Source organism: Macaca nemestrina, chromosome 7 (assembly GCF_043159975.1).
Source record: "Macaca nemestrina isolate mMacNem1 chromosome 7, mMacNem.hap1, whole genome shotgun sequence".
Lineage (NCBI taxonomy): Eukaryota > Metazoa > Chordata > Mammalia > Primates > Cercopithecidae > Macaca > Macaca nemestrina.
Window position 1 is genome coordinate 150,855,350 of NC_092131.1, and position 144,179 is coordinate 150,999,528.

Here is a 144,179-nt window from a genome sequence, read left to right on the forward strand (position 1 = left end):
GCTCCAGGTCATCTCAGCATGGACCAAGGGCTGTTATGGCCAAGAGCCTGGCATCCCAGAGTCAGTGATGAGAAGAGAGGAGGCAGGCCGGGGCAAGAACATGGCTCAGACTCGTGTGGGAGTGTGTTAGTCAGGGTTTTTCAGAGAAACAGAACCAATAGGGTGTATACAGAAAGAGATTTATTATAAGGAATTGGCTTATGCAAGTATGTAGGCTGACAAATCCCAAGATCTGTAGGGTAAGTTGGCAAGCAGGAGACCTACGAGAGTGTAGGCCCGGTCTGAGGATCAGCAGGCTCAAAGCCCAGGAAGAGCCAATGTTTCAGTTTGTATCTGAAGGCAGGAAGAAGCCAACGTCCTAGCTTGAAGCCAGTCAGGCAGCAGCAATTCTCTTACTCGGGGGATGGTAACTTTTTGTCTATTCCGGCCTTCAACTGATTTTTTGAGGCCCACTTGCACTGGGGAGGGCAATCTGCTTTACTGCAACTCATTCCGTTTAAATGTGAATCACATCCAGAAACACCCTCCCCAACACACCCAGAAAAATATTTGACCAAATATCTGGGCATCCTATGACCCAGTCAAGTTGACACATAAAATTAACCATCAAAGGGAGCAATAGGGTGATCAGGTAACTCTCAGCTCCAGCTGTTGGAAGGCACATTTAACCTACACACACATGTGTGCGTACACACACACACACACACCCCTGCCCTGTAACTCAGGATTCCCAGTGAGGGTGGTTCCACCCGTTAAGAGGTGTCTTTGGAAATTTACGGAGGCATTTGTTACTATCACAGTTTGTTATGATGACGAATGTGGGATGCCATTAATATTTATTGTCCAATAAATGTCGATGGGGGACGGGTGGGGGGGATGTCAGATGCTCTGTAGTGGTCAGGACCATCCACATCACAAGTGACTGTCCCTCATGACTTTCAAATGTCCCACTTGATGTTTATGTCCATGAAAACCTGTGTATACTTAGGTGGATCTAGCATCCAACCCCATTTTATATATAAACACACAGGATTTTTTTTTTTTTTTTGCAGTTTTAACATACACTGAATTTTTCAGGAATGCAGCATAGAGTGAAGATGGTACATGTTTGTTCAGGACTTTATGAAGATTGTTCACCATTTTGGAAAATCATGTTATGTATGGCAATGGTGATCACAGTGTTTGAGCCATCCTAAAAACACATGTGAATCTATGTGCATTTATATCTATTGCATTCATGGCGACTCTACACATAGGTGCAGACACCTAACTACACACTAGGTTTTCCAGTGTAGTCATGTACAAGTTTTTTCAGATACTGAAATGCTTATTTTTCTATAAAATTGCTTTTCTTTCTTTCTTGATTATAACCCAGTGAGTGCATTATATATTTTTTTGATATTATGAATTTTGGGAGAAAATGTTGTGTGTAGGTAGATATATTATCTATGGGTTTCAACTGAGCATAACAAAAGGAGAGTTACAAGTTATGTGGTGTTGGTTTGTTTGTTTTCATTGGTTTGATTTTTCTGAGACGGAGTCTTATGTTATAAGAAGGGACACTGATGTGGCAGAGAGCCACTATTTCAACTGAACTAGTGCCTGTGAAGAACACACATCTGTCTGTTGGGCTGAGCCTGGCCCCAAGGGGCCTGTGGACACTGGATCCCGAAGGCACTGGATCCTTGATTACCTTATTTTCCACTTTGAGGACACTTCAGAGATTAAGTCCCCAAGCAACTGACTGATAAGTCCTACTCCTCAGTGTCACTGGAATATTTCTGTGTTCTACCAAGGAATGGAAGAATCAAGAGGCTTCACACCTAGCTCCTCCCAGAAGCTTGCAGGCCCTGCCTCCTCCATGAAGGCCTCCCTGATCAGCTCCACATCGAGGAGCCTCTTTCTCCACTTCTCTGTTCTGCCCACTTGCTGCACCTTAACTTTTTTTTCATAAGTTCACTTCTTATGTTCTCAAAATGACTGTAAACTCCTTGAGGGAGGAAATGGATGTGTTCTGTGTCCTAAGGCATTCATTAAGAATGTCAAATGGGCCAGGCATGGCAGCTCACATCTGTAATCCGAGCACTTTGGGAGGCCAAGGTGGGTGGATCACTTGAGGCAAGGAGTTTGAGACTAGCCTGGCCAACATGGTGAAACACCATCTCTACTAAAAATACAAAAATTAGCTGGGTGTGGTGTGTGCCTCAGGAGGCTGAGGCAGAAGAATCACTTGAACCCCAGAGGCAGAGGTTGCAGTGAGCTGAGATCATGCCACTGCATGACAGAGCAAGATTCTGTCTCAAAGGGAAAAAAAAAGAAAAAAGAAAAAGAAAAAAAAAAAGAATGTCAAATGAATTAGTGAATGGATGGATGAGTGAATGCATGCATGCGTGATTTGGGGGATGAGAACATTAGATGGCTCTACTAATTTAATCCCAGTGTCTGTGGAAATCAAACACAGGAAACTGCTTTGTGCTTTCTACCAGCCAGCTCACCAACTGAGCCCCTAATGGTGCCTTAGGCTTTACTCAGGAGTTTAATTAAGCCCTGGCACTTGATTCTGAAAGAAATAGAGAACAGTGATGAACACAGACAGGAGAGATCTGGGCAGTAACCAGCCTGGCATATGGCGCCGTGGATCACCCACTGGCCTTAGGGCTGGACTAAGTCCTAGGTAACTTTACTTCTAAATGTTACTCGTGTTTATTCTTTCAAGATGCTAGACGATTAAGACCTTTTCTTGACTACCCAAAACCAAAAAATACGGGCTGCATTTGGATCATTACTGGTGTATGCAGAGTCATTGGAGATGTAGTGGGAGTAGGGAAAACAGTTCTGGGTTTGGATGCAAAAGACTGAGCTTGACCCCAGACTTTCCCCACAACTAGATGTATGGCCATGGGCAAGCTAGTTCATATTTCCAGGTTTAAACCTACGGTTCAATGAAATGCAGTAAACAACGATTCAGAGGAATTACACAGCGATGTGTTTATAGTAGATACAACATGAAGTTAAAAATACTTGTACTTTCAGGCCTCTCATTGCCCTGGCCCCTTCCAAAGCCCTGTGTCGCATTTTGTTAGACGGTATCACTATCCTAAACCTGGGTCTCATATTAATTTCTTCCAGGTTCAAAATTCTATGTTTCTGGCCAATGAATTTGAAAAAGAACATTTTCTGTTATACAACTGCATTCTATTCCATAACTTGTCATTTTTTATTTTCAAGGACACCACTGCATCATATATACATTGTTCCTTTCTTTAGGTACTTAGTATGATTTTGGACAAATCTGATACAGAAAATTGAAAGTCTAGATCCCTGGGATTTACTAGTATAATGCTTAAAGTTGAGCCACATTCTCAACTTTATCGTAGTTGAAAATTCTACAGCAAGAATTCTTTAACTGTAAGGTCTATGTTGGGTTACTATGAGTTTTGTTCTAGTCTCATTTTCATTGTTCAGGAGTTCTGGACATCTGATGCTGCCCATGCAATTCTCTTCCTTTGTTTTTCTAGAAGAGCTTCGCGTCTGGCCACTTGGAAGCTGGGCCGTGGGAGGTCCAGGGGTAAACTATGCATTGAGCTGACAGTGCTCAGTAAGACAAATCTTTACTCTGTGACAATCTGGTTTGGATACCTACCCTAATCAAACTGGGAACATCTGGGGAAGACTCAGGAGTTATCTTAATTATAGACACCTCTGACTTATAGTGATTCAACTTGTGATTTTTCAATTTTATAATGGTGTGACGTTCACTTTTAGTAGAAACTGTACTTCGAGTACCCATACAACCATTCTGTTTCTCACTTTCAGTACAATATTCAATAAATTACATGAGCTATTCAACACTTTATTATAAAATGGGCTTTGTGTTAAATGATTTTGCCTAATTGTGCACTAATGTAAGTGTTCTGAGCACATTTAAGGTAGGCTGGGCTAAGCTATGATGTTTGGTAGGTTAGGTGGACTCAATGCAACCCCCCCCTTTTTTTGAGAGGGAGTCTGGCTCTGTCACCAGGCTGGAGTACAGTGGCGCCGTCTCGGTTCACTGCAACCTCTGACTCCTGGGTTCAAGCTATTCTCCTGCTTCAGGCTCCCAAGTAGCTGGGATTACAGGCATGCGCCACCACGCCTGGCTAATTTTTGTATTTTTAGTAAAGATGGGGTTTCACCATGTTGGCCAGGATGGTCTTGATCTCCTGACCTCGTGATCCGCCTGCCTCAGCCTCCCAAAGTGCTGAGATTACAGGCGTGAGCCATGGCGCCCAGCCTGCACTTTCAATTTACAATATTTCCAACGTACAAAGGACATATAGGGATGAGCACAGTGGTAAGTTGAGGAGCACCTGTACTTGTTGGATAACTATGAGGCTCAATCCCCATGGTTAGTGTTGTACTCTGCTAGCCCAACAGGCTAGAACAGAGAAAGTGGATGGCAGGGGAGGCGAATATCTATGGACTGCACGTCCTTACAATGGGCTCTTTCTTCCCAGACTTCTCAGTCCTCACCACCCCTACACCCTGCCAGCAAAGAACACCCACAGGACATCTGTCTTCAGCTTGCTGTTCAGATCCACTATAAGGGCTTCACCCTGTAGCAACTTGGCTTGGACACTAACCCTAGGCAAACAGGCAATGTTTTTTGAGATAGGGTCTCTTGCTTGTTGTCCAAGCTGGCCTCAGCCTCCAGGGCTCAAGTAATCCTCTGGCCTCCCAAGCAGCTGGGACTGCAGGCACATAACTGTGTGCCCTAAACTTGTAAATTTTGTCTGGTTCAGGAATTCTCTTAATTATTTTGTTTTTCTTGTAACTGGTATTTTGTTCCCTTTGTGAGGAGGGGAAAGGAAGTGTTTTCTTTATTTATCCTGTTTTGTCATTTTCACCAAAAATGAGGTTACAAATCTACTTCTGACTTTAATTTGTAACAAACCCCAGAATGTTGTTATTGTTTTGCCTCTGACTTTTGTTTTTCCAACGACTTTTGTTTTCCCAACATAAAATCACTTCCACCTCAGATTTACAACCCCTAGGGTCCCTAGAACTCTAAAAATTCCAGATCAGTGGACAGCTTAAAGGGTTTCCTGTTAACATTTACTCTACCTGTCTGAAATTTGCATCTTCCGTTGCTCTTTCTCACTTAATTTTAATTTGTATGTGTTTGTTTGTTAGTTGGACTTAAATAGACATTTCATTTTTAACCAGTTTTAAAGTTGCCTTTTATTTTTGGCTCATAATTATGTTTTAGTTTATATTATTTTATTGCCATTTCATTCTCAACCAGCCAGGAGCTGGCCTGGATTAGAAGAACTGGGTTCTAACCTACCCCTCATTGGCCTGTTACATTGTCACACAGGGTGCATTACTTAATTCATCAGACTGGGGCTCAGTCAATGTGATGGCCCCTCTCTTTACGATGTTCTAGTAGCCTATAAATTGGCTTTGTTTTATTCACTCTGATTTCTATGTTAGCATCTTTGGAAAAATTCCTAAACTTATTTGGGAACAAATTGTTATTATATGAGGCTAATGGTAACTAGAAATAACTATAATAATTCCCAAGAAGTTATGACTTTATAAAATATTCATCTTTGGCAATGACAGAAATGACCAGGTATGTCTACCTTTACATAAATAAGTGTGTCCACTCTTTTTGGGGCTGGCGGGGAGTCTTCTGACTGGCCTTCATGTGTGGGAATAGCCCCATTCCAAGTGCTGCTTGATTGTAAAATTGGACCAAGCCTGTCGTCACACTGCCCAGTCTTTGGGTAGGGGGAGCTGAGAGATTCTGTGAATAGTGTCAGAAGGGACACGTTTTTGGATAGGGGAAAAAAAAAGAAGCAAGATCCCCAGGTCCCCTGATTTTAGCCGTGACGTAGAAAAGCTCCACACAGACCCTCCTCCCTTCCGCCCTGGCACAGAGTCCCGTTGTCCTTTCATAGGCGGTGTCAGAAACCCTGTGGTGAAATTCAGCTTGTGGATTCCAGAAATTTGGAGTGTTCTTGGGGGGAAAAATCCACACACACAAAGCAACATTTGGAAATCCCTGTGGTGAGTTGGGAGGTGGGGACGGGATGCAGTGTGGGAAGGTTGGAAGGGAAAGCGCCGGTGTACATCCCTCCCTCTTCTCTCCAGGGCTCTGAGTGTCAGGGCTGAGATGAAGATGACACCCTGGCAGAGGAGGAGGCAGGGTACTGGGGGCGGGGCATGGACATTGAGGTCTGTGCTGAGCTTTACAGTTTGCAAGCACTTTCACGTTATCTTGTGGGGGTAGATCAGTGGCTCCATAGCCATTTTATAGGCATAGACATAGAATTTTACGGTGGTTAAATAAATTTCCTAAGACCACATGGTTGAAAAAAAAAAAAGTAGAGACACACCCAAATCCAAAAATTTTGTGCTGGAAGGTTTTCATGCCATAAAACATTTCCATCTCCGTTTATCATTGATCCCACAAGTTCTACTACTTAACTTTAATTTCTTTGGAAGCTTAACTGACTTTTTCCTTCTATAGGACATCTGCACTTAAATTCTTCAGGAAGTATTATGCCTGAGTGAGGCTACTCCCTACCTGAGAGCAGCTTCCTATAAGGAGGAGCTTCTCAGCAGGCAAGGAGAGAGACAGCTGGAGAAAGGCCAGGCATGGCGAGCAATTGTGGGCCACCCAAGGGCCTGGACTCTCAGGGTGTGATAACATGGTGGTAGAGGTTTGGGAAGAGGCCCAGAGACAGCGGCCCTGGAGGCCACTGCAAGGGAAAACAGGAAGGTCAAGTTCCTTCTTCAAACCAAACCAACTAAGCCCTGTCCAGGGCCCTTCCTCTGGCTCCAGCATTCATTTGGTGCAGAAGAAAACACTGAATTCCTTGGAGCCATTATTGAGGCTTGAAAGTTTGGAAACTCTATGTTAAGCAGCATTTTAGGGACAGTTCAGCCAGAAGTGGATGTATTCCCTACAGACATAAAATTCTAGAAACTGCATTGTTTCCTAATGGGATCACTGGTTATGGACTCATGGAGCTGAAAAAGTCTCCACAGTGGGAGAGAAACTGAGAGGTGCTGAATCCAGCTGGTGAGACCCAGCACAGTAGGGGCTGGCTCAACGCCACCAGTGAGTTAGTGTCCCCTAAGGTTGTTACAGTCAAATGCACTTGCAAAGTCATAGTGGGAAAGCGGGGAGTGGGGGTGATGCAAGGATAGAGAGCATTTTGTCAAGCATCAGATTATGACAAGGCCTCTTCCTAAAAATTAAGAATGTGATGACTGAAAGGGGCCTAGGATATATTTGGAGGTGGTACTGGCATTTGAGTATTTCTAGTTTGCTTTTATTATCTGGATGATGAACAGTAACAGCAGCATCAGCAACAAACTCTTACATAAAATGTATCTCTAAATGCCAAAGCAGTTTGTTTCTCTAAATATAGCATACAAAAAGAGAGAGGCATTTACATAAAGTGACTCACTATTAATTGTCACTTGCGCTTCCCAATCAGGTAAGGGTTGCACGGTTCAAGCGAAAGCCTCCACTGGCTGCTTGTTCTCTGCTCAGCTCTTGGGCACAGACACCTGCCCTGCCTTGTGATGAGGACGCCTTCCTCTGACAAAGGCAGAAATCTCCATACGAACTGAAAGCTCCTTTCCATGTACAGGGAGGCAGGCAGGGGCGCGCAGGTTTCCACTCAGCCTATTTCAAGCCCAGCCTAAGCAGCCCCTTTGCCTGTGGAACCAGGTCCGACCCCTGGCCCGTGGCGGGAAGGCCACACCAGATGCAGATGTGGGACGGGAGCTGTAGCTCCATCTTTTCATTCTCTTGCAGAAGGGGATGAGTGTGGTGCTCCCTGGCTTAGCAGCTGCTCTCAGGAATTTTATTTATCATGTTTTTTTTTCCTAAACAGCATTTCTTTCCATTTAGTTCACAGGATGTTGATGGGTTTCTCTTCCTTTTGGGGCCCCTCCCTGTCGATGAGAGTCCAGGCCTCCCCCTTCCCAGCGTAGTCCAGCCTGCCTGGATATTCTTTCATGGGCCTCTGGGGCCAGAGGATGAGTCCCTAGTGCTGTCCATCTGCTCTGTGAATGTCTGTTCAGTTCAGTACACGTTCACTGAAGAGCCGCCCTGGGAGGATCCAGATTAGGCCTGGAGAATATAGCAATGGAAATGTTTGATACCTGACTTCATGGAGCCTGTAGACCAATGAGGGACACAAGTGGGACCTTAAAAATCACCTACAAGACAGAGAGAGATATGATCAAGTTAGAAGGTCTTTTCTTAAAGAACTCAGAGATAATCTACCCCTAGATATGCAGACGAAATTAGAGCCAAAGGGGGTGGATGAACTGGTTTGAGGACTCTAAGGATGGCACAAGTGATTTCAAATCGAAAGATGGGGAAGGAGCTCCTGGAGAAGGTGGCAACTGGGCAGGGCATCATGAGGGAAATTGGATTGTGGCAGAGGGAGAAGAGTGAGCAGAGGCTGGGAAGGAAAGTGTGGTGGGCTCCCTCCGCCAAGAGTAGGCAGTCATGGGGGGTCTAGGGGCATGGTGGGTGGATGGGGAAAGGTGCTCACAGGGTCCATCAGTGATGATTGTGAAGAGCCTGAATTCCATGTGCAATGGAGAGGCACTGGTGGGTCACAGATGACTTCTATGGGGGGCTTGGCCAGCAGTGTGCAGGGTGGTTGGGAAGAACAGGTCTAGTTCAAAGGCTATAGCTTGGATGTGGGCAAGAGACAGCAAGGTCCTGGAGTAAGCTGGCTGGAGTAGGGAGACAGGAATGGGTTGAAAGCACAGGGAAGAGAGAACCCACCCATTGGGTTCCAGCTGCACTGTACAGGCCACGAGCCGCAGGTGGCTCTCGAGCACTGGAGTGTGGCTGGTCTGAATTGAGATGTGCTCTAAGGATAAGACACACACTAGGTTTTGAAGTCTTGATGTGAAGAATGTACAATTCTCAATCATTTTAAAAATATTGATTACATGATGAAATAATTTCATTAGAATATACTGGGTTGAATTAAATATATTAAGATTAATTTCACCTGTTTCTCTTTTTAATCTGTGTGTTACACAATTTAAGATTACTTACATGGCTCACATTCTATCTCCATGGACAGCACTGGGTTAGAGGGGAAGATAATAAGGCAAAGTTTTGGGGACAGGAGGAACAGGGCTGAGAGGAAAACCTGAGAAGTGGGGTTAAGGAAAGAGGAGAGATGATGCAGATTTGGTATCTTCCCAGATTGAGGCAGCTTTTGGGCCTCTTGGGGCCACAAGGAGCTTCAGAAGTTGCCGGTGTCTTTACCTGGAGCACCTGGAATGTCCCTCTGGCCTCCCCAGTCACCTGGCACCTAACCATGTGCTGTTTTTGTTTTTGTTTTTTTTTTTGAGACAGAGTCTCACTCTGTCGCCCAGGCTGGAGTGCAGTGGCGCGATCTTGGCTCACTGCAATCTCTGCCTCCCAGGTTCATGCCATTCTACTGCCTCAGTCTCTCAAGCAGCTGGGACTATGGGCACCCGCCACCATGCCTGGCTAATTTTTTGTATTTTTAGTAGAGACGGGGTTTCACCGTGTTAGCCAGGATGGTCTCGATCTCTTGACCTCGGGATTCACCCGCCTCAGCCTCCCAAAGTGCTGGGATTACAGGTGTGAGCCACCGCGCCCAGCCCCATGTGCTGTTTTGTGCTTGACTGTTGCTTACCTGTGTCTCTGAGTCCTTGCCTCAGCCAGATGGAAAGCCTTCTCAGGGCAATGCCATTGTATCCTGTCTGTTCTATCCAGTGCTTACTTCACCCAGGCCTGGGGGTAGCAGGAGCTCCCTGGAACTTGGCAAACATCCTTATATTGGGAGGAGCTTGGCTGGTTTTCCTTGATCTCCCTCTTCCCAGTGTGTGGCTCTTGACAACTGATTTGACCCCAGATTTAAGGTAAGACTGTATGATGTGATGCTCACAGTATGCACATGATGCAGCTGTGAGCAGGGATGGGAGCCGAGGATGGTGCCTGGGCACAGAGGGGAAGAGCATTGGATGGGGAGATCTGAGTTGGAAGGTCAGCTCCTCAAGGGTCTACTCATTGGAGTCTCCACATCTGTGAAAGGAGGGGATGATATCTACCTCCTAGTATTGTAGGAACTAAGAGTTAATATACGTTAACAAAGGATGGCTGGCATTCAAGTGTTGCTCTGTAACCCACAAAAGGTGTTCACATCCATGAGCTCATCTGAACTTCACAGTAGGGCAGGCATTATTATAATTTCCATTGACAGACAAGAAACCTGAGGTTCAGAGAATACAAATGACCTGATAGAGATCACCTGACTATTAAGGTAGAGCTGGGTCTGGAGCCCAGCCTGACTTCTGCCACTGTCTTTTGTTGTCCACTTAAAAGAGCAGCTTGCACACATGCAGGGTTACATAGGCTTCAAAGGCCTGTCATGCCCATTAACTGCTTATTCTTCCTAGAAGGATGCATAAGCCCAAAGTTTTGCTATATATGAAGACATGATTTTCATGAGATTCCTGCAGCCAATGAAGAAGCAAGCCTTTAGTAATCATGTGGATCCAATGGTTTAACTGTCACCTGTGGGTGACGGGTGATGGATTATGAGGATTAGATAAGAGCTATTTGTAAGAATGTCTACAAGGTACAGTGACAGGCTCTGGTCAGATATTTTCATCATGCTACAGTGCATGAAAGTGTAAGAATTTCATCATGCTACAGTGCATCTGTATCTAACAGGATCTGCTTATATCTTCAGAAAACTTTGTCATAAATTTAAATTACTTAAAGTGTCTGATCTTCAGATACTTTAGTGCATTTGAGAATTGGAATGTTGATTACAGTATGTATAGGGAAATAGATGAATATTCCATTAATAACTATTAAAATCTGCTAAAGCTTAGGTCAAGCTGAATATATTTAGTTATAATAAAATTGGGTGAACACATTCCAACTTCAGCCTGATTAAGGGAAAGGGTGTAGGGGTGAGACACTTAGGCGGAGCCTGAAAAGGAATGGTGAGAGTTTGGCCAATGGGAAGGGAGGCTGTGCCAGACAGGAATCATGTGGGCTGATGACAACTGAGGGCAAACTGCTTGTCCCCTCATAGTTGCGCAATGAATGCAGAGGGGCTGAGGTTCATCTGTCGCCTTCAGCTCTGCAGGCTACATCTCAGGGTGTTTCCTGTGAAAGTTCCAGAAGAAAGCTGTATGGTCAGCTTGGGGAAATATGTGGTTCATGCTGGAACGCTGGACATACCACATTATTGGAAAGATGCACATTGAATGACTGACAAAATGAAACTCAACTTTCCAAATGCTGGTAATGAGAGAAGATTCTGTTCTAACGACCAGTTGTTTCCTGAAAGAATGTCAGCTCGATTCATAATTAATGCATTCTAACCATGACAGCCACAGTCAGGACACACAAAACAAAGTGTCCTTGATCCCAGGAAACAGCCCTCTGGAATCTGTGAACTCTAGAAACTAGATTGGGAAAACTCTGACACCCCTGCCCCATGACCAACCAAGACTAAGAGTCCCAGGAAGATTGAGGTCACAGAAGGCGGGGGCCTGCCCCCTGTCCAGGAGATCCCTGACCCATGTGGGGTCATGGGCAGGGCATGAGTGATGTGCTTGCTGGAGGGGAAACTGGCTCCTGGCTCCAGGTAGAACGTGACCAGCTGGAACCTGACAGGAGGTCCCTGGCACTGGTCAGCCCATCAAATCAGGTAAGTTCTTGGAGTCTGAGTAGGGACAGGAGACTGTTCTATGCTTTGGCAGGGATCAGGAAGATGTTAGAATGTGGTTGATGGAACTTGTCTTTGGAGTTGAACAAACATGGCTTTGCATCTCCACTTTGCTATCAACTGAGTGGCTTTGAGTAGGTGGCTTCATTTCTTAGATACTCAGTTTCTGCATCTTCACCTATAAAATAAATATATTTTTAATTTTTTTAGACTGCTGAGGGCAGTAAATTAGACTATGTACATAAAGCACCCAGCACTGTGCTAGACACATTGATACTTATTCCATAGTGGGATAGCGCCACAGCTGTGATAGCCTTGTGAGGGGAGCTACACAGGAGGCCCATGGAGTGGGCTCTGAGTTAAGGATAGGTCCAGATCCTAGACTTGTAGCAACCCCCAAAACCCCCTCTTGAACCTGTTGGGGTGTGATGGGGGTGGGGAGATATAGTCCTGTTCTCTGGCTGTGTCTGCCCCAGATTCTCTCAAAGAGCACAAAATTGAAAGATAGCACTGGACCAAGGGTCAGGAGAATTGAGATGGGCTCTGCCACTCCCTGGCTGGGTGACCTTGGACAAGTCCTTCAACCTATTGAGGTCTGGGCTTCTTCATTTGTACATTGGAACAAGATTATCTGCTCTGTCACAGGATGAACTCCAGCCTCATTAGCCTGGCATTCAAGAGCCTTCCATCATACTCCCTCACCACATCTCTTCATGCCCACATTGTTCTGTCATATCAAACTCTTCTGGGCACTTCTTTCACCCCTAGACAGAATGTTCTTGCATTCTGTGTAGGGGTGAATGCTCTTGCCCAAGTCTCTGTGTATCTAAAGCCCATATACATTTGCATCCCCTGCAGCATCTAGCACAGGGGCTTGCATAAAGCAGATCATTGTTTTCTCAGTTAGGATTAGGTTTGGGACAGGAAAACAAACACAATAGTTATTTAGCAAGTTAGAAGTGATTTTTCTCTTGCCAGGTGCGGTGGCTTATGCCTGTAATCCCAGCACTTTGGGAGGCTGAGGCGGGTGGATCACGTGGTCAGGAGATCGAGACCATCCTGGCTAACATGGTGAAGCCCCGTCTCTACTAAAAATACAAAAAAAAAAATTAGCCGGGCGTGGTGGCAGGCACCTGTAGTCCCAGCTACTCGGGAGGCTGAGGCAGGAGAATGTCATGAACCCAGGAGGCAGAGCTTGCAGCGAGCTGAGATCATGCCACTGCACTCCAGCCTGGGTGACAGAGCGAGACTCTGTCTCAAAAAAAAAAAAAAAAAAAAAAGAAAAGAAAAGAAAAGAAAAAGTGATTATGCCAAAGGATCCTAAAAGGAGGATAGCCCAGGACTGGGAAGGTAGCTCCTTTTGTTGGGGACCCATGCTCCCTCTGTCTTGCCACACCAGCACTCTTGGCACCTTACCCCATAGTCCCATATGGCTGCCTGGGTTTCAGACATCTTATTCTCATTCAGCCAGCAGAAGATGAAGAGGGCAAAGCATGTATTCTCTTCCTTGAGGGAGGCTTCCTAAATGCTGCACATGACACTTCTGCTTATAACTTTTTGGCTACAATTTAGTCACATGGTCATATCTAGCTGCAAGAGAGGCTGGGGAATATAGTTTTTAACTGCACATATTGCCCTTCCTTCCTTCTTTCTTTCTTTTTCTTTTTTTTGAGACAGGGGTCTCCCTATGTTGCCCAGGCTGCTCTCCAACTCCTGGGCTCAGGCAATGTACCCACTTTGGCCTTCCAAAGAGTTGGGATTACAGGGGTGAGCCACCATGCCTGGCCATATTGCCATTTCTAATAAAATTGATAGGGGTGGCTGGGAGAACAGATATTGGCAACCCATACAGTTGCCTCTGCCGCAGTTACTGAAAGCATAAAAAATATAAAAATTTACTAAGAAGTTTAAAGTCTTATCTAATACATGAGATTATTATTACAAAACACTTCACTCATTTTAGGTAAGTTAATTGTCCTGACTTTTAGGTTGAAAACAGCCCAATTTTTCTTCACCTCTAGTGGAAATATGGTGACATATTTTTTCTTTTTTCTTTTTTCTTTTTTGTAGAGGCAGAGTCTCGCTATGTTGCCCAGGCTGGTCTTAAACGCCTGGCTCAAGCAATTCTCCTTAGACTCCCAAAGTGCTGGGATTACAGACATGAGCCACCGTGCTCAGCCAACATACTTTTTTCATAGAATAATAACTCAGAGTTGTAAGTGAAGATAAATTATTGGTTCTTCCCCTTGCCTTACCACATTTTGCTACTGAGGAAACTGAACTCCAGTGAGGCTAAGTGATGTGCCTATCATGGCACAGCTGAATGGCGAAGGAACCAGAACTGGAACTTGAGTTCCTGGACTCCATCAGGGCTGTTTCCTTGATGAGCAGCCCATTCGGGTTCTGCTAACTGTCACTCGGAGGCCTTGAATTCCATGCATCTCCTAACCCTGCATGAGGGCCCTGCTCTGCCAGCACCCCTGGAGGCAGATCCAGGTCACCGTGTTGTCAGCCACATTCCTGCCAGTATGTAGTTCAAAAACTTTCCATCTGAAGAGAGGGAAACATGAAGAAATAGAGGAGCATGCTATTAAAATAACAAGGCTTTTTCGCTAAGAGCAAACAATCACTTCCTTTCCTTGGCAGCCAGAATCTGCAGGGCCCTGAATTAGTCCCTGAAGGGAGATCCAGGGAAGCAAGAGGAATGGTCACTGCCCTTGAGGGCCTGGATGTATAGGTTCATTCTACTTTTCATCCATTTATTCAAGAATTATTTCTTGAGCCTCTACTAGCAGCAGACACTGAGCCTGGCACTGGGTTTAGAGCAAGAACCATGTAACTGGGTATACAACAGTAAACTGTGCAGATATGGTTCTTGCTCTAAAATTGCTTGTAGTCTAGTGAGGGACAGAGGCAAGTAAACAGGCAACTACAAAATGGAATGAAGATTGCTGTGATGGGAAGATTGCAGTGATGGAATGAAGATTGCAGTGATGCAATTACAAAATGGAATGAAGATTGCAGTGATTACTTTGGGTGTAAACTGGGATGGCGTGGCAAGTCCGAGTGGGTGAGATATCATTACAGTGGAGACCTGAAGACTGAGTATGTGTAAGCTAAGCATGCACCGAGAGGGGTGTGGCAAGTGGGAAGGAAGTGTATTCCCCGTGGAGAGAATGTGCAGGAGCACGCATAACCTTCTGACCAGACTGCGGCAGGCCTGGGTGATGGTGTTGGTAAAGGTGGGGAATGTTGAGAAACACCAGAAAGGTAGGCAGGGGCCCATAAGTGAAGGACTTTGAAAGCCTGTTGGAGAGTTTCTGTGTTATCTCAAGGCCAGTGAGATAAAGGACTTGAAGCAGCAGATTTGTATGTTAGAGTCCTCTGGCCTCAGGATATAGAGTAGATGAAAGCAAGCAGGACTGGATTCAGAGAGGTCAATTAGGAGCTGTTGCTGGGATGGTGGCTTGAACCAGGAAACAGCCCAGAGAGGTGCAGAGAGGTTGAGGAATTTGAGACTACTTTAAGAGCTACAACCAACAGGTTTGGTGACTGGGTTGGAAGTAGGAAATGAGGAAAATGGAGGAAACCAACATTTATGAAGAAACAAAGACAGAGGGTAACAAAAACAATAGCCTTACTCCAGGAAGAAAATGGCGGCATGACCATGTATTTTGAGCAAGGAAAAATCGCTGTAGGCTACAGAGGTTTTGAAGGACTTTCTAGAAGAGTTAGAATTGGAGCTGGTCTCAGATATGGGTAGGATTTTGGTGGGTAGAGAGGACATTCCAGGCTAAACAATGATGCAAGTTAGAGTTCTAAGGCAGAACAGTGTGTGATTTGTTTAGCATGATTTGGTCATGGTTTTCTTGGGAGACTCCCAAAGAGCTGATTCTCCAGGGGGTGCTAACTAAAACTCTTATTGAAAGGAGGGATTACAGAGACGAATTTCATCACTCTCCCAGAATGGCACAGAGCTCTTCATGGACCCCTGGGCCACCTGTGTAGGAACCTTAAGGGGTCAGTGGATCACTAAACAGCCCAGCCTGCCTGAGACCCTCATAGACAGTGGCTTCCACCACGACAAAGACAAAAAGTCCCTCTTTCTCAAAATCAATACTTTCATTCTCATAGGCCTCCTGCTGTGGTCCAGTCCCCATATTGAGAGCTGCCATCCCAGGGTGTTGCTTCACTACTTCTAGGCTCCAGCAGAGTCCTGCCTCACAGGCTGCACTGGTGAGTGAGGCCTGCAAACCCATCAGGGAGACTACGTGAATCCAAGGCCATGGAATACTTAGGTTTGGTACTCCCGCTGCTCCTTCCTGGCTGTGTAACCCTAGAATAATTATTCAACCTCTCAAAACCGAGACTCAGAGAAGTTGGGTATTCTAGGGTCACACAGCCAGGAAGCAGCAGAGGGAGTACCCAAACTTGTCTGTCTGACAGCAAAGCCTGTTCTCTCCATCTGTCCAGGTTCCTAAGCCAGGTGAGGGCTGAACCTCCTTTCTTGAATCAAGATTCCAATTCCTAGGTAGGAAAGCACAGTGAGTCAGGGAAATATTTATACTGAGACCATACACCCCAAGCCCTTTCCCAACCTGCTCTTGTGTGATCCTTTTGAGCTTTTTCGTTTGTTTGTTTTGAGATAGAGTCTCACTCTGTCGCCCAGGCTGGAGTGCAGTGGTATGATCTCGGCTCACTGCAACCTCTGCCTCCTGGGTTCAAGTGATTCTCCTGCCTCAGTCTCCTGAGTAACTGGGATTATAGGTACCCGCCACCATGCCTAGCTAATTTTTGTATTTTTAGTAGAGACAGGATTTCACCATGTTGGCCAGGCTGGTCTTGAACTCCTGACCTCAAGTGATCACCCCGCCTCAGCCTCCCAAAGTGCTGGGATTACAGGCGTGAGCCACTGTGCCTGGCCTTGAGTTTTTTATAGACGGGAAAACTGAGGTCCAAACATGAGCAAGGGCTCCACATGCTACCTCTCTATTTTCTCAGCCCCTTCTGCAGGCTCCATGCCATAAGAACATGGCTCCTAAGGTTCAGGCCTATGGCCCCAGTTTAGGTGGTGCCTCCACTCTGCTCCCCCCAACCCCAGCCTCCTATTTGAAGGCCAAGACTACTCAGCTTTGATTCAGGTTAAATGAGTCATCAAGGGTAAAACAAAGAAGAAAATAAAACAAAGAAGAGAAGGCCTATTCCCTTGCAGATGAAATGAACCCACCCACCTTTTGACATCTTTTTGTTCTGGAATGATGACAGCATGCAATGACTCAGAATCATCACACTCACAGAGACTACTTTGTATTTTTTCTTGAAAACGAAGAGACAATATGCCAAAAAATGAGCTGAAAATGGCTCATGAAGGGAGGGGAGAATGACCTCGAGCACACCAGGGCAGAGTGGGGGCCACATGAAGGTGCAAGAGTGGGAGGGAATCGCAACGCCTTGGCAGAGAGGAGAGCAAGTGGGGGCCAAGCCGCAAAGCTCTTCAAGGCCAATCAATGGTGAAACCTGAAGGAGTCCCATCCATCCCCAAGTCTGCTTGAGTTAAAGCCCTGCACCCTCACAAGCAGCTGGAAGGAGGGGAGGAAAGATATTTTCAAAAGAGCCATCGTATGTGGGGTGTGGGAATGAAAAACTTGCTGTGTCTAACACCAGAGAGCCTCTCCAAGCCAAGCCATCTGCCTCAGGGCAAAGGAGGGAATGGAAGCGGGACAGACGAGTCTTGGAGCCAGCTCTCAGCACTGTACTTCTGTCTGGAGAAATGAGCTGAGAAGATCTGAATCTTCTCCAGCCTGTTCTGCAAATGTGAGACAATCGGCCCCTGGCCCAATGACTGGTGCTCACAGCGTGGCTCGGGCATTACCCAGGACTCTGGTTCTTTGTGATAGGAAAGAGGACAAATTTGGAAGCCAGACAAGCTAGGGCTGGATGGTCTGGAGGAAAACGTCCACTTCTCTCAAACTGTTTCTTCTGAGGAAACAGATGATTGCAACCTCAGAGGCTGGGAGGATGAAATGATGTAATGCATGGGAGCTGCTCTGTAAACTGTAAAATGCTATGCAAACGGTGCTTGTTAACGTGTTTACACATGTGGGTGAGTTAACACAGTCTGACAGACTGGATGCCAAACTCAGAGTCCAAGGCAGTAGGGGCATTATATTCTGTGCCTTAGCATCTGGAAAACATGATGAAATTGGAAATGCATTTATTGAAAATGAAAAGTTTTCTACAGAGCTTCCTGTCCTTTCCAATGCATTCCAGGCTTCCCATGGTGCTTGCAGGGCTCCGCCGGAAGCTGCTGGGAAAGCTGACTTCCATTCCGGTTGCTATGAAACTCCATTTTTGGTTCTGTTTTGTAACCATCTTCATTTCAGTCACTTGCACCATTATAAGGATTGAAAGACTCTTGGAAGAAAAGTAGTTTTTTGTTTCATAGCATTAGGGTTTGATACATAATATCATTTTTGAACAGAAAAAGTTCACATAGGAGTTGATAAAGGGTTGGTATTTTAGAGCTGAAGGGACTTAGAAGACTGTCTAGTTCAACCCTGAGATTTTTTTCAGGTGAGGAACTGAGGCCCAGGCAGAAGGACTGGTTTTCTCCAGCTCTCACACATGTCAGTGAGCCAGGGTTAAAATCACCAGAGGTCTGACTCCTATTCATGTGCCCCTTCCCTTACCTCAGGGTCAAAAGCTCAGACGCTTTCAGAGTCCAGATAAGTGAGGAGGAGGGCATTGGCAAGTAGGAAGGTAAGGAGTTGTGAGATGTTCAGTTCTGTTTATGTTGATCCTGTTAAAGGTTTAAGGAGCTGCTTGAATCTTAAATTTATGTCAGTTGTCAAATCTGGGAAGTTTTCAGCCATTGTTTTTTCAAACTTTTTTTCTGTAACAATCTCTTTCTCCTTGCCTTTAAGGATTCCAATGACATGAACATTAGACCATCTAGTATTGTCCCACAGATCCCTGAAGCTTTATTCATTATTTTCCAAACACTTTTCTATCTTTCAGATTGGATCATTTCTGTTGATCTACCTTCTAGTCTACTGACACTACCTCTGTCATTTGCATTCTGCTATTGGGCTCATCTCATCCAGTGAATTTCAGATATTGTGATTCTCAGTTCTAATATTGCCATTTGGTTCTTCTTTTATATAGTTTCTATTGCTTGACTGAGAATTTCTATGTTTCCATTCATTGTAAGAGCATTCACCTTTATGTCACATAGGATGATTATAATAGATGCTTTGGAGTTTTTTTTTTTTTTTTTTTCTGTAATTCCAATATTGTCTTATCTTTTCCCTTGAGAACTGGTCATGTTTTCCTGGTCCTTATCACATTGGGTAGTTTTAAATTGTATCCTGGACATTTCATGTAGTACATTATGAGACTCTGGGTCCTGTTAAAAATCATAAAGCATGTTGAGTTTTGTTTTGTTTTAGCAGGCAATCAACCCCGTTAAGTTCAACAGCAAGTTCTGTCTCATTACTCCTGTAGGCAGTGGTCTCAATGTCAGCTCACTTTTCAAAGCCTTTGTTAAGCTGTTTGTGTTCCACACGTGCACGTCTTGGGGGTGAGCTCAGGACTTGTGTTGGCTCCTACATGAAGTCTCTTTCTCCCGCTCTTTCCTCTGAAAGATTTCTCTCTTGCAGGAAAAGGACCAGTTCCTTTTCCTGGTCCTCTAGCTAGAAGGATAGATTTCTCTCAGAGCTGGAGCCGCTGATGATACCACAAACTTTCATTCAACTTGGCCAGACCTTAGAGCAAAGTGCAAGAGGAAAAAAGTGAGGACTCTCCCGACACTCTTGACATTAACGGGGACCCCTTTTCTGAATTTCTCTACCCAGAGGGACAGGTTTTCTCTCGAGATTTTAGTGCTCAAGCTGCTGCCAAGGTGGTGGCGGTGCAGTTTGGGGGCTGCATCTGACTGTGGGGCTGAGCTGAGAGAAAAAAAGACAAAGATTTTCCCCACGTTTTCTGTCTGGCAGGGGCCCCTTTTCTAGATTATCTATCCAGAAAGATGGGCCATTTCTTGGCATTGTTGCTGTCCATGACTGCTGGGAGGTCTCATGATTCAGCTCACCCTTGGGTCAAAGCCAGGAGAAAACAAATTCCAGGAAATTCACCATATTGGTCATTCAGCAAATTTTGACTTCTTTTTGCAATCTAGCTGCTTTTAGAGGACTTTTCAGAGACCTTGGTTCATTTTTTTTTTTTTTTTTTTTTTTTTTGTATTTTGTTAAGAGTGTTTGGTTGTAATCATGAGGGAGATAGTGTGCAATGCATGCCTTCCATTTGGTTGGAACTAGAAGTTGAGCAACACACTTGGAATTCATCTTTTTTGGTTAGTGTATCCCCAGGACTTTCACAGACAGAATCCAAAAATAGAACCTGTATTTGGGAATCCTATATTCCCTGGCCTGGTGGTGGCAGGTCCCAGGAGTCTATGGCTCCAAGTTTTCTACCTGATTTGGGTAGACACGTGAAACAATGCTCATTCAACAAAGAGGTAGTGGGTGCCCACCATATGCTATATCCTGGAGACACAAAAATCACGAAGACATAGTGCCCACCCTCAAGGAGCTCATAGGCCAGTGGAATAAAGGGATTTGCAGTAAAAATTTAGGATCCAAGCTTGAAAGCTTCTTTCCCAAGACATCTTGTGGGTCCCAGAACCACAACATATTGTCAGAGAGCAATTTCTAGCCTGATTCTGGAGCTTTGCCTTTCTAGAAACTTCTATCATTGCTTCTCTCCTCTGAGGGGAACCAATAGCAAAGCACTGTATATTAAAAAAACAGTATATAAAATGCTCCTTTTGTTTTGTGAACTCTACAAATGCCTAGATTACCTGTTTGTAACAGTCTTCTTGCCTACTAAACATAGACTTAGAGAACACAGTCTGGTTTAGGGCTCCAGAACTCAAAAGGGAAGTGAAGACAATGGAGAGTGTTCAGTTAGCACCTTTAGTAGATCGAATCTGATATTTAAAAATAAAGAGTGGGGGAGATGGGGGCCATCTGCCAAGGAGATAATCCTTCATAAAGCAGATTAACCATATCTTTGTCTTAGTTCAAATCACTATAACAAATTACCATAGACTGGGTAGCTTAACCAACAAACATTTATTTCTTATAGTTCTGGAGGCTAGAAATCTGAGATCAGGGTGCTAGCAGAGACAGGTTCTGGGGAGGGTCTCTGCCAACTTTTGCTGTATTCTCATATAGTGGAAAGAGAGCTAAAAAGTCGTCTGGTACCTCTTCTTATAGAGGCACCAATCCAATTCATGTGGGCTCCACCCTCATGACCTAATCACTTCAAAAGGCCCCACCACCTAATACCATCACACTGGGGATTTGATTTCAATATGTGAATTGTGGGGGAACACACTCAGTCCATAACATTCCCCCAGCCCACCTCTGCTGCCTTTTCTCTTTGAAAGCACTTACCTTCTCTTTCTGCATTGATGTAATGCCAGAGCATTGGATCTGGGAAAGGAGGTAAAGGTGGGAGGGAAGCATCGGGGTTCAGCCATTTAGGTAGCACAAGTAGATGCCATGCACCAACAAGGGTACCCTGTGCATGAGTTATCTTACCACCCTTACAGCAATCCAGCAGGTCTGTGTGATAAGTGTTGTGTTTCCTGTGTGGTATACGAGGAGACCGAGACTCTGAAGTGTTGTGATTTTTCTCAAGCTATTAGCTGGCAAACTGTAGACTAGAATCCAGGTCTCCTGAGTGTGGGTTCTGTTTATCTAGTTTACCTACTGCACCAGCCTTTAAGACTTTGGGGTCTGAATATGTACCTCTTCATACCACTAGAGCCCCAGCAGTCTCCTAAGTGACATGTGAGCCATACTGGGGAGGAGACCTTACCACTGACAGCAGAGTCTGGGGGCTCACGAGAGAGGAAGATGCCCACTTGGAAGCCAGATCCCAGATTCTTTAGACCTATATCTCCCTGGAGTATAATTCAATCAAGTGCTTTTCCCCCTCTTTAAAAAAAGCTAAAATGGTGCAGAAACTAATTATGAAACAAAGGAAGAAAAAACAAGGGAAGGCAGGGATTATTTCCCAGGACATTTTCCTCTGACCAGGAGGGTAAGTTGGGTACAGAGGACAGACTTGGTGGGGATCAGAGGCAGCCCAGGGGAGAAGAGTCATCCCTTCTACTCTCCCACCTGTCCTCATTGCTGGCTGTGACCCAGATGAGAGCTGGGGGCATTGACATGGGAGGCTTCTCTCCTTCCTGAGTGGTCAGTGAGGGGCAGCTTCTCCTACTCCAGGAGGGTTGGGGGAACCTGCATGTTGCATCTCAGAGCAGCCAGGGCTTCTTCTTGCCAGTCTCCTACCTTCCCTTTCTGGCTCGTTTCCTCCCACCTCCTCATGCCCTCTTTCTCATTTAATAGCATGGAGAAAGGAAATGAAACTTGATGGAGCCCGACTGTGCCAGGCACTGTTCCAAGAACTTTGTGTTCGTTTGTTTCTAGAAAAAAGAGGGCTTGGTATACTGTAGATGCTCAATAAATGTTAGCTCTTACCTTTAGTGTCTCCATGTCCTTCATTTTACTGATCTCCAGGCACAAGGCAGCAGTTGATGGCTCAGTTTCACAACTGCTGCAGAGAGGAGGCAAGAACAATGTCAAGTGGTTGGGTGGGGGAAGATGAGACTGGCATTAGGGCTAATCACACACATTTCTCAGGGTGCTCCTCTTTTGAGGCCCTATTTCCATGAGAAGGAAATTGAGGCAAACCCAGAAGCTGACAGCTTAGCTGGGAACCAAAGATGATGATATATGGAAGCCCATGGAATCTCAGGGCTCAAGCAGCACCTTTTGGCACCCACCTGCACCCAAAGAGCATCTTTAAAAGTTGTCTCATACTTGCTGCAGGCAGCTCTTTCACACCATTACCATGCTCTGTGCCAGACATGACTAATTTTTTAAATCTCTGACACTCTTAATTAGTCATGAGCTAATTCTGTAAGAATGTTAGAGTAAGCACACCAAAATTATATTCTTCTGCAAAGAGAAAGAAGATTGCCTGAGACCACTTGTCCCCCCTCAAAGAAGCAAGGTCCCAGCCCAAACCTTTGAAGCTTTGTGACATCAATAGATTTTCTCGAGTGGCATCATGTCCTTTTGATTTTTCTATATATTGTATTTTGAATGCCACCTTCTCCTCTCCTTTCCACTGCCACTGCCCTGGCTGGGTCCTCATCAGTGCCATAAACTCTCACCAGGTTCCCTGCCACCAATCCAAACAAAACCAAACACTACTAACCATGGATCTTCATGGCACATTTGCTTTTGTTGGCTCCAAAAGCCTTCGGTGGTTTCCATTGCAGATTGGAAAGGTCTAGACTCAGCGATCAAAACTTCCACCATTGATTGCTTTTCCAAACATCTCCCCTACTTCCTGTTGCGAATACCACCTGGTTTACTTATTATCTCTGGTTTACTATTATCTGGTTTACTTATTATTGGTGCATCAATATGTCTAGACCCTTCTGATCTTCCCAGCTTTACCCGTGCCTTTTGAGTTCCCTTCTTCTCATTTCTCACCACTGATGGACAGTCATCCTTCCTTCCAAGAAGGGCTTAAGTCTGGTTGCCTTGACTCTAGATAATTTCCCTCCTCCTTAGCAATTCCACTTTTGATTGTCTGGACTCCTCGTGCCAGGTACAATTATCCTGTATTGTTAATTGTCTTTCTATGTCTGTAATTTGCTTCTGTGTTGTAGACATCATCATGGCACACTGCCATGCTTTTCTTACAGAATAGGTACTTAATATTCTATTATTCAATTTGCTAGAACTTTGCAATTTCATAAAGATAACTCTGTCATTAAAAATGTCTCCAGTGGGGATTTAGGGCCCTTGAGATGGTGCAAGAAAAGGAGATAAAGGGTTTTTTTTAAAGCTATTTGTTCTTCCTGTGCAAATTATATAACTTCCAATTATTTCCAACATTAAAGAAATAGTCCCTCTGAACCCTTTTAAATTATTCAAACATTAAAATGATTCACCAGTTTTTTTTTTTTAAACTGCTGTGACCCTTCCAAAAATGTAAAAAAGAAGAAAGAAAACCCAAATATTGGCTCTTTTGGAGGAAAAATAAACTGACTGTGCTTTTTTTCCTCCAATATTCTGAAAGAACTGGGAATGCACAACAAAATGGCAGCGCTTGTGTGCACCTGAGTGTGTACACCTCACCTCTGTCTTGATTCCACTCTCCCTACCAAGCTTTCCTTGGGTAGCAGTCATGGAGCCATAGCCGGCACCAGTCACCTGAGCACTTCTCTCGCAAAGGAGACTTTGGTTTTCATCCCTGCCAGGGGGATTCAAGTGCTGCTCTCCTAAGGAGGAGAGCAGGTTTTCTTTGCTTGACTGTATTTCAACACCTTTGGTGGAATGACTCCAGCCAGCCACGATGCTTTTTTGCTTCCCAGCTTCTCCTAGAACCCTAGATGTAGCATCCTTTCGGTCCTCAACATTTACTTCCCTCTTTACTCACTGTATTAGTTTTCTGTTGCTATGTCATTACCAAAGCTTATTAATTTAAAGCAATACGAGGTGGGGCACAGTGGCTCATGCTTGTAATCCCAGCACTTTGGGAGGGCAAGGTGGGCAGATCACCTGAGGTCAGGAGTTCGAGACCAGCCTGGCCAACATAGTGAAACCCCATCTCTACTAAAAATACAAAAATTAGCCCAGTGTGGTGATGCATGCCTGTAGTCCCAGCTACTCGGGAGGCTGAGGCAGGAGAATTGCTTGAACCCAAGAGGCAGAGTTTGCAGTGAGCCGAGATCTCACCATCATATTTCATCCTGGACGACAGAGCAAGACTCCGTCTCAAAACAAACAAAAACACACACGCAAATTTATTATCTCATGGTACCAGCTGGCTCCTCTGCTCAGGGTCTCACTAGGCCCAAAGCCCTGTGTCTCTGTCTGTCACCGCCATCATCCCACAACCCTGTCTCTGTGGCACCTTGTGCTTCACAGCTCAAGGTCATATTATCTGCATATGGTTTTGAGACAATCATAACCTTATGACCACTTTCTCCATTCTTCTCTGCTAGCTGAGTTTCTCCAAGGCCTAAGACATAGGCCATGCCCTCACAATTCTATACTCAGGCACTTTCCAAAATCACACATTCCTTAATGCAGTGAAGAATTGATGCTCATGAGTGACATCCTACATTGAAAGGAAGAGACACGGCCGGGTGCAATGGATCATGCCTGTGATCCCAGCACTTTGGGAGGCCGAGGTGGGCGGATCACTTGATGTCAGGAGTTTGAGACTAGCCTGGCCAATATGGTGAAACCCTGTTTCTACTAAAAATACAAAAATTAGCTGGGCGTGGTGGCAGGTGCCTGTAATCCCAGCTGCCCAGGAGGCTGAGGCAGGAGAATCGCTTGAACCTGGGAGGCGGAGGTTGCAGTGAGCCGAGATCAAGCCACTGCACTCCAGCCTGGGTGACAAGAGTGAAACCCTGTCTCAAAAAAAAAAAAAAAAAAAAAAAAAGGAAGAGACACAGTTACTTGGGGGATGGATGGCAAATGTTCTATTTAGAAATGCATTTGTAAAGCTCACCTTGTAGAGTCTCTTGTCATGCATCTTTTAAAAAACTAAATTAAAAACCTTGCATATTACACTGAGGATTTTCTCTTGAAAGAGACACAGAGACAGGGTCAAGTCACTGGGAATTTCATGCTTTGGAGGATTTTCTCAGAAGACTTTCTAAGAATAACTTCAATAAACTCCAGTAATCTGCAACCTACTTTTCTTTCTTTAAAACAAAGTTAGCTATGGAATTAGTATTTGGAAAATGCAGAAAGCTTAAAGGAAATAAACATTTCCCGTGATCTTACCATCCACTGAAAACCATGGTTAACTTGACATGGGAGTGGGCTTGGGTTGGAAAAAAATAGGGAGAGAGCTTTATCTCTGGAAAGCGTTGCGGGCTCCCTTCCACACTCACTTATTATCGTAGTGACACTGTAGGGGGAAGCACAAGCTATGTAAAGAGGACTTAATTTGGCAAGATCTACTGACTAGCGAGGGGCTAAAAAGAGATGAGTGGGGTGGAAGCAATGGTTTCCACAACACCTCCAAGATAAGGGGTACCACTTGTGCAAATTTAGCACCAGGGAGTGGGGCCAGGCCAGAACTTCAACTCAATATTTGTCAAGCCCTCAGTACACCTCCCAACCTAGAAAAACAATAAAAATGTTAATTTTTGAAATCACTAGCAAAATACTAAATACAATGTCAGTATTTTAAACGAAATTGCCCTGAGAGCACAGTTGTTTCTAATGACTTCCTCCTGCCTGATCCTCCATTTTTCTCTGTGGTCTTACCTTTCTGAACTTTTTTGCTGCAATTGGTGAGCATGGAAAGGCTGAAACCACTATTATCACCACTATTACTGCCCTCCCCTCTGCATTTGAACACCCCGCTGCATCCTGCACCTTGCCTCTTGCTTTATACTTGTTGCTCTGGATGAGGTCCCATGTATTATCCTCAGCCTGGGATTTTCAGGCTCCTAGAAGACATTTCCTTTTACTGACACATGGACACGTGCAATTGCAGCCAAAGGTGAATTGGTTGTCAAGTGTCCCCTCAGCTTGGCTCCTCTCTGCCCTCTCACTGCCTCCTGACATCTAATCAGCTCTTATCCGCCCCTTAGAGGGACCATCATTTCAGTTATTAGCTATTCTTGTGTATACCTGCTGGTTTTCACTTCCTTGTATTTGCTCAGACATTTTTTTCCACCAAGAAGGCAGATGCTTCAAAACCCCGATGGACACTGCCTTTCAGAAGCTCTGCCTAAAAAAAAACCCACCTACATCTCCTACTTGGCATCCTCCAAGCACTCGTGTGTTTAGGCTGGGCTATGTATATTTTCACATTTTATGTTGTTTTCATTCTTGACTTTATAGTGATGACAATACTACTTACTACTTATTTAAGGACTAGCACGTGCCAGGACATCTCTCTCTCTCTTTTTTTTTATAGGCAGAAGGAGAGGAAAAGCAGCTCAGAGTACTAAGGGGCTATGATTGGAAGGGTGTCAAGAACCAGCTCTCTCACCCTCAAAAGGCCTTCCTGGCCCAGCTGGTCCTGCCTAAATTCTCTCATCAGAGTGCAGGTCACTGGGGAGTAAAGATACTCACCCCTCACCTCTTTCACCCCTCCACGCCTGCCCACCCCATCTCCACTGTTCAGTGCAAAGGTTCCTGGGAACAGCAACATTCTAAACTGTTAACAGCTGAAGCCTTCCAAAGGATTCTGTCCCCCAGTGACAGTTGGCTGAGGACCGTGAAAGAGAGAGGTCCTTCAGGGTTGGGAGTGAGACCAAGAGGGAAGGGAAATTACCAGCCTCAGGAAGAAGCAGACTCCCAGGCTGAGCTCCTCACAGCCTACTCCTCCCCAAACCATGCCTGCAAACCTCCTTGAGGGTTTATGGGGCATTGCTCTGCAAGGGACTCAGAGATGAATCAGACATGGATCCTGCCCTTGAGGAGCTTACTGTCTACTGGCAAAAAGTGCCAAGTACAATTTCAACCCAGGGAAATTTCAAGGGTTGTAGGACTTCAGAAGAGAGAAAGATACGGGCTGGACATCAAAGAAGGCCTGCTAGAGGAGGTCGCATTTGAGCTGGACCTCGAAAGATGGCAGGGGACTTTCCACAGGCAGAGCCTGGAGGTGGTGCTAGTTACAGAGCAGACACCTTCAGTCTGAGGCTGTGATCTGTGAGGGCGGTGGAGAGGGGGGAAAGCCAGGGAAGGGTAAAAGGCCAAGGAGACCCTGACCACCTTCCCTAGTAAGAGGACACCAAGGATCACGCTTTGCCTGCTTTAACATCTTGCCTACCATTGCCCTGATGAAAATAGGCCGCTGTTTTGAATTAGCTAAAAGTTGAGAACTCAGACTTGGATTTGAAAAGTGCCCTCTGAGGGCAGTTAAACCAACTCTCAGCCCTATGATTCTATGAGTCTGTGATTCCCAGGTGGAGCCAATGACACACCTTTGGGACTAGGCAAGTCCTCTTGGTCAGCGAATTCCCTCAGGGGAATAATGCTCCTTCACAGGAGAATAGCAGATGGAGAAACCCCCAAAAGTGAATATGTCCAGGACTGCTCAATTGAATTTGCAATAGTTCCAGATTATTGACTAGCTCATGCCTGTCAGCAGAGTGAGAATGGACACATACTTTGAAGAGTATGAGGGCAGGTAGAGGTGAAGAAAAAGACTGAAGGTGGCATTAGATGGCAAGAACATGACAGTGAGGTACTTGATGAGAACCTCCCAAAAATGATCAAGAAGGGGTAACTGGGTGATAAAGGGGGAGGTTAAGAAGCCTATACTTTATTGTACCTGGTTTTCTTCCCCCACTGTTGCTATTTTAGAATTGCAGCTCTACATTTTGTGGAGGTTACAGAGGGAATCTTGTGAATTTTTTTTCTCTGACAGGGAAATAATTACCAAAATCTTAACTTTTATAATATTTGTGCAAATTTCAAAAATAAGTTTTGTTTTATCTTTGGTGGCACCACATGCTTTGGACTTTTGTTTTTAAATCCCAGCATAACCAGTGTTTTCCCAGGATTCTAATCATTCCCAGTGGGCTGAATTTAGCCAGCAATAAACCTAGCCTTGCAAAGACAAAGCAACCAGTGATATTTGTTAAAATAGAAGCTGACAGATAAATCAGGTCTAGTCAATCAAAGGATGAAGAGCAGAAGACTTAGGCCAGAGAGAGCACTAGCATGTGTTGGATGGCCAGAAAAAGAAGGGAAGGAAGGCATGCAGGGGGTCAGCCCAAATAGGGGTCAGTATGCAGGGCTCTGGCCTCCAATCCTAAGACCCCTTGGGAGGGGAAGAGCATTCATTTTCTACTTCACTTTTTATGTACCTGCCTTGGTGGAAGAAGCCTTGGTCTTGGAGGTGTAGCCCCTGCATCCAAAATGAGATGAAGCCTGCCTCTGTCAAGTCAGGACCAGAAAGGCTAAGTTGATCTAACTTGGAAAGGAAGCTTTGTGCTATCTCAGTTTTATGCTCAGTGTCTGCCTTTGAGGGGCAAGAACAGCCACAGAGAACAAAGAATCTCAGGATATCAGAGAGAGGAGGCAACATAGCCAAGTCCAGTATGAGAAACCTGCCTTCTGGAGATTTCTTCATATAGCTGTTCTTTCAGCTGGTCTCTCCAGCTTCTGTCTGCCCCCAGTAGGTTGCCTCAAAGGCCCTTTTCCTATGATCATTCCAAGCCCCAGCGAAATACCTGTTTAATGCTCAATGTGGCAGTCCCCTTTGGATCTGACTTCCCTTCTGACAGCTTCCCCACCACCCTGTGAACTGGTTCCATTGTCTTCCCTGGAAAGGTAGTTCCCTTTCTTAGCTTCCTATTCACTTCTGTTCACCTCTTTTTCCTTCCTGCTGTTTCTCCAAAAACACTTTGCTGGCCTCCAATAATATTGGTGTTCAAATTCAGTTTGGGGCCTACCACTGTTTTATGTCTCTGTGGGTTACAATTTTCTTTGAGGAATGTCCTCATAACCATATATTTTTAAACTAAATAGTTTGCATGAATAGGGATCCCCAAGCATTTGATACAATAAGAAAGGCATAGAACGGGGGTGTAATTTGGGGGCAAGCATGTTCGCTGTAGGAGGCAAAGGCAGCAGGAGCTGCTGGTTCCCAGTATAGGGTTGGAGGAGGAGCTGCTGGTGGTACTGCTCACATGCTGCATTCAGGCTGCTGGCACAGGGGGTTCCGGAGCTCCAGGCCTGGCAGGCATGGTGGGAGGAGCAGGCCCTTTGTGGTCTTTTTGAAACTGATTGGGGAACAAGGGGTCAGTTTCACTCAATTCTCCTACAGGTGACTCAAACCTCTATCACACCCAACCATCTGCCCCAGAGATGATCTCTCCTATGAAAGCCGTTGAAATGCACCAAAGTGATTTATTGAGAGTCTTATCTCTCAATAAGAAGCTCATAGGCTACGTGCAGCCCTCTTGTTAGTTGTAGCTTAGGTCATAAGCGTAGAACCCAGTAAAACTGTGTAGAAAAATGTTGAAAGACTCCACAGAGCCTAGACAAGAAATTGAGATCATGGATTTGCCTTCTCTTTTAAAGACTCCTTAGGAGTCACTTCCTCCTCAAAACCCTTTTAATGGATTTCTATGAAGAAAATCATCTAAATAAGAGTTTTACTCAAACTGGGGTCAGTACTTCCTGGTGGCTCAGGACTCTGAGGGGAGCTGATAGACACGCTGCAGAAGCATACTGACAATGGTTTGGTCCTGCCTACCGGTTGCCGTTTCACTCTTCCTGTTGCTCAGATTGGCTGTGCATTCTCTTGCTTTCAAACAAATGTAACTGCATGAATGATAGTACTCCCATCCCCATTTCTGCCCAGCGAAATCCTACCTCTCCTCTTGGCTCAGCTCAAATGTCACCTCCTCTGTAGAACCTTCAATGAGTGTCCAGTGGGAGGTCAATATTCCCTCCTCTGGACTCAACCACCATTTGGTTGGGTGCTCCCCTACACTCTAAAAATGAGGGTGTTAGCAAAGGTCTTATCTCCCCTGCTGGGCTGTCAACAAGTGAGTAGAAGATTGCTGAGCATCGAAGCTAGGATAAGCCAGAAAGGTGGCACTTGTTTTTTCAGATGCCATTAAATTCCTGTAAAGGAACTTCTCACTGAGGGTGCTTATTCTGTGTGGGGGGAACTGCATGAAAACACTCCTCATGGCCTTTTCTTTGCAAAGGCACAGTTAGGTCTGCAAACGCAGAATTTGAGCAGCTGTGGCAAAGCAGCCCTGATCACATGGCCATCTTTTCCATTCTCTAGCTGTCCTGACCAAAGGCCACAGTGGAAACAGTTCTAAGAGCCACAAGAGCTGTGGAGGCAGAAGTAGAGGAGGAAAGACAAATGTCAAAATTCTTGGATGATCCTGGGTAGCAACTGGCCAATGGGGGATGAGAATGGGTAACAGAGCCTTTCACCTTTGGGGTCAGCAGCATGTCTGGATTCAGGACCAGAAGGCCAAAACATCTGTCAGCTGGGCAGCAGCTCCTGTGAATGAATCGCCTTTGTCTTGTTGGAGGCAGGGATGAGTGTGAGTTTATTTGCTCAACAGAAAGCCATGTAAACCAGGGATCAGATGGAAGCCCTGGTGGTGGCAAGAAGCCCAGCAGCCCTTCAGACAGAAGATGCCCATCAACAATGGAGAGGAGTACACAGGACCTCCAAAGGAAAGGTCCTCTGTCTTGGCGGAAGGCCCCTCACGTCTTCGTGAAGCCCTCTGGGGCAGAAAAAGGCCTTGCCGGTTCCAGCAAACCTTCGTGGAGCATGGGGGTGGCAGATAGGGTGCCTGGTCCCAGCCACTCCTCTCCCAACTTCCCACTAGCCACGTGGGCAAACTCACATTAGCAATGAGCTCAGGCCTCCTTTGCTCATTTAAGGAAAAGCAGTGATCCCATTATCCCAGGGGTGATTCTTTGCCCCAGACGCAGCTTCTTTTTTCTAACTTCCTTCAGCCCTGCTGGCTTCTCCTCAGCAGTAGCTAATGTGGGATGATGATCAGCAGCAGTTGAGCTATTTTTAAGTCAACAAACTACCAATGCTAAGAGTTCCTGAGAAAGCCGGGGAATTTGGAGCCTCAGAAGCAAATGCTAAACGTGATTGATGGGCATGGAAGGGAATGTTCTGGACTGCTGTTCAAAAAAGGAATCCCTTGAATTTAATCTTAAAAATGGCCAAGCTGGAAGAGTCCTTAGAAACCATCTAGTCTGCTTTCTCCCTCCCTAGAAAATTTCTACAGATGAGAAAGTGAAGTGGATGATGGTTTAGGGCTGAGGCACTCAGCTGATGTAGAGCTGGAAGCCAGCTCTTCCTGATTCCTATGTGAATATTCTTTCCATAAAGATCAGTAGAATGTTTCTGGATTTCTTTGTTTTAATGAGTTTCAATTATCACACTTCATTTTTTGTAGCATGGGCTCCATAAAACTAAATTATTGTACAAACTCTAAGTTAATTAAACAAACCCCAGACACAGAGTAACTTAAATGACATTGGGGTATTAAATCTCAGTTTATAGTCAATGGACAGATAACTCTGAAATATCAGCTGGTGGCATATCCAGATCAGTAAGGAAGGACCACCTGAACAGTGGCGGCATTCCAGCTGGTATGTCTTCCTGGGCTCTTGATGCAGTACTTCCTTTTAGCTCCTGCTTTGCTCTCTGGGGTTAATTCAATATCCAGGGGCAGGGAGCCACACTTGGAAGGTCCTCTCCCTGCATCTAACTCCTGCTTCAACACCCAGCTCCAATGTCTTCTCTGTGAAGCCTTCCTGCATCTTTCCCCATTCCTCAGAGTAGCCTAAATCCTCTCCTAATGCCTCCTCTCTTTATAATACCCCTACAGTCACATTGTAACGTTACTGTGTTAGGCCCCCACCAGGCCTAGGGTTTTTTTTGTTTTGTTTTGGTTTTTGTCTTTTTGTCATTCCTACAGTGAATCTCTCCAGAAACACCAATGAACAGGTTTGACTGTACAGAGAGACTACAATGAGAATTTTAGTGCCAATATAGGAGATTTGGGACCCACACTAGGTAGAGTTTACTAGAAACAAGATACCCCTACTGCGGTAGACATTGAACAGGGAGGGAGATAGGGGAGGGAGAAGAGCAGTGGGGGTGTCTGCAGGAAAGCCTTGTTAAAATCATGGAGGCTGAGGTAGCTTATGGGAGCCCGGGTCTTAGAACTAACCCCTGGGTCATTGAAAAAGAAGCCCCTCTTGGAGGGGAATGAGAGGCTGTAGCAAGCAGCTCTGAGTCACACAATCAGGAAGACATTGAACGCTTGAGGCAAACAGCCATTATGACAAAGGAGAAAATGCGCTGTACTCCATGGGACTCTGTCTTCCCCGGTGGGCCTAAGCATGCTGGGCAAAGGCAGCTGTCGCTTGGCTTGAGGCTCATCTGTTAAAGAGGAGGCTGGTGTAAACCTAAACCGGGGGGCATGTGGAGATGAGGGAGAGGGCTGGCCGGGGTGTTTGGAGTCTGGGCCTGTCTCAGCTCTGCCACCAGTTGGTTGCATGGCCTTAAGTCAATCTGCTCCATCAGAATAATGTGGGCAAGATAAATTCTAAAGTTCTTCCAGGTCTAAAGGTCTGGGATCCTAGGGCTGCGTGAACCTGTTCCTACCTCAAACCTGTTCATTGGTGTCTCTGGAGAGAGATGGACACAAAAGTCGTCACTTGGCTCTTTTGGAAACAGTTGAGTCAAAAAAGTCTTGGCCTCCTGGTCATTTTTAACCAGGGCCTCACAGAAAACAGTTTGCAGTCCAACTGGTGCACTGGCATGAGAGGCTGTACATCCTAACCGGGAGAGCAAACCGGAAACTTCTCCCCTTGGGTGTTCAAAAATACTTCATTTTTTAAAAATGGTCTTTTTAAAACTGTAAAGGTGTGCAAACATTAGTTTTAGAACAATTGCTCCCCAATAATTTATTTTACGAACAGGAATATGAAAAATAAATGGTGGTGGGAGGAAGGATCCACTAAGAACACCTTTTTTAAATTTTGCTAAGTAAGGACGTTGAGGAAAAACACTCAAACTCCAATCTACCACATTGTTTAATGTCCAGCAAACATGAAGCATTTTAACACCAAAAAGTGAGGAGAATATAATCTCAGCATAAAGGAACAACCTTTTAAGCTGAATTTAGCACTATGGAAAATGTGCCTCATTGTCCATACTTTTAGCGAGTTTCCCACAGACGTACACCCGCCCCATGGATTGGCACGCTGGGGATCACAAGTTTAGGGGTGCCAGTGCCTTCTGACAAAGGCCCGTGGATCCCCATGACCGCCTGTCTGTTCTTTTTAGAGACCTGCCCACACTGCAGAGAAGTGATTGTGAAGGTCTCCAACCCTGTCATGCCCCCACGTGCCATCTTGACTTGGGAGAGGGACACTCACAAAACCATGTGAAATCGACATCCATTTCTTTCTCTTTCCCTCAGGTCTCAGGGTCTCACACTTTTCCTCTGCTCCTCGGATTCTTTCTCTCAAGGCCTCTTCTACAAAAATCCCTGCCCAGAGGATTACTGCTAAAATAAAGCGCCCATGTCTGTCCCCTTTCCTGGCCCCCAACTGACTTGCCTGCCTCTCCTTGCTGCTGTCCCCGCCTGTTCCCCTTCATGCTGGTTCTAGAAAGATGTGGTCTTTTTCTCAGACCCCAGCCCCTCTGGCCTCCCTGCTATCCAGCTTCTAGCCTCCCCTCTCTGGAATCTATGGAAGAATCATCAAGTAGATTCTGGAAATCCAGGAGTCTGTCCTTGGTCATGGTCATCCTCAACCTGTGTTCTTGAGAACGTTCGTGCGCTCCCAGAAACATTCTTTCGCCTGCCTTTCCTGGTCTGGCCACATTTGACTGTGTCACTCCTCTTTTCTCACTCTTCTCTGCCCTCCACAGACCTCTGTGCTGCCAGGGCTTCCTAACAGAAGGGTTTGGCTAGCTCCCCAAAGCCATCCAGAACTGGACCCAAAGGACCCAGCCGAACTTGAACGTCCTTTTATCTGCCCAGGAGATGGGAAGATGCCAAGACCATGCTTCAGTGCTGTCCCGCATCTGTCTTTCTGAGTTTGGACTTGGTTTTTCCACTATATTCCATTCAATAGAATTTTCCATTATATTCCACAGTGTCTTACCTAACTCTAGCTTTCTATACTCAACAGCAATGCCTCCTGAGAGGCTTCTGGGTGTTAAGTACTCTGTTGTGTGCTTTTGAGGACTAGGGTGTTAGTAAGGCACAGTCTTTGCCTTTGCAGGGCTCACAGATTCATGGGGAAAATAGATGTTCTAGCTACAGTGAGGCAAGGCAATCTGGCAGTAACTCCAGAGAGATGCATGATAGGCTGGGCCTAGGGATGGAGGGGAGCAGGTAATAGAGGATCCTAAGGAAACTGAGAGAAGAGGGGCTGGTCTGCGCTCCTGTGTAATGCCTTGGCTAACATTGTACTTGTCCTTCTGAATCACCCTGGCATTGTCAACAAAGAATAATGTATGGTCCTTCTTGGAGTAAAGAGACTTCAGCAGTGCTTCACAAAAAATTCTATTGTAAATTTTGTGTCCTACCTCAAATTAATTTAAAAAAATAAAAAAATAAAAACCATGTTGTTAATTTGCCCCAAGCCTACTCAGCTGCTGAAGAATTTTGAGTATTCAGCTAGAGATCTTTGTAACGAACAAGTAGCTCAATTATTCTGCTTTCATTATACAATGTATCAGACATTCTTTGGCATCAAGGAATTAAAGCACATTTTCTCTGGCAAATGGCAAGAATATCTGATTTGAAGACATACCCTACACAAGTGGTTCTTTACTAAATGAAGTTCCATTTAAAAATAAGAGTTTTCACATGATTTAACCTCTTGTAGTCTGGTCTCAGCTGGCTCATTCCAGGGAGTTCTTAGCTCACACTTGCTAGTACTTTTTTACAATTGTGCGAATTCTACAGTTGGCAATATTGTTCACCAGGCATTGAACTCTTTTACTTATTATTATTTTAATAGGTTTTTGGGGAACAGGTGGTGTTTGGTTACATGAACAAGTTCTTTAGTGGTGATTTGATATTTTGGCACACCTATCACCCAAACAGTGTACACCATACCCAATGTGTTTTATTTTGTCCCTCACCCCCTCCCACCCTTTCCCCCAAATCCCCAAAGTCCTTTATAAGGCACTGAACTCTTAAGCTTTGTTCCTTGTTCCCACGGCTCAGCCAGTTGTGTTGGTCCTTTCCTCTGCTTTATTTAGTCGCTTCCTTTGGAGGCTGGCCTTTTCTACCCAAGACACTATGGGCAGTGGAGCACTCAATCCATATTCTCCCAGACATGGTCCTCAATGCCAAGCAGAGAATCAGAGCACCTGGTGTTTGGGGACCAGGCCTGTGTTCACTAAAGGGCCCCAGTCAAAGGAAAAGGCTTCTCCTGTAAAAAAAAAAAAAAAAAAAAAAAAAAAAAAAAGGTACTTTCTGCCCATGAAGAAGGACCCCGACCTTCCCCCCAGTGTAAATGCATAGGCAGGACCCCCACTACCGTCTGCTCCTTTGTGCAGTTGAGGAAAAGGTGTCCCATCTGGATAGATACAAAGCTTGGCAGGAAAGAAGGGGCAGGATTTCAGTTCCCTTGCCCCCGTGCAAATGAAGGAAGCTTTACCCTGAGGTTTATTTAACGCTGTTTTCCCCACACAGCTGCCTTCCCAATTCAAAGGCTCAAGACCATTGAAAGGCATATGCCAAGGGACAGACTAAACCTGTGACAGAGATGATTGCCAGTTTATGAAAATGCTGAAAGCTTTCCATAAATTTGGGATGCACAAGGCACCTTGCCGTCACATGCTGGGTCAATCCCATTGCAGCGGGGATGACGTCCAGGAGCCTAGCATTGTGTTGAAATACATTATTCTGCAGGCTGGTGGTGGTTATAAACTCACTACCAGCAAGCAGTTGGGGATGAAAGGAGAAACATTATAAAACGGTTGCCACTAAAGTATAGTCTGTTCAGGGCCAATAATTAACCCTAGTTGGGGATGATTTCTCTCTTTGACCATCACCAGGGTTGAGAGCCGAGGGACTATGCCTGTCCAATTTGATTGTTAGGCTAGTCCAAAGGAGAGTTCCTCCACCTTCATCCACCATTACTGGGTCTCTCCTCTTTCTTTTACTGCCAAATTTCTTGAAAGAAGGGTCCACACTTGCTGTCTCAATAGCTTCTCTGCCTTGCATCTGACTGACTGAGTGACTGACTGACGAGAGGTCACAATATCTTGGACTGCTGAAGTAGCCAGTCTTTTCTTGTTTTCCCACCCTATTTGTCAGTGTAAAGTGTTCTAAGCTGATGGCTTCTCTTTCCTTTTTTTCTACTTTCTTCCTTGGACTCCAGTTAAATGACCCTCTCCAAGTTACCTCTACCCTCGTGGCTGCTTTTCTGCTTCTTCATTAGTGCCTAAGCCGAGTGTATTGCTCAAGGTTCTAGCCTGAGCTTTTTCCCTGATTATCTTCTGTGTTGGAGATTTGGCCCACTCGTGGGGTTTCCGTGATAACAACTCTGCGACAGACTCCCAGAGTCATCTCAGCCGGTCTCATCTATGTCCAGTCCTCAATGCCCACAATTCAACATGTTCAAGACTGTCATCTCCCCTCTCTATGTTGGTCCTGCTGCGGCTTCTTTAGAGAAATCATCAAGACTTTGGAGTCATACACCTAGGTTGGAATCCTAGTTGTACACTTTTCTGTGTGGCCTTTGAAATTAAGTCCTTTTTTCTCATGTTCTGTGAATGCTACCAATGCTCATTATACAATAAGCACTTGTCAAATGCTGGTCTCCTTCCCTATTCTTTATTAGCATGAACATTTCCCCTCTATAGTGGGCTTGGAATCATCTAGTTTTTCATTGTAATAATGTACTTTCTCCTCCCCTGCACCTCTGCAAGCCCATTTCTCTGGAAACAACTCTCACGTTGGTCCTCTCCTTTCAATGTTAAGGGACGTCATCTGGGCCCATGCAACCAGTCTCTCTGCCTTTAGGCTCTGCCCACCCAATCCTCTCTGCCCGCCACTACTGCCTGAAGCATGTTTCAGATCACATTCCCACCCAAAAACTGCCAGTGCCCCCACTCTCAGTTCCATACCTTTACTTTCAAGGTTTTTAATGATCTGCCTCAAACCTAGTTTTCTGCCAAACTTAGGATGGCTCAATCACATGGCATGCTGGGACCTCAGTGACAGAATCCAAGGGGGTAGGGTAACCAGGGTAGCCAGTGTTTATCCCAAAGCCTCCAATCTGGAGGTTGGGGCAATGCTTTAGGGCCCTAATGATGCTCAACGTGAAATGGGGCTTCACCTATACCTGGGCGCTGGGCTCTGGTCCTCAGGGCAAAGATCCTAGGCAAGAAGATCAATGAGTGGGTCCCAGCCAAGCTGCTTAAAAGCCAGGGCAGCACTAGAGGACCAGTTGGAAGTCCAGAGTCTTGGGAAAAGGAGGCAAAATCTCAACCCCTATGTATAGAGCAACATGACGCTGGGAGGGAAGGAAGAAGGCAATGCAGTGGTCCTGGGCTTCTAGGTTAATTCTGAGGGTGGACCCGCAACTGTTCATCTTTCTCTTCCCTGGCTTTAGGCATGTATCTTGCAAATAGTGCTTGCTTAATTGGTCTGACACAACTCCCTACACTTACCCCTTCTTTCCATATAAAGTGCCAGGTCCTCTGAAAGCCCCCTATATCACCTGGCCAATTGGAATTTTCACAGCCAGGATAGAAAACAGGCGAGGTTTGGGTTGTAAATCTCCATCTTAGGCATTGAATAGGATGTGTAGCCAGTTCATGGAAGATGTTTTTCACTCTTCTGAAGACTTAGGAATAAAAAACGGCCCTTACTGTTATCATTTGGTCAGAAGGCATTCTTTTTCCACTTTAAAGAACCAAAACTTCCTCCAGTTCAGAAACAGTAAATGAATGGTCCACCATGTGCTGAGAACTTTGCTGTTCACCATCATGGCTGCTCCTAGCAGCATCTATGCAAGCACCCCATGGAAACTATCCAGGGTTTCTTCTTTTTATTATTAATAGCTAACATTTACTGAGTGCTTACTATATGCCAGGCACTGTGCAAAGGGAAACACAATGCCTCAGTTCCAGGTAGTTCCTGGGAAACTGAACAGAACCTTAAATAGAAACTGAGGAGTTAGGGGAGTGAGGGCTCACTGGGGCTGCGACCCCAGGGGAGACGATACTCAACAGATGGTTTTGCAACTCAACCTCAGATTCAGGCCTGCTATATCACTTTCACTCACTCAGTAGCAGGCTTGGCATTTAGTGAGGGACAGGGGCAAGGTGGGAGGTTTGGGGTGCTGTTCAGGCTTGGCCCTCACCAGCCTCTGCTGGGAATGGTGGCATGACTGTTGTGTAGGGTGTTGGGGAGCCGGAAGAAGACTCTTCCTCAGCCCCTCCCACTCTATCCCAGCCCCCTCTCATCTCCCCACACCCTTCAAGGTTAAATATTAAAAATTCCCTTCACAGGGTGAGCTTTCAGTCCTTGATTCACTCCAAACAGGCTTCAAATGCAAATAGCTCTAGAGAAGGTTAACAAGGTTGCCTCAAATTATTTGGCGAGGGTTGGGGAGAGGATGCCCAGGAACCCTGGCTGGCTGGAGAGTGGGGAGAAAAGGGGGCACAATGGGAAGCTGTAGGCAAACACCTGCCATCATAGCATTGCAGAAGGCCCCAAAGGACCCAGCCAATGTGAGACAGGTTGGTTTAAAAGCCTCTCATGGGAAGAAACCCAGAATGATGACAAGCAGAGCCAAGTTCACGTCCCTGTGGATGAGAGTGTGGCTCTGGGAATGTGAAGCCTGGAGCAGGAGTCAGGGGCAGGGGGGCTCTAGGAGAGCTGCTCCGTGCCCAGAATTGTGCTGGGAATGGCATAAGCAGTGGCCTGGTCAACTTGCCCATCCCTAGGCCCCCTCTTCCCAAATTTAAGATTTGAAAATGAATTATTTTAAAATGTCTCTGGAATCTTGTGTACACTCTAACAAGGCATTCCAAATGTAAAGATTTGTGTATTTAGGAAAGCATGAGGTAAATTACCCTTCATTGAAATACATATATATATGCCAGTGCCCCCACTCTCAGTTCCATACATTTACTTTCAAGGTTTTTAATGATCTGCCTCAAACCTAGTTTTCTGCCAAACTTAGGATGGCTCTACATATATATATATGTAATACCACAGGGAGTAGAATTGTCTCAAACAATTCAGCATGTCGGCTTGTCAGGGACCTGTATCCACCACCCTGTTCTTCAACAAAGAATGTAACTAACCAAAAACGCTGGTTCTGTAGCAATGACCGCATTTGAGAACAACCCCACCTCCTGTACTTAGTTCACCCATCAATTCCCTTGGCACTGCAAGAAGGAGGTCAGAATGCAGTTGTGTGGGGGGGGAGGTCACTGCCACATTGCAGATCTTTTGCTCATGATGAAGCTTGGCAAGTTAGGCTGGGAGACGACAGGGCTCTCTCATCGGTGTTGGTTTAGCCGCTACGGGTGGGGCTGGCTAGGAGGGCAAAGGGCACAGCCATCCCCCATGCAATTCCATAATGGACAGTAGGATATGGGGGAAGGGTGTCTCACCAGAGGAGCAAGGCAGAGCCCAGATCACGGCTGTCATGCCTGAGAACAGTCTGCATTTAACAAGGAGCAGGCTTGTGGGGCCAGAAGGTCAGATCTGGGCTCTGATTTTCAGGAAAAAGCAAGGATGGGAGAGTAAGTGGGGACAAGAACAAAGGAGGAGGCTAAGAGGACAGTTTCCCTGTAGTGGGCCGCAGGAGCATGCCAAAGGGTGAGAGGATGGAGCACATACCAGACTGCTTATCTGAAATGAGGAGGCTCCCTTAGATAAAGCAGGAACACGGTGGTGAACCCTGAGGTGCAAGACTTCAGGTTTCAGCAACCCCCAAGGGGTGTGGGATGGTGGAGAAGCTGTGACTCAAGTAGCAGCTGTGGAACACTAGTGGTCAACCCAAGGGTGGGCTATGGGGGGTGGGCGGTGAGTTGCTGCCACACTTTGGACAGTGGGCAGAGCAGTGGCAGCTTGAACAAGAATTCCTGTCTCCAGATTGGGCTGGGAGTATGGCAGGATTGAGCACACAGATAACTCAGCTGTCAGGACCTGAGGAGGGCCAGGGATGGTAGGGGCTGGGGACAAAAGGCAAAGGGTAAGCAGTTTCATTCATTGAAAAATCACTGCACAACCGCTGAGCGTTCCCAACACCAGCAGGCCAGGGATAGGAAGATGAGTAAGACATGGTCCTTACTCTTGAGAGGTTTGGGATTGCTGTAGGAGAGCTAGACTGGGGAAAAGAGAGACTCCAGTGCCTTAAGATACTTAAGTCAAACTCATGGTGCTTTGAAAGTATTATACAAAAGCAGCTCTTACTCATATTTTACTCCACTAATACTCTTTAGCTTATGCATATCAAATTTATTTGCCCATGGATTATTCCACTGAGGCGTTGAGCTTTTGAACATTCTACCTTCAACTCAGCTCTAAGATGCACATAGACTTTAGTTGCCAATCAAATTGGCTGGCAACCTGGGACTGCTTCAGGTCAGACACCAAGGTGGTGGTGCTTCTGTTTCATTTTATAGTGTTAGCCCCAGACCATTGAAGAAAACTAGGACTCAGTTGAATAATTACTTTGGGGGTCTTAACTGAACAACTGGTTGGAGGGTATGAGGGAAGGTGAGGGCATCTGAGAGTAGGATGGAGACCTGGCCAGGGCAGAGTGAGGGGGAAAGGTGTTTGGGCCCAGGAGACAAAGCCTGCATGGGAGAGGCTGCCTTCTGTACAGCAGCGATACCAATGTCTGAGCTGTGGCTGCCCAGGAGTGCCGACAAGGCCCACACAGCTTCAGGGAAGTGGGACTTGTAGCATGTGAGACAGCCTGGTGTGAAGAAGCCCCAAATTCAAGTGGGCTCTGTTTCCTGGCCTATTCCAAACAGACCTGCCTGATTTGCCAGAGAACACAGTTACCAAGGTTCGTGTTGTGTTAGCAATGCCTGTGGGAGACAATAGGGTCAACACTGCAGCAATGTTTAGTTTTCTTCTCTCTTGCCTGAGGAGCCTCGGTTGTTTCTTCTTAAAGGATATATTTTCCACTATTTTGATTGGATTTGTCCAGGGGTACTGGGAAGAACAAGATAGGCAAGAAGGGAAGGACTAATAAATTTTCTTGCTTGTTCCTAAGTCCTATTTTTAGATTAGATTTTTAGATCTTGAGCTCATCACTATGTGCATTAGTTGTCATTGGATAAGTCATGTCCAGATGGGACACGTGGTGGCAGCTCCACTCTTGCCAACCCTGCCCTCTATTGATGCCACCCACCTCACAGATGAATGTGCTGGGTAGGTTCAGCCAAAAGCTCTTTCTTTTAGAATCAGCCTCAGCAAGACTAGAGTGACCTCCTGTCCCCTCTAGAGGCCATCTAGAGATATGTTCTGAATCTGCCGTGGCTCACTTCTCTCAAGATCTCCTGGGTCAGGGGTCAACTTCTCACCTATCCTTCAGCCAATGTATCCTCCTATGCATGGGTCCCTGCCTTTTATTTCCTTCTGGGTGATTTTCATCTGATTGCCTTGCTGCACAGGTACAAAGCAACAGGTCTGCAAAATGAAAAGAGCTGGGGAACTCTGAGTGTGGTGACAGTGAATGGAGGAGGTGGTGGTATCTTCTTAAGGGGGTACTCACAGTGGGAGGGTCTTCATTTTTCTTGGGGAGGCTTCCTTACACCATGGGCTTTGGACATGCTTGGTAGTCAGGGCACACTTGGCTTTGAAATGCAACGTGCTAAGTGGAATAAGCACTTTGTACCCTGCTAGCTGACTGGTACCATCCTGTGGGTCAGATAGGAATCAACCTTCCAGGGGAAAAGAACAAACAAACAAAACAGACAAACAAGTGCCTGAAGACAGAAATTTAATGGAGTGCTTCCTGGCCTTTATTTTAACCCCCCTCATCTAAAGATGTGCATCTGTCCCAGATTTGAGCTATGATGTGTGGAGAGGTAGAAGAGAGAATATTTATATGCAAATAAGAGGTGTTGACCAGAACTCTGGGGATTTGGGTGAGGAGGGAAGCCAGGTTTTCTGTGGCAGGCGTGAAAGGGAGAGCAAGGCAGGGAAGGGGTGATCCAGCAGGAGAGACGGGTAGAGTTATTATAGATGACTTCTCCTGGAGAGTTGGATCAGGCCTGTTGTGGGTGAGAGGGCAAATCTTTCCCAAGAACCCAAGTGGCAGAATAGGTCTGGCCTTCCCTTTAGGTGGTTATTGGAGAACTGGTGGGTGTGCATGTGGAGATGCGGATGCCTGACAAAGCCGGTGCAGTCTGGATTGGGGCAAGTAAGGTAGTTAGAGGTCTTTCTAAGGAGTGAGACTGTGGTGACAGGTGCCCAGAAAAAAGAATGTTGATCAGAACCAACACCAGATCTTGCGGGTGACAAAGTCTGGCAGAGTCAAAGGAATGAGAAAAGACAGTTTGAGAGAGAAAATGGGTCCAGTGGGCTAACACGAGTATGGAGGCTGTGAAGGCCCTGAGCTCTGGAAGCCCAGACTATTTATTGGTGATCAAAGAAACAGGTGGTGAGAATGTGGGGGTCAAAAGGGCAAGCGCATGATCTACAGCTGTGACGGTTTAGCATTTCCTTTGCAGCATATGGAACATATTCTGCTACTTGAGATAATGAGGAGCATGTTCTTCCAGTTGAAGCTAGGAGCAAGGAGCCAGCACGTCTAGACTCATCCCAGAGGCCACGAGGGGTTTTATGCCCTGAGCCCTGGACATTATGTCAGACATGCAAGGCCTACCTCAGCATTTTCCCCAACACTCAGCTTTTTCCCAACATGTCCCCCTTCTCTTTTTTGTAAAACTGCCACAGCTATCATTATTACTAGCATAAAAGGTGGCCTCTTTTTCTTTTTAAATTAATTGAGCAAGGCAATTGCAGGCTGTGCAGCCCTTAATTGCTGGTTGGTGATCCAACTTCGTTTTTCTTAGCCCTTATTCCAAAATGGAGTCACTCTGGTTTGAATGCTTCCCACGTATCTCCCCTTTCCCTTTGACAAGAGGACCCTTCATCCTAGGGGTTGCAGGATGAAGGTCCATCTTCTGTAACTTCTTCATGCTGAATACGGGCGATGATACTCCTGCCTAACTATTAGGGTCTCTTGTATTCAGGGTAGAGAGGCACTCAATCAGAAAGCATTGGTCCGTTAAGCATCTATAGGTAAAACCCTGGCACTCCAGCAGTTTCTCAGCTTCCTGTGCGGTTTTCTTGATCTGTCCCCATGTTATGGGGATTGTACCCACACAGTTCCATTCATCTCCATGAGGTAAAATTTTCCACTGATAATGAGAAACAGGCCCCTTCTAACAGAAGGCACAGAGAAAGCAAATCAAGACTTCTCAAACCTTCAATTTGCACTGTACATGTGGGTCCACTAGATGCTGTGGCTCATGCTAGATCTTCAGATGTTTGGTGAGCACCCACGCAGGCACCTGATTGTCACCTGGAGAGACACAAGCAAATCCTCTTCCCCATATAATTATCTTTGCTTTTTCCCAGTTCTTTGCATGTGCATCCCTCCACCATATATCTTGTCCAGCCTTTTTATTTTCCTTTTATCCTGTCAGGTGTTGTTCCACTGCAGTTATGGGTTGATCTTTCTGTAAATTGAAAAAATTTAATGTTAATAAAGCTAAATGCAATTGCATATGCAGTGTCTTATATTCCTGGTCCTTCTCCCAGGCGATATCCCATATTTCTCATTTGTCTACTATTATTACTATACTGATCCATAGGAATAGGTATTTCAGCATCCCACTGTTGCAATAAGTCTCTACCCTGTAAATTGACAGGAATAGGTATAATAATAAACTGAATTTTCCCTTCCTGGCCATCCAGTCCTTGACATGGTAAAATCAAGGAACTTTGAAAAACCTCTGAGGCTGTTCCTATTCTCATGATACCCATGGAAGCCTTTTGTTTGGCCCAGTGTCAGGGCCATTGATTTAGTGCAATAATAGAGACATCAGCTCAGCTCCAGTATCTACTAGTCCTTCAAAATCCTTTCCCTGAATAGTCACTGTGCAAATAGGTCTTTTGTTAGACACTGGATTAACCCAATATACAGCCTTTCCTGCAGGATTAGTACTACCAAAGCCTCCTTTCTTTTCACTGTGGTGCTTCCTAGTTTTATGTAGGGTAGCAGCAGCAACTGAGCAATTCTTTCTCCTGGGGAGGCAGACCACAGAGTCGAGCAACTAATAAGTAATTGAATTTCTCTGGTATAATCAGAGTCAGTTATTCCCATATACACAGTGAGACCTTTCAGATTTAGACTAGACCTTCCAAGTAATAGACCAACTGTTCCTGAAGGTAAGAGTCCTCTAACTCCCGTAGGGAACGTTTTTGGCAGCTCCCCTGGAAGTAGGGAGATGGGAATTGTGCTGAAAAGGTCTATGGCAACACTGCCTGCTGTGGTGGGGGACAACTGTTGTATGCTTGTAAGGGCACTGGTTGTGCTGAGTATGCCTGTTTGTTGAGGGGCCCGAGGCAGGCCACTCTTCCCGTTTCCCGAAAGAGGTTGTCCATCTTTACTAAATTTAGAGTGACACTGATTTGCCCAGTGAGTGCCTTTTTTACAATGGGGGCATACACCAGGGCTTTTCTGTTGATTGATGGTAGTAGTTCTTGCCTTTTGATTTCCTTTTCTACACTCCTTTTTTGTGTGTCCAAATTGCCCACAATTGAAGCAAGAGCCTGAGAAACAGGGCATATTCTTTCCTACTCTTAATCTAGCCATAGCCTGAACTAAAAGAACAGCCTTATGTAAGTTACCTCCAATGCCATTGTAAGCCTTAACATATTCAGAGTAATGGCTTTCTTGAATTCCCTTCCTCCTTGCTGGATTATAGTAATGGGAAATTGCCATGCTTCAAGGTCTCCCTCGGCTCTAGCTTTTTGAATAGAATTTTATACAGCACCAATTGCTCCAGGTTTTAATGTTGCAACTACAGGAGCAGTAAGTTTTTCAGCTAATTCCTTTTCTTGCCCATTAAGGGGAGAGAGAGGAGGTGGCCATTCACTTAATTCAGCAGGTGGAGCTGATGGGCTAGTAAAACATATTTTTCAATTTCCCTTTCTTTTCTTTAATTTCCTCTGGTTTCTGTTCTTCACATTCAGAATCTGAAGTTAGTTCTTTACACTCGTCCTCCTCTTCCTCATCTGAATCTGCCTCATCATCTGTTTGAAATGGCTCAAGAGCTGCCTTTATTAGCACCCACACTGACCAAACAAAAACTGGAATTTTTGCTCCATCTTTATGTGCCTTTTAAAAATCTCTGCCAATTCTCTCCCATTCATCCAACCCCATAGTCCCTTGTTCGAGGAACCATGGGCAAAACTCCTTCACTGTATTAAAGAGTGACAACAAATTCTGGGTCCTAACTTTCACTCCTCCTTTGTAATAAATGCCTTAGGAAATTTAAATAGGCAGAATGTTTGCTTTCACTTTGTCCCACTGTTACCCTGGTTCTTCAGAGTGCTCAGCTTTCCCACTGAGCTTCCTTTAGTCATCCCCGGGTGTCCTTTGACGATGCATCCTCTGCTTTCACATGCTCTAGCATTCCTTCACCGGGGTCTTTGTTGCCCCACATTGGGCAGCCAGGAAATGTTGGGGTGATCAGACCCAACACCAGGCATTGGGGGCGACAAAGTCTGGTGGAGTCAGAGGAATGAGAAGACAGTTTGAGAGAGAAAGTGGGTCCAGAGGGACAACACGAGTATGGAGGCTGTGAAGGCCCTGAGCTCTGGAAGCCCAGACTATTTATTGGTGATCAAACAAAGAAACAGGTGGTGAGAATGTGGGGGTGAAAGGGCAAGCACATGATCTACAGCTGTGATGGTTTAGCATTTCCTTTGAAGCATATGGAACATATTCTGCTACTTGAGATAATGAGGAGCATGTTCTTCCAGTTGAAGCTAGGAGCAAGGAGCCAGCACGTCTAGACTCATCCCAGAGGCCACGAGGGGTTTTATGCCCTGAACCCTGGACATTGTGTCAGACTTGCAAGCCCTGCCTCAGCTTTTTTTCCCAACACTCAGGTTTTTCCCAACAAGAAGATGAAGTGTCATGTCTTAGGAGCTCCATCTACAAGGATGAAGTGAGACCAGAGAAAGGGATGAAATCAGCGAGGGTGGCTATCGCCATGTGTCTTGAGGTCTGCTGCTCCTCGACTCCAGCCTCTCTGTCTCAGTTCTTCTCATTCCAGAGGTCCCTGTGGACTGTGACAAATATTTTTCAGAATTCAGAGAGGCAACCAACACAGGAGCAAGCTTGCTTTATTTTTCTTTATTTGGTTTATTCTCATTATTATTTCTCTTGCCTTTTCCATCTCTAATTCCTTCTTAGCCCTTCCCTTTCTACTTCCGTTTCTATCCCAAAATATAAGCCACAAAGAGAAATTTGGGGAATTAGAAGGAAGAGACTTTAAGAGAAAATGTATATGTCATTGGTATATGTGTCAGTTTTCACTCATAACTTGGGGTGGGGGAAGTCAGTGTTTCCTTTCCTCTTGCTGAGGAAATTTCTTCTGAGCCTTAGCCACATCCCACTTGCACAGGGCATCATTCTTCTCTTTTTTCTCTGGCATATATCTCTACTTCAAATTCAAACTTGGCCAGTACCTCCAGCCAGCCAAGCAGCTGTCCCCTGGGAGAGAGGCCAACACTCCTGCCCCTCACCGCCTGCTTCCCAAGGCTGCCCTAGGGCTCAGCTGAAGAAGGCGGTTGTGCTTTGCTGCCCTCTGTTGCTCAAGTCCTGCTCTTCCATAGGAGCTGCTGGGCTGGATGTCTGGATGTGACTTCTCCAGGCAGGTCCTCCTCTCCTGCCCGCAGTGCTCTGGCTCCTCAGAGTAGGTTTCTGTCCAGCACATGGACCCTGAAAGGGCTTGGAAAAAACCCCCCTGCGTGGTAGTGGCTGAGCTTCTCCTTGCTGCCCTAGGAACCTCCAGAGAGTGCCCCAAACCCCTGCTATAGCCTTTATTCTTACCTAGTCAGTCATGTTTCTCTTCAGGCCTCTTCTAATAACAGTGTCCTGGAGAAATAGAATAGAGTTGTGGTCACTACACTGGAGTCTTCCTGGGATAGAAGCGGGTCCTTTCTAAAGTAGAAGGGGCTGTGTAGCAAGGGGGCTGTGTGAGCATTTCTAGAAATGGTGTCTGCTGAATTTTCCCCTGGGAAAGGGCAAGTCCTGGTGGAGTTAGCAGCAGCTGGGCAGTAAGCAATAGATAGCACCAGGGTGTCTGGATGCTCAGTGGGGGTGGCATCAGGGAACACTCGTTTCCCCAGTAAGAGGCGACTGGGCCTGCAGTGGCGGTCACTTCCACAGAGGATGCCCTGGAGCTTGGCATCTTTTACTGTGCTGTCTTCTTGGTCTGGAGGCAGGCACCCGCTGTTCTGACTTCCCATTCCTGAAACTGGAAGATGGAGCTCATGTGGGCTGGACAGCTTCCCAGCAATGGTGGGTCAGGATGTGAGAGCACTGTGGTCCAGGTACCTGTGGACAAGTGGCCTGCCACACTGCAAGACCCAAAATGACACTGGACTACATTCCTTGACACAGTTAACAGCTGTACCAAAAATTGTTTTCCAAGCTTCAAGTTGGAACATTTGTAAGCCAAGCTCTCATGGGTCCAAGCCTGTTTTCTTCACCACACCACACTGAGTGAGGGCAATGGCTCATTACAGACCACGGTATCTCCCTACCTCCACCCAGGCAGATGAGAACCCGGAGCCTGCCAAGGACTAGTGTCCAGAATGGTGTCCGAGTCACCTCCTGAGAGGTAGGAAGTGGCCAAAACGAGGTGTAGGACCTCATGTCCTAGAGGTCAAAGCTAAGAGTCCAAGGCAAATGGCCACAAGGCAGAAGGAGCCAAACCAGAGCCCCCTCAAAATGGCAAGACCAGGATGGACAGATAAGAAGGGCAGGCTTTGGCCAGGCGCAGTGGCTCATGCCTGTAATCCCAGCACTTTGGGAGGCTGAGGTGGGCAGATCATGAGGTCAGGAGATTGAGACCATCCTGGCTAAGACTGTGAAACCCTGTCTCTACTAAAAATACAAAAAATTAGCGGGGCATTGTGGCGGGCGCCTGTAGTCCCAGCTACTCAGGAGGCTGAGGCAGGAGAATGGTGTGAACCCAGGAGGCGGATCTGGCAGTGAGCAGAGATCGCACCACTGCACTCCAGCCTGCGTGACAGAGAGAGACTCCGTCTAAAAAAAAAAGAAAGAAGAAGAAGAAGGGCAGGCTTTTAGTTTTAGATAAGTCCAAAGTACAAATGTGAACAGAGTGGGCTCTTATGGCGGGAGCCGGTCACATGGGGTCTAGGACAAAGTAACAGTTCAACGCCCTTAGACCCATCCTTTCTCTCTCTGTTTCTCCTTTGACTTCAAAGTTAACAAAAATATTTAATCGCATTCTAAATGCAAAAGCCCCGTGCAAACACTTGGAATTGGGAAAAGAGGAGAATACGACAGTTTCTGCCCTCAAGGAATATAAAGTCGAGTTCACAGCCTCTTTCTCTTTCAGCCTCCTCTTCTCTCTCTTATTCCTTCACCTAGCAGGTCCTAGGCAGCAACTGTGTACCCAGCCATTATTATTTCTCTTGCCTTTTCCACCTCTAATTCCTTCTTAGCCCTTTCTTCTTCCATTTCTATCCCAAAATATAAGCCACAAAGAGAAATTTGGGGAATTAGAAGGAAGAGACTTCAAGGGAAAAAATATATGTCCTTGGCCTATGTATCAGTTTTCACTCATAGCTTGGTTGGGGGGAAGTCAGTGTTTCTTTCCTCTTGCTGAGGAAATTTCTTCTGGGCCTTAGCGACATCCCACTTGCCCAGGGCATCATTCTTTTCTTTTTTTCTGGCATATATCTCTACTTCATATTCGGGTTGGTTGTAGGTCTTCCACCTACTTTGTAGATGGGGGTGTGGGGGTTGATGCCAATCTGACAGTGACCAGCACTACAGAGGGGAATGGGAACCTTCTCTACCTCCTGCTGGGCTCCCACCCCAGCCCCCAGGCCCCACCTTACCCTCTCCTGTGTGGTAGGGTTCATTCCCGGATGCCCTCCCAATCAAGCTGAGGGCATGAAGGCTTCTAGAATGGCAAGTACTTTGGAGGCTAGGAAGGGAACAAATCTTTAAGACGCTAGGTACTCTTTTTACTTCTTATCTTGCTTTTAATCCAAGTCTTTTGACTCTTACGTGCTTGGTTTCTTCTCACCCAGGACAGAATCACAGAGACCTTGAAGAATGGGGGAGGTAGAAAAAGGAGAAATGCAGGAAGGAGATGTGTTGTGGAGTTATCCAGTGGAGGCTCGCATCCAGCTTTATTTTGCCCCCAAAGATCTTGCGTCCTACCTCTTAAGAAGCTTGGAATGCCACTATTCCATTAAATCCTAAAGGAACTCGAGTCCTTCACTTAAAAATATGTTCCTAAAATGTGAATGTCCCTATGTGGGACAGTATGTAGCCGACAGTAAATTTGAGGGGAGGGTCTCAAGGGGCTCAAGGGGCAGTGTCACCAGGAAAAGAGACAGAAGGGCATCTCCCCCCAAGTCAAACCCAATTGTATTTCCTCCCTCAGATGATGCTATATCTCAGTACAGGAGAGAAAATAAAAGGTAGAGAGATTTTTATCCAAGCATCCCCCTGGCTTCCAGGTGTACTCAACTGAACCTGACGCAGTGACAATCGTGTTCACACATAAAACATCTGGCTAAAGACTAAGATCGCTTCAGATTTCCGATGTACATTTTCCTCAGCAGAGCATTTTTCTCTTAATTTTCCTTAAGAAAAGACTGTAAAGTAGTTCCATAATTCCCACATCTTCATACTCCACCCTGCACTCAAGTTTTCCTGGGACAGGTATCTATGTGTGTGCATAAATCTATATTTACGGCATATGTCTAGGACCCCCTGTGAGGAGACAAAGTTTCAGAGAGCCCAGCGACAATGTAACTCCATGGAAGGGAGGCACGATATTACTCTCTGTTCACAGGAGTGTACTCACAGATCTTTTCTCCTCCTCCTGGTCAGTTTTCTATTTGTGATTAGTAATTGGCTTCTCTTGGTACGCTACGATCTATTACAAAAGCCAAACATTCAGGGGGCGAGCTGAAATGACAAAATTTGGCTATAATTTATGTTGGCCCCTGACATATATATTTTTTTAATGGTTTGGTCTCTAAGCAACTGATCTCTTAGCAACAAGAAGCACCTTTATAAAAGATGGCACACGAAGAGTGATTGCCAGAAAAGCCACCCGGTTCTTAAACAGCCGTGCATCATTAGCAAAACTCACCATCTTCAAGAGTCCAAAAACTAGAAGTGACCAGCAGACCCAGGTAACCTTGATATTTGCGCATTTTCCTGGAAAAAATAACTCATGCAACTATTGAAGAGAACAAAATTCTTTGAAATATGTTCATTTTTGAGGTCTTATTAGTTGGTCTTGACTAACTTTTAATAATAGTATGTATTCTTTTAAATGACTGCTTTTTTGATTAAAAAACAAACAAACAAACATGATATTTGTGATCAGAAAACAGTTTACTTGAAGTATTTCATTGGCATGAGAATGGAAGGAGGGGAACAATCTATCCATTTCAGAGTTTATTTCTGTAGGGTTTCATTTGATGGGAAAAGATTCACATCGTGGCAAAAATAGGAGTATATAGAATGTCACCCAAGAGGTGTGCACTATTAGGGAAATATGTGTATTTATTTTCTAGTGTATTTTCAAACTGCTTAAATATTTAAAGAGTAGCAAAATAATTTTACTTTCAAACTTTAGCTTTTTAATCCAATGTCTATTCCAGTAGCAAGTGATAGTCTTTTGTTGCAAGTGTTCAAGGACTGGTTTTTTCATTTGCTTTCATTGCCGTAAGAAAAGATTCATTACAAGACTAAAAATAGGAAAAATTACAGGCATCTGTACCTTGTTTGCTTTTTTCAGGTACCCAGGGATTGAAGATTTCAATGTCTTTCCAGAAAATTGGAATTAGAAATGGGAAACAACTGTTATTTCATCTGTACTCCTTCAATTAAGATTGTGTAATTATAAACCCACTTGGGGTACTCAAAGGGCATAAAAAAGGAGATGTTTTATGGGGATGAAATAAAAATCCTCCTAACTGAACTTGGAAACAGTGTTACATAGAGATACTGCAGATCTAAGAAAACAGACTAGAAAATTGCAGTTTCAGTAAATACAAGTTGAGATAGTGACACATCGTTTTATTTTTTATAAGAACTGCTTGTACCACTTTCTCTCTTTTTCTTTATTTCTTTTTCCTGTCTTTCTCTTTCTCTCTCTCTCTTTTTCTTTTCTTTTTTCTTTTCTTTCTTTTTCTTTTCTTTCTTTTCTTTTCTTTTCTTTTTTTTTTTTTTTTGGTGCCCTTTCTGAGGTGCAAATACCTCTTTAAATTGAACTGTATGCTGACATTCTCTTGGAACCAGAAAATGGGATGCTTTGTCTGAATACAAAGCTTGGTAATGGGTCAGGGCATTCAAAACCAACACAATCCCACAAATTTTGGGACTTAACAGTTGCTCCTCTAAGCAAAGGCACCTCAATAGCACATTATGATTACATTTGATTTTAAAAGCTGCTTATGACTTGTATTTCTGTTACTGCTACCGACTTCAGGCAGGAAGAATTCATTTTTGTGGCGGCTTTGCTTGGAAGTTAGAAAGTTGGATGTTTTAGGTTGAATTGCAGAGATGTTTTTAAAGCAATGCACCATGAAATCACAGAGAAGCATATAGGTTTGTCCTTCAGAACTAAAATTGTATGTACTTGCAGTGTGGTAATTATTGTAGAAATGGTTTGTGGCTTTAAAGTTAAGGAACTTGCATAAATAATTACAAGATGTAACTTGTGTTGGCTATGTCTGGATATATTTTCAGTTTTAACTGTACTGTAGTTTCCTAAAATATGAAGGGTAGTTAACATGAAAGCAAAGGTATGGCAACATTTATATTGTAAGTGGCAGCTAAGTTTTTGTAGTGGTTCTTTGGGACTTTGCAAATCTAGTCACTGTGTCTTTTGAGTTCATGTGTTCTGAGTTTTATCTATACATGAGGAAACAAGGGGGTCAATGGGATTGTAGAGCTTGTCATTTTGGCTGGCTTAATGAGCCATCTGACGAAGATAGACAAACTCCTGCAAGACGTGAGATAGACTATGAAATACTCTGATTAGACTGGCTGCTATAGACTAAGCCAAATCATTCTGCTGTGTTAGGATTAGTTATTTCTGAGACACACACGCACATTCACACACACATGCGTGCATATGAATGGTCTCAGTATAAATCTGGAAATCAGAACAAGCCTCTCTATCAGTGAGAGCTTCCCAGGAAAAAGAATAGTTTTAATTCTGTGAATGATAGTTTCCATCATAATCTTTATTTAGTGTCTAGAAATCCTAGACAAACTTGATGGCTCTTTTCCTTCAAACCTCAGGCTGGAATCTGGTGTGGGGCAGGGCAGGGGGCACAGCAGCTGGCAGGCACGCTGTCAAGCAGTCCTGCTGTAGGGGCGATCTATGTTGAGAATGAATCCATTTACTTTGGACACCTTACTACCTGAATGGAAACAATCAGGCAGGAACTTGTTCAATAACTACATGATTGGCCTTTCGGCAGAATTCTTAAACTCTTATAAATAAGCCATACTTGGGATAATTTAGTCTTTCTCCGGTGAGAAGGAAACAAGAAAAAAAAATGTGAGCAGCCACTCTTGAGTTAGGTGCTTGACGAGGACCGGGCAATTTACAATGTGCAGTTTTGTTTAACCTTTACAGCAACTGTGCAGAGGTCTCAGTGTCCCCATTTCATACGTGCCTAATTCAGACCCAGCAGTTTGCTAAGATGTTACCTAAACAGTGAATAGCAAAGTTGGGATTTCAACCCAGGACAGTCTGACTCCCAAGCCTGTGCATTTTCCTTGTATCACAATGGCACAAGCAGCAATTTAAAACGGACACTAAATAGTCCCTCTGGTCTTAGTAAAGCAAAAGCTCTGAGTAGTTGGGCTGGAGGTGAAGATTCAGGCATCTTTTCACAGAAGAGACTCCTTAGCTACTGGTTCTGTTGGTTGGAGTGACTCAGGTCCTGTGTTTCCAAGGCTGCCATTGGCTATGAACCAGAGGTGGGCGCTCAGGCCATGGCACCATTTCTTGCCATGATGCACATCCCAAGTGAAGTGGGGTAGGACTCTTTAAGGTTCCCTTTCTGTGTGAACAGTTCTGAGAACTGGGTTTTCTGGATGTCCCCTCCCACCCTGACCCAGGCCACCACAGCTAGGGACTGTGCAAGTAGAGCGGAAGCCAAACCACGATCCAGAATGGGCCAAGTGACATGCCACCAAGCTAAGGTGAAGGAGACAGAGCCAAAGTGTGGCTGGAGCAGGCCTGAGAGTGGGGGTGAGATAATTATAGCGAAAGCAGAGCTTTCTCTCCGAAGTTTCAGGATTTCGGTATGCTGTCCCCTCTGGCTTATTATGTTGCCCCTTCTCTCTTCTTCAAATATCCCGACAAAGGGATCAATCTTAGAGAGTTCATTAAAAAAAATATATATATATTCTCTGAAATAGTATTTGGGCAGGAGATGATGTATACAGGAGCGAGGGCAGGGGTGGCTGTAGCCAGTCCTGGAATAAACCCTCTGTACATCTCTATTTCTTGTGATCCTTCCATCACTCAGACACTTGGAGCATTGTGCCCAAAGCCAGACAGTTCATGTAGGTGGGACTCAAACTCAAGTCTTTTGACTGGAACCACTGTGGCTGTTTCCTACATCTGGGAAATCTGATGGTATTTGTAGGCAGATACAGAGTCTGAGGTGGTCTGCCTTGAACTGGGCATGACCATCAAGTGAATACGGAGAGAGCTCTTCACCTGTTACACTTGAGTCCATTCCCAGAGGAGGGACTAATGCTCCCAAGAGGCATAAGAGGCAACCTCCCATTTCTTTTTCCATTCCTTCCCCACTCAGGGATATCTATGGGTAATTCCTCCAGTCATGAGTCAGAGGGCTGATGGGCAACTCAGGAAGTCTGAAAAGAATGCCTAGTAATAGGTTCAATTTTTGTACAAAATTAGGTAATAATCCTTGTGCAAGTAATCTTCATGCCTCTACTTCCCTAGGGTTCCTGTCTCCAAGCAGACATGTTCACCCCGCTTGAGTTCCTGCCTGGTGTGTGGTGCTATTGATGTACATGGCTGGCACATTGACACCACACACCTGCCGTGGACAGCGCATGCCCAGTCCCACTCTCTACCTGGTGCAAAGGAAGTCTCCTTTTTTCTGGCAACTCTGGGTAGAAGAATAGGGCCACTTATGTCTTTTTTTTTTTTTTTTTGTGACAAAGTCTCGCTCTGTGGCCCAGGCTGGAGTGCAATGTCACGATCTTGGCTTACTGCAACCTCTGTCTCTCAGGTTCAAGCAATTCTCCTGCCTCAGCCTCCCAAATAGCAGGGATTACAGGCGCCTGCCACCATGCCCGGCTAATTTTTTGTATTTTTAATAGAAATGGGGTTTCACTATGTTGGCCAGGCTAGTCTCAAACTCCTGACCTCAGGTAATCTGCCCACTTCGGCCTCCCAAAGTGTTGGGATATCAGGCGTGAGCCACTGTGGCCAGCTGTAATTTTTTTTTAAAGCTTAGCATTCTTACTCTGGGAACTGACTTAGAGGTTGCTTAGTTTGGACTTCTTGGAGGTGAGGGGCCTGGGTTGAAGTGATTTTCCCAAGGGCTGTGCAGCTAGGCAAAGGTGGGATAGAGCTCAGTTCTCTTGACTCCCATTCCAGTGCTCTTTCCTCTGTACCATAATAGTTGCTATTCCTAAGAAGAGGGTGAGAGTAAACTATTACCCTTATTTTACAGATAGGAAAACTGAGGGCATAGTTAGATTAGGGATAACTGCCACTCCAAAACTATGAAAGTTATTAAATCTATGAGAGTGATTTAACTAACTGCTTTCCTGGATTAAAAATTTTCATTCTGCCTGCTAAATATAAATAAGGTACAGTGTTAAAATAAACACATCAGAGTGTCCAAACACTATTCACCCTGTTGATCATATAGTTTCTCTCCTGTATAAAAAGTGAGGAAGGGGGCCAGGTGTGGTGGCTCACGCTTGTAATCCCAGCTCTTTGGGAGGCCAAGGTGGGTGGATCATGAGGTCCAGAGTTTGAGACCAGCCTGGCCAACATGGTGAAACCCTGCCTCTACAAAAATTAGCTGGGTGTGGTGATGTGCACCTGTGGTCCCAGCTACTCAGGAGGCTGAGGCAGGAGAACTGCTTGAAACTGGAAGGGCAGAGGTTGCAGTGAGCCAAGATTGCGCCACTGCACTCCAGCCTGGGCAAAAGAGCAAAACTCCGTCTCAAAAAAAAAAAAAAAATGAGGAAGCGAATGGAAAAATGGTCTGTCCCATCATGAAGCCTGGTGTCCTAACAGAGTATGCATTTATGAAATCCCTGAAAAAGACAAATCAGTGTATATCTGCATCTCTGTCTATCTCAACTGTCACAGCCAAACTCCACACCAAAAATCATATCCAGAGGCATTGTAAGCAGTCGTCTGTGGATTTTTCCTCCTGTTGGAACAGGTTTTTCCCCTATAGATAATTACAAACTTCACACCTGAGTTTGGTACTACTCTAGAGGAGGCTCTAGCAAAACTACCCTGCTGTAGAGGAGCAATTATAGGAACTCTGCAATTCTGATGACAGTTCTAAAAACGTAATGTGAGGGTACGAACTCATAACTACACAGTTCTCTGTGCCGGGTTCTGTGCTAAGACCTTCAGATAACTTTTCTTAGTGTTCACTACCTATGATGTTGATATTCTGAGCACCATTTTCCAGATGAGGAAGCTCAAACTCTTCTGCTGATGAGGCCAACACCATAGAGTGGTGTTTGTCTATTCAGTGTATATTTTATTGCACTCAAATGCTGTACCTGGCACTGGTCTAGATGCTGGTGCTATAAAGTTAAATAAGACACGATCCTTGTCTTGAAGAAGCTCATAGCCTAATGAAGCGCATTTCCAGTTAAATTTGAGAACTTCTGCTCTTCGGGCTAGTCTAATAGCACATAAGAGATTTACTCCGGAACACATATCTTGAAGGTTGGGAAGGGCTGGAGAGGAAATACTAGGATAGGAAGAGATAGGGCTGAGGTTAAAACTGAAGGGAAAAATTGAAGTTGGACAGAAAGTTGGCACTCACGGTGTGTAGAATACAATGGGCACAAGTACGGATGAGAGAGTGCCGGGTTGTGCAAAAGGGTCAGCCAGCCTGGTGTTTCTCTCTTGGCTGAAGGAGTTCCACATTGAGGCATAATATAAACAATGAACTTGGTGATATAGGATGATGGTAGAAAATCCTAAAAACCAAGCAAAAGAGTTTGGATGTAGTGAACAGATAATAAAGAGCTGGTACAAAATCTTCTGCAGATGCAAACACTGCTGGCTTTTTAATGTCACCAGATTGTGAACACCTATGATGTAAAAAGTGCCAAAGGAAAAGATTTTTGTCAAAGTAACATTGACCCTGATGGGGGGACAATACAAACTAGAAGATCAGTCTTTGGAAATCCTTGGACTGATAAATCAAAGAGTGGCAGTAGCCACAGAGAATACAGCCTAACCCAAGACTAGTTCAGAGAAAACAATGGGCTAGGCTCAGTGAGTAGATATGGGAGAGGAAGGAAAGAAAACCAAAAGGATGGTGGGATCCCTAGAACTAAAGAGAAGTTTAAGGCTTAGCTACCTGTTTCCGTAGAATTGTGGTGGAGCTAGTTTGTCAACAAGGTTTATTAGATCTTGTAAATTGTCCATCCAAGTGAGAACATTCCTTGGAGATGTTAAATATGTCGCCCAAACTATACATCAAGACACATTGGGTCTTAGAAAAGATGTACTCTTTTGAGAGTACAGGAAGACAGGGGAACAATCTGGAAAGCATCATTTAAATGCTAAACTATTAGAAATTTCAAGGTACTATAATGTTTTATGGGTATATTAGGGTTAACTGGGTAGTCAGAACTTTAGGTGACTGGCAGGCTTGGTTAGAAGGGTCTTGCTCCTACAGGTGCTTGAAAGAGCATCTCTAAGAATGAGAGAGGGACAGAATAGAAGATCTGGAGACCACAGACTGCATGACCTGGGTGATTAAGAAGAGGGGGATACAAAAAGAATCAGGACAGAGTATGAATAAGAAGTGACCAGAGATTTGAGAAGAGAACCAGAAACAAACAGCCACATGGTTCCAAGGAGACGTTCTCTGCAAAGGCAGCAGAGAAGTAAAAAAAAAAAAAAAATGCTTAGACTTGCACATAGTTCATCAGACAGGGTGACAGGGAGGCCACTGATACCCTCAGAAAGCAATTTGGGAGGAACAGGAACCTAGGAAACCAGACTTGGTGGCAGGTGTTGTGGGGGTGGAATGCCAGAGCCTAGTCAGGCCTCCAGACCCACAGTGTCACATGCTGAATGAACACAAGACAGTCAGTCTAAAATCTTGGGCCTCAGCAGAGACCCATTTTGGAATCTGTCTGCCTGTGTAGCCTGGGGATAGTCAGCTTGTGGTGGGAGGAAAGAGCATGAACTCTGGAGTCAGACGGATGGATTTTGGTCTTTCCTTAGAAAGAAACCAACTGTTGAGACCCTGTCAAAGAGATTTAATTTCTACTTCTTCATCTTTAAAATGGAGCTACTTCTACTTATCTCACACAGTGGTTTCCTTTTTTAATTTTAAAGACTCAAATGAGATAAGATGCCTATAAAATACAGGGGGAGGTGTTGAGTAAATACCAATTTCCCTAGAATAGTGGCTGGTTATACTGTGTTATTTGGAGTATGAGATTTCTTTGGAAACTTCTAGAAGCTGTTTTTGAGGGTGAAGGGGTTCTTCCAGGCAGGGATAGGGATACTGATTGGAGGAGCTCCGGCTACCCACACCCCAGTCTTACCAGAGCACTGGGATCCCCCAAAAGCTTTTGTTTAAGAGGGTGGGGGGAGGAAGCAGAGACCAAACTACTGGGACTAGTAATGAATTCAGCAAGATTTCGGTTCGGGATACAAGGTTAGCATACAAAATCCAATTGTATTCTTATATACTATCAGCAGTCAATTAGAACATAAAAAATTTAAAACAATTTCAATACAGTAGTACCAAAAAAAAAAAAAAAAAAAAAAAACAAAGAATTCTTAGGAATAAATCTAACAAAAGATGTCTAAGACCTCTACACCAGAAATTACAAAACATTACTGAGAGAAATTGAAAAGGACCTAAATACATGATGAGATATATCAAGTTCATGGATAATTGGCTCTATTGATCTATAGAGCCAGTGAACTGCCACTTAAAATTTCAGTAGGCTTTTTGGGGTAGAATTTCAGAAGCTGATTTCTAAAATGTATACGGAAATGCAAAATACCTAGAATAACCAATGTGTGTGTTTGTTAGGAACCTTTAAGAAGCAGGTGGCAAGACTGCATTAAACAGGGGCTTACAGCAGCAAATGACTGGGAAAGACAAAAAGGGAGGGAGCAGCAGTAGGCCAAAAAGCTTTCAGTCCCCAGTGTAGGTCTGAAATCTGTGAAAGAAGAGAGGGAAGGATGAGTGGTGTGGAAAGGGCTTCAGATCACAGTGTAGCTCTGAGAGAGTTTCAGCCTGCAGTAGGAAACCCCCAAGCAAAGATTGCCTGTTGGAAGAGTCCTGCCTTGTCTGGAATGGGCTATCACTAGTACCTTTAGCATGCTTGTCATTGTTTAGGAGCTACCCAGAGAAATATGGCCTTTCTGTGAACATGGTGGTGAATCTATAGGGTGGAACTGTCAACTATGCTCCAAATAGTAGTAGTAGTGGTAGTTGTTGTTTTAAGGAGATTCGAGCAGTGCAACCCCATGAAGTAATTAAAAAAAAAAAAAAAAAAAAAAAAAGAACCAAGTTGGAGAGCTCATCCTCCAATTTACTAATCTTGCTTTTACATTTTAAGACTTACTATAGCTATAATAGTCAAAACAGCTTTGTGTTGGCAAAAAATAAGCATATAGATTAATGGAACAGAACAGAAAATGCAGAAATAGACCCATATGTATATTGCCAATTTTTAACAAAAGTACTAAGGCAATTCAATTTGAGGGGGAGAAAAGGGCCTTTTCAACAAATGGTGCTGGATATATCCATAAGAAAGAAAAAATAATAACCCTATTAACCCTTACCTCATACCATATACAAAATTTAACTCAAAATGGATCATAGACCTACATATAAAACCTAAAAGTATTACACTTATAGAAGAAAACAGGAGGTGACCTTGGAGTAGACAAAGGTCTCTCAGAACACAAAAAAAGTAGGAGCCATAAAAACACTTGACAAACTTGATCAAAAATTAAAAACTTTTGATCCTCAATAGACACAAAGAAAATAAAGCAGAGCACAGACTAGGAGAAAGTATTCAAAACACACGTATCAGACAACTCGAATCCAAAACATATATTTTTTAAAAAGCCAATAAGACAATCCCCTTTTTTTTAAATGGGAAAAAAGATTTGGCCAGATGCTTCATAAAAGATATATGAATGGCCAGTAAGTTCATTGGAAAATGCTCAAAATTATTAACAATCAGGAAAATGCAAATTAAGATCACAATCAGATACCTCTAGAATAGCTAAAATTCAAGACTGAGAATGTGAAGCAACTGGAACTCTCATATACTGCTAGTGGGAATGCAGTGGCACCTCGGAAGAGTTTCTCAAAAAGTTAAACATACACCTGCTATACAGCCACTGTTAGATTTTTACACAAGAGAAGTGAAATATATGTCCACACAAAGACTTGCACACTGACATCAGAGCCTTGCTTGAAACAGTCAAAACAACAAAAGGGAAACAACCGAAATGTTCCTTAAGAAGTGAATGGATGAACTGTGGCATAGCTATGCAATTGAGTACTACTCAGCAATATTAAGGAACAAACTTGATATGAACAATAAGAATGAATCTCAAAATCAATATGCTAAGTAAAAGAAGCCAGACGAAAAAGAGTACAGACTGTTTGATTATAAGGACAATAGAATTCCAGAAAGCACAAACTGATCAATAATGACAGGGAGCAAATCAGTGGTTATCAGGGGATGGGGGTGGAGGAAGGATGAATGACAAGTGGGTGATGGAAATTAAATGCCACCTTGATTTTGGTAATGGTTTCACAAGTGCGTGTGTATGTGTTAGAGCTCATAAAATAGTACACTTTAAATATTTGAGGTTTATTGCATGTTACTTATGCTTTGGTGAGGTCCTTTAAATGGGATGGGGGAGGGTGGGTCTGATGGAAGGAGAGCAACCCCACCTCTGCAGTAAAAAGATTTGACACGTGCTCTGGAGGAAACCTAGGGGGAAGTGATACGGTGCTTTGCTTTCATATTTATCTACTTAGTATCTGCTTCTTCCCCAGGGTGGGGAGGGGCGAAGGTGGAGCAATGTCTAGTGCCAACCAGCTGCGGGGTTCAGGCTCCTTATAGTGCTCTCGCCTGCTAAGCTGGGGTGGGCACAGGGAAGACCCTTCCCCGGGCCATGGGGAGCAGGCAGGGCTGGTTTCAACGGCAATCCGCCATAGGGTCCCGCGCTCACAAGCGGTCCCGCTTGGAATTTAATGCTCTGCAGTCACCATATGAAATTCTTAATCATTTTTTCTTCGAATTAGTGTTTTGTAAGTGAAGCGCAATAACATAGCGGATGCTTGGACTCTTGTCTCACTCCGGTCGCGTCTCCTGCGTCTTCCTGGGACGCGTTCTGGACCCCCCACCCGGCGAACGCCGCTGCCCTCCGCCCTGGGCAGTGGCCGGCCACGGATGTGGGGGCGGCGCAGGCCTGGGTGCACAGCCAAGGGACCTCGCCGCAGCGCCGGGTCGCCTAAGAGGGTCGGCCTTTGCCCCGCCAGCGTCCCTGTGCCCAAGGCAGCACAATATTAACTAGCAAATAAACCCCGTCGAGAAAGGTGGACAGAAAGACCACAGGAGAAAGAGAAAGGCTTTTTCCTGCTTTTTGAACACGGGCCCCCGCGTTTCATTTTGCACTGGGTTGCGCAGATTCTGTGGGCGGCACCGACCGCAGGCAGCCGGCTGGAGAGCGCTCGCGGCCCCACTGCCTCGCCTAGTGCCGGGGCTGCTACAGCTGTGAATGGAACGCAAGCAGAGGAGCTGGTTTTGCTCCCGAACGCGTCCAACAAAAATTTGGCTCCATTCGCCCTGCTTGGGAGTGACAAAGGCCCAAGCTTTGTCATGAAAAGCCGGAAACGGAGGGCAGCTTTGCTCTCCAGAGCAGGGAATGTGTCTGGGTAGAAGCAAGGAAAGTTCCTGCCCGCCTCAGATTTTCTTCTGGATACAGACTGCCCTGTTCTTTGACTTCTTCTCCAGTGTGGAATAAGGCTGAGGGTCTCATTTTGGTGAAAAAAGTAACCATGACAACAGCCACATCGTGGAGAGCATAGTAAAATGTGTAAAGCTCGCTGGCAATGCCTTCCCTTCCAGATTGAAAGCTCCTAGTCAGACAGCGACTCAACTGCGCCAAAAGAGCGGAAGGGAAGACCAGACCAGGGAAAGCTTCCCGTGCCCTGCCCTGGGGCCTTCCACAGATTAGGGGACCTCCGTGATTTGTCAGCTCTTTGCCTCCAGCTTTCTCACAGGGTCCGGGGCTGCTTTCGAGAGCTTATACTAAAAGGGCAAGAGCAGAGATGAGCTGTTTTTAGGAAACATGTGTTACGAATGGAGTAAACTCATGGAATTTCAAAATAAAAATAAACTTGGAAAGTTCCATTAAAAGGCTTAGGGACTGATAGAAATTGTGCACGAATCCTTGACTCCGAGGGTTGAAGAAGGACTGGCAGAAGCTTGTCCACCTTCGTCTAGGTGAGGAGGGAGGGATATGCTTCTCTTCCTGCCACGGGGGAGGCTTCCCACTCAGTCCTCCTTCCATAGGCAGGACGAAGCAATCGCATCTTTAGGGGGCACTGGTTGGAAAGAGAGACAGGTGGCCTGGGCTCCAAACTCTGTCACTAATTAGCTGTGAGACCTTGGGTACATAGTTTAACCTCTTAGGATGCTCCAGCGCTTGCCCTGCTCTGTCCGTGGAGATGCAAGTGCCTCGCAAGGAGAGGAATGTGTCATGTACATAATGTGATGTGTAGGCACACATCCTCATGTGTTCATTTCTCTTTGCTCTTCTCCCAGCCTGGCAGAGAAGGGTTGATTGGATCTGGAAGCTTTTTGTGAGGTGAGAGCAAAATCTTTCCTCCGCTGGCTCTGGGCTGCACAGCTAGGGAGACTTTGGGAGAGAACTGAAGCTTCCTTTACCTTTGTGCAAAGGAAGCCAGCCATTTCCCTCAAGGTTGGCGGAAGCTAGATTTGCTTTGATTCTGGAGCTATCACTAGATTTATCAAGACCAGACATATCCTCTAGCCTGTAGCCTGACTGGCTCAGTGGGCATCCGGGGATCTGAATGAAGCTCAAACAGCTAAAAAGGGCAGTCAGATAACAACCAGAGTATAATAAACTGTGGGGGAATGGTTGGCATTGAGGAGAGCAGAGAGCCCCTGCCCTGCAGAAAGAGGGCAGTCCTTGCTTGGGGACAGCTGGTTGTTGCTACAAGGTAATGTGATTCCTCTGGAGCCAGATCTGATTTTTTTATTAAAAGAGGCCTGAAATCTGCACTTTTAAAATTTAAGATATCCAAAATTTTAAATAAAGACAACGAAAGCAAATATAAAACTCAGTATAAGCCAAAAGAAGACAGGTGAGCAGGTTGAGTGGGTGAATGATAGGAAACTGCAGTAGGGACTGGGAAATCTGAGAGCAATGCGCTTTTGCCCGGGTCCCCACAGAGAGCCCTGACAGGAGCACCCCGCCTCCCTCAGCCTCTTTTCCTCCCTCCAGGCTGAGGAGACTTTCTGTCTGTCCCCATCCCTTTTGTTCAAGCCATTGTTGTGGCCAATCCTTGCCTAACCTTTATAGGATCTGGATTTTGAAACTCAAAATAATTATTTTTTTCCATCTGCTTTCTGCTTCCCTTAGGCAATGAAAAATGCTCAGCTGACTTAATGTGGGGAGGGAATAAAGGGTAAACAGGTCAACATCTTAGAGGGAAGGGAGGACATGGAATGCTGTCTGACCTGCCCGCAGCCCAGGGGAGGTGGGATCCAGGATGGGAGGCTATACTGGGTGGATAAATGCCAAATGCCACACACATAGCCTTGGGGGCCCAAATGGGGCAGTGTGCTTGGGAAGTTAGGCCCAGTTTGATAGAGCTGGGCAGAGTGCAGGGCAAGTGGCAGGGGATGAGACTGGAAAGGTGGGTGAAATAGGATTTACGTAACATAAGAAAGTGTGATTGGCTCAAATGTCTGATTACTTATGTGTTATTTTTGTAAAACTGGTGGCCCGACCCTACATTGGTTTCGTATAATTTAACATCTGTGCACTTTGAAGTGACATGCATTCAAGAACCTTCAGAGTCTCAGAAACCATGACCTGGAAACCACATCTATCCTAATTTGGGGGTGGTCTTGATCTCTATGAAGTATCCAAACTGATACTGATTGGACTCATTTGAGGATATCAAGTCACATCAGACTTCACTGAGAGGTGTGCCACAGCTGTAACCAAGCGACTGCTACTACTTTCTGCCTGCACCCCACCCCAGTTCCTGTTCCCTGTTTCCCCAGCTCCATCCAGCTCTTTTTGTTCCCCGGTGATCCTTCCAACTCTATCTCTCTTTACTGTATTGGGGCTGGCCCCTGAAGACTCCGTTTTTTCCTGCTGCCCTTCGTTTTCAATAATAAATTCTACAATTTCAGTGCTGGGAGCTGGTGTTGGTGTCTTCCAGGCAACTCACTGCTGTCCCTTGACCATTACTCTTTCTTTCTGAAACACTGAAATCTCCTGTAAGGTTCACACTATCCACCAATTCACCCTGTCTCCCCTACTAACCAAAGGCTTTGATATCTTTCTCGGGGTCTTACCCTCTCCCCTGACTCCTGCCATCATTCTAAGTAACTGAATGTCCTTGTGGCTGATCCAACCAGTGCGCTGACTGCCCAGTTCCATGATGACTGCACCTTCAGTGATGTTATTTGCCCTTTCACCTCAGCACACTCACATGGCCACAGCAGTGACCCTGTCATCATCAGAAACTGTGCCTCCTCTGAAATCTCATTCTCTTGCCACCACCCTCTAGCTCCCTTGCTCAAGTCCCTTCTCTACAGCAGTTCTCCAGCCCCAATGAGATTTCCAAGCCAATGGTCCCTCCACTTTGCCTATGTCCATAAATTTCCTCCTATCTTCATTTTCTTTTGTATCTAGCTCAGAGGCCATGGTTCTTCCTATAGTGTCCTAAAATACCACTAAATCCTTTATTGACCTCTCAGTTGTTCCCAGATTTACTCATGCCTGTTGCCTGAACAGATCAGAATTACTGGAGAATGTGACACAACTGGGCATTTTGGCTGCTTCATGCTCTCCAAACTCAGCTGGTACCTCCACACTTCCTGGCAGGTTTACTATGCTTTTCTAGAAGCTCCCTCCATGTTCAGAATCACAATTTCATTTCTTCCTCTCAGAGTTGGAATGCTTGCAAACCCTTTATTCCCAGAGAAGCAGCCTGGGAGGACTGGATGGGTCCATTGGATTTGCTCCTGTCCTCTCCTCTTATCATCACCTCCAGCAAAGGACAGTCCCTCCACAGGTGCCTGGATCCCATGCCTTCCTCCCTGGTCAGGGCTCTTGTTCCGTCAGCTACACCCTCTCTTTTCCAAATCTTTGACCTCTTCCTCACTACTGGATTTTTCCCTTCAGCACTCAAACATATGAGAGCATCCACCCTCACAAACAAAGCCAAGCAAGTGAAAACTTCCCTAACTCCACACCTCTGTCAAGCTATCACCAATTCTGTCTATTCTCCTTTTACAGCCATGCTTTTTGACTATTATGCATAGGCACTGCCTCTACTTTATCTCCTCCTCTCCTTTCCATTCTGGTTTCCTGCTTCCTGCTTCCTGCTTCATTGCAGAAACTGCTCTTGCCGTGGTCACCAGTCACTCCCTTGCTTTATCCAATGTCAATGTTCTGCCTGCATCTGACTTGACCACTCAGCAACACTTCATACAGTTAACCATATCTTCCTTCTTGAAACACTCTCTCCTCGACTTCAGTGATAAAACAGGGTTTTTGTTTGTTTGTTTGTTTTATTTATACCTTATGACAGTTCTTTCTGAGGATTTTTTTGTCTGTTCCTTTTCCTACCAAATTCTAAATTCTTGAGTTCTTTGGGAGCTCATCTCACAACATATTCTCCCTTGCAATTTCAACTTCTCTCAAGACCTTAAATACCATCTCTACAGTGGCCAAAGTTAGGTCCCTGGTTTAATCTTTGCTGAAATCTTAACTTTTCCATCACAGAACTGAAATTAAGTACTTACTTGGGTGATTATCTGTATTTTGCTTGTCTCGCCTCCTAGACTATAAGCTCCAGGAGTGCAAGCAATGTTTTTTTTTTTTATTCACGACTTCCATAATCCATTGAGTCAGCTTCAATGTCAACTTCTATCCAATGGGTTCATGCTCTGTCTGCCACAGGCCAAAGCAAGTATCATGAAATTTTCTAAGAGCTAGGACATGTCATTGAAGCCTTTTCTTCAAATTTAAGTGTGCAGTTATATTTTCTTTATTGCAGAACAGGAAGTCAAGTAGTTTCTTTTGCCAGAAATGGGGAAATCTTATATTAATAACCCTAGCACTAGGAGAGTGAGAAGTCTTCAAGTCTGTGAGTCCAGGCATGACATAGCAAACTCCATAGATTTTGGAAGGCTAACTGTCAGCAGTAGGGAAGAAGAATTGGTAGGAGGAGAGAATAGGGGCAGGGTTATTTGTTGTGATTCTGTTTCAGGGGAGGGCTGATGAAAGCCTTTGTTCATGGATGGCCTTGAGAATAGAGAGGTGCTGAGACCACCTTAGTTGGGGAGACCCTAACCCAGTGGCGCTAGAGGAATTAAAGACACACACACAGAAATATAGCATGTAGAGTGGGAAATCAGGGGTCTCACAGCCTTCAGAGCTGAGAGCCCTGAACAGAGATTTACCCACATATTTATTGACAGCAAGCCAGTGATATTGTTTCTATAGAATATAGATTTACTAAAAGTATTCCTTATGGGAAACAAACGGATGGGCTCCAGCTAGTTATCTGCAGCAGGAACATGTCCTTAAGGCACAGATCGCTCATGCTATTGTTTGTAGCTTAGGAACGCCTTTAAGTGGTTTTCCACCCTGGGTGGGTCAGGAGTTCCTTGCCCTCATTCTGGTAAACCCACAACCTTCAGCGTGGGCATTATTGCCATCAGGAGCATGTCACAATGCTGCAGAGATGTTGTTTATGGCCAGTTTTGGGGCCAGTTTATGGCCAGATTTGGGGGCCTGTTCCCAACAGAGGGGAAAGGAGAGACTTTCAGAGATGAAATAACAACTGATTGGGGGTGAGATGGTGGGCAGTGAGAGGTGGCCCAGAACCTGAAGACTCTACTGCTTCAACCATCAGCCTCTCCAATGGGCCCTCACATGCATGCTATTCTTACTCCCTGGGAGGACCTGCCCCACCCTTCTCTCCTTGTAATTCTATTTCTCCACCATGACCTCTATGAAACTTGCCGTGACTACTCCTGGGAAAGTAACTCTTTCTTTCCTCTTTACCCCAACAGCAGTTGTCAAATGGTCAGTTTTATTTCCAGTTGTATGCAACACGAGTGCCCGTGCAGTTAGCTGTATCAAGGCATTGTGCCATCTGTAATGAAATGGCTAAAAAAACCCATACATTTGAAGAAACACACTTGCTTTCTTTATTTCCTTGACTTGCAATTAGTATTAACTGACCAAAAGCATTATCTTCCTCTTTTTGCTTTTTTATGAAGTTTTGGTAGGTCGTGTTAATAATACCCATTACTCATTTCTCTGATAAGATTATAGAATTCCAAGGTCTTGGATGATATTGGCCTGCTCCTTCTGTTATGGGTGGGTCTTTGTTCTTAGCGATCCCAAGATGGGGTGGGCCACTTCCAAGATGGCAGCAAGGCTTTCGTTCTCTGACCTGGGGTTCTTGGCCTCACAGATTCCAAGGAATGGAACCTTGGGCCATGCGGTGAGTGTTATAGCTCTATTAGAAGCCATGGGTCACGGAAGAGAACTGTGGAACCCAGCGACTAGTGTTCAGCTCGATTAGGATGAACCCGGGCACTTAGCCATGCAGGAATAATGGCAAGCCTCTAGACCGATCGGGAGCAGTGATGGGTGCCTCACTGGATAGGAAGGACAGTGGACACCCTGCCAGATCCAGAGGGGTGGGAGTCAACGGCAGGTCTGTGATGGTGGCATTCAGCAGTGGTGGACTGTGAGTGAAAGCTCAGCTCGAGCCGGAACAAACAGACCAGAAGAGTGTGCAGTTGCAAGATTTAATAGAGTGAAAACATGGCTCCCATACAAGGGGAGGGGACCCAAAGGGGGTTGCCTATGCCTGGCTCGAATGCCTGGGGTTTATAGCCCGATCATTGTCCCTTCCCCTGTGCTCTCAGATGATATATGATTTGACTATTTCTTTACCTCCTGCTTTTAGCTTAATTTGTATTTTAGTGAGCCCTCTTTACTACCCGATTGGCCCAGTGTGAGCTGAGATACAAGCCCCATGTTTAAAGGTAGGTGCGGTCACCTTCTCCAGCTAGGGTTTAAGAATTCTTAGTCGGCCTAGGAAATCCATCTAGTCCTGTCTCTTACTTCCTTTGATTTTGAAGTAAACAATCTCTTAACTTTGGGATAGCCTGAGACACCACCTCTGACTAAATGACTCAATATCCTGAAAACCCATGGTAATTGTGCTCCAGCTCAGCTGGTTCCAATTAACCTCTTTCCAAGCTATCTGTGTGGGCCTGCTTTAGCCTTTTAAAAGGAACCAGACGTTGTTAGTCACAATGGATGCATATGATAGCATAGTTTACCTCAGATATGCTGTGGGTTAGCTTCTATAGGCTTCCTTGTATTTAATACTTTCCCTGACTTCACATTTAATGTGTTTCCAAAAATTTCCCAAACTAAGGCTTCAGCAGCCCTTTAGGACCAGTATTTCTGGGAAAACACTCAAAATACATCTGAATCTGTGTGTTATATCATCACCTACAGCATGCTACCATCTAGTTTTAGCAAAATCCTAGTGATTCCACCAGACAAGAAAGATTGCCTCACTGGGAGACAGCTGCTGATTCCTGTTTCCCTTCACTGTTCTACTTTGATAATTTGCATATGCCTTTCCTGCAACATTTTATCACATAAAGCTTTGCTGTTTTTATCTATGTTCATGTCTTTCTCTCTAGTTGTATCACTAAAGGCAAAAACAATATTCATTTAGTGTTCTTCTTACCTGTCCTCTTCTCCCCAGTACTGGAATCCTAACACCATGCATTACACTTTTTTGGTGTTCAGGGTTCTAGGAAAGCTGATAAATGGATGAAGCATAAATGTAATTTGGGGCAATTTTTTCACAAAATGTGTCACCCATCTTTGTCTTTTCTCTGCCCACTCATACTGGCTTTCTGTGGCTTCTCCCCATCTGTCTAGCATTTCTCTCCACCTCTGAAGAATGTCAGTCTGGTGCAGCCCTGGCACCTGCACCATCACTCCCCTTTTGGACTCATTGTTAAAGATGTTGAGGAAGGCTAGTTCCAAGGTTTACCCTTTGCATTTGCAGAACTGTCTTACCATGCCTGGTTTCTTCAGCCCTGATAAGACTATGCCATCTTCACCCTCCCTTCTCCCACCCCTTCCCTGGCCACTTCAACCAACCTTTGTCAACTCAACAAGAAAAGCTTACAAAGTCTTCCTTGGCAAAAGAGCTGGTTGACTTGGAGCCAAAGGAAGCTAGGTGCAGTGTCCAATTCACTCCCCCAAATCCCCCTTGAAACTGGAGAATTGAACACAATGTGGTCTCTGGGTTCTTTTGTTATACCATGTTTTCTTGCACATAGACAGAATAATGTGGTTGTTACAATTATTTATAAATGTAGTGTATGCCAGAAACTGATCACTGTGTGTAACAGACACACCATTATTTTTCAAGGAAAAAAAAATATTTTGGGCTTTGGTGATTACTAGACAGATGTCCTTGGTGATAATAATCACAGTAAGTCCCAACTCTACCCAGTACTTCACAATTCTCTCACTGCTTTCACTACTTGTTGTCTCCTGTGATGACATATCATGTCCTGAACGGTGGGAGGGTGGGGATCATTAGTCTCATTTTACAGATGTGCAATCTGGGACTGGGAGAGGGATTTCCTGATTTGCCTAAACAGCTACAGTTTGTCAATGACGGTGGGGGGATGGGGGCAACACTGAACCTCCAGCTTCCTAAGACTCCCACTTTCTGAAGCTTTTGTCAGATGTGTCATGAGCGGCATTCACTTTGGTCAACTTTGGTTCATTGGATATTTAGTCATCCACTTATGCTGGCTCCCCATTTTTTTGGATTTAAACTCTTCTAATTAAATAAATCAGATTTACATTTTAAAAAGAAAGTCTTATCTAAAAGACTCCTTAGTTTTTGTAAATCTTTTGTAAAATTTGTAAATAATTTCAACAGACCTTACCTTAGAATTTCAGGCAATAGGTACATATCATACACCTCTTAGTTCTTCCAGACTGGTCCAGGGGTTGGAGATGAGAGGGAATAGTTGGGGGAAGGAATGTGGGGCAGGGGGCCTGGACTGTAGTCCAAGCTCTGCTGAAAGAGGGCCTTTTCCAAAGTGGACCCTCCTGAAGGCAGAGGCTCGTCTAGAACACATAAATGTGCAGCATTGGCTAGTAGGGGTCCTGCTGGAACAAGGCTGAGGCACATACAGGATAGTTTATAAGAGAGTCAAGTCGCATGCATAAAAATTAAACAAGCACGTGGGCTTTGTTGGAATAAAGATATGCTAGAAATGTCACCAAGGATATATACCAAGTGCCGAATGCAGTCATGTACAATGAAGGAGAGCAGTGGTAGGAGAGGTGTCGGCAGGCTGGGGAGGACGACAAGCGCTGTGGGCTAGGAACTGTGATTTGGAAGTATGCAACCCAAACTAAAAGGAGAGAAAATGGTCCCAGCCACTGGCAGCATCCCAGAGTCCTACCTACTGCCTCCAGTCCTTTGCAAGTAGGTAGGATATAAATATAATGTTAGCTACCCAGCACAAAAGAGAGGGGAGAAAAGAAAGCAAGAGGCAGTCAAGAGGACAGAGCCTAGTTCTGAGTCCTATTTTACCACTCAATCCCTGGGTGACCTTGAGCAAGTTGCTTCTATTCTGGACTTCTATGGTAACGGCTACCTCACAGAGTCGATATGAGGATTAAATGAGACTATTGGCTAAAAGGTGCTTAGAATAGTGCCTAGCACAGAGTAAGCTCTTAATAACTCATAGCTATTATTATGATAATACATGCATAGAAATATATGCACACATGTACATTTACCAGTATGTACACATTTGCACACACAAAATGCCCGTTGCGATCTGCAAGTAGTACTAGGATCCATAAATTGAAAGTTATTATATTCCACAGGGCACCTTGAAAAGTCAGGGGTAAAAAAAACTTGACCTTCGTGTGTTGTTGCTGTTTTTAAGTGGCTCAGCACTTTGAAATAACATTTGGAGGAAAGCATTGCAATGGAAGCTGTGCTGTGTGGGATTGATCTTGGGGACCTGGGCTCAGGCACTGGAGCACAATGTCCAGGAAGCCAAGGCCTGTTTGGATTCCTTACACCATGACATGGAGGCAAAGCTCCTCTTGGCTGCCAACCCAAGAGCCCACAGTCCTGTGAGCTTCACCCCTCCTAGGGGTGTTTGTGGTCTGGGCCCTTGAGGTTGTGGGAGACCAATTTGATTGCTAAGGGAAAATCCCAGAATGGCTCTTCTTGTCCTTACTGAATCACTACCCTTCACCTTGCTGTGTCCTGCCCCAGCCTGGAGGGCCGACCTAGGCCTGCTATTACTTCCAGCCCAGAAGTGTAGCAAATTGGGGCCATGACCATAAGGTTTACACTTGGTTACCTGGTGAAATATGAACTCTTGGGCAAGTTACCTAATATTGCCAAGCCACATCTGTAAAGTGGATATGAGAATAGAATCTACTTTATGGGTCTGATTGTGAGGTTTAGATGTAATGGGGTGAAGTTTGGCACTCAATAAAAGGTAGCCATGCTCATTCTTACTAGCAGCAACAAGGACAGTATTGATGCTGCAGGCAGAGAGAAAGGGGGTGGCTGCTGCCTAAAGCACCCTTGCCACTCACATGTAATTAGTTGATTATACAATTTATTATCCAAAAGGGGACACTTAAGATTGAAGGGGGGGGGTGCAATTAATAATGGTGCCAAAACAACAGACATAAATTAGGACAGTCTTAGGCAGACTTGCCCATGATTCCTTACCCACTGCCCACCCATCATCTGACTACACCTCTTTCTTGAAAGCATAGTTCTCAGTGGGATATTTTTCTTCTCCCTGATCGCTTTGTTTTTTGAAGGGTATGATTCTGCTATTAACATTAGCTATCACTTACTGAGGAGCAAACATGTGTTAGCCATTGTGTTAGGTGTTTTATGGAAATGAGCTCTAAAATCCTTGCAGCAACCTTGGGAAGCAGGTGCTACCTCCATTACTCGGTTGTAGAATGTGAGGCTCAGGGAGGTTAAGTCACTTGCCCAGCCAAGGTTACAGGTCTATTAAATGGTATATTTGGCATTTACCACTCACCATTTTAACAGCATTTTATTGGCCTTTGCAGGCCAGAATCTTTAGCAGTGACCCCAGAATGACTTATGCAGAACCCCCACTCCCACCCCTCCCCTGCTGCACTCATGGGGTAGGTGTCAGGGTGTATATCTTCCTGTCATACATCCACCAGTTCCCCAACTCTCAGGTCAGAGCAGTGGGCTGAATAACGATTGGCTGACCTCAGATTTCCGCATAAATGGAAGCTTCTTAAATATAGGTTGTGAAATCTGGTTTGAGTTTCTTTGTAAAAGGAATCTTGTATAGTTTTCATAACTCCTAAAGATTGTATAGCTAAGCCTGCTGAATAATTTATCCTTATTTTTTCCATTTCAGATATTCCCAGGGTTGGGTTGGCGGGGGAGGTGGTGTTGAAGAGCAGGATCTTTAGAGCCCATGCTGCTTATTAATATGCTGTACAGACACGCTTCTTCCAGGAATACCCACTTCTGATTCTGCTGTGGTGATAACGATACATTACCTTGCCCATTAAGTGTTTGTTGGTGGAAAACATTAACTCTAAATGTCTGGTTCCATGTGAGCAAAGCTAGGGCTCCTGTAAAACTGGGCAACGATACTCTGAATTCAGCTGAACTGTTTGGGCAACTTTGTCACTTCTGGGGCCATCATTTTCAGGGTAGTTTCCACAGTGTGAGAAAAGGACTGCTTCCTGTAGTACTGGCACGAGTGTGAAAAGAGAGCTCTTTAGCAAACACATTGTTTATCTACCCTTAAAAAGCTTGTCATCCCCAGGGTGCTTGTCCAGAAGCAATCTCATTACTTAAATCATATCCTAGCATGTGGAAAAACTCCCCGAGTCCCCCACCTGCCCCACCTACTGATTTCTCAGGACCACTGACAACAGCTTTCATGTGGAATTTGGGATTAATATCAAGCAAGCCACAGATTTTGTCTCCACTGGACTTGGGCCTTAGGGACAGTTTGCATTCCAGGTGTTAAGGGCTTCCTGACTTTCAACAGTGGTGCTGATCCCAGTTCTGAGGAATGGAACATCAGAGAGCCTCCCCTCCTCAGCCACTTGTAAGCATAACAAACTGAAAATGTAATCTGCTTTCAAATATTCTGTTGAGTAAAGATTCCTTTGAATTACTTTAACTCGGTTTTTGTAGAGACAAGGGACCATTCTCTGTTTCCCATGTCATAAATGACTTTAATGAGGAATGGTGAAAACATCAATTAGGGCAAGCCCACCTGTACTGGGGCTACCCTCCCTTCAACTCTCCATACCCTGTTGGGTAGAAACCATGTGGGAATTTACCACTCAGCTATTCCAGAGACCCTTAGAACAAATAGCATTTGCTCCCAATTACTGAATCACGCGGACTTCCTACTTTTGGTAAGAACATTGCCTTCCTCACCATCAGGGCCTTTGAACACACTGTTCTCTCTCCCTGGAATAAGTCACCCCCTTGCCATTTCTTCTCCTGGCAAATACTCACCCTTAAGACTCAGCTTAAGGGAGCACATGACCGTGTTTGGGGTTCTGGAGGGTTTTCTGTTACCTCCTCCCATAGGACCCCACAGATCCCTTTGATCCATCTTGTCTCATTTTTCCTGTTAGCCAACTGACTAACAGGAAATTTCAGCCACAAATGAGCACATACTAAGTAATCACTGTGCATTTGAGGAATGCCAGCACCTTGAAAGGAAGCCACAAGTTGTAAACAGAGTTTATACCAGAGGAGACTTACTGATCATTCAAAACATTCAATATATTCAAGTATATATTGAATTGTTAGCATCAGAGACACAAGCAGATATTGCATCCATAAGAACATAAACAGATAATGGACATTACTATTTTGATTTTTGAAATAAAAATATAAATGGACAGCCTGAAAGGACAAACAAATGACAAACTGAATTGAGAGAGTCAATCAAGGAATTATCCCAGAATGTAGCACAAAGAGAAAAGAGATGAAAAATATGAGAAAACAGGCAAGAAATAAGAAGGATGGATCCATGAGACTGAATGTTTGTCTAACAGGTATTCTAAGACGCCAAAATGGTAAAAATGGAGGGGGGTGGGGACACAGTCAAATATTAAGGAAGAACTGAAGACTGCTTGAAGTCTCAGACGTAAGAAGTCACAGATATCTCACTGGGGCCAATCCTTCAATCAGTTGCTGAAGGTAGACTTAATTTGGAAAGCAGTCAAAGGTCATTTGCAACCAAGTGTGATAGAAGAGATGGATAATCAAACTTAGTTCTTGTCGACAATTAGTTGTAAGTTAAATTAGATGAACATTTTTAAAATTATTTGCAAGGCTCATAATAGACTTCTGAAGATGCCTGCCTCTGCCATCAGCACCCACAGGGAGTTTAGTGAGTTGAGTTTGCTCCGTCTTTCTCAAAACCTCCTCTAGTTTCCTTGTATCACTGAATGGGAGGTCATGAACAAATTAGAAACCTGGGGTCAACTAAGAGAGCACTGCCTCTCCTGTATCCTCCCTCATCAACTGCCTTTCTAATTATAGTTCCACAATAGATATTATTGCTTCCTAACACAAATCTAGCCTCTTCATTCTTGTTATCCCCCAACTGCTGTATGTACTCCTACCTCCAGAATTGCAAATACCTCTCCTCTACTTGCCATCAAAATCTCAACCACATTTCAAGGCCCAGAACATGTCCCATCATTCACATGAAGCCTCCTTTGGTCTGTATGCTAATATCTCTTTGTACTTGTCAACAGTACCAAGCTTCTTAGTTTTTCTCTCCCAGTAGACTGCAGGCTTCCCTAGAGCTGAGAGTGTGCCAAACATTTTCTTAATGATCATTAGGAACTGCTCCAGGTACATGTTAACATGAAGATATCCCAGGAGGGAGAACAAGTTAAAGGATTAGCCCCTGGATACGAATTATTTTGATAAGGTAATATCCTCTGCCTGGGCAGAGCATAGTAGGTGGATAGAAAATGTGGGGAAATTACACAAAAAAAGAAGTGAGGGTGGGAAGGGGCACTGGAGGCAAATGTTGAGAATCCCACAAGTGTGTTCAGTGACCTCGTGGCTCTCACATGATCCCCCAATATAGCTGTGACAAGAGGGATGTATTGGGAACTACAAGACTACCCCACTCCCCAACCTGCTGCATGTTCTTAAGACAGATATAGTGAGCTGTTCAAAGGCATACAGCTCTTTAGGGACCCCTGAGGGTACAACTCCAGTCCAAACTGTTCCTTCCAGCTATTCCAGGGACTGTCCATTGTTACTTCTGCTCTTGCTGGAGATGGAATCACAATAAGTTTATCGAGGTTTTACCATATGCTAGACACCTGATAAGGCCCTAACAGGCTTTATCTTGTTTCTTCCTCCTAGTAACCACATCAAGAAATACCGCTGTTTCCCCCATGTTTTTCTAATGAAGAAACTAAGCAGAGATCTAGCAGTGGACACAGTGATAGAGGGTCTCCCTGGACCCAGGAAAGTGAGTGGTGTGGGGAGGGATGCAGAAGCAGCTTTGAGTTTCTCCCCGCCAATTCGTTTCTCATTCCCTCTACCTGCAATGCCCTTCCTCAGCTTGGTGTCTTGCAGAGTAATGCTTCTCCTTCAAATCCTGCTTGTAAAGCCATGCGTGACCTTCCTAGGGTAGTCACTTTCTCCTCTCTTTTCATAGCTGTTTATGCCTCTGGTTGAACATTTGTGCAATCTGACTTATATTATGATGATATGGGTGGCTCAGTCTTCCCCAGATTAACTCCGTAAGAGCAACAACCTCATGTCCCCATGTCCCTAGAGCATAAAACAGCGGCTAGGACGTTGTAGATTTACTCAGTGTTGGAGGTGAAGACAGTGGCCTCCACATGCGTGCACTCCGTGTGCCCTCCATGCACTGGAAACCTCCTTGGCAGAACCCTGGAGATCCCACGAGCCTTGATGCCCTCTTCAGGGCCACAGTGTGGCCATGGACAGTGTCAGTCTGAGGGCCCACAGATGGGATATCAGGGTACCAGTTGTGCCCCTCACTCTCTCCTTAAACCTTTCTCACTGGTTCTGTGGACCGAAGAATGTAACACCCCATTATCAACTGTAATTTGGGGTCTAGTTAAAATGAAAAATCTTCAAGAGAAATTATATTCACTTATAACCTGGAAACAACTTTCTATTGGTCAGTGAAAGCGGTTTTAATCAGGAAAGAACCTCTGGGACATTGGACAGCTTGAAGCAGAAGGTTGAGAAAGGAACTAGGCCCAGGAGTTGTCCATTTGAGGTCTTTGGATGGGCTTTAGAGGGTCCGGGATCCCAGAATTGTACTGAAAGCTTTGCATGTTGATTCCTGAGTGTGTTTCTCCAGAGCAAGATTCCACCACGTTCACTGGATCCTCAAAATGGGGACTCTAAAAGAAATGAGAAGAGATGGAGAAGGTGACCAAAGTGGGCCACGTGCACCCCAGGCTCCCTGACGTCTCAGTGTTTCTCTGCAAACCTGGGCCTGCGGGCACCACTGGCTGGCCTATGACAACGCGAAAGAAAAGAACCAAGGAAGGCGACAGGGCAAAGGCACAGGGAAGGGCTGGGGGAGGGCAGCTAAGACAAAGGGTAAGAATGCTGGGCAGCAGATACAGAGATAAGAGGGGCCCTGTGACTCAACCCCCTCGTTTTATAGATAAGGAAACGGACGTCCAGAGAGGCTAGGTGGCCCCAGCACTCTAGGGTCAGCCAGGGGCTTCCTTGCCAGAGAGTGTCCCTGCTCTAGGACATCTCTATGGCCTCACAGTCTGTTCATTAAACAACAGATAAGCTCTCAAGGAAAGGCCAGCAGTGCTGCTGCTATCTGACTGTTTGGGTGGTAGCTATGGGCCACTGTGTTGCTGGGACTTGGCATTTGGAATCACTGCTAAGATGTGCAGAAGGCAAACATCCCTCTGAGGATATGTGAATGCATCATTCTTTGACAACTCCAGGCCTAAAAGGCTTAAGATGCTAACCATTGGTTCACTTCATTTCACAAACGTTTACTGAGCACTTACTGGGTGTGAGGCACTTGTGGTAGCCCCCAGGGGCTAGATAGAAAAGCGAGATGTGAGTCCTTGCTCTGGAGGAACTTATGTTGTGGGAATATTGACAGACATCCCCTATTTCTGCCGTTACAAGAACTTATCATATCCAGGTAGATGAGCGGAAGGAAGCAAGGCCACTTGGGACTGCAGTGCCATAAATCTTGGATGCCAAGACTCAGGCATGGCTCTGGATCTTGCCACAGAAAGAGGTTCAGGGGGCCTCTCTGGCTGGGGGCACCTGGGCTGCCCTAAGGATTGTGTATCCATTTAGGGACCTTCCGTCTTTACTACCAGAGACAAGGAATCCCACAACTCCATGTGCCACAGAGACCTTAAAGCTGGAGGAACGACAAACACCACCACTGGCACTTGGCTCTGGAGGCTTCCCTTTCACCCACCTCAGTGTCCTGAGGCAGCTTCAGTGCACCCCCTCAGCCAGGGCATAGCAGGCCTGGGAAGTAAGCACATTTCTGAGACTCGTACTCAGCTCATCTGGCCCCAAAGCCTGTTCTTGTGACGTGGTCTCTGGGACTTGTACTCAGCTCATCTGATCCTAAAGCCTGCTCTTGTGCTTTTGTCACTTCTGCCTTTTCCCTCCTCCGGTTAAAAGCCCAATTTTGGCTGGAAAATTCCACTACCTTATCTCCTGTGGGGCCAGGTAACCCATCAGGTCTTATGAAATTGAATTGAAAAGTGAAGTCATGGGAAACCTCTTAGAAAAATGACTGCTGTTGCTGGAACAGTCCCCAACTGGCCCTTTCTGCCTCCTCTGTAAGGCGAGGTCGAACTCCTCATGAAAAAAACTATGGTTTGGGTGTCAGGCAATCCCAATACAATAGGAACTGGAGGATCAACCCCAATTCAACAGGTTCCCCAAATACTGCCCCCACTTTGTCTCATGGCCTGAAATGCCTTAAATAATCAAGAAGTCTTTTAAGACAGTCATTTCTCACTGTTTAAAAAAAACTTCTCTGGGAGACTCTATCAGATGCAGCCCACTGGGAAGACGATAGATTAGGTATCTGAGGAACCAGAGGCACCATCAGACGGGCAAAGAGGCTAGCTGAGATAAGGGCATTCTTGGACTACTCTTGCTTTTGACTGCCAATGTTCCCAAGTCCCAGGCTTGCTGGTAGTCAGCCACTAAGTCATTGTGAAGAAAGGAGTGATTCCACGAACCCACACAGAGCACCTCCTGGGGCAGGTGTTGTGCTGGAAATCATGGGACCTCACAGGTGAGTGAGAAAGTCACAGTCCTGTTTGAAGGATGCCCAGGAGCCTTGGGTCTGCACACACATGTGAAATGTGGGTGTTAGCAGCAGGTACCTTTCATACACTGTCAATAGTCTTCCCTATGTGGGTAGAACCCTAGGGGCTGAGGTCTCCCATTGGTGCCTTCAGGGCTTTTTGCTCATTCCACACAAATGGTCAGTCAGAGACCACAGCAGGGATGGGAACTATAGGGTGGACAAGGCATTTGCCCTGAAGGTAGTCCACACCATGTGTATCTATCTGCATTTTTCCTGTTGGTTCCTATTGTGTCGCTCCTGCTCCAGAACGAGAATGTCCCAGGGAATCACTGGAAGCTTGCTAGGAATAACAACTGGAACCTCAAGTTTCATGACCCCAGTGCCAGGGAATGGAAATCAGATCACTGAATGTGCACATGGGTGAACCTTCCCTGCTTTTAAGTAACCATTGACAAGTGACCTTCCCTGGATGTCATGTAAGTGGCTCATTTTTAAAGGGAGAGAACCATATTATTAGAAGATCACAGCATTTCTTTCCAGTCCTGATACCCTGTGTCTCCTTGATGTAGAAGTTCATGGGCAGCTCTACATGTCTTTCTAGAGAACTGTGGTTCTCATAAGATGTCCTAGCTAGCAGCACCTTCAGCTCGCTTGTCTTACTGCCTCCCATGTCTAGAAAGAAAACTGAATGTCTGGATGTAGTACCCTGCTCAGATAAGGTTCCTAATAAGTGTTTCTTGAATGAAACGCTCCAAGGCTCTGATTTATATAGTGCCTTGGCAGTCAAAATCAATAGTAGTCCAAGACCCATGTCAGAGAGAAAAAGAGGAGGAGTATTTATACCAGGTAAGAGATGGCTCAGGCAAGGAGAAGAAGAAGCAGACTTGTCATGGGAAACCAGTGGGGCAGAACTGGACGAGCAGGGAAACGTGGAGGAGGAAGAACTCAGCAGGTAAGATGTTGTGGTAAAGCAGGAGTCAGACTTTGAGTGGAGAGAACCAAAAAATAAGGCTGGGTCAAGACGAATTTGGGGTGGGGCGTGGTAGCTCATACCTGTAATCCCAGCTCTTTGGGAGGCTGAGGCAGTTGAATCACCTGAGGTCGGGAGTTCAAGACCAGCCTGGCCAACACGGTGATAACCCTGTCTCTGCTAAAAATACAAAAATTAGCCGGACATGGTAGTGGGTGCCTGTAATCCCAGCTACTCAGGAGGCTGAGGCAGGAGAATCCCTTGAACCCAGGAGGCGGAGGTTGCAGTGAGTCAAGATCTCATCACTGCACTCCAACCTGGGTGACAGAGCAAGACTCTGTTAAAAAAAAAAAAAAAAAAGATGAATTTGAAAGCCTTGCAGACAACTGGAAGCAAAGAAGGGTTTTTGGCAGAAGATTGACGTGTTGTAAGCTGAGTTAAAAAGCAAATCTGGCAGCAACGTGCAGAAGAGAGTGAAAGAGAAGGTCTGAGAAGGAAGATCTTGGATAGTTTACAATGGGGAATAAAAGCCGAACAAAGCTGGAGATAGTGCAAACTCAAGCAACGGGTTTGTAGCAAGCATGTACGAAGGCCTGGACACTGTTCTAGAAGTGGAATACAGTTGTGAAGGAGAGAGACACACAGATCCCTGTCCTTTGGGAATTCACCTTCTAGAGGGAGAAGAAACAGATGGAAGAGTTTGACTTTTCATGAATGAATGCCTCTTTTTGCTCTGTAAGAGGCGTGAGGAAATTTACAAACATACATCCACTCAGAATAATAAAAATAAGTGATTTTACCTATTGCCTTTGACAACATCCTTTCATTAGATAAAATAGTGAGTTCCCTATGGCTGACCTTACAAAGTCACTCAGAGGTAGCTTATGGCCTGGCACCAAAGCATGGCTAGACAAAGGTAGTTGCACGAAGAACACAAGTGACTAGTTCCCAGTTTGTAGCTCCATGAAGGTTGTGATGGTTGATTCAGATACTGAGTAATGGCAGCAAATGGGCTGGAGTCTCGATTGGGCTCATGGAGAGATGGTTTGTTTGGCATCATGCCTGGTCCTTTGAGAGGAAGGCTGTGCTCTAGAATGTGCTGCAGTCCATCCCCCACCCTCCACATTCACGTCACCTGTGTTGCCCTTGAAGACATTAGAGCTTGGGGCTGCCAAAAGAGGATTGAGGGTCCACCAGGAATCCCCAGTAGATTTTTCACAGCAGAGGCTTTTGAGAGCAATTAATATTAGAGAGTTTGAGGTAGGGGTAAGTTTTGGCAAAGAAGGAAGCCAGGAATTTGCCTTCAACTGACCACTGAGATATCCTTTGTCATGAATGGAGCAGAGGGTAGGGTTAAGGCCCATTATAAAAATTAACATATAAGCCAGAAGATTAAAAAAATACAGGGATGTATCTTGAGACAGGGACATGACATTATTAAGGACTATGCCTAGAACTTTGTGACTGGATATGGTTAGACTGGGATGGGAAGGGATATGTTAGGAAAGTAAAGGGAAAAGGGAAGTACAAAACACCCAAGATTTTAAAGCTGGATGATAGGGTAATGATGTATAAGAAGGTTAGGGCTCTGATCACTTGAGATCAGGAGTTTGAGACTAGCCTGGCCAACGTAGTGAAACCCCATCCCTACTAAAAATACAAAAATTAACTGGGCATGGTGGTACGTACCTATCATCCTAGCTGCTGGGGAAGCTGAGGCAAGAGAATCGCTGGAACCTGGGAGGCAGAGGTTGTGGTGAGCTGAGATTGTGTCACCACTGCACTCCAGCCTGGGCAACAGAGCAAGACTCTGTCTCAAAAATAAATAAATAAAAATAAAAATAAAAAAGGACAGAGGGAGAAGGTCAGGAGGAGGTTGATGGATTCGGTTTTAGATGTAACTGTGGAGTAATGGTGAAGTATCTGCATCGTGGAGTTCACTAGGCAGTCAGTGCTTCAGAGATGGAGAGGACAGAGGCAAGAAGGGAATCGGGGGAGGTGCCTTCACAGAAGTAAGAGCTTAAGACAGGAAAATAGAGTTCTGAAAAGGAGAATAAAGCAGAGGGGGCAAACGGTTTAGGCTGGAGAGATGCTCATGGTTTGAGGACTGACGGAGGAATAAGAACGGCTGTAGAGGAATAGAAACAATGAGAGAAACCTGCCACAACCATCATTGGAGAACAGATACAAGAAGGAGGAATGGCCAAATGGGTCCAACGCCGCAGAATGAGATCAAGAACAAACATAGATGGGGAAGAGGTACAGATCAGGCAGTAGTCAGGTCATGTGTCAGCTTTCAGAGACAGGTTTTAGTGTGGCCAGGCAGAAGTCGGGAGATAAGAGGAAATGGGTAGAGAAAAAAATGCATTTCTGCAGGAGCTAGGGTGTGAAAGAGGGATGGGCCAGGTTTGCTGGAGAGAATAAGAGGGAGTGCAAGCTTGGCACCCAGCCCTCAGATCCAGGGTGACTGGGCCTGTTTCCCTGCTGGGCCAGTAGCCCCCATGCTAAAAGGTAGGATTTAGCAGGGTCTGGACATGCTAGGCAGCACTTCTGCAAGGCCAGGGCCTGCCTCCCCTCCCTGTGGCAGGCTAGGGTTAGGGCTTGAGCTGTACTAGAGGATCTGAGAGTCCTTCATGGCACTGTAGGACCCGAATGTGTTCAGACCCCCAGGTCACCAGGACACCTGGGCTCTGCTGTGTCCCCACAGGTTTTTGCCCTGACTCAGGCTGAGGACTTTGGGTGTAGGACTCGCATTTCCTTACGCAGAGGTTGGTGGGGCATTGAATGAAGGTATTAATAGGCTCCATGTAGCACAGGCACACGGGCCTGGTGCATCAAGTGGCCAGAGCCCCTGCTTGGTGCCAGGAAAATGTGGGATGCCTGAGCAGGCAGAGACCACTCAGCAGGTAATAATGGGGTGACCCAAGAAAATGACCCTCAGAGGGCAGTGGAGACCCAGGCATTTGAGACGGCCTGGCAAATGCACAGCACCTGAGGGCTGTGTGCCTATATGTGTATGTTTGGGGGTGAGAGGAGGGTATTACTAGCCAAGGGGACATATGAACAACCTATGTGCAAGTTCTAGGACCTTCCTATACTCCTGTACCCCTATTTGAAGACTTCTGTTCAACATACCCACGTGGCCCATTAGAATGTTCCACTGAACAGGAAAACCAATGTGCAATCAGGAGAGAAGCTCAAAGGACCTTTCCAGCTGTGGCATGCAGAGATCCATAAAGCTTAATCCTTTAAAAGGAGTTATTCTAAATAATAGAATAATTCCTATTATTAGCCCAGGAGTGAGCATAAACGAATGAAAAGTCCATGAATGTGGGGACTGAATCCCATAATAGGTTGCAAAACGGCATGATAAAGAGCATGGGCTCTGGAGACAGACCACCTAGGCTCCAATTTCAGCTCTGTCACATGTGAGCTGGGTGCTCTAGGGCAAGCTGCTTAACCTCCCCAGGCCTCAGTTTCTCCATCTGTAAAATGGGGATAGTTAGACTTAGCTCTCAGGCTTATCATGAAGATGAGTGGCTTAATATTTGTAAAGTGCTTAGAACAATAATTGACACAGCACACGCTTTCTGGGTGTTAAAAAATATTCTTACCCTGTTGGGTTTTTAAGTGATGCTCTTCTCGGGGATCTTTATGACATACTTTTGAGGAAGATGAGAAACCAGGCTTCTTAGCTCTGTTAAACATTTTAGACACACAAACAGTCCTCACTTTGCATGGTAGTATGGGACTGTAAAAATGGCCATGCAAGCTAAAACTGTGCAAAGCAATCCTAAAAATCAAGAGAAAAATTACAACTGTTCTGTGACCTTTAAAATTTTTTGTCAAAGCATTAGAAACCCTTACCATAGGTTGTAAGTGTGTAGGGAGACAAGCAAACAAAAATAGTAAAACAAATATTTTAGTACACAGTAATTTGAAACATTAGAAACAATGCAACATTTTAAGTGTTTTCTTTCTTTGTGAAAATAAACTTATTGAGAGGTTTTTTTTTTTTAAAAGTTCTTGCCTTCTTCTCTTTGCATAACTTACGCTACTGAGGGAACATCTTTTCTCTACCAGTGAATTGCCATAGTCCTTTATAAATTTGCATCAGCTTCCAACATCTTATACTCTTTGCTTTCAATGTTGTGAAATACCTCTGGAAGTTCCTATAATGTGAAGATTTTTGCTGGCATCACTTCCTGTGGGACATCTTCATCCTTTTTGTCGCAACCACTTTCCTCATTTATGCTTTGAACAATGGTTTCAGGTTTCATCAATATAAATAGAAACTTTAAGGGTCCTGGCTGTCAGAAAGTCACATAGAGCTTACTCAGAATGATGTCAAATTCCACTCTAGAAATTTAAAACCTCAGCCTGTTAAAAATAGCTTGTCATCAACAAAGGAACCAGATGATAACATACACAAGGCTGACTTTTTAGTCTCAACTTATATATATGAAAAAAACAACCCCAAAACTGCTCAACATAAGCGCAGGCATTTTCAGTGCCCTGCATCCAAGCATTAATGATTATTTAAATGGTAGAATAACATAAAATGATGAAGCAACTGGATAAATTCAACTATGTTGTCGAATTTTTGTAGTTGACGGAAATCAGTCTTTGGACTTTAAGATCTCATGTAGATCAGAGAAGAAATACAATTACATACTCCTTAAGAATCTGATGAAAGTTATGGCCTTTCTCCACCAGAATGTGCACATGAGCCGATACAATGTTATGCAGTGTTTCAAGGAATCCACAGAGCCCTGGATATCCAATTAGAAGCCCTGGCTATGAATCTAGAATTTTATTACTTTATTACTAGGTGAAACCCAGCCCAAGTTCGTTTGAGAGCCACTGCAAGTTCCAAAAACTGTAGGCACTATCTAAGTAAAGGCAAACCTTGGAGCATGTCATCTGCCACTGAAAATGCATTTAATGATGACTCACTCTTTCCTCACTATACAAGTTTGTTCAAACTACACCTCTTCAGCTACAAACTACCTACCATCCCTGAAACTCTGTTCTGAGAGTAAAGGGATTACAAAACCTGGCTGAAAATACAGACTCAATAGAATGTTGAAAAACACAATAGAACCAGCACATCAGACTGTAAATTGATTGTCTTGCACAGGATGTTAGCTGCTCTTCGAATGAGGTTCCTGAGTGGCACCTGAGCCTATTGCTGGTGGCATCCTATTCTGCCGTTCTCTTTCTTCCTCCTTCCCCATTCCTTTCTTTCTCTTCTCCCTTTATTCGTCCTCTGCAATTCTTTTTTTCCACACTACCGTTGGCAGGTCCCTAGGGACACTGTTTAATCTGGCCCATGGTACAAGAGATTTTAGATCTTCATTGAAGTCACTAGAGATGGCCTGAGTGAGTCACTTTGAATTTAATAGGCAAACTGATGGAAGGCTCTGAGAAGACCTCGATGCCCAAGAATTGTGTTCTTACTGTAGAAACTATTTTGATCAAAAAAGTCATTTTGGTCAAAAAGGGGAGTTGGGGGAATTGCTTTTTTTGTTTTTAAATTGATTTGGCTTCAAGGGAAGAAGATTGCCTAAACAAAACCTGCTGATGAAGTCACAGAATGACTCCACCTCTGGAATGAGCTTTATTTTCTTATATTTTGACAAGAAATTTGGCTTTCAATTGGGAATGCACGTCACTCTACCCACTCAAGGGCAAGATGATAAGGTTCTATCAGACCAAGCGTCTAAAGGAACCTGAGACTCTACCAAGGTCAGAAATACTGCAATTCAAGCCAAAAGATCTTTCTTGGGCTTCCTTGTTTTGACTTGTAACCATAAATTAGTCTTGCCTAAATGTCTGATCACATTATAAAACAGTGAGTGAATCTGTACTGTGCAGCACCGTCTGAAGCAACAGGAGCTGTAGATGAACCTTTAAGGGGATTCTGTAATTTTCTGTCCCTTTGATTTCCACAGGACTCTAAATTGCCCCCTCTGAGGTCAAGGAACACAAGATGGTTTTGGAAATACTGAACCCGATGCATTATAACATCACCAGCATGGTGCCTGAGGCCATGCCTGCTGCCACCATGCCAATCCTGCTCCTCACTGGCCTTTTTCTCTTGGTGTGGAATTATGAGGGTACATCCTCAATACCAGGTAAGTCAGTTGTTTATTTCCATTTCTAAGGAGATTATTTACTTGGGATTTTGGTCCATGATGGTAAAGAAAATTTTGCAAAAGGACAAAAAGCACACCTGGTAAGATCTCTGAAGACTATGGCTGTGTTAGCAAATAAGGACTTGGGTGAAAATTTTCAAACCAATTATCTGCACATTTTAAATGAAAGCACTTTAAAAATATCTTAGATAAACCCTTCCAGTCTGCACTGTGCTTTCGTAAAGTAGACTTGGCACAAGTACCTTTAAAACAAGCTCAAGATGGGGTGGAGTAAAGTAAAATTCCAGGGTTTTCTGGTTAACTTTTAAAAATGAGATTGCAAATTTGCTCTGAAGGTGAAAATGTCTCTGGAACGCCTTCTTCACTGCTTTTCTTCTCCCTTTCATTTTGCTTCCTCCATGCCCCCTCTTTGTCTTATATTTATCCCTTCTCTTTATTCCACTCATCATTTTCTCTTATTCTTGGGAATGTGGTGATAGTGGTCCCCATTTTTCTCCCACTACCTGGCTCCCATAAGGGTCAAATGAGATCCAGGCAGTGGGATAAAAATTCAGACCACTGCAGTACTCTTGGAACATCACACCTCGAGAGAATCTTCAACAAGATCTGTGGGTCAATCAAAAGTGGAGAATAATATAATTATCCAGATAATCCCAATAGAAAACCCCACCCTTCCACTGTTAAAGCTACAGTGATCAGATATCAGATTAATTCAGAATGACCTGAAATTTCAGACTGCTTCTTTAGTTTTCAGTGAAGATGCCTCATTGCAGACACATCTGTTCCCAATTCCATAAGATATCCAATGAGACTCTAAGAGCGTAGTTATTACACACTGGTAAGTGTGGTGGGCCTCGTCTCAGTGGGATCAGAAGTGGGAGCATGGGGCTGGCACAAAATGCTCTGTGTCTGGATTCTTTTTAACATTGCAGATAATTGCCTGTCTCTCTGCCTGATTCAGCCTGATATTTTAGATTACTTTAATGCCCAGTTTAAAGGAACATTTAGTTAATTTTGTTCTCTGCTCCCTGACAGGGTCAGCTCTAGAGAAGGGAGGCTCAGAGCTAAGGGAGGACTGTTTCATTGTCTTTAACTTGAACTCTCTTCCCCAGCGTGGCCCTTCCTCACTGGATTTCTCCTCTCCCAAGGGGGCTTCATGGTCAGGGTCAGTGAATGGTCGGGGTGGGGTGAGTACGTAGAGGGGTGGAAAGCCTTCTTTTTCCTCTTCTTCCCTTCATAGGCCCAGGTGCTAAATTCTAATTTGTCTGTATTATCAGAGAATCAGGCCAGGAGAGTCCAGCACTGCCCACACCGCATTGCCCATCCAGTAAGCCACTGGTTATCAAGCTTTTAAGTCTATGTAAGAACACCCAGCAGGTAGGAGCTTGTTAACATTTCTGTTCCTGGACCCTGCTCCTGACTTTTTGACTCAGGCTCTTCAGGTCTAGAAACATGCATTTTTAAAAAGTCCCCCCGGATGCTTATGCTAATCAGCACTGGTAGAATTTCCTTGGACCCTTGACCAAGGAGGTCAGCCTGTTAGGACAAGCCTGAGAACCAGCAGCCCTGAAGCTCTGGATCAGCAGGAGAGTAGGCAGCATCTCACTCTGTCCACCATTTCTGGGCCAGGGCCATCATGCTGCATCCACTGACAGTCAGATCAAGTAGCACAGTGATTCTCAGCACTGTCTGAGGTAGGGGCTCAGCTGGTTTGGGGCTGCTATTTTTAAAAAAATCTCCACTCCTGATTTTTTATGAGCAGCCAAGGTTGAGAGCCACAGATATGAGCCTAACTCCTTCGTTTGACAGAAGGGGAAACTGAGACCCGGGGAGCTGATCTGCCTTGCCCAGGCAAAACGCTATGACAAGCATGAGAAGCCATGGAGTTCAAACTCCTCATTTTACAAGTGGAGGGTTAAAGCCCAGAGAAGGGAAATGGCTTGTCAGCTCCCCAGCTGGACAGGAAGTGGGAATGTAGGGGGGCCACCAGGAAGTCCTAAAGCCCAGGTTGATGATCATTTTGCTGGACAGGTAGTTTCTAGTTTCACACTTTCCCTTTGAAAGCAGAAGGTCTAGTTAAAATCCACTAGTAGCACAGACTGTGAGATCCTATGGTTTCTGGTTGGGGGAGGGAAGATAAGAAAATTGGCCTTGTTTGGGGTGGTTTTTGCTGATCAATACTCCTGAGCTCCTGCCAGCTCACTTGAATCAGTGGCTCTCTAGGTTCTTGGTTTTAGAGGTTTGGGGGAAGCGCAGAGTCAGGAAAGCTCAGGACCAGTGAAAGCTGGAGGAACTTACAATGATTTAAAGTCCTTGAGTGAGTTATAATTTACAAAGCAGTTTCATGCCCATTTTCTATGGTGAGGTTGGTGTGTTTGTGTCTGTTTTGTAGGTGGCAAAACTGAGACTCAAAGAGTCACACAACTAGTAAGTGATGAAACTGGGGCTCATATCTAAGCTTCTTCTAGCTGTATTTACTAAGAGGCCCTGTTCTCCTGCTTAGGGGAGGGAGGATGTGTGAAAAGATTAAAGAGATGTGGTTTCTGCCCCGAGGGGATTATATAAATGTAGTAAAGACAGTCAGGGGCACACACATAGGTGGCTGACTTAGTGCCAGGTAAGGGCTATGAAAGTCCTGAGGAAAGTGTCATTCCTGTGGGGGAGGGAGAGTGGCCAGGGTAGTGGGGGGCAGGGTTGGAAGCTTCAGTTCTGAAAAATTGCTCCCAGTCTACTGATCTGGGTCAGGACTCACAGTCACCTGGCACGGGCTGCTCTCCCTTCCCCAAGGACATATAGCCATCCCCAGCTCTGAACAAGGGTCCTCTCCCTCCATATGCCATGCTGTGCCCTGGGTACCACATCCCAGAGCAGAGAACTGGGGGGGAAAAAAGCATGGCAACTGACATTCCACTTTTTCTTATTAAGATAATGTTTCACAGAAAAGTGCACAGCGCGGTGATAAATTTGCCATCACAATGCAGCCTGAGAAAGCGGATGTTACCCTTCTTCCAGAAGCTGCTCATGTGCCTTTGCAATCACTCTCCCTCACTCCAGAGGAAAACACCGTCTTTGATTTTGTGACAGTCACTCCCTTGCTTTTTTTTTCCATCATTTTACCACATAATTTCATATCCCAGAGAATACAGGTTAATTTTGCCTTGTTTTAAACGTTTTAGCAGTCAATTCATACATTATGTATTCTCGTATCTTGCTTCTTTTGCTCAATAGTGTGTTTCTAAGATCCATCCACATTGTGGCACGCAGGTGTAGTTCATTTTCATTGCCATAGGGTATTGAGTTATATAAATATCTCATGGTTTAATTGCCAGTTCCACTGTTGAGGGACACTTGAGGTGTCTTTAGTTTGGGGCTATTGTGAACAAGGCTGTTCTGAATGTATATGTGCACACAGGTTTCTCTATGGTGTATATGTGTAAGGCGTGGAAAGCAACAGCTTGTTGATTAGGACAGCTGGGGAGAGGTCCCAGCTGTTGGCTCCAAGGAGGCTGTCTCTGTACAAAAATGCAGCAAAGCATTCACTACTCCTTTTAGGGTGTGAAAGAGGCTCCCACAATCACTGCATGCCTAAATAAGCATTCCTAAATCTGAGAAGCAAAGATCAGCTTAATGTGGATACAACCAGAATATTTCCCTAATATTCTACCAAAGTTTCTACCTTCCTCCAGCATTCTTCTCTCCAGCTGGAGGGTGGGTAGAAGCATAAGATATACACATAAATGAAAAGGTCACACTGTGTTAAGATTCTTTTATTTTGTAATTATTTTTCACATACTCTCCTGTCTTGCCCCTAGACTTTGATGGGGACCATTATACTTATAATATCTCCAGTCCCTAATTTGGAGCTAGTGTCTATACCAGTAGTATCTATACCAGTAATTGTTTGTTGGATGAATTAAGCTGATACAGAATTGATCGCTAAGGACTCAAAACTCTGGTTCTCTTCTGGTTAGAACACTAAAGTTCTTAATCTAAGCACAAGGTTCAATCTCCCTTTTTCAGTAGATACGTCTCTCCTGCGTCATAGCTTACATTTGAATGGCAGGTCCCAAATATTAAGATTTTTACATGGCAGGCTGGGTGTGGTGGCACAAGCCTGTAATCCCAAATCCCAGCTACTCAGGAGGCTGAGGCAGAAGAATCGCTTGAACCCGGGAGGTGGAGGTTGCAGTGAGCCGAGATCATGCCACTGCACTCCAGCCTGGGCAAGAGAGCGAGACTCTGTCTCAAAAAAAAGGATGGCATTTAAAACTTCATCCTTTATATTAGATACACATGCCTAATTAATTTTTAAAATTTATTCAGGAAATATTTATTGAGCATCTACAAAGTGCCAAGCTGTAAATATCCAGTGAGGTAATATTATGCATATATTAATTGATTAAAGGTTAATATATCTAATGACAGTTTAAGGAAATACATATTCAATCAAATCTGCCGTGGAAATCTTTTAAAGAGCTTAATGAAATTATTTTAATACGAAGTCAGTCATCTACTGTATAATGTAGTGTTACTAAAATAATCACAAGATTAACAACCTTAGACCATATTTTGGTTCTATAGGTATGAGCAAACATCTTCTATTTAAAGGGAAAAAAGAGCCGACAGTCTTGCTCATATTAACTCAGCTATTGCAAAGTAAAAGACTAAAAACTGTTTGCTGTGTTTGGGACTAAACATCCAATTTAGGTGATTCAAGCAAAAGCTTACACTATGTATATCATTACACAACTCTTGCCCATAAGGTGAGAATGCTGTCTCACGTAGTTAGGAGTGTTTTGGCTTCAGAATGATTTCACTGGCAGAATGGAATTAAAGGAGAAAGATTCAGAAAAACTACTACTTGACAATTTCTAAAAAATTCTAAAACTTTTTAATCTAACTTTTTACCACCACCAGTAAAATCAAAGTACCAAGTTTGTTCTCTGATATAAGCAACATCAAATTCCCCAGTTGTTCCCTGGGTTCATGTTCTTTATAATTCTGCCATCCTCTGCATAAGCAAGGTTGTAAGCAGCCACTACTCTCAGCTAAAACCAGATTATGGGACTCAAACTCCAGTCTAGAGGCTCAAAGACCCATTGCCTGACTCCTCAACTCTTAGCTTTATTTTGCCTAATGAGATTTAGCTTAAGAGCCTTTTCTTAAACAGTCTTTTTTGAGGGGAATAAAATAGATGTTCTTGGATTAGACATTGTCCTTGTAGATCTTGTTTCTTTCAGTTGAAAGATTTCCTACAAAACTACAGACCAGTTTTAACCCACCTATTCTGTCAACTGGGGCACTCAAACCAAAAGTTTCCAGAAAAAAACTACGCGCCAAACAGATCTGCCGGCTCGTCAGCGTTTCCATGTTTGCTACCAAACGCACGAATTGACTTGTATTCAAAACTCATTGATACCGGTTAACCTGGGAAGAAATTAGCACACACACCCCAGTTCATTCAGACTGAAATGATTGAGACCAAATAAAACTAGTGTGGCGTGGATACTGAATCCTTTTTACTCACGGAGGGGTGAAGAGCCTCATGTTAAGTGTGAGGCTTTTGTTTTGTTTTGTTTCAAATCACTTTATTCATGATTCACAGATATACATCAAATGTAAAGAACACTTAGCTATAAAAGAACAAAAACAGGAGTAACACAAAGCAGTTGCAATTTTTGGTGTGACTAAGATGTAGCTTACTCTCTGACACCTGTCCTAGGTCCTGGCTACTGCCTGGGAATTGGACCCCTCATCTCCCATGGCAGATTCCTGTGGATGGGGATCGGCAGTGCCTGCAACTATTACAACCGGGTGTATGGAGAATTCATGCGAGTCTGGATCTCTGGAGAGGAAACACTCATTATCAGCAAGTGAGTCTGTTCATAATCGGAGACATACTTTTTTTTTTTTTTTTTTTTTTTGAGACGGAGTCTTGCTTTGTTGCCCAGCCTGGAGTGCAGTGGCGCGATCTCGGCTCACTGCAAGCTCCGCCTCCCGGGTTGACGTCATTCTCCTGAGTCGGCCTCCCGAGTAGCTGGGAGTACAGGTGGCCGCCGCCACTCCCGGCTAATTTTTTGCATTTTTAGTAGAGACGGGGTTTCACCGTGTTAGCCAGGGTGGTCTCAATCTTCTGACCTCGTGATCCACCCACCTTGGCCTCCCAAAGTGCTGGGATTACAGGCGTGAGCCACCGCGCCCGGCAGGAGACATACTTTTTAAATCGAGGCTGGAGTTTTTTCCACTTAAGACAGCTTTATTTTGATTATTGATGTCTTTGTTTCTAATGCTATATTTTTACCACTGAAATGAAGGTGAGCAATCCCCAGAAATCTAACATTGAAACAGAATAATTGGGTTTTGCTTGAAATGAAGTCAGCGGAACATAAATAAATAACTCTGGAAAGTTGGGAAATTATTTACAGTCTCTGTGAGCAGTGAATGTGGAAACTTGGAAGCCAGATAATTTGATTTCAACGAAACATACTTTAGGGAGAGGTGTTATCTTTTCTGCTTTCCGAAGTTTTTTGGTCTTAACCACAAATAAACATTAAAAAGAACCAAGCCAAACAAACAAAGAAAAAACCCATACAAAACAAAAATAAAACCCAAGACACCACTGCACTATAGTCTGGGTGACAGAGCAAGACCCTGTCTTTTAAAAAGTAAAATAAAACCTGAGGCAGAGGTATCTGATCAGCAATTTGCTAATTTATTCTCCTGCCAAGCCACTGAGCACCTCTAAAAGAGCAGATGGTAAGCCGACCTTGGCTGAATCTGATTAAAGAAAAAAGAAAATAAAAGAAGAGACGGTAGAAAAAGAAGTCATTCACATGCTGCTCTTCCATTTATGACTTTACGCCAGTATCCAGTGGAGGGATCTTACATAAATCAGGAACAATGTTACCCATTTAAAAAAATAGTGTCCTCCCTCTCTGCATTATTATATTTTGTGGATAACTAGCAGATTGAATTAGTTCTATGGTTAACTAAATAGGAATTGACTATAAAGAACTAGTTTGGTGAAATACTCGTTTTCTTGTTTATTGATCTTAGAAAATGGAGAATTTCAAAGGCAGCGTATTTCCGTAGACTTTCAGCCAGTTTTAGTAGATTTTTAGCAAACCTATGTGCAAACACTGTCTCATTAACACATTTTTATATTTGTAATCCCTGACAGAGCTTTACCCACAAACCGAAGCTGACCAGGGTGTTTTACCAATTTGTTCAAATTATTCATTCAGATACAAAGACTATAGCTCAAAAGCAAGTGAAGCTTTTCTAGAAACTACATAATTTTTTCAGGTCAAGATTACATACGTCATCTCATAAAATACCACGGTATCCTCAAAGCCCAAATATTTGAAGCAGATACTGAAAGAAGGAAGCAGGAGAGAAATAGGTGTTATTTTAATACTTCCAAATATTTCAAACTATCCAAAACAATTTTTTTTTGGCCTGGGATTTTTTTGTTTGTTTCATTCAGTTTCATGTTGTAGCACTTCTAAGAGTAGCTGAGGCAGACCTCACACAACTAAACAGAAATGGCTTCAGGTGGAAACAGCATTTCATTGGGTTCATTGTGACGTACATTAATGCAGTAGTTTTCAAAGTGTGGTCCTTCAACAGGCAGCATCAACAAGCCTGGGAACTTGTTAGCAATGCACCTTCTTGGGCCCCACCCTGACCTACTAAATGAGACAGTCTGGGGTGGGACCCGCAATCCGTGTTTTAACAAAGTCTGCAGGTGATTCTGCTGCACACTTGAGTTTGAGAACCACTGCTCTAAGAACTAGATCATAATTACTTTTTTAATTTTAATTCTCCTGGTCTATTAGGCTTTAGTCAGCCAAATTTAAGTGACTATGATATGTTCTTGGTATGTTCTCATTTTAAAAATCAGTACTTGAGTCACTTTTACAACTGGCTACGGTCTCACAAATATCCTGGAAGCGCTGGTGTTTGGGTTTGCGGGTAGGGACATTTGCTGCTGCTTCTCTTACATTTCCCCACACAGCCACCTGCCTTCCAGCTCTCCCCAGCCCAGGGTCTGCCTTCCCCACCACCTCTTTCCCTCAGCAGACAGGTGAAGTGACCCCCAGGATATTTATCTAGAAGGATATCTACCTGCTGCCCAGGATCTAGCACAGTGCCATGCTTCTCACCCTAGCTGTACCTTAGAGTCACCCAGGGAGATTTTCAAAGCCCCACTGCCTAGGCCACACCCCCATTTTTAGATCAGAACCTCTGAGGGTAGGACCCAGGCATCAGTGGTGTTTAATACTCCCCAGGTGATCCCAGGGTGTGACTGAGTTTGAGAACTTCCATCTGGAGAGGGGGTGGAGGCGGAAGCTCCTGGGGCAGGAGGGCCTCTCCCCGGGGTTAGGGGAAACAGCGATGCAGGTTTGGTTTTGTCTTATGCTGAGGTGGTGGCAGTATAAGACTAGAATTGGTGTAAAGAATGATGGAATTGAGAAAGGACCACAGTACCAGGATAGAAATCATTCTGACATACTAGATATTTCGATGCTAGATTCTTAAGTCTCCAGAAAAACTCCCTGAATTCCCAAAGACAATTCTTGAAGTGGTTGCTCGTTACAGTGGGGGTGGCATCTGACCACTCTGCTAATCTTAATTAGAAAACTGATTCCAACAACCCCGACCAAGTCAGGCGCTTGTGCACGCAGAGACGCGGCCACAACCCACCCACCCTACCCCCAGCTCTCCCAGTTCTTTCCTTTTCCTGTCCTCTCAGGCTTTTCACTTGTTGGAGTCTTTGTGTTCTCCTTAATTGCCTCAGAGCAGTTCCATTTTGTTGTTAAAGGCTGAGCTCCCCGCGGGAATAGGACATGTTTGTCCCCATCTCCTTTCCTTGCCTGCTCTTCAAGTCCCTTCCAGAACTCCCCGTACCTCTTGAAAAGACCCCACTGGACCTCAGAAAGCTTTTTATTTTTATTTGAATAGTTTGCCAGATTTTTTTTTTCTTTTGAAAAGTTTGAGGTCTGTAGTCATTACAACTGTGTAGAAATTATGGTCCAACTTTTCCAACCAGCTTTGTCCCAAAGTAATGGGGGCTGCAGAACTTCAGGGGAGAAGTCAGGCATGTGGGCTGCTGCGATTCCGCCTGCACCACTGGGGGCGTCGAGGCACAGTCCATCTGGTGAGATGTAGATGATGTGTGCACCGTTCTTCCCCCAGTCAGCTACCCAGGCAGCTGTGCTCTAAATTAATGAGGGTCTGTAGGTGCTGCATGACACTATATGTCCATTATATGTCCCTAGATTCGTTTTTGTCATGAATACAAAAAAAAATTTATGTAGCACTCATAAAGGGAAATTAGCAATTAGCATGCTAATTCGGGTTCTATTTGCATATCTGTTAGCAATTAACATACTAATTAGGGTTATATTTTTACATCTGTCTTAAAGATGTGCAAATTTACACATCATTTGCAGGGGTTTCCTTCATTTATTCTTTGAATGTACATTTACTGAGAATTTATTATATACTAAGCACTGAATGATTCTAAGTTGTAATAGTCATTACTGGCTCTTCATCCATTAAATATTTATTGAAAACTTACTATGTATAGCAGCAGGTATTGTTCTAAGCTCTGGGAATACAGCAGTGAAAAAAACAGCCAAAATTCCTTTACCTCATGGAGCAGTATGTTGTCACTAGGTCAACAATAAACAAGTAAAATATATAGTGTATCAGCAGAGTGACCAATTGTTTCAGTTTGCCCGGGACCAGGGCCTTTCCCAGGATGTGGGACTTTCAGTGCTGAAACTGGCATAATCCTGGGCAAACCAGGATAGCTGGTCACACTGTTATGAGGCAGATAGGTATTACATAGAAAAAGAATAGGGAAAGCGGATGGGGGAGGACGAGTTGTAGAGACGCAGGTGTGATTGTAAATAGGTGGTTCAGGCAGCCCTCACTGAGAAGACAGCATTTAAATAAAAACCTAAAGGAAATGAGCAAGTAGCCCATGCAGAGACCTGGTGGAAAAGCATTCTAGACAGAAGGAACAGCAAGTGCCAATGTCCTAAGGCGAGATCCTGAGTGGAAGAACACAGGAGATGAGATGAGAGAGGCAATAGGGCACCAAATCACGTCAGGCCTTGCAGGCCATTGTAACAACTCCAGCTTTTACCCTCTGTGAGAAAGGAAGCCACTGAAGAATTTGAGCAGAGGAGTGACGCATGTGACTCATTTGTGTTTCAGCAGAATCATTCTGGCTGCTCTGTTGATAATAGGTGCAAGAAGACAAGGGATGGGGACAGAGAGACCAGTTAGGCAAGAGGTGACGGTGGCTGGTCCAGGTGGTAGCAGTAGAGGTGATAAGATATGAGGGAAAATTCCAGACAAATTTTGAAGGCAAAGCCAACAGACTTGCTGACAGATTGGATGTAGGATGTAAGAGAAAAAAAAAAAAAGAGTCAAAGTGCTGTCCAGTTTTGCATTGAATGGGGACATCGTGTCCTAAGATAGGTGGAGCAAGTTGGGAAGGGGAGAGATTAGGGTTCCATTCTAGACATGTTAGATTTGACATGCCCAGTTGACATCTGAGTGGGATGATTGAGTAGAGAGGACTGAACCTGGAGACCCTCTAATGTAAATAGGACAGAAACTAGCAACAGAGACTGAGAAGGAGCAGCTGGACCGAGAAGAGAAAACCAGGAAAGTGTGATGTCTGAAAACCAGGTGAAGAATCCATATCAGGGCGTAGAAAATTGTGAACCATGTCAAATACCACTGATGGGGAAAGGGAATGCATGGAGATTTCAGTACTGCGTTTAGCAACAGGGAAGTCACAGGTGACCTTGACAATAGCAGTTTCATTGGACTAGTCAGGGCAAAAGTCTGAACAGAGAAGAGAATAGGGGGAGAAGAATCAGAGGCATCAAGTGTAGACAAGTCTTCCAAGGAGTTTGCCATAAAGAAGGCAGGAAATGGGACAGTAGCTGAACAAGATGTGCAGGCAAAGGAAATTTGATTTTTAAAATAGGAGAAATTACAGCATGTGAGTTGTAGGGGGAATGGTCAGTTATGGAGGAAAATCAAATGATTGTTGATGGAAGAGAAAGGAAGGGTGTGCTAAGTGAGACGTGAAGAGGTCCCTGGGGACAAGTGGATGGGTTGGCCTTGAATGGGGACATGGAATTTCCATCGTAATAGGAGGGAAGGTGGAATATACGGGCACAGGTCCGGGTCGTTGGGGCTTGCGGAGATTCTCTTGTAGTTGTTTCCATTTTCTTGGGAAAATTGGAAATAAAGTCTTCAGCTGGGGCTGAGTGGGGAGAATATAATAGTCATGTAGAAGAGTGAGAGAGTGAATGGGCTGGGGACTTGCAGTAGCATTGCCAGCGACACTGAGAGCCCACTTGAATTTAACCAAGACCTGACAGCAGGCACGTGTGTGCTCACGCACACACATGCACACACACGTGTGCACATACATGGTTTTTCTTTTCTTCCCAGCCTCAACTGCCAGATGCAAGCACAGAATAAGCTCAGAGTTGGACTTAGCTGGAGTTGTGGTTTTACCAGGCAACCATGACAAAGTAAGAAGAGGGTCAAGGGAGTTGAGGATTCAGGGAAGGGTATTTTAATTTTAATGATTGACAATAATTTCTTCCCAACTTTCTATTAAGAAAATTATCAAATGAGTAGGAAAATTGAAAGAGCCGTCCCCCAGTCACACTTTTCCCCCTATGACATTGACCTTTTGAAGAGACCAGGTCAACTATAAGATATCCCACATTCTGAATTTCTCTCACTGTTTCATCAGGATGTCATTTACTATATTCAACTATTCCCTGTATTTCTTGTAAACTGAAATTGGGTCTAAAGGCTCAATTAGATTAAGGTTGCACATTTTTGCAATAACACTTCAGTAGTACTAGGAACTTCATATCACATCACATCAGAAGATGAGTAACGGGTTGTCCCAGTAGCATTGATGTTAAATTTGATCACTTGGTTGGGTGGTTACAGTAAGATTCCTCTGTTATAAAGATTGCTTATCTCTTATAGTCACCTAGAATTTAAGCTGGGTAAGTGAGGATATTAGAGATGTTAAGGACAGTGAAAAGGTGACAGGATTGATGGAACAGATCTACACGAGGCAACTGTTTTTAAATGTTTGTCACCAGCTGGGTGCAGTGGCTCACACCTGTAATGCCAGCACTTTGGGAGGTGAAGGTGGGCGTATTACTTGAGGTCAGGAGTTTGAGACCAGCCTGGCCAACATGGTGAAACCCTGTTTCTACTAAAAACACACACACAAAATTAGCTGGGCCTGGTGGCGGGCGCCTGTAATCCCAACTACTCAGGAGGCTGTGGCACGAGAATTGTTTGAACCTGGGACGTGGAGTTTGCAGTTAGCTGAGATTGTGCCACTGCACTCCAGCCTGGGCAATAGAATGAGACTCTGTCTCAAAAAAAAAAAGTCACCAATTATTCCATTAATTGCCTCCTCATCACTGTTGAACCTGCCCACAAGTGTGTGAGTTGTTTAATCCCAGAACTCAGGTGGCTTCCTTCTCATCACCTAAGAGCTTACTCCCTGGCTACTCTTCATTTTGAACAGACAATAGGTCTGCCATCTTTGGAGATGTCTTTTGTCTTCAGTCATGCTTAATGAGGGATAATAACCCTAGTGACCAGACACCCAACACTGTGCCCTGTCCCTGTGAGGTTGGGGACTCAGTTGGACTCTCCTCAGTGCTAAGAAATCCTCATTCTCCCAACTAATGAGTATAACGCTTGCCTATGGCAGTGTTGCAAGCTGGCCCACAAGCCAGAGCCAGGCCTGTCTTGACTGCCAGGAGGAGCTCTGGGCTGGGGTCCTTAGTTCGTCACTGACCTTCTGTTCTTCACTTCTCTGATTTACTCTGGCTAGATCAATCCAGCCTACTTTTAGTAAGTGACCTTGTTTTAAATTGCTCATCTGTGGCCAGTCACACATCCCTTGCTTTATCACTTCTGCCTGATTAGCTTTGTCCCTGACAAGCCTGAGCTTTGGATTCAAAATAGCTGAGATGTTGGTGCCCCCTAAAGGACACATGAATTTTAAAGGTTGACTCTTTGTTACTAATAACTAGCAAATATTTAGTTGGGTTTGTTTTATGTTTGGAGTTTCTTACTCTCTTTTGAAAACTGGTTAGCAAGTTCTTAAATGAAATGGACAGGCCAATATAATTAATGCAGTATGCAAAAGCCCTAGGGTCAGAGCAGAAAAATAGTGTTTGTCCGTTAAGTGCTTAAAATTTTTAGATACGAGTTTGTGAACAAAGAATATATAAATTTCTTAATTTCTGCTTTAATTATGGAATGATGGAGGGGAAGGTAAGTAAAGCTAGAGTTTTCAAATAGTTTAATTAGTAAGAATTTCATGCCTTCCTATAGCATAATTTTTATATATATGACAAAATTTGAAGTGTCAGACAAATTAATTCTCTAGAATACAAATGGAAGCATCTGTATTTTTTTTTGTTTTGTTTTTATTGTTTTTATTTTTAATTTTTTGCTAGGGAGAGGCAAACATATCCAAAACTTAGGATTATTTGATGAATATTATCCAGAATCAGATCAAAAGAATATTTAATGGTGTTTTTATTTGAAAATAGGGGATTTTTCCTGAAATAGATATCAAGTAAATAAGTTATTTATACAATAGCTCTGCTTTTTTTTTTTTTTTTTTGAGATAGGATCTTGGTCTGTCACCCAGGTTGGACAGCTTCAACCTCCAGGACTCAAGCTCTCCTACTGCCTCAGCCCCCCAAGTAGTTGGGACTACAGGCACACACTACCACGCCCAGCTAATTTTTGTATCTTATATAATAATAATCCTGTTCTAATTTCTTGACACTACCATTATTTCAGAGGCTTACTTTTAAAGCTTAAATAGGACTATGGAACATATCACAGATGTGAGAGCTGGATTAATACTTAGCCCACAACCTAATCCGTTGAACCAGAGCAGCGCTTTTTAGGCCTAGAGTCCTCTGGGAAGGTATTTCAGCAGGTACACTGAACAACCTCACTAAGGCAAAGGTATCCTTTTAGGAGCCAAGTGTCAACTAGGAGATGGAGGAATAAGAGTCTCTCCAACCTGTCTGAGAACCAGTTGCAGATATTATAGTAACCACTTCTAATCTTTGAGGGTTATGTGTTCTGAAAACCTCCATAGTAGGAGAATTTGCATTGTGAAACGAAATTTTGGGAGACCAGAGGGGAGGGAGGACCAAAGTTGAAATTAATACATGAAATTTTGTATAAATATTAAGTTCACCAAGAAAGTAACAACAACATCTGAAATCAAGATAATACCAATGACATCTTACGCATCTTGAATTTGCATAATTGAGCATCATGCAAATTGTACTATCTCATGACTCATCACATCCTATGTCATGGGAGAACTCTGTGACCCTGGAGACTTTGATGAGTCATGATGGAATGCAGAGCCCCAAAATAGCTTCCTTTACTACCACAGTGAACTTTGCATGCCAGCCCAGCCAGCCCCTGGCCAAGCTCAGGGCTAGAAGAAGTGTCCAAGGAGATGTTTTTCAAGCCCTGACTGATACTCCACTGGAGAGGGCAGGCCTGATCAGAGACTAGAGTTGGGTGGTACTGGGCAAAACTGCTGGTTCCAAAATAGGAAAACAAGACTTTGGTAATTCCACAAACTTCCGATTCTGTGACTCACTCTTGCAGTGGGTGGCACTTTGTGGAGTGAGGCTGGGTGAGACCTGGGAGGCTGGAGGTTCTTCTGGCTCTAGTGGTATGGAGGGTTCAGCTTCTTAACAGCCTTGAAGCTCTGACTCCAGTAGTGGGTAGTATTTTGGGGAAGTTAGAGAAGAAAGAGAAATAAGGAATGGTATGTGGGTATGTGTGTGTGTTTTCTATCTTTGGTGATGTTTAAACAGGGAATCAGTAGGTAGAAATGATTCAACTGGAGAAGGATGTCCTCATGCTAACAGAAGTGCTTATTCAATCTGAATACTAGAAATCATGCACACTGCATTTGGAACGACATGCATTTGCTAAGAGAGCCACCTCCTAGTCAAAATGTACCACCATGAGTTCTGCTGACCCTTAAAAATTGACACCAAGGTTTCCTTTCTTTTCAGGTCCTCAAGTATGTTCCACATAATGAAGCACAATCATTACAGCTCTCGGTTCGGCAGCAAACTTGGGCTGCAGTGCATCGGTATGCATGAGAAAGGCATCATATTTAACAACAATCCAGATCTCTGGAAAACAACTCGACCCTTCTTTATGAAAGGTAAGCAGGTACTTAGCTACAATCTTCGTTTTTGTCTATGAATATGCCTTTTTTGAAATCACATTTGTTAAATATTTTATTTACTTATTTATTTATTTATGGAGTCAGAGTCTGACTCTTATCACCCAGGCTGGAGTGAAGCGGCACGACCTTGGCTTACTGTAACCTCCGCCTCCCGGGCTCAGGTGATCCTCCCACCTCAGCCTCGCAAGTAGGTGGGACTACAGGTCTGCACCACCATGCCTGGCTAATTTTTGTGTTTTTTGTAGAAATAGGGTTTTGCCACATTTGAGACCAGGCTGGGCTCGAACTCACGGAGTCAAACGATTCACCCGCCTCGGCCTCCCAAAGTGCTGGGATTACAGGCATGAGCCATCATGCCCAGTCTGAAATCATATTTTGAATTATACTGCAATAAAGGAGGAAGAGCTAACATTCATTATACCTTTACTCTGTAGTAGCCATTGTTCTAAACACTTGAATGGCAGCCCCATGTGGTAAATGTTGTTATCACCTACAACTGACAGAAAATGAAGGCATAAAGAGGTTAAGTAACTTGCCCAAGGTCCAAACATTAGTAAATGATAGCCTGGAATATATCCCCGAAGCCTATATTTCTTAATCACCACACATTCTTTTCTTCTTATTGATATGCAAAGCAATTTTATAGGTATAAAGAAGAGATGAAGATATATATTTAGAATCATTTCAGTTAAGAATTTAGCATGTCACCCATATGTTTGATTTAAACATGGCCACACAATGTGTTTGCTGAGTGCTTGACTGACAGCCCAGATGATTCAGCAGGAAGCAATTTGTGAATGAAATTAGAGAATTTTAGAACTGAGAGGGACCATATCTGTCATCTAACCTCTGATTTTAACAGTTGAGGAAATAAAGTCCCAATGAAGTTATGATTTTCACCCAGGCAAAACAGGGAGTAATGAATGAGCTGAGACTCGGTTGCAAGCCTCCTTATCCAGTGATTTTTCTCCCTTTACCTCATCATGCTGGAAATGAAACTACTGGGGAATACACATGACTAAGCCTGGACATTACTATCAAGCATCAAGAAAAATAATCGTGCCCTAGAAACCTTCTTAGTGGTGGAATCTGGGGCTAGATGATTTTAGGTCCGGCCCTGTCTATTCACAGCCTTCCCTCCAGCAGCCCGTGCTGTGAACCCAGGTCACCACCTTCCGTGTGCCTGCTAAGATGGGGAGAGCTATGCCAGTACCTGTGCCCACTGGGTGTTGATTCCAGCCTTCAGAGCTGCCCCTCACCAGGACTCAGCACAACTCTTGCTGTAGACCCCAGTGTATCACTTTCCTATTGCTGCTGTAACAAATTGCCACAAAATAAGTAGCTTACAAGAACACATTTATCTCATAGTTCTGTAGGTCAGAAGTCTGACATGGATCTCAGTGAGCTGAAAATCAAGGCATAGGCAAGGCTATGTGCCTTTCTGGGGGCTCTAGGAAAGACTCTCTTTGTCTTTTCCAGCTCTAGAGGCCAGCCACATTCCTTGGCTTGTGGCCCTTTCCTCTAGCTTCAAAGCCAGCAACAGTGGATTGAGTCCTTTGCACGTTACATCTCTGGCCCACCTTCTGTCATCCCATCTCTCTCTGGCTTTGACCTTGGCTTAGAAAGGTCCTTTGCCTTTTTTTTTTTCTTCTTCTGAGACAGAGTCTTGCTCTGTCGCCCAGACCAGAGTGCAGTGGCGCCATCTCGGCTCACTGCAAGCTCCGCCTCCTGGGTTCACACCATTCTCCTGCCTCAGCCTCACAAGTAGCTAGGACTACAGGCACCCCCCACCACGCCCGGCTAATTTTTTGTATTTTTAGTAGAGATGGAGTTTCACCATGTTAGCCAGGATGGTCTCGATCTCCTGACCTTGTGATCCACCTGCCTCGGCTTCCCGAAGTGTTGGGATTACAGGCATGAGCCTGTAATCTTTGCTTTTAAGAACTCATGATGAGGTTTGTCCCACCCCATTTCAAAGTCCTTAACCTTAGTTATATCTGCTATTTTTCATGTAAAGTAACGTATTAGTTGGTTCTGGGGATTATGACCCAGACAAATTTAGGGTGCTGTTATTCTGCCTATCACTCATGTTGGGGGAGATAAATCTCCTTATACCTTATAAAACTATGGAATGAATTAATGGAAAAAGTATAGGACTTGGTATTACAGGTTGTGAGTTTGAGTCCCAGCACTGCCACTTGCTACCTATCTGACCTTAGGCAAGTCGCTTCACCTTTCTGAGCTTCAGTTTCCCTATTCACAAAAGGTGATAAATGTTATAAAACTTGCACTCTAGGGCTATTGTGAAGAGCAAATGAAATAATGCTGTAAGATCCCACGTTTGACTTTTTCATTTGGCTCAGGCATATTAGGAATATGTGAACTAGTATTTAGGAGTAGTTAACTTTCACATACCAATATCCTCTACCCTGACATGCAAGAGCTAATTAAAAGAATCTCTAAGTTCATCCATTTGTTTGACAAACCACTGTTGTCATCACTGAACTAGGTACCAAGATACAATGACAAACCAGATGTGGTTCCTGCCCTCGAGGAACTTATAATGGGGGAGGGGGGTTTGAATTAGGAAGGGGCAGCCCAGCACATCACCAAACACTACCCTAGGTGATAGTAATGCTGGTGGTTGCACGGAGTGATGCCAAGTACAGATGAACAGGCCATCTGAAGCACACTGAGGGGCAGGGGAGACTTTTCAGAGGACTGGATGCTCATAATGAGTAAGGTAGAAGCTAATTAAGAAAACAAAAGACAAACATTCTAGGAGTAAAGAACAGGATAGCCAAAGGCACAGATGAATAGTTAGACATGACGCATCCAGGGCCCTGTCAGTAAGTCCTTGTGCCTGGTGCAGATACATTCAGGGACGTGGCCAAGGGGAGGGCAGGGCCATATCACCAAAAATCTCTCGGTTAAGGCAAGGAATTGAGCTTATCTCAAAAACTATGGAGAATCACTAAAGATTTTAAGCAGAATGATATGAACATATTTGTATTTTATAAAAATCCCTCTGGTAGCAGAGAGAATGACTAATTGGAAGGAAGCAGGACCGTGAGCAGTGAGAACATTTAGGAGCTACTGCAGTGATGCAGGAAAGGTGGAGGGGAGGCTGTGGGTTCAAGATAGTCAAAAGGATAGACCCTACGGTAGTAGACCCTATAGTACTTGGAAATTAAGCCAAACATCTTTGTGACTTTTTTTTAGATAGCCTTCTATAGGGAAGATCAGGGTTTCTACAAAAAAGTGCTACACAATTGGACCCAAATTCATAATCCCAAGAAATAGGAGGCTAATTGCTTATTGGAAAGTTCACTGTGGTGTCTGACATTTCTATAATCAATGAGAGTCCTAAGCATTTTTCAGTGAATTTCCTTTTAGAGTTAGACTCCCTGTTGGTTTTCCTGATATAGCAGAAAGTTTGGCACAGGTTTCAGTAACGTTAATGAAAGTATTGACTTACTAGGTGAGTCTGTAGAGAAATAGTTAAGTGAAACTTAGGCAATGGCCCATCTTGGGAGGTGGGGAAGGGTGGGAGCGAGGGGTGAAGAAATAGCATATGTTTCCCAAAACTGCCGAGAAATGTGTCCATATTGATGGTATTTGCTGTTTGCTTGCCCAATTTTCTTTTGACTGGACAGATTCAATACGTTTTGGCACATTTTAAAAATTAAATCATATCTACATCATACCACTGCCTATAAGCAATGTTATTACATTTTTGCCCATAAGTTTGGCATGTGGCTTCAAGCTCTTTAAACACAGAGGCAAATCATGCATTAGCCTGGGAGAAAACCACCAGTGACATTCTAAGCCAACCCTTCCACACAAAGGGTTGAGTCATTTGTCCTGCTTGCTGAAGTGGCAGTCACCCAGAGAACAACATCCTGGTCTTTCACATCTGCCAAGTCCTTCCTATGGTCAGAAAGCCTGCTCCTACCTCAACCTTCCTTCCAAGATGTATGGAAATCTCAAAAGTCTAGGACCAGTCCTCAGGCCTCCTTTCTTGTTTGCAAAGTATACCTTCAGGCATGGGGGTTCTGCAGCTTAACCCTGTGTGTGTGTGTGTGTGTGTGTGTGTGTGTGTGTGTGTGTGTGTGTGTATGTGTGTGTGTGTGTGTTTAAGAGAGAGAGAGAGACAGAGGATAATCTTCTTCTGGAGTTACATCTACAAAGTTTCCCAATATTTTTTATCTCATTTCAAAGACTCTGACGTTAACAACAAACATGAATAATAAAAGATTTAAAAAGAAAGATTACTCCTAAAAGAAGCTTAAAGAAACTTAACACAAAGAGAGAAAGGGGCACTTTAAGGGTTAAACCCTCCTGTGTAGGCCACCCACCATCAGGACTGCTCAGATAGTCAGGAACAGAGCAAGAGTGAGATCAGAGCCAGTTTACTCTGTTTTCATTCATTCATTCTTTTCTCTGTTGAAAAAATATGTATGAAGGCCCCCATGGACCATCAGCTTGAAGGGCAATGCTAATGAGCGACTGTCACTGTCCTTAAAGAGCTCTCAGTTCAGTAAGGGAAGACTGGTAAGCAAGCAAGGAATTGCTTAGCTGTCATGCCGTTGGTTGAGTAAAATAAACCTGGAAGTAGTTTGAAGAGAAATCAAAATTAAGAGAAGGGCACTTTGGGGGATTTTTACAACTAGCCTTTTACACTTTAACAGGAAGCACCTTAGATCAAATAGGATCCAATTTGACCAGTTTTCCAGTAATATCCTGCCACCTGTTGAAACACAAAATAAATATGATCCTAGGCAAATCCAAATCAGCTTTGGAGGGAAATGTATACAATAAATATGAAAAAATCACTGATTTGTGAGTTATGACCACAAGTACTAAATGTTTCCTTTGCAGTCTCATAAATGGCTGGCTAGAGCATGAAAAAAGTTGAATTTTTAACAGTTTGTTTAAAATAATATTTGTCCCTATCTTCCTTCCATTCATTCATTCTTAACTATAGGATAGTACGTGCTTATGGAAAATCACAGAAAAGCATAAGATGATGAAAATTTCCACCCAATTATTAAATAAAAAATTGTGGACAATTAAGCTCCAACATAAAAAGCCAGAATGGCCTGATTTTGTGTGTGCCCTGGAGTTCATGATGGCTGATTCTCTGATGTGTACCCTGCAGCTCTGTCAGGCCCCGGCCTTGTTCGCATGGTCACAGTCTGTGCTGAATCCCTCAAAACACATCTGGACAGGTTGGAGGAAGTGACCAATGAATCAGGCTACGTGGACGTGTTGACCCTCCTGCGGCGTGTCATGCTGGACACCTCTAACATGCTCTTCTTGAGGATCCCTTTGGACGGTACTGACATTTTCACTCTCGCATCTTGACCATCTGTCCTTTATTGAACAAGGAGCTAGAAGGGTTAGCAGACCAAAGGAATCACATGCCGTTTTCTACATTGCTCTTGTTCAAACATTTCTAAATACTCCTCGTTTTTTTCCCTAGTGTTTCTGCTTTATTCACTTATAAAATATAAATTTCCATAAAGTAGGGGCCGGCATCTATTTCTTTTGTATCTTTCCTCATTACTCTAGGAAATAGAATTCTACCCACAGTTGAAACTTAACAACTGTGATTAGTTCATTTGGTTATTAGCATATCCTACCACCAATCAACTTTATATATTTAATCATTTCCAACTGTTCTTTTGGGCATGATATATACATACATATATACACACACTCCTCCCTCAAAGCTACTAAACATGAAAATATCATGCCTATATGATAAAAATGTCAATATTGCTGATGATACTGATGCTGATGGAAATGATATTAGCTGCCATTAACGTAGTATCTAATGTGTGCCAAACAGTATTAAAAATTGCTATATATACATGTTTGCCATTTATTGTTTATAGTCTTAACAAGATGTCTCACTCAAAAGGCTAGTTTCCTCACTATGATACAGAAATGAATATGAAAACATGTGCATGCACACGTCAAACTCATAGAACTTGGTTTTATTTTGGCAGGATTAAACCAATTTGCAACTTGAGTACAACTGCCAATATTTCGGCTAGTTCTTGAAAAGTTGTGCCATTGTGCAAAAGTCCTTGACTTTTTGATAACTTTTTAACCTAATGATCAAACACCTGACAGGAATGGAATTCACTGTACTTGTACCTAATTGTTTTACATTGTTTTCTATGGGTTACATTTTTTATTGCCATTGCAACCTTTATCCACACACTAACCTGGAAAGTATAGGAATTAAAAAATTGGTATTCTTTCTGATATACCTTTTTTGTTTTCTTCTTAAAGTCATTTAAATTATATATTACTCTTAAAGAATGTTTTGGTCTCCATTTTAGTAGTCTGTGCATAAGGTACTAATACATGTACACAAAGAAAAATTCACAAGCCCATTCAGATGTCTTTTAGAACATTACTTACCACTAAATATTTATACAGTTGACATATGCTTATTATGCCCTTGAATAATAGAATTTGTTTTTTATTACTTCTTATCCATAAGCATTGGCCTTATATTATCTCAAGAGGAACAGAATTTATTATTAAACAAGATTCTTAAATCCATTATTCATATCGTGACCTCATACATTTTGTAACCCTAGTAGTGAATATACCCTAAAAACCTATAAATCCCCCAAATCACTCTACTGATAAAAAAAAAATGTACATGCAACTCTACCACCACACCAAAAAGCGTAAATCATTTGAGTAGTTTGGTGGTTACCAGAGGAAGGGAAGCATAGTGGGGTAGTGGGGAGAGAAGAGATGAAGAGAAGTTGATTAATGGGTACAAAAATACAGGTAGATAGAAGAAACAAGACCTAATATTCAATAAATCAGTGTAGTGAAGAAAATAAATAATAATCTATGTACAACCAAGTAGCTAGTAGAGAATAATTTGAATGTTCTCAGCATAAAGAAAAGATAAATGTTTAAAGTGATAAATATCCTCATTACCCTGATTTGGTTATTACACATTATACAAATCTATCAAAATATTACATGTACCCCTAAATATGTATATCTATTATGTATCAATAGAAAATTTATCATTTGGATTAATTCCATTCTGCTATTGGCATTAAGTATGTACAACTCAGTGTGACTTTTCCTGAATTAACTTAACACCAGTGTTCATTGATTCAAACATTCATTCATCAAACATTTATTGATTGCCTATTTTATGCCAGGCACTGTTTTAGGTTCTGGGGACATAACAGTGACCCAGACGGATAAAGTTCTTGCCTTCAAGGGACTTACATTCCAGTGGGTGATATGGACAGGAAAAGAAATAAATATCTAATAAAATATTAGCAATAGTAAGTGCCTTGAAGGAAAAATGAAGCAGGGTAAGAGGACAGGAAGTGAAGGAGGGCAACAGTGAGTGTGGGCACTCCCTATTGCCACACTGGCTGTATGGTTTTAGGCAAGCTTCCGAATTTCTATGAATTGCAGTTTCTTCAACTGCAAAAGGATGATATCACAAAGCCCATGGCAAGAATATGAAGATGAAATTAAAAATCTCTTTCACAAAGCGCCTAGCATGGTGACTGGTATTTAGCAGTTGGAAATAAATGTCTATTCTCTTCCCTTTTGTATATTATCTGGTATAATTTGAAAAAGTAAGGGTTTTATTTCCTCTAGTATTCAATTTAATTAAAGAACATTTGTTAAGAGCTGATTGTGTGTGAGGCTTAGGACAAGGCATTGAAGAAAACAAGATGAATTCTACACTCTGGACTGAATATAAATAACTATGAAAGCTACGTGATGAGTGCTATGGGGGAAAAATGAACAAAGCACCATGAGAACATGATTAGAAGCTATTAAGTGTATAATCCATATAAACTGTCCACTTCATGGCTCTGCTTACCCAACACCAAATGAAGTTAAAATGTGCTTGTTAGCCATCTAACAGGCTCCACTTTTTGCACTCCCAGGTACCAGAGTGAAGGCCATAACAGCCGTAATTACTAGTTCCATTTGTCCAGAGAAACAGGAGCAAGTTGGAAGCTCAGCCCAAGGAGAATATGTGAAATTCCAGGTTGAAAACTTGAAAACTAGCAACTCATTGGTTAACTAGTCCAATTTGGATGGCAAGGAGAACAAATCAGTGCTTGATTTCTCTAGTGGTATTCACATGGCTAAGACTCCTACTGAAGATGGAACCTCACTTAGCTTAGAACCCCGGACTGTTAGGAGAATCTACAGGGAATGTTTTCTGCCCAGAGCACCCTTCTTAGGCTCACATTTTGCTCAACTGCTCTTCCTTGTGCGTTTTTTTTTTTTCTACAGAAAGTGCTATCGTGGTTAAAATCCAAGGTTATTTTGATGCATGGCAAGCTCTCCTCATCAAACCAGACATCTTCTTTAAGATTTCTTGGCTATACAAAAAGTATGAGAAGTCTGTGTAAGTAATACAACTTTGGAAGATATATGAGTACAATTGGATTGGTTTTTTCCCCTTGTGTCTTTGCTGTTTTTGTTGGCCTCTCCGGTAACTTTTCTGCTCTCTAGAGCCCACAGGGAGCTATTGATTAGGTTGCTGATGAAACATTTTTACAGCAATCTGGCTGCATTTGGCCAGACCAGAGAGTAAATGAAGCCTTTGGCTGGGCGGCTTCTCGGCAAGGGGTCTGAGTGTGTGGTCTCGGAGCTTCAACTCGGGAACTAGGACACTGGTGTGTTTTGAGTTGAAGAGAAGGGTTGACTGATCCTGTCATTAATATCTGTCAAAATTATCTTTGCACAACTGAAAATCTGGAACCACAGAATCAATTTATAGTTGTGTTGTTTTTGAAAGAATTTAACATAATTTAACTTGTAAGAACTGACATTAGTCTCAATACAATTTTTTCTTAATGAGTATAACTAACTTCAATAAAATGCGTGTGGGTTTTTAAAATTATGTATCTTGTGCGTTGGGGGTCCTGAAATTGTCATTAAATGGCTTTGTTTTGATCTTAGAATTGTCCATCAGAAAACCGGACAAATGCCCAGTGGCCTATAGGCTAATCAATGGGTTTGTAGAGTACAAGTAGCCAGTCACTAAACACTGCTACCTCTAACCACCAGTGGAAAGCCTATGGAATCTAGAAGCCTATGCTTTGTGTCCTGTTTCTAATGGCCTTGGGAAGTTATTTAAAGTAAGATATAACCTATCTTCTAGAGTAGGGGCATAGGTTAATGACATCATATAAGTAAGGCAATTAGCATAGAGCATGGCACATAGAGGGTACTAAATATGTTAGTTTCTCCCTTTCCTGTGCTCATATCTTCCTCAGATGTTCCTAACCATCTCAAGTTCTCCATCTCTAAACGTCCCCAAGCTTGTCTGAAGACCTGACTTTATTCTACTTGTGGATTTTAAAATTCAATAATATTAGTTTCTAGAGAAGAAGCCAACTTGATGTTGTTTTGTTTATTCTCTCATGGTTGATGAGTACTAGGTGAATGTTTTAGACACTTGGTTCTTTATACATTTCGTTCCCACCAGAGCTTATTGTGACTTGAAAACAAATAGATAAAAGATTCATCTCTTTCCTGTGATCAGAGTTGGTGGCAGTGGTAGTGGTCTGAAGAGTTCATTACATAGTTCTTAGTCATTAGTTTAGCCTTGGTCTTGGCCATTGGACCTATAGAAATTTATTGTACAAGTCTGTGTAAAGGTTTCTCTTAGGTTTCTGCAGTTCCGTCAAGGAACTCTCTATGAATTTACAGGTTAGGGGCACTCCAACACCTCCCAGACCATTTGGGGCTAGTGCTCAGATGGGAATGCTATGAGCATTCTCGGCCTACTAGGAAGAGGGCACCACAGCCCAACTGAGTGAATATCTGTTAATTGTATGTAGGAGTTACTCAGCAAACATTTGATGAATGCATGGATCAGTAGGGTATTTAAGTGTATCAGTGAACATGTAAATTAGAATTTGAAAGATGGATTTATTGTACATTTAATGTAATACAGAACATTGTTCCCTGGGATAAGGGAACAATACACTTACAAAGAACACATACACTTAAGGACAGAGATAGGAAAAATTGAATTTAGATTCAAGGTGACTTTATTTTTCATCTAGTGTGATCCCTTCACTTTAAAAGGATGTAGGGCCCAGAGACTCAAAGTATCGTACATAGAAAGAGAACAACCTGAACTAGGACCTGACCCCACCCCGTCCAAGTGTTCTTTCAACCACACTGCCAAAATACCTATACATATTTATGCAACTGTTTATTCATTCAACACATATTAGTGTTTACAATGTGGGAGAAACTAACAAGGCATGAGAATAAACATCAATAATGATACCTAGTCACTGGAGTTTACTGTTTATAACAGGAATCTCAAACTCAACAGTCTTCAGGACTAGGCAAAGAAAAGCAGGCTATGGGGGCCGGGTGCAGTGGCTCATGCCTGTAATCCCAGCATTTTGGGAGGCCGGGGTGGGTGGATCACCTGAGGTCAGGAGTTTGAGACCAACCTGACCAACGTGGTGAAACCCTGTCTTTACTAATAATACAAAAAATTAACCGGGCATGGTGGCGGGTGCCTGTAATCCCAACTACTCAGGAGGCTGAGGCAGGAGAATGGCTTGAACCCAGGAGGTGGAGGTTGCAGTGAGCTGAGATCATGCCACTGCACTCCAGCCTGGGCTACAGACTGAGACTTTGTCTCAATTAAAAGAAAAAGAAAAAAAAAAGCAGGCTGTGGAAACATAAGACAAGGAAATGGAGGTGCCTGTGGCAAACTGAAGAGCACCTGACAGCACTCACAGGTTTTTTTTGTTTTTGTTTTAATTTAAACATTGTGCCTGCCAAATCAGAAATTGGAAAATATTGCTAGATTTAGCCTTTTGCTATCAATTTTTAACCCTTAACTAGAAGTCACAGCCTTGATTTTGCTACCAGAATCCAGAAATCTTAGCTAACTCTGGCACCTTAACATGAAGTATAAGGTCTATGTAATTTAAGAGTATTTATGAAGAAATAAAACAGTAATTCACTGACTCATAAGCACCAACGGTTTCAATTAAAGCAGATCATTTTACCTAAATACGTGGCAAATAAATCTGTTTCACTAGATGTCTAAACTGAGTACAAATAGACTATATTTTGACTTTTTTTCCAGCAAGGATTTGAAAGATGCCATAGAAGTTCTGATAGCAGAAAAAAGACGCAGGATTTCCACGGAAGAAAAATTGGAAGAATGCATGGACTTTGCCACTGAGTTGATTTTAGCCGAGGTACTGACCTGAACTAACCATAACTCCCATGCCACATATGTTATGACTGTGTAGAGGTGTGTAAAGATCCCCTTTTGTAACTGTTGTGTATTTCTGCTTTTAAATACTTTCTCTAGCAGTTCTATAATCCCAATCCAAATAGCCAACACATTAGGTATTTCAGTAAGGCCTTTAAGATTGGAACATTCTAGTAAGACTGACTGCTAAGATTGTGACTCTTCTGTGTAACAATATAAAATATGAAAACAAGTTGGGGGAGGCCAAAGACACTACATACATAGACAACCGGCCTAATTGTTCATCTTTCAGCTAAAGATTGTCATGTAAAATGTCCACAGTCAGTCACAGAGACATGTGGTTTCTATTATTTCATTTTGTTGAAGTTGTTGATCCTTGAGTATCACCTCCCCTCATTTTTTGAAACTTTGATTCACTTTCCAAATTTTTCGTGTCTTCCAATTGTTCAGAAACGAGGTGACCTGACGAGAGAGAACGTGAACCAGTGCATATTGGAAATGCTGATCGCAGCTCCTGACACCATGTCTGTCTCTTTGTTCTTCATGTTATTTCTCATTGCAAAGCACCCTAATGTTGAAGAGGCAATAATGAAGGAAATCCAGACTGTTGTTGGTAAGAATTTATCAAATAAATAACACAGCTTAAAAACAATTTCTTCTGAATGTCCATTTCTTATGTCCTAAAAATCTGATATCAAACATAAAATTTTTTATAATTCACTCCAAACAATAAAGCAAGACATTCTGTCACATTTGATTATACTAGATAGACTGAAAAGATGGTTATTTCTGTTGTCTTAATCATAAAAGTAATACATGCTCATTGGGAGGAATTTAAATCACAGTGATGTGTAAAGCAGTAAGTGACATCCCCCAATCTTTTCCACTCTCCTCTCCAGCCTCATCCCCACTCTCCAGTGGCAACCATTGTGAATAGTTTGCTGTGCATTTGCTAAAATCTTTTTCTGTTTGCCCACAAACACATATTTATGGTTGGATTTGTCCATTTTACAAAAATATGGGATCACATACAGTGTTCTGTCTCCCTTGTCAGTTACAAAAGACTTTTGTGGAATCTCCCAGGGAAATGATCGTCTCTCATTTACAGCAGTGTTTCTGGGCTTCAAGCGACCCATTCACAAATGAACTTCCAGTTTGTGGCAGAAGGAAGAGGAGAAGATGACAGCAAAGACAGGGGAGTGATACATATCCCTCTCCACTCCAATCCAGTGATGCCAGCCCCTTCCTCTCCCCTGCCCTCTGCTCCTCTGCAGCGGAGCTTCCAGGTCCACACTCAGGTCTTCCCCAACTCTACTGCTTCATTGCTCTGTCTCCGCTTCAGTTTCATCCTGCTCCACTCTTCCACAGCAACAACCATGCCAACTTTGAAAGAAATCAAATTTTCTTTCTGGGAGAAAGCATAATTCCTCATTTGACACTTCCTTCACAAGAGTAATCTTTTAGGAACACATTTCTTACAAATGTGAAGAGATATCAGAGAATGTAGACTTCCCTCTCTTGACTTTACACAGACCCTGCAAAACAAGTTATTTGGCTGTAGAAGGGCATCATCTTTTTCAAACCATGGGAGTGCTGCTTGAAATAGTTAAACATAAGGAGAAATTTCACTGAAGGGTTAAATATGGGAGAGAAGGGATCTGCAGATGCCTCACACAGGTGGGAAGTTTCCTGGCAAGGTAGATAGCAAGGAGCCGGAATAACATCTAGACTCCAAATTCCAGAATGTTTTCTTGACTGCCTCCTCTCAGGTTCTCAGGTTCTGTGCCAGGTGCAGGGCTACAGCCTTGAACAAACCAGCACCATCCCTGTGCTTGCGGGGCTCACGGTCTGGTGGGAAAAAGAAAACAAGCTCAATACAGTAAAGAGAGACTGAAGGAGGGCGTTCAAGGAAACCATAAGCCTTTAATACATATTGAATACAATTTATTTGAGAGGTGAAATGTGTGTGTACATGTTGATGTTCCCTGACACTTCAAAAGGCCTCTGCAAAGATGGAAAAGCAGCAGAGCCATTTGCAATTGTCCATGTTCCCTCCCGTGTGCCACACACAGACTGGATAACTACTTCCTAGTGAGCTCCTTTGGTCACCATCTCCAACATCTTCCTTTCTACTTCCCAACCCCAGCTATACAGGCCCCATTAGACCCTTGAGTGTGCCAAGGGCAGTATGTAAGGGGAAGGGCCATGAGAGGACTCTGACCAAACTAGACCTTTCCTCAGTAGCTTGGTTGTATATGAGACAGGGCTGTCTCAGGACCCTGGGCTATTTTTTATTCTGCAAAAGTGGCATCTCTGAAGCTTTACCATGTCTGGGAATAATCTGAGCCTCTTTGACCAGTGTCAGGCCAATCTGAGACAGTGAGGGTGTCCATCAATCCCCAGCTCACCCAGGGCTGATCTGAGGCACCTATTTTGTCGTGGTGGGGAGAACGTCCTTGTCACTCTACTGCAGGTCTTTCTTGATGAAATGCCGAGGGACTATCAGTGATATGTAAGGGCAGATGACTGCACAGGTAACCAGAGGAGAAAATTTCGTTGAAATGAATCAAATCTGCCATCTCACTTTGACTCTGCAGCAGCCTGTGCATCATCTCTGGGATGGTTGTGGTGCCAGTTTGCTCACAAGTGAAGAGAGGAAATGAATGTCCCCTACAATTTAGAGCAGGGAACAAAAACTCAAAGATTTCAGAAAGCAGGCAGATAAGATGAATGTTTGAAGCAGATTGGGCACGGTCTAGATGGAACTGTGTGACGTATGCCCCCTCTAAAAGGGTAATTGGCCACTCAGTGTCAGCCCATTATTGCTATGTGGGAATGTAAGTTCAGCATCACCAAGTTTTCTGGATATTCAGGCTTTTCTATAAAATCCTCCAGTTTTTAAGGTAATTGGCTTCATATCTGAATTTTTATAAAACACTTTGTGGACTGAGCGTAACATATTTGGCCCTGGTTGCTGGTGTGCATTAGAATTAGAGCCACAGTTTTTTTCAACCAAGAGCAAACTGTTCTGTGGAAAAAACAGGAGCTTTGATGCCAATCACAGATGGAAACTAACATTACCTTATTTGTCCCTTTTATCTGTTTCCACAGGTGAGAGAGACGTAAAGATTGATGATATGCAAAAATTAAAAGTGATGGAAAACTTCATTTATGAGAGCATGCGGTACCAGCCTGTCGTGGACTTGGTCATGCGCAAAGCCTTAGAAGATGATGTAATTGATGGCTACCCAGTGAAAAAGGGGACGAACATTATCCTGAATATTGGAAGGATGCACAGACTCGAGTTTTTCCCCAAACCCAATGAATTTACTCTTGAAAATTTTGCAAAGAATGTAAGAGCCCTTCCTTAAAGTTGAGCATGCCATTCTTGAAAATGTCAACTGTTAAATCCTCTCTGGTTCTTTGTGTTTGCACCATAAACGTTTCATTTTTCTTACTCATTCCCTCTGCCACCTCACCAGGAGCACACATGTACCCTAGCTTGGAGCAGGGCTCCCGTATTCATCCTCAAGCCTTCAAGGATGCTGAGTCTCCAGCTCTAAGAAGTATCTACATGGTGGCCACAAAATAGGTCAAAATGTGAAAAAGCTGGGCCCTTAATTTGGCTAAAATGAGGTGATTTTTGTTTAACCCAACCAACCTACTTTTCCATTTAAACTTTGTCAGCATGTCATCAGATTCAGCTATAGCACCATCTGAGCAAAGGAAAGTCCACTACTGCTTCAGATGAAAATCAAATGAGACCAGAAGATTTAGTTTTTGCAAAGTGCCTTTGGCTCATCAAATGGCCCCATGAGCAGTAGGTCCCATTCTAAATAGGACTTACTAATTAGAAGAGAGACAGTTTTTCTTTTTTTTATAATTGATGTGTACTAGAGATTCCACCTTCATTAGGTCAAATTTTAGGCAATATGTTTTTCAATCTGAATTACATAAGCAGTTCCCTAAGTGCCCTTTTTTCAATTTGCATATGGTGTAGAAACATGATGCTAAAATTAATTAAGTACTCCAATTCATCTTGTTTCTACATGGGCAATCCAGATAATGCCATGTAAATCAGTAAACTGATCAACAAAAATTTGTTGAACATCTACTATATGCCAGGCACTAAGTCCAGATGTGGACAAGACAGATGTGGTCCTCATTAATTTTCTGCATAACTAAAGTTAGTTAGATGCTTGGCACTGAATAGGCCAGGAATCTACATCTTTGCTTGCCTTTGTCTCTTATATGGTATCACAAAAAATAATCTTTGCCTTAGTGACTTATAAAACAGTAGTAAATCTGTGGCTATTCCACAGAGTTACCTGATTATACTAACACTTGCTGTAATAAGATGGTTTGCATTACTTTACCCCAGCACATGAAAGGCAAAACTGGGGACTCTCTGAGGTTGGGTTGGATCACAAGGGGTGAATCAAACAGGACAGAGAAAGGGCTTGAGTTCCAGTTGTTCATCTGAGGGGCTGGAGGGCATTGTGGCTGATAACCACGACACAGTGTTCTGACTGACCCATGTTTTCAGAATGAATCAAACAGAGACTGAGTGACTCTAGCCTTTAATATTCTGGCTGTCTGATCATTTTCACAGGTTCCTTATAGGTACTTTCAACCATTTGGCTTTGGGCCCCGTGGCTGTGCAGGAAAGTACATCGCCATGGTGATGATGAAAGCTGTCCTCGTTACACTTCTGAGACGATTCCATGTGAAGACATTGCAAGGACAGTGTGTTGAGAGAATACAGAAGATACACGACTTGTCCTCGCACCCAGATGAGACTAAAAACATGCTGGAAATGATCTTTACCCCCAGAAACTCAGACAGGTGTCTGGAACACTAGAGAAGGCTGGTCAGTACCCACTCTGGAGCATTTCTCATCAGTAGTTCACATACAAATCATCCATCCTTGCCAATACTGTCATCCTCACAGTGAACACTCAGTGGCCCACTGCATTTTATAGGCATATTTCATATGGGTTGTCACCAAGCTGAGTGCTATTGGTCATCTGCTCCTGTTCATACCAGAGAACCAGACTACAAGAGAAAAAGCAAAGGCCAAGAGTTTGAGGGAGAAATAGTCAGTGAAGAAACTATCCGTAAAGGCCCGATTCCACCAAATGTGCTTTGAGAAGGATAGGCCTTCATTAACAAAATGTATGTCTGGTTCCCCACTAAAGCTCTACTGCCTCAACCCAAGGTGATTTTTATGTCTGGGGCAGAAACACTCAAGTTGATTAGAAAGACCAGCCCAATGTCAGGGTACCTGGGGCCAAACACAACTGCTAGTGTGAATTAAAATACTTTAATTTTTTTTTCTGTGGAGGCGGAACAGTAACATTCATAGTCTTTGGAGAAATGCTTAGAAATTCAGCATTTGACCCTTCCTGTGAATTAAGCCCAATTAATTCCTGTTTGTCCACATATGATCTGTCTGTGGCAAAAGTTAAATCAGAGGAAATTCTTTCCCAGTCTGTCAATTTATGCCTCAGCCACTTGCCTATACTACAATTCGTTGTATTACCTGTAGATTCAAGTAATACAAACTAATTTAGTAATAGCCTGGGTTAAGTATTTTTAGGACCCTGTGTCTGCTGTAGAAAAAAAAATTCGCATAATGCACTTCAAATAAAAATCCTTTTGGCGTGTTTCCATTTTTGCTTAGCTCAATTAGTATGGCTAACCAAGAGATAACTGTAAATGTGACATTGATTTGCTCTTACTACAGCTTCAGTGACTGGGGGAGGAAAAGTCCCAACCCAATGGGCTCAAACTTCTAAGGGGTGCTCCTCTCATCCCCTTATCCTTCTCCCTCGACATTTTCTCCCTCTCTTTCTTCCCATGACCCCAAAAGCCAAGGGCAATAGATCAGAAAAGAACGTGGTCAGAGTAGAACCCCTGAAGTATTTTTTAATCCTACCTCAAAATTTAACAGTTACCTGAGAGATTTAACATTATCTAGTTCATTGAATCATTGTATGTGGTCGTGGATAAAATGCATACCTTGGAATTCGCTTTCTAAAGGAAATCAAATATGAATGGAGGAACTTTTCAAACACCACTTTACTTGTGTTATATAGCCAATATAACTATCTCTACTGAATGTCATTGAAAAACTGAAAAATTAAACTTATTTACAAGTAGGTAAATATTTGTCATTGAATCCATTGCCATCCCATTTGACTATTCTTTTCATCCTACTGTATAGTAATAAGGCAACAGCTGAGTATAAGATGAAAGTGTAATCTCCCTGAAAGCAGGAGCTATTTTCTTTCTTTTGTAATCCATCTGCATCCCCATCTCCCCATCCTGTCTCCCTGTATTCTCTCCCAAGCTCAGTTCTGAATAGGCACTCCTGCTCAGAGATACTCCCAACTGATGCAGAAACCAAATAAAGAGGTAGGTATTCCAAGAATTCAAGAATGGATATGAGTAAAAAATAAAACGTTTAGTTGAGCTTGGAATTATTTGGATCATCTATATAAGCCTAAAAATACATGGACTATGCCTGTGTACCTGAATATGTCTATAGTCAGCTCGAGACAATCATCCAAATAATTTAGACCCCTGAAAGCAAGGCCAGGATTTGCGATTTAATGTGTCCAAATTGATTCACTTGAAAATTAGTAACACTCTGTTTACATTGCCTCTGGCTGGAGCTGCATGGTGGAGGAAGTCCAACTTTGGATCCATGTACTTCGCCTATCCAATACACTTGGGACATTTATGTATATTTTATCTGTATATATGAAGCCAAGGTCTGTGTCTACACAGTCAAAGTGAAATGAAAGTTTGATATAGTTGTACATAGATAACTATTTTGCAGATACAAAAATATCCTAGGGAAAAACTGGGAGTGGAGGGGTGGGGGGTGGAAATGAGGGATATGGGGGAGGGACAGGAAGAGGGGAAGTGTTGGTTTAAATGATCCAAACAAACTCTCCCAGAATCAAACACCTGGGTAGTTGTTCAACTTTCATTCTGCTTAGCCTGTATAGACAAACCCCATATGTTTGTAAGGCTTGGCCTAGGAATTTTGGAATACCATTGGCTTTTCAGTAGGCTGATGAACATGTATTTGAAAATTCTATTATCTCTTCAGAATTTTGCCTCACTGTTAAGTGCTTAACTGTCACTCTTGAATGTGCAATGTGCTGTGGATTCCATTTTCATCAGTTCTCAAAGAACTGAAATGTGTAAATTATCAGTGAAATGCATGCATATAAGGGCTCTATCATTATCAAATTGTAAGGACAATTGTCCCCTTCTATATCTCTGGGCATACTAGACAGCCCCATGCCTTCATTGAGATCCCATTTTCCCTCTCAAGTGGAAAATAATCACATCCAGCAAGCTCTCTCATTATTGAGAAATACCACTTGGAAATTGCCACTTTTTATTCCTAAGCAGCACCTTTCACTGCTAATGGTGCTAATATTCCACAAAAGCATGTGCCATTGGCCCACTGAAGGATGGAGGGACCCTTTTCAATCTGTTATCAGCTGGGCTCTGGGACTGAATCTCTCACCTATTCTTGCAGAAGGACATACTAATTAAACCTTATCAAAGTAGTAAGTCAAATGGAGCATATGATGCTTTCAGTTGCTCTTAGCTCAAAGAACAAAGTCAAGGGCTTAACCCTTCACGGCTCAATTCTGTCAGGGCTTACCTGTTTCAAATTCTTCATTTCCTTTCTGCAGCTTTTAGCAGGTATTGGCCTATTCTAGGAAGTCAATGACCATAACCCTGTTTCTACCAGGTCAACAAGACAATGGAATGTATTTAGACAGGGCAACCCCCATTCATCAAGTCCAGCCCATTAAGTATACTCTACCCCTCTCTCTCCCATCAAGAATACATTTCAAAGTGCAAAACAAATAAGAGTCATAAGAAAACAACGATAATTATCATAAGAATAACCTCGAATCCACTGTGATTTATAACAAAAAGCAAATGTTTCACAAACCTCAGTATTTTAATTTGTTAGCAAAACATGTCTTGCAAAGAAGGTCTTGATTAGAAGGTATGGCAGCTGAGTGCCTGTGGTCCAGGTAATTTTTAAAGTTCCTTTCAGCACTGCAACTCCATAAATAGGGAGGCAGTGGAGCCCTGAATCTGGGCTCAGCCTTTTTGTAAGAATATGCTTTGGGCAAAGTGTTTCATTTCTCCATATCACAGTTTTCTCATCAATCCAATGTGGATAATAATTATCTTATAAGCATTGCTATGAGGATTGCAAGAAATAATTTCTGTGAAGCCCTTTAGCACAGTGCTGGTACACAGCAGCCTCTCACTGAGCATAGGGCATGATAATGACAAGCTGAGTAATTAGGCTGAATCATGATCTCCTCAAACCTCTTATTGTGCAGTAGAGGGCGGCAGGAGATGATGTGCCAGATGCTTCTATTATCTCACATTAGGCTTCATGACAACCTTCCCATCAGTATGAATGCCTCAGTAATCCCTGCAGCCTTTTTATAAGACAGAGTCCCAGGGAGTTTGGGGACTTGCACCCAAGCACTCAGCTAGTAAAGGAGCAACCTAGATTCAAGTCCATCTCTCATTCCAAAGCCCTTGTCCCCTCTCTCGTGCCATCTTTTTGCAGCAGGACTAACCTGCTGAGAGGCTGGGGAGTCTCATTCCACTTGCCCAGCTCTCTCACCATGTGATGCTGGGTAAACCCCTTTTAAGGGCTGCTCATTCCCCATCTCATTGCCCAAGGAATATGAAGCAAGGAATATCTCAGTTTCTTCATCTATGAAACATGGATGATTTTACCTGCCTTCCCTACTTCCCAAATGTGTTTCAAGTTACCTTCTCAAAAGAGATCGAGGAAAGTGCTGTAAAAGTTTAGTTACTATAAAATGGTAGTAGTATTAATGAGTGTATTCCAACAGCTGCCTCAATAAGAAATTATCAGATTCCATTTGGCCATTACCTGACCATCAGGAACATTTCTAGCTTCACACAATTTCAATTCATTTCAGATTTGTCACTGCATTAAAAAATAAGGAGTGGATTTTATAGTCATTTTCTATAAACACACAGTGTGCAAGGCAGACTGCATGATGGCCATAAAATTGCCTACATTTTGGCCAAATTGGCAAATGCTAATAAGTCTATTATGATTGACAGCTATTATGCAATTTCTTCTTCTGGCAAGGATTTCATATATGAATGAAATATTCAGTCCCTTACATAGTTATTTCCAGTGGGGATAAGCTAGGGGTTTGGTGTGGAGGAGGCAAAACCAGACACATGGGCACAAAGCTTTCCTCTTCTAGCCTAGTTAAGCCTGGATAGATGAAGAACTAAGGGTTGTGAAAGTACATTCATTCTTTCAGGCCAGGAAAACAGTAACTGTAGGTACTTTCTTGCTACATTAAGCCCTTTTAACAATCATGTCATTTACTTCTCTCAACAATACTGTGAGGTGGTTATTACTCTCCCCCATCCATCCATCCATTTTTATTCCTTTGCTACCTGCTTGGTAGGGTTTCCCTCCCCTACCCACATATACCCTAACACATATGGCCAGTGTCTCAGCTTCTATTATCAAAAACTGCTCCCGAAACATTTTTTTAAAACTCCTTGGGAGGCTGAGGTGGGAGGATTGGTTGAGCTCAGAAGTTCGAGATCAAAGTGAGCTATGATAGTACCACTGCACTCCAGCTAGGATGACAAAGTGACACCCTATCTCAAAATAAATAAATAAATAAATAAATAAATAAATAAATGTGTCTACCTAAGTTATAAAGCATAGCTAAGTTTCAAAATGTCATCCTCCCTTACAGTAAAAGTTTTTGGTTTTCTAGGGAATTGCACAAAAGCTTGATAGGCAAGCTCGGCTTGTGGGAGGAGAGGAGGAGAGAAAGGAGATGGTACCTTCCAGATACCCCTAATTGGTCAACAATTTAGGTATTGATATTGGAGGAATTTAGGTATTGGGAAACTAGGGAATTCTGTCTCCTATCATAACACACCAGCCACTCCACCATGGGAATAAGTCCAAGAACAGTGACTTGAGATTTTGTCCTGTCTCTCCAACCAACAGCTAGGGGTGAGTCAAACCGATTCTACTGATTCAGCTATGTTATGCAACCAAAGTAAACTGATACATATGTGTTCTCTAGTCATCCACGTTTTACTCATCTCCATGTCTGGCACACAGCATGCTCTCAGTACATTTCTGTTAAATGAATGAAAGAGTGAATCTTTAAACCAGTAAGAGAAGTTAGTACTATCAAATTCCTAAGAATAGGCACCACATGTACACATTCTAAAACGCGGCCTTTGCAGTCTACTAAGTGCCACTGGAGGACAGTGAATGATCAATCCACACACTTAAGCAAGAAAAACATGGCCAAGTCGGGGAAACCGGATAATCTTGGTCAGGGGTACTGGCAGTTGGGGGTGGATATTCCCGCTTGTTGGGAAATTGGAGGAGATGAACTTTGGACTCCTGCAACTGAAGATTCCACAAGCCAATGGGTTTGTTCCCCTCTCTACAACCAGTTGGTGAGGATTTAGACATTTTCTAAGTTAAACCAAAAAGCTGGCTTTGGGGAACACATAGCCTCAAAGGGGCCATCTTTCAGAAGAATCTCTTTTAGCTTAATAATCAGCCTATACTCATAAGGGTCGCAAATATATGGTATTTTGTGTTTAATAATCACATTTGATGCCCATTGGTTGCCAGGATAGGTAACACTATGCCTATTTACAAGGCTAATTCATTTACAAATGAATTTAAAAAGCACATTTCATTCTATTTTAATGCAATTGTTCCTGGTTCTCCTTCTTAGGTCTCATTCTAACCTCTCCCAACAGCCTGTATTTCTACTTCTCACAGGTCTTTTGTGGCTTCTTCCATAATGAATCCTCTCAGTAGTTCTTCCCTTCTGCAGTTCCCCTCGGCCTGTCTCAGGACCAGCTCTGAGGACTGTGCCCTGGGGAAACTCCAGCCTGTCTCCCAGCCCCAGGCTTGCCATCTTGCCCCTATTGTTGAATGCCATCCCAGCAAACCTGGGCTGTGTTTGCTTTGTGTCCTCCTCTTTCTTCTACCTCTGCAGATCCATCTTCCGTATTTCCCTCATTCCCTCCTGAGCCTCCTGTTTTCTACTTCCCCTTTCTCTTACCATCTGCACTCACCATCCTGAATTGCTCTGGCTGAGGTCAACCTTTTATTCTGAGCTGGTGAAGTGGAGGCAGCTACCCTCCTTTCATCACGACAAACTCTTGTGTAGATGAGATGTAGCCCTTCCTCCTTATATTTGTTTCCTAAAACTGCTGCCACAAATTACCACAAACTGGGTGACTTCAAACAGCACAAATGTATTCTCTTTTAATTCTGAAAGCCAGAAGCCTGAAATCAAGGTGTCGGCAGGGCCACACTCCCTTGGAGAGGGATTCTCTGGGAGAATCCTTCCTTGCTTCTTTGAGCTTCTGGTGGCTGTAGGCCATTCTTGGTTTCCTTGGCTTGTGGCTGCATCACTCTAATCTCTGCCTCTGTGGTCACATTGCCTCCTCCTCTTCTGTCTGTATCTTTCCCTCTTCTGTCTCAAATTTCCCTCTGCCTTCTCTCCTAAGGACACAGCATTTGATATAGGGCCCACCCAATATTCCAGGATGATTTTATCTCAAGGTTTTTAGTCTACATCTGCAAAGATCCTTTTGTCCAAATCAGGTCACGTTCACGGGTTCAAGGATTTGGATGTGAACTTATCTTTTGGGGGACCCCTTTCGACCCACTGCGCCCCCAGAACAGACTGGCACTTCTCGATTTTTAAAGCAGTAATTCCTAAGCTTTAATGTGTGAATCACCTAGTGATTTTGATACAATTCAAGTTCTGACTCCATGGGTGTGGATAGGGCCTGAGGTTCCGCATTTCTAACAAGCTCCCAGGTCACACTGATGCTGACATTTTGAGGAGCAAGGTGAGCCAAAATGTGTAGCTGTGTGATCCCCAGAGCAGTCACAGCAGCACCACCTGGGAGCTTGTTGTAATAGGAATGCCCAGGCCCCATCTGGACCTACTGAGTCCAAATCTGCACTACAACAGGATCCTCACACACTCTAGTTGCATGTTAAAGGCTGAGAAGCGCTCATCTAGTCTAGAAGGTTTTTTTAACCCTCATGCTTTATAACTAAGACCCCACTTGATTACACTCTGAACTCTATCTTCATGGAATCTTCAGCCTCGTTGGGGCAGCTCTTCTGCAACCCTGCACAGATTATTACTCCTCTGTGCCCCTAAGTGGAAGCCCTTGGAAGGCAATTAACAACGTCTTCCCTTGAACACTGTTCTATTGCATAAATGTCCCCAACCTGCACCCCAAACCAAGTAGCCATGTGTCCCAAGACTGCTAATTCCATCAAGCCACAACAGTTGTGACACATATGGAAGCTACCAAACAGGATTTTATCCTGCTCAAATAAGTCACTAGAAAATTATCCCTGTAATCCTGGTTTGTTTGTTTTCAATACAGTGATCAATTAAAAGTGCTTTTTCCAGCCAGGTGTGGTGGCTCACGCCTGTAATCCCAGCACTTTTAGAGGCCGAGGCGGGCAGATCACCTGAGGTCAGGAGTTCGAGACCAGCCTGGCCAACACAGTGAAACCCCATCTCTACTAAAAACACAAAAATTAGCTGGATGTAGTGGCAGGTGCCTGTAATCCCTGCTACTTGGGAGGCTGAGGCAGGAGAATTGCTTGAACCCAGGAGGCAGAGGTTGCAGTGAGCCAAGATCGCACCACTGCAACCCAGCCTGGGTGACAGAGTGAGACTCCGTCTCAAAAAAAAAAAAGAAAAAAAGTGCTTTTTCCACTCTTCTGAAGTTCCCATCAAACTCTTTACTCGTAAGGATTCAAAATATGAAAATGTGTCTCTCTTCTTTCATCCCAGTGAACTAAGAATGGATGTTCCCACAATTAAAAGCTTCTGTTAGGTATCTGCCATCATTACTTATGTGGTTTCTTTATTCATAGAATTTCCTCTGGAGGGGACCCTCCTGCCACCCTACCTCCTATTATGTAGGAGATACATAATTAGGCAAAGCCTGAACTTGGTCAACTTAGAATTAAATTCTACTATTTACCAGCTGTGTGTCTTGGGGCAAGTTGCTTAACCTCCTACAGCCTAGTTTTCCTCAGCTGTGAAACACACGCCCCACAGGATTCTTCCATTAGGTACATCTTGAGTATTAGCACCCAGCATGTAAGGGGCAGCAACGAGGTTCAGAGAGTGTCTGTTTCCTTTCTTTGATCTTCCTTTGGTCCTCTTCTCTTCACATGGCTCTTAGGAAAATGAAGATGCCAATTACATATTTTTGTTTTCTTCCTCCTCCTCCTTCTCCCTGGCCTAGAGATCTTTCAAATTATTCATTTGAAGAGAAGACTGTCCCTGATCTTGTCTTAAAAAGTGCACGTATACTTTTGTCCACCTCAAAAGAAAACTATGTCAACTGAGAAAAAGAAAAAACTTTGAAACCAGTTTTATAAGTTGTCAGAATGAATTTAGGAATTTTCTACTGCTTAAATAACTCCATCTTATAACAGAAATAATTTATTTTTGACCTATTAATCATTTATTTCTTCAACAAACATTTATTGCCACATACTATGTGCTGGACCTGGTTCTTAGTGCCTATACCTTTGCACCCTATATGTCAAAACAGAAAACAAATAAAGCAACAAATAATGAAACAGATCATTTCAGATAGTGGCAAGGGCTATGAAGCAAATGAACTGGGTAATGAGATAGTAATGGGGGAGGTGGCTCTATTTTGGAATTAGGTGCTCAGGTAAGGCCTCCCTGACATACTGAAGTTAAGATCAAATTGACAAAGAATAGCCAGTCAAGATCTAGAGAAGAAAGTTCCAGGTAGCGGGAGCAGCACGTGAGAAGGCCCTCACGTGAGATCAAGCTTGGAATATTTGAGGGTGTATATTTGAGGTGGAATATTTGACACAGGCAGGGTGGCTGCAGTGTCATGATCAGAGGGAACATGAAATGAGGTAAAGCTGGCAAGATGGACAAACCACACTGGGTCATGAGAGTCTCAGAAGCTGGATTTTAAATAGAAAAAGTTGCTGGATCTGGCTCATTCTAGCTCACGAGATCCACTTGTTAAGTTTTCAGGGTTTTAAGAGCTGATTAATGTCAAATTGATAGCTTGAAATTGGCCATAGTGGGAGTATTTACACCATGATAATTGGCAAATACAACAAACCCAGGTTCTTCTCCCAGATCTCTCCTCCAAGAGAGCCAGTTGTTAAACACTTAACAGAATACCACTGGTGTATGTGCAATTTAAGTGCAGTCAGAACTCACTAGAGGGTTTAAGCCGGAGGATGTTATAACATAATTTATGTTTTAAAATAATCCCTCTGGCTGCTGTGTAGGGAATGGCTCTGAAGGATAAGAGGGAAGCTAGGGTGGGTGTGGGAGGGGCAATAAGAGAGACTTGAACCCAGTTTTTCTGACTTGAAATCCTGTGTTCATTTTACTGTCACACAAGACAGACAGAACTGATGCCTGCACTTAGTATTCTTTTTCTCTTTAAACTTTTGCTCTATAACCAGCTTTCTTCCTCACTTAAAATTACCATCAGACCAGACTTCACATCTGAATGTCTCAAATGAGTCAGAGCCTCAAAGACCCTCATATAGATTCTGGAAATAAAAATGACTAAGGTTCATTAGGATGAAAGAACAGCACCTTTTCTTCCCAGAAATTAATCATATCTCAGGGTTTCAGGGAAATTCTTTATATGATTTTACTACGTTTATAGCTTAATGGAACTTTCTGGCTAGAGTGGGCACAATCCACCATCTACAAACCCCGAGGTCTTAGAAGTTAAGAATGTTTTGCGTATGGCCACACAGCTCTTTGGGGCAACACGAGGACTGGAAGCTCGGCCTCTCTCTTCTCAGTCCAGGCTGTGCTCAGAAAGCTCTAGCTTTCCCTGCCAGCAAGCTCAGGCCACTGGCTGCCAGCTGTAAGGTTGTTTGCTGCCTCTGCAGTGGTGCCACCACCCCAGGGATGGGGTTAAAATCCCAGTTCAGCCCTGGAGGCCGCCTCCCAGCACAGGGCCCTGCCAGCCTGGTTCTGGCCCTCTCTCCTGAACCATAAAGCAAGACCACACCTCAGCCTGCCTGTGCAAGGCAAGGCAGAAATGGCAAAAGACGCCTTGCCCATTGATGAAGGCAGCTGATTGCTTCGGCATTTCCCTCCTCCGTGGTCTGGACGCGGGCCAGCCTTGGTCTAGTTGGCCTATATTCAAGTTACTTTTCTTTTCCTGATGAACTATGGTTCTATTCATTGTGGGGGAAATTGGAGGAAATGAATTGGTACATAAGTTTTCAAGTCATCTTTGTGTTTCTAAGGGACTGGCATCAAGCTCTCAGTAATAACACAGTCGTGAGATGCACAGATGGGAAGACGTAACCCTCTCTTTTTTTCCCTTTTTAAAAACTTTTTAATTGTGATAAAATATACATAACATAAAATGTACCATCTTAACCATTTTTAATACAGCTCAGTGGTACTTGTACGTTCACCTTGCTATATACCACTCACGCCAGAACTTTTTCATCTTGCAAAACTAAAATTCTGTAACCACCAAACATTTCCATTTTTCCTCCCTCCCAAAACCCTGACAACCACCATTCTATTTTCTGTCTCTGTGAATTTGATGACTCTAGATACCTCATGTAAGTATAATCACATAGGATTTGTCCTTATTGGCTTATTTCACTTAGCACAATGTCCTCAAGTTTCACCCATGTTGTGACATATGTCCAGATAGCCTTTCTTTTTAAGGCTGAATAATGGTTCATTGTATACATATACTATATTTTGTTTTCCATTAATCTGTCTATAGGCACTTGGGCTGTTGTGAATAATGCTGCTACAAACATTCATGTACAAACATCCCTTCAAGTCCCTGCTTTCAACTATTTTAGATATATAGCCAGAAGTGGAATTGCTAGATCATACACTACTAACTCTATTTTTCATTTTTTTGAGGAACTACCATACTGTTTTCCATAATGGCTATACCAATTTATACTCCCACCAACAGTGCAATTTTCTGTTTGTTTTTGTTTCCTTAAATAGTAGCCAGCCTGATGGGTGTGAAGTGGTTGAAAATTGACTTTTTCTTTTTTTAAGAGACAAGGTCTCACTCTGACACCCAGGCTGGACTGCAGTGGTGCAGTCATAGTTCACCGCAGCCACGAACTCCTGGGGTCCAGCTATTCTCCCACCTCAGCCTCCCAAGTAGCTAGAAATACAGGTAGGAGTCATCATGTCCAGCTAATTAAAAAAAAATCGTATAGACAGCGTCTCCTGTTGCCCAGGCTGATCTAGATAGAGGTAGCTATGCCCAGCAGCCAGACTAGGCAAGAAACTGGTGAGATGTCACTGTTATAGCTAAACCCCTGCCTTCCTTAGCTGGACTCCTCAGACCTAGCTACACAGCCTGGCTTCCATCTCTCTTGTCCAAACAACCGATCCTGTAGCCTCTACTTCGACTTGAAAAGCTACTTCCCATAGCCACCGTTAGGACTCCGTCTTTTACCCCACATCCTTTAAATGTTGAGGATTAACCACAGCTCTAAATAGTTTGTATGTATGTCCCAGAAGCCAAGTTCATTTACATTTATTTTGAGGAAGAAATTATTTATGAGTGATGTACATATATTGTGTGGTTTCTTGGAAAATGATACACGTCTGCAAAGTAATTATTTTATCATCTGGCTAAAACCGTTTATTTGCTAATCCATGGTCTTAAATAACCTGTTTCACTTCATATTACTGAGGTACAATTTATAGAGACAAAGTGGAGCCAAGAGTTTAGGGTGTTTTGCTGTGATTGAGGGATAGATTAGGAAAGGTGCCCTGAACCTGGCCACAAATGCAGGTGCAGGTGCAAATGCATAGACCCTAGAAAGCACAGGGAAGATTATAAAGTGAGAGGAAGACCCTGTTCCAAGTGCCCAGCTCACACTCTTGCCCATTCCTGTCTCTGACCCCTCTTCCACTGGCTCTCCCCTCTCTACCCCCAGTTCCTAGACCTGTGGTCTGTGCCTCCATCATCCCTTACCTCTCCTCCAAATTTGTCTCATCCCATGATTTAGACAGGGCAGCAGATGTGGAATGACCACGGTGGGGAAAACGGCTGGATGAAGCTGGAGGATGTGGGCTGAAGAACCTGGAGGGCATGTCACATAGGGAAAGCAGGTGGGAGGAAGAGAGTGGGTTACGTGATGGGACAGAGGAGGGACAAGAAAGCTAGATTCACACCAGGACCCTCTGAAGCATGTGTGCCAGAGACTTGGCATATTGGCCAGAACTTCTAGACCACTGGATCGTCTGCATGACACAGACAAACCCGACAAACCCATGGAAGCCAGATCCTAAACCACAGGGCTGCCCCAACATCGAGCGGCAAATGGCATTATTTAGGAGCCCCTTTACCCTTGGAGGTCTCAGCTAGATTTTGAAACATATATATAAAGTTTTCCAATTAGTTGCTTCACATAATTTTTCACTGGCTCTCTTACCTACACCTGAATTGACATAGGATAATCCTAAAATTATGTTGTTAGTTTACACATATCTAAAAGATTCCATTACAATTCTTTTCATAAGTCTCAAATGATTAAATGTAATCATTTAATGTAATATAATCATTACATATCACTGTAATGATAAAGTTTATTAATGTATATCAAGGGTTCTCACCAGCTACCAGGCCTCATATTCTTTCAGGAGGGTTGATTATTGTCTACCCAGGGTGCTGGACATGGTACCTGGATTATATCTCTGTTGTAATTAATCCTCTAATGCTTGGCTGGTATCTATAATTTTAGTGCTTTACAATAAAGAAACGTGTATCCCTATTCACTATGCTGAGGAAGACTCCTATCTAAGGCTGAGTCTCCAGTTACCGGGGACTAGTGCTGCTCAGTTCCTATGCTGCAGCTACTGGTACTGCAAATCCCTCACTGTGGTACAATCACACTTGATCCACATGTGACCCACATGTGAAATGCATTTTATTACATATGATTTTGGAGTTGAGCTAAGTGCGAGGTGTGATGTGGTGTAGCGTTTAGGGGTTGTAACTCCTAAGAGGAAGGGGCAGAACACAGGGCAACTATGCCAAGGACACCCAGGGGACATGCAGGAACTTCGTCTTTGATTTTAAAAAAAAAAAAAAAAAAAGCAAGCCTGATCAGGACAACAAGGACTCTTTTCAAATTGTGACCCAAGTGACTGATTAGAACCACAACTATGTGTGCCTTCAAAAACCCTCTGAGACAATCTCATCATGTAGTTGTAACTACACTGTGACTACACTTTAATTTCATCATAACTTTCACTGTCTCTAGTGGTGTCTGGGGTCCTTGATTACTTTAATATAGGCACTAGTAGCATGAAGTGCTCTGTGAACACAGGAAGTTAGGAAATCATTGGCTCACATGGAGTCTTTTAGGCCGGTGGCCTCTGTCATGCACAGCCCAACACTATTTCTTATTCATCTCTCTTCAAAACTGTCCACTAAAGGCAATTTCAAAAAAAAAAAAAAAGCCATTCTGAAATTGTTCCAAGCAGTGGCAGCATCATTAGAATAACAGTACGATCCCTAAATTTAAGGTAGAAGTTCTGGTATGTCTACTGAAAACCAATATCATTCCATTAAAATCACACTTCATTCAGGGGGTTAGGACTGTCTTTTCCTTCACATTTTCAGGGTGTTTCCAAACAAGAGGATCATTTTGAAGCCAGATTGCTAATGTACCTAAAACATTACACATAATGTGAAATCCTTATTTTCTAATTTAAAAAATGTAATTCACCTTGTAGCTGAAATCAAAACAGAAACAGATGAAATGCAGTTATTAAAATTCAAAGCTGAAAATAAGTGGAAAATAGGAAAGATAGGTGATGAGCTGGCTACTGTCCCATAAGGGCCAGCCCCTGTTTGTGGCCATTTCTGGACATGTTTTTCTCAATAAAGTAACTTGGATGTGGGCTTTTAGGGTGAGTATAGTAGAGTTTTATAAAAATGTTGTAATGTGCTATTGTTCCTGTACCTTTTACTGTCTGGTATCCTGAGCATGTTCAAGTTTAAAGTAAGAAAACAATAGTCCTAGTGATGCCGAGAAACTCAATTATTCCTCAGAGTGCCATGGTCATCTGCACACAAAATGTATCTTTAATGTGACTGTGTCATTTGTAAAGTTGACAAATAAAGTGCTATGAATACTCCTCTCCTCTTTGTGGAAACTATTTGTTAAAAATTATGATCCCCACTGATGTCCTTCATCTCCAGAGAATACAGAAGTAAGAGTGGCTTAGACCAGGTCTTCTCAAAGTGTACCCATAGGCTAGGGCCAGTCTGCAAACTGTTTGAGGGTTCCTGGTGAGATAAACATAGATATGAGTCGGAGTCTAGAAAGTTTATAGCAATTTGACAACAGCCACATCATTAAGCACACCACCAGAGGACTTGTCTCATGGAAAAGAGTAGAGGCGGGGCATGGTGGCTCACACCTCTAATCCCAGCACTTTGGGAAGCCAAGCCGGGGGTGGATCACATGAGGTCAGGAGATCGAGACCATCCTGGCCAACATGGTGAAGCTCCATCTCTACTAAAAATACAAAAATTAGCTGGGCTGGTGGCATGTGCCTGTAATCCCAGCTACTTGGGAGGCTGAGGCAAGAGAATCGCTTGCACCTGGGAGGCGAAGGTTATAGTGAGCTGAGATCACACCACTGCACTCTAGCCTGGGTGACAGAATAAGACTCTGTTGAAAAGAAAGAAAAAAAGAAGAGAAGAGTAGAGAAGGGAAGGGAAGGGAAGGGAAGGGAAGGGAAGGGAAGGGAAGGGAAGGGAAGGGAAGGGAAGGGAAGGGAAGGGAAGGGAGGAAAGAAGGAAGGAAGGAAGGAAGGAAGGAAGAAGGAAGGAAGGAAGGAAGGAAGGAAGGAAGGAAGGAAGGAAGGAAGGAAGGAAGGAAGGAAGGAAGGAAGGAAAGAAAGGAGTAGAGACTACTTTCGGTGGTCTTCATTTCATTTTCTAATAATTTATTTTTATTGCATTTTTTAAAGTGTCAGTTCCTATGGGTTGAAAACTAAGAAAAATAATTTGTCCTTCACCCCAGGAACCCTGCCTTAGGCTCTGCTGAGGCTGAATATATGTGTATATATGGGTGCTCCAAAGTAAATACAAAAATTATCTGGAAAGTCTTGTTTCTTTAGAAAATACCAGGGTTGAACATGAGGTCACATTAATAGCAATAGCCATGTACAGCTGGTTCTACCTCCCACCCCTGCTGGCACAGGAATTCCAGCCCCCACAACATTTCCCTTGGGAATTTCTGGGCTCCTCAGGCATCCACTCCTGGACCACAACAATTTTATGTGCCTCCCCAGAGTTCCTTGGCTCCAGTTTTTCTGGGAACTTCAGCCATTTGCTCAATGGAAAGTGCCGGCAGCTCCCTTCCCCTCACTTCTTGATAGCTCTCGCTGTCTCCTCTGTCCTGTGTTTGGACTTGTCAGGAAGTGACAGGCAAGCTGGCCTCAACACCAAGAAGCACAGCCTAGTTTCTTTCTGAACCATAAGATTCCCATTCTCAGGGAACAGGGCCTGGGGACCTCATACAACGGTGGCTCAGGTTGGGGGGCAGGGTGGGCAGCTGGAGTTAGCAAGTTGTCTGGCCACGGGGGGATGCAGGTGAGCAGGGCTGGAGACGTGGTATGGGGACTGGGGAGGAGCTTTGGGGAGAGAATGTGAGATCCAGCGAGGAGACCTGCTTAGAGGAATCTTTAAAGAGCTTACATTTAAAGAGCTTACAGGTAGAGATTTCAGATCGAAGGACCATTAGACGTCGTGTAGTCTAATGCCTTCTTTTACAAATTAGGACACAGGTTCAGAGAGGACACCTGCCGCTGGAGTAGGTGACCCTTGGACAAGAACCCAGAGTCCCCTGAATGGTGTTCCAATGTTTTTAAAGATGATCTTTAATTTCCCACCGTCCTCCTCCAAGCCCCACTGTTTCCACCCCACATCCAGTGACTACACAAACTAGCTTTGCCAGGACAGCAACCAATTTTAACCAGCCCATCCTAAGACATTCCTATCTGTCAGAGCCCAGGTCCCAGTTTGGGGTTACGGCAATTCACCACTCCCCTACAATTACGGAAGCCCAAGCAGCAGCCGGGCTTCACTCAGCCTCACTCTCTCCTCCAGGGTGCTCTTGCAAGGAGTCGGAGAGAGCCCTGTTATGCTCACACCCGCCAGCAGGGGGCAGACAGGGAAAAGGTTTACCGGCTTTGAAGCCAGGCAGCTCCCTGTGAAGAGGAGTGTGCCTGCTGCCTCGGTTTCTAGCAGCGCTGCTCACTGAACTGGGCTGCCTGCCAGGGGCCAGCAGTAAAAAGCCAGTCAGGTTGGTATTACTGTCTGGTAAAATAAAAATACCCCTAAATGCTCATTTGCTCCATCATTTCAGATTCCCTAATGGCTGGCTCCAATCAGGGCACTTCAGTTTACATCATAACCTGGTCGCTGAAGAGCTGTGACCTTGGGGAAGTTACTCTGTGGCTTCCACGTTTGAAAACGGGGAGAACCATAGTGCCCACCTACTGGGGTTGTTAGGTCAAACAAATTAGAAATTTCTTGCTATGTAGTTGAGTACTCAATACACATAAGCCAGCAATAATACGTGATTTTACTTTATTAACTCATCCTTTAAGCATTTACTGAGCATCTACTATGCTTAAGGCCCTGACCCACGTGTTTAGGAGACCGAAAAATTAATAAGATGCTCCTTCAAAAATGTTACAATTATTTTCTATCATTTATCTATTATCAACACTGTAATCTCTTAAATCTCTTATTTCTTTCTTTTTTTTCTTTCTTTCTTTCTTTTTTTTTTTTTTTTTTTTTTTTTTTTTTGAGACAGAGTCTCCCTCTGTCGCCCAGGCTGGAGTGCAGTGGCGCGATCTCGGCTCACTGCAAGCTCCGCCTCCCGGATTCACGCCATTCTCCTGCCTCAGCCTCCCAAGTAGCTGGGACGACAGGCGCCCACCAACACGCCCAGCTAATTTTTTTTTTTTTTTTTTTTTTTTTGAGATGGAGTCTCGCTCTGTCGCCCAGGCTGGAGTGCAGTGGCCGGATCTCAGCTCACTGCAAGCTCCGCCTCCAGGGTTTACGCCATTCTCCCGCCTCAGCCTCCCGAGTAGCTGGGACTACAGGCGCCCGCCACCTCGCCCGGCTAGTTTTTTGTATTTTTTAGTAGAGACGGCGTTTCACAGTGTTAGCCAGGATGGTCTCGATCTCCTGACCTCGTGATCCGCCCGTCTCGGCCTCCCAAAGTGCTGGGATTACAGGCGTGAGCCTCCGCGCCCGGCCTCTCTTATTTCTTTGATTGCCCTTGTTATGAGGAAGCTCAGCACCAAAGCTGAAGGCCAATCTTTGCTGCTGTTTTGATCCTCAGGACCATCGGCTCTGCATGCTTTTTTTCTGTTGGTTCTCGTATTCCTTTCTATTTTATTTATTAAGTCACAGCATACACTTCTTGCCTGACCTGCTCCATGCCGGGGTCTGGGCTTGCTGCCTTACTGATGGGAAGTCAGAGCGGAGCACTTTAGGGAATGGAAGGCCACTAACCTCCCCCCGCCCCCGCCCCACTCCCCAGCTCCTCCGAAAAAAAAAAATTACGGGTAAGGAAGTGACTCATGAGGCCTGAGGGGATGAGAGATGGAGGAGAAACAGCAACAATGAAAACACCTCTGAGAAAGACAGGATGAGAGACTCTGGGGAAAGAAAGAAAACACAGTGAAAGTAAAGACCTTGCCAAGGGCCAGCCCATCGTGTGGGCAGAGAAGAAAAGAAAGGGACGATGTGGAGGTGTGAGCTGAAAAGCACAGGTTCAGAGATAAGTTGCTTTTTGTATCCATTTCAGGAGCAGAGCAAGGGGCAGCGAGGCCAACTAGCGATGTTTCCCATCAAGAGACAGAGAAGGGCAGGGAGCAGAAATCACTGTTTCCGGAGTGGAAAAACACAACTGAGTGTCTGAACCGCGAAAGTCACAGCGTCAGCTGGCTGGACAGCTGAGCGTCCAGGTTTGCCGGCCAGCTCGGGCAGCTGATGCTCATGTCCCCTCACCCCTGAGCCAGTCTGGAGCCAGGATGTAAATAAGTCACCTGCGTATGTTAAAAATATAACAGGACAGCCATTGGCCTTGCTCAGCAACGTTGAAGAGTCCTGCAGATGGAATGGTGCACTTCAAGGAAGAAAAAGTACAAAAGAAAAATTGCTGATTATGGCAAAGGAGAAAACAGGGTGAATCATCTGTTAAGCCTGGGTCAAGAAAATGTCTTGGCCAAACAACTCACCACTTTTCTTTTAAAGACTAAGCAGACCCCACAAAAATGTGCACGTCTGTGGGCCAAAGGGTATGGGCTGGAACCATACATTGGAAACTGCCCCCACTGTCTGCCAATTGCAGAATGGGTGCATACATTGTATTTTGAGACAGCAATGAGAATGAACAAACTTCAACTACATACAACAATGTGGCTGAATCTCACAGCAGAACGTTCTGGTTTCTGTGGCCCCCCCCCCCCAATAATAAAGCAAGTTTCAAATGTATATGTAAAGTTGTTTTAACATTTCTTTATGCCATATAAACCTGTAGTTGTTTTGACTTCTTTGAACCAGTTATAACATCTTACCAGTTCCCTCGTTCAACTAGGGAGTTAAATAAAATCTTTGATACGCGTTCATTGTACATTTCCATGAGAACCATTATTTTACTTATTTAAAAAGACTATCCTCTATCACATGGGAAGAGGTCAGGTTCAGATGCATGGTCCCTGGGTTTCCTGAGGAAGGCCCCCTCTTCATTGTACCATGGTCTGCTGGCAGGAGGCCCAGTAGACCTCATAGGGCAGGCGTGAGGCCAGGGCCCAGGTTGGCCTTGTCTTCTGCTTCCTGGCCAGGGTTGGCATGGACAGCGGAAGGCAGGGTGGATTTTGGAAGGAACTCTGCCTGGCCCAAAGGCAATAAACAGTGAGCAGGGAAGGATCCTGGCAAGGCCAGAGCTGCGGGCCCCATCATGGGCTGCCTAGGGGCTGAGGGACCAAACTGGAACTCTGGAATTGGGTGGTGCAAAAAAAGAAAACAATGCAGCTAACTGGGTAAGCGCAAACACAGGATCCTGAAGGACACAGTTTTAGGTTCTTCTTTGCCCCCTTCCTAGTTCTGTGATCTGGGCAAATTAACAAATTCCCCAAGTTTCATTTCTTCCTCTTTAAAAAAATGTTGATGATATCACAGTACCTATTTCCTGGGTGGCGGAAGGGCAGTGTGAAAATTAAGTAAGGTGATACACGTGAGGCTCTTGGTACCACCTCTGCCCTGAACATGTGATAAATGGCAGTTATTTTCATTGTTATTGTCAGCGAGAGACTGCAGCTTCTGGTGGAGGATGCATTGAGTAAGTGCTTGTGGCTCTTGGGTTTTTTGAACTATAGACCACTCTTCCTCACTATTATTTTCCCATGACCTAAAAAAACATTGTAACCCTCCCAAGGTGAAGTAAAAAATAGAATGAATCTAAAAAGAAGTCAAGTTATCATTAATTTATCAAAGCAAGAAGTACTTTACAATTCTTAACCACAGGAACAAAGATGCATAAGGAATTTCTTTCTTTCTTTTCTTTTTCTTTTTTTTTTTTTTTTTTTTTTTTTTTTTTTTTTTTTTGATACAGGGTCTCTCTCTGTCACCCAGGCTGGAATACAGTGGCATGATCTTGGCTCACTGCAACCTCCACCTCCTGGGCTGAAACAATTCTCCCACCTCAGCCTCCACAGTAGCTGGGACCACCAGGCCCAGCTAATTTTTGTATTTTTTGTAGAGGCAGGGTTTCTATATGTTGACCAGGCTGGTCTTGAACTCCTGGGCTAAAGCAATCCGCCCACCTTGGCCTCCCAAAGTGCTGAGATTACAGGTGTAAGCCACCATGCCTGGACAGGAATTTCTTTTAAGAGAAGAAGTAGCTAGTGATGGCAGTCGTAATGGTTGGCATTTATTAAGCATTTGTTCTCTGCCAGGCAGGATGCCCACGAAGCAGCGTGTCCTGTCGTTTCATTCCTCATTTATCACATGCTAAAGGCAACCTCATGAGGGCGTGCATGTTACTGCCTGTTTCTAGTTGGGAAGTGACAAAGAGCTGGGATTTAAACACAGGCTAAGCCAACCAGCCCCGCTGTGTGTGGAGGAGGCTGAGAAGCCTGATCCTAGATGCTAGGGTGTGAGGGTAGATCTGAGGTGCTGGCAGGACCTCCAGGCAGCACTTTTCAGCCAGAAGTTGAAACGTAGGACTGATGCTAAGGAGAGGTCAGATATGTTATTCATTTAGCATATATTAATGGAGGGCCTATTATGTGCCAGGCACTGTTCTAGACTGAATAAAAGAGGCAAAAATCACTGCTTCCATCGAGCTATAATTCCAGTGGAGGATTTAGATAACAAACATAGTAAATAAGTAAAACACATAGTATGCTAACTAGGGATAAGGTCCATAGAGAAAATTAAAGAGAGAAAGGATTCAGAGAGCCGGGGTGGGGGTGGAGGGTGCAAGTGTACTTAGGGTGGTCAGGGAAGGCTTATTTAGGGGCATTTGTGTAAAACCTGCAGGAGGTGAGGGAATAAGCCATGCAGCTTTATGGGAGGAGAACATTCTGGATGGTGGGAACAGCAGTGCAAAGGCCCCAAGGTGAGAGAACACTTGGCATGTTTGAGGAGCAGCAGGAGGCCATTGTGGCTGGACCAAAGTGGACAAGGGCACGCATGTCAGAGACGTGTCAGAGACAGGCAGGAGGTGCAGACCCAGAGGGGCCTTCTATGCTGAGTGACTCGAGGGTGGTCCTGAGCAGACCAAATACACCGGCTGGCTTAGGCAAAAGAACTACTCTGGCCACTTCACAGACAGTGAAGTCTAGTGGGGAAGGGGTGACACAGGAAATCACTCAGAAGCCACTTACAGTAGCTCAGACAGGAGACGGTGGTAGCTGGAGCAGCGTGGCAAGCGACTTCGGGGAGCAGTAATGAGATTCTGGGATTTGGGAGTCTTCAGAAACCTTTGAGACTGTCCTTTGAGGAGTGTTCCCATGTGGGGCCTGATCCCAATAACCTTTCTTGGAAAGCCCTCTCCTGGTGTCTCCAGGATAATAGAACACATCACCCATGAAAAGGAGCCTTTCTGGCCCCTGCCAAGTGTCCGGGCACAGGGCCAGCTTTTTCTCTATCCCCCAGGGATTCTGGGCCCCTCTCTAAGACATGAACAGTGACAGGTAATGAGCACTGAAAGCCCCTTAACTTTCCCTCAGATTTTCCTCAGAAACGAAGCAAATGCCACCAGGAGCAATGTTCCAGTTTCTATTGTTGTGTTAAAAACACCCTAAAACTTTACGACATAAAGCACTATGTTCTTATGCTCTCGGATTCTGTGGGTCAGTAACTCTAAGAGGGTACCATGGGGTGGCTTGTCTCTGCCCCATTATGTCTGGACCCTCAGCTGGGAAAGTTCAATGGCTGGGGGTGATGGATGACAGAGTCTGGCATCACCTGGAGGTGTCCACGCTCACGTTCTGGCTGTCGGCTGGCATCTCCACTGGCTACTGGGCAGAACATCTACACTTGGCCTCCCCCTATGGTCTCCTTGTGTAGGGTGGTGTGGGTGTCCTCCACACCACAGTGGCTGGGTCTGGAAGGCCTGTGTTATGTGCATGAGAACTGACCCTGCAGCAGCCACCTGGCAAGCAACAGAGATAACAGAAAACAAAATTGCCACACTGCAGATAGCAAGCCAAAGAGGTGGAAAGTACTGGGGGCCCGAATTAACCTGGGGCACTCTACCTCAAATTTCCTGTTTGGTGAAATCAAATACATTTTCTGTATTGCTTAAACCAGTTCAAGTTGGGGTTTTCTGTTATTGTCACTAAAGGCAGCATAACTGATACAGCGCTCTTGATCTGCCAGGTCTCTGGTGGGCTGCATACTCTGGGGAAGGAAGCCAGGGCTGGAGCATCACCACCCACGACAACCGACATCCTGCTGCCAGCAGACAGCTGCTGCCTCCTGGGGCAGCTGGGGTCAGGGGTCCCTATGGTTGTTCATGCATGAGCCGTCAAGACGTGATTCTCGGTATCTTCCCCCCATAAAGGCAAAGAATCGATTCTTTGCAATTCTCAAGAACTCACACCCAGGGGATGGAGGCGGGGGTGTGTGGGGAGTAGTTCTGATGTGTGGTAACTTGACAGTGATGAAACAAAAAAATGGAAAACACTAGGGGGAGAAAACCCTTCAGACATGGCCCCAACACTCCCAGGGAGTTGCTCACCTGAAGTCGTGCGTATGGTGAAAAAAGAGGCTGTTAGTGTCCCAGACACATCCCTTAGACCTTTCAGTGGACTTCAGCCAACTTCAAACTGTGTGTCTCTATGCCTGTGCCTGGGACTTTTTCCAAAACTGTGGAAATCCCCTCAACTCACATGCAAAGAAAGCCAGAAGTGGGGGAGAATTAACACCCCTAGGGAGCAGCCTTCCACCAATGCACCTAGAAGCTGCTGTATAAACACCCTGTCCTCTCCCTTGGGTGGTAATATTCTGAGGCTTGTGTTTGATATTGGTTTCCAGAGCTTCCTCACGGAACTAAGCTCCATCTGCCTGCTATGAGAGCTGGTGGAACTGCATCCTTTGTTGGCTGCCTTCCTTCCTGAATCACTTCCCCATTTCCCCCTCCCCTACTGGCATTTTCTGCCCCTCCCAGATAAATTGCCTATGCTCAAATCTGTCTCAGCATCTACTTCTAGGGGGCCCAAACTAAGGTAGTGATCATAAGGGAGTGGTTGGTTGAAGAACATGAGAAAATAAATTGACAGGAAAATCTCTGCAGGATGAAGTGACAATCGAGCCATAGGATTCTCTTAACTAGGAGACTCCAGAAGTCATGAAACCAGGGCTTTTTTGACTTGCCAACTGGGAGATGAGCCTCCTAAATTTTCAAGGCCCAATGGTAGCTCATGGGTGCCCAGTTGTTGAGCCTTCTGTGTGTCCAGGGGCCAGGGCACCATTAATGCCATTCTGATTGGATCTAATCCCAACAGCACCCGTGAGCAGCATTTCACACTGACGACCGCTCATCCACTCATCTCCTGTCTCCCTGCAGCTGAGGAAACCTCTCAGCAGTGATCAGCATAGAGAATGGAGCCTCTTTTGTTCTTGTCCATTCAGTGTGTTTATTTTCAAGATTGCATTTGTGGAAAGCATTTAAACAGCACCGTTTATAAGAAAACAAAAGTCACCAGATGGAAAAATAGAATAAGAAACACACACACACACACACACACACACACGAACTCCCCAAGCAATATAGCCAGGGCAGTGGGAGTTATTGTTGTCCTGCTGTTGTGGATAATGCAGCTGTGTTGGAAAAGCTGTCTGCTTTTGACAGCCTAGAATTTTCCAGAGGGAACTGAACACAGGTCAACAGAATTCTGTGCTGCAATTCACTTCTTGAGAAAGTTTGACAAACCTTCCTCTTCCTCCTAGGACAGAACAACAGCTACTAGAATTACCGTATATATTGAATTATAAAGCACAGGCAAGTTTTTCTTGCAATAATGCCTTACAGTTGGCCCATATCTTATTTGGACAGATAACGTTCTTTCTTAGGTCCTCAAGAGCCTAAGAAAACCCTTAGCCACTGGCTGGCTGCAAAGCCAGGCTGATATGAAAACAAGAAAGATGGCGGCTGTTTCTGAGGCTGAGACAAACATCACCTCCTGCCCTTGAGGAAATCAAGAAAACCAAACTGCTTTCCCCTCTCCCCGACTCCACCACCAAACACATTATGATTTTGCCTATACTGGGGGTTGAAAACCTTCAGCAATATGCCAACCTTCAGTCACAAGTAACTCCTGGCCATGACTTCCTCCCTGCCATTCCTTCTCCTAATAGCCAACATGGGAGAAAAAAGATGGCAGTGTGAAAAGATGCTCAAGTCAGGACTGGTGTTCTGGATCCTGTGAGGAGGAGTCTTAACATTAATTTTCCCTGGACTGATCTTAGCTGGACCCCCAGCCTCCACCCACAGCCACTCTGGGTGTGGCACGCTCAGAAGAGGGCATCAGGTCACAGCTGCAGGAGGGGGATGTTATGTTATGCAGCATGGCCGCCCCGGCAGTAGTTGGGGAGTATTGAGCCCCACACTCAGACAGACACTTAATTGTGACACTCAGGAGTGTACTTAACCTCCCTGACCTTCAGTCTCTCCAACTGTAAATAGTAGTCCCTACTTCATAGGGTTATCTTGAAGTTTAAAAGCATGTAAAATACTAGTGCTGGACACATCATCAGCTCTCTATAAACGGCAGCTCTTATTACCACTGTGGGCATTCGGCTGTGGTTTATAACACTGTAAGCAAGTATGGACTAATAACAGCTGTTTCCACAGTTGTCAGTTTTAGGAGCTGTTAACACGATTGCAACTGCGGGTCTGAGAACCCGGGATGACTGTTAGAGAACCCAACTGAGATTTCACATTAGAGAACTAATGATATTAAGGAAAAGAGTCATGTGCGGGCCGTGGAGTGGATGGTGAGGACAGCCAGAGGGCATGGGGAAAGTTACCAGAAGGCCCAGCTGCCATCAGGAGGACTTTCCAGGGGAGTAGCCCACTCGGCATGATGCGGATGCAGGAGCCAGAGGAAAAACTCTGTGAGCCTTGGAGCAGAGCTGGCACATGCGGGTTTATTGACCACAAAGCATGAGGAAGAGATTTTACATAGGTCGAGGCTATCTGAGGAGAAAGGAGGTTAAGACCACAGCAAAGCTGTCTCTGTTTCACACCGAGTGTCCTCACCAGGCTGGGCCTTCCCACTTAGCTGGGAGGAGGTGCAGCGGCTGGGCAGTGAGGTGTGCGCACACCTGGATGTGCCAACGTCAGGGCCGAAACTCAGAGGCCAAGGAAGCTCTGAAAGAGCAAGGTAAGTGCCCCCAGGGATGGGTACTAGAGCGTCTGCTGTTGGAATTCATGTTTCTAAAGCATCGATCTGAATGTTATTCAATAATACCATGCCCTTTCCCCTCCACGCTTTTCAGACAACAGGATGACCACGCACAGCTGGGAAACAACACTTTGTAAGCAAACTCCAGAGTGGGTGACTTCTTTGAGGAAAGAGTGAAAATAGACAAAGATGTTGCAGGGGGACAGTATTGGAAGAGTTCCCCTCCAAGGATATGCTGATGTACACCTCCCTGGGGCTGAGAAGCACTCAGAGAGTAGCTTGGGCCACCACTGAGCACTCAGTGGGTGGGAGAGATGCCACCATGAGCTCCTTGAGGCCAGGAATCATTTCCAATCCAAGTATCAACTAATTTATCTTGGTTTTAAAAAATCATTAATTTTTCATGTGTTTATTCCAGAAATACAACTTCTCTTCTTTTCCTCCATCCTCCATGCACGCAACACACAGAGCAAACCCCACATCTTGATGGATGACTGACTGGTAAATAATATAGTACTCCTTCTGCCCTGAAGCCCCGACAAGAACAAGGCTACCTCTGGAATCCACTCTCACACTGATCATGACTGTGTCATCAGGGTTTGATCTTGGTCTATCACGTGAATCTCTACCTTGTTCTATGGGCCTGCGACACAATCAGGGCAAACCAATGGATTTCCCTTAGAGAAGGAGCAAGGGAAATCTATGCAACAGCCTAGTATAAATATATTACATCCTGGAAAAATAGACTATCGTAAAAGTCTACTTAACTGATGTACTCCACTCTGAACAAGCAAACCACACCCTTTATCAACAGCTTCTTATGGCCCTTTTATTACTGCCATTACCCCACCTGAAATAGCCCCCCCAGTCCATGGGAAGTGCTGTCGTGGAAACAGCACTTATTCTGGAGCCAGACAGGACCACGTTCAAGCCCTGGTTTACACTTACCAGTTGTGGATCTCTTTCCTAATTTGGAGAATGAGGATAATGCTACCTGCCTTATGGAGATGTCATGAGGATTAAATGATGTAACTTCTAACCCCCAGGTTTTACAGCTTAGAAGCCAAACCATAGATGATTCTAGAAGGCAACCTCCTTGCCAGGTCACAACCAAACCATAGCCAGATGAATGAACGTAGGGAGCTGAGTGAGCATTTTTGAGCTCCAAGTCTGTAGCAGGGACCCTAAGGGTGGGAGGGATGTCAGTGGGAGGGGACTCATGATGTCTTAAGACCTAGATAAGGGATGGGAGCAGAATGGGAGCCTTCCCCAAATCCATCTTCCCTTTCTTCCTCACCAACAAAAGCCTGGTACTCAGGGTTTCAATGTGCCCAGAAGAAAAACTGTAATCTGCAGCCTACCCTGTAGATAAGGATGGCGACAGAACTAAATTCTGGCCAATAATACATAGGCATAGGATATTGAATGGGGCATTTGGGAAAGCTCCTTAAAGAAACAGTGGATTCATCTGGGAAGCCCTTTTGCATTTTCCTCCTTCCTTTGCTAATTGGAACTCAGACGTGAGGACAGGAGCCGCCGAGGCCATCTTGGAAGCATGAGGCAACCCTAAGGATGAGAGTACAGAAAGATACAAGGTGCCTGTGATGGTGCTCTCCACCTCCAGACTTACTTTATGTAGGAGAAAAATAAAGCCTTATCACTTGTCGTTTCAGGCCTGTTATTAGGAGAGTTTGGTAGCTAGCCTCCAAGGTGGCTCCCAGTGATCCTCACTGGGACCACTGGGAGGATTCGTGCTCTTGTATAGCCTTT

The 144,179-nt window shown here is 44.1% G+C and overlaps 1 protein-coding gene and 3 long non-coding RNA genes across 5 annotated transcripts; 2 read left to right on the forward strand and 2 right to left on the reverse strand.

Moving 5' to 3' along the window:
* Positions 1 to 7,306: 7,306 nt before the first annotated feature.
* LOC139355432 (uncharacterized) lies at positions 7,307 to 10,068 on the reverse strand. Its single transcript, XR_011606051.1, has 2 exons — positions 9,693 to 10,068; positions 7,307 to 8,220 (listed from the first exon to the last, which is right to left on the reverse strand). It is a non-coding gene; the product is annotated as an uncharacterized lncRNA (long non-coding RNA).
* An 824-nt stretch (positions 10,069 to 10,892) lies between these two features.
* Positions 10,893 to 26,979, reverse strand: LOC105490385 (uncharacterized). Its single transcript, XR_011606050.1, has 4 exons — positions 26,847 to 26,979; positions 22,289 to 22,364; positions 13,997 to 14,291; positions 10,893 to 11,919 (listed from the first exon to the last, which is right to left on the reverse strand). It is a non-coding gene; the product is annotated as an uncharacterized lncRNA (long non-coding RNA).
* An 81-nt stretch (positions 26,980 to 27,060) lies between these two features.
* CYP19A1 (cytochrome P450 family 19 subfamily A member 1) lies at positions 27,061 to 118,633 on the forward strand. 2 transcript variants are annotated; one of them, XM_011755946.3, is made up of 10 exons: positions 27,061 to 28,046; positions 85,508 to 85,690; positions 91,434 to 91,584; positions 100,852 to 101,006; positions 106,192 to 106,368; positions 109,341 to 109,455; positions 112,174 to 112,288; positions 112,756 to 112,918; positions 115,417 to 115,658; positions 116,918 to 118,633. In XM_011755946.3, the coding sequence occupies exons 2-10, from the start codon at positions 85,546 to 85,548 to the stop codon at positions 117,164 to 117,166; spliced, it is 1,512 nt and encodes a 503-aa protein (XP_011754248.2). In that variant the 5' UTR covers positions 27,061 to 28,046; positions 85,508 to 85,545; the 3' UTR covers positions 117,167 to 118,633. The 2 variants fall into 2 exon arrangements, with proteins under 2 accessions (XP_011754248.2, XP_070922954.1); XM_071066853.1 differs by lacking the exon at positions 27,061 to 28,046 and having other exon boundaries at positions 83,638 to 85,690.
* On the forward strand, positions 35,805 to 59,408 carry LOC139355430 (uncharacterized). The gene is made up of 2 exons (XR_011606049.1): positions 35,805 to 50,796; positions 51,408 to 59,408. It is a non-coding gene; the product is annotated as an uncharacterized lncRNA (long non-coding RNA).
* Positions 118,634 to 144,179: the final 25,546 nt, after the last annotated feature.

Excerpts from the sequence above, each read along its gene's own strand:
- CYP19A1 (XM_011755946.3), top strand. The coding sequence starts at position 85,546 with ATGGTTTTGGAAATACTGAACCCGATGCATTATAACATCACCAGCATG. Across the intron at positions 85,691-91,433 it reads GGGTACATCCTCAATACCAG|GTCCTGGCTACTGCCTGGGA; the intron begins GTAAGTCAGTTG and ends CACCTGTCCTAG. Across the intron at positions 101,007-106,191 it reads TCGACCCTTCTTTATGAAAG|CTCTGTCAGGCCCCGGCCTT; the intron begins GTAAGCAGGTAC and ends TGTACCCTGCAG.